General features: G+C 44.5%; 3 protein-coding genes across 5 annotated transcripts; 2 read left to right on the top strand and 1 right to left on the bottom strand.

Moving 5' to 3' along the window:
- Positions 1 to 11,017: 11,017 nt before the first annotated feature.
- Positions 11,018 to 13,795, top strand: si:dkey-154b15.1. Of its 2 annotated transcripts, none has more exons than XM_046361802.1 (4): positions 11,018 to 11,096; positions 11,475 to 11,670; positions 11,886 to 11,974; positions 12,085 to 13,795. In XM_046361802.1, the coding sequence occupies exons 2-4, from the start codon at positions 11,493 to 11,495 to the stop codon at positions 13,177 to 13,179; spliced, it is 1,362 nt and encodes a 453-aa protein (XP_046217758.1). In that variant the 5' UTR covers positions 11,018 to 11,096; positions 11,475 to 11,492; the 3' UTR covers positions 13,180 to 13,795. The 2 variants fall into 2 exon arrangements, with proteins under 2 accessions (XP_046217758.1, XP_046217759.1); XM_046361803.1 differs by lacking the exon at positions 11,018 to 11,096 and adding an exon at positions 11,103 to 11,359.
- A 12,825-nt stretch (positions 13,796 to 26,620) lies between these two features.
- LOC124043316 (unconventional myosin-Ig-like) lies at positions 26,621 to 100,693 on the top strand. Of its 2 annotated transcripts, none has more exons than XM_046361801.1 (22): positions 26,621 to 26,839; positions 29,055 to 29,263; positions 30,610 to 30,703; positions 31,047 to 31,212; positions 31,897 to 31,950; positions 32,769 to 32,864; positions 35,854 to 35,970; positions 36,654 to 36,860; positions 37,271 to 37,416; positions 37,668 to 37,782; positions 38,002 to 38,172; positions 39,104 to 39,174; positions 44,454 to 44,528; positions 54,920 to 55,052; positions 58,896 to 59,062; positions 59,349 to 59,556; positions 61,486 to 61,709; positions 63,492 to 63,636; positions 71,276 to 71,380; positions 72,459 to 72,572; positions 74,821 to 74,948; positions 100,004 to 100,693. In XM_046361801.1, exons 1-22 carry the CDS (start codon positions 26,742 to 26,744, stop codon positions 100,158 to 100,160), a joined length of 3,000 nt encoding a protein of 999 aa, XP_046217757.1. In that variant the 5' UTR covers positions 26,621 to 26,741; the 3' UTR covers positions 100,161 to 100,693. The 2 variants fall into 2 exon arrangements, with proteins under 2 accessions (XP_046217757.1, XP_046217756.1); XM_046361800.1 differs by having other exon boundaries at positions 26,623 to 26,839; positions 74,821 to 74,978; positions 99,999 to 100,168.
- A 25,960-nt stretch (positions 100,694 to 126,653) lies between these two features.
- On the bottom strand, positions 126,654 to 129,266 carry LOC124043315 (cyclin-dependent kinase 5 activator 1-like). Its single transcript, XM_046361799.1, has 2 exons — positions 128,795 to 129,266; positions 126,654 to 128,168 (listed from the first exon to the last, which is right to left on the bottom strand). Exon 2 carries the CDS (start codon positions 127,944 to 127,946, stop codon positions 126,957 to 126,959), a length of 990 nt encoding a protein of 329 aa, XP_046217755.1. The 5' UTR covers positions 127,947 to 128,168; positions 128,795 to 129,266; the 3' UTR covers positions 126,654 to 126,956.
- Between the last annotated feature and the right edge of the window lie 14,913 nt (positions 129,267 to 144,179).

The raw sequence follows: 144,179 nt of genomic DNA, 5'->3' as shown, positions 1-144,179 counted from the left end.
AGACGGATAGATTGAGAGTGAGAGCCACACAGACAGAGAGAAAGAGAGAGAGAGGGAGAGTGAGAGAGACTCCTCCAGTGCTCTCTAGATCAGTATGTTCTACACAGGAGGACTGTGCCTCACCCTGCCTGTCTGATTGTGTTTAGTACAGTACCTCTGTACTCTACCACTGACCTCACCTCAGCCTGTCTCTTCACATCTATGTCATCATTAGTGCAGTCTGATAGAGCACTAATTGCTGCACCAATCAAATCAAGCTGCCCCAGGGGCACATGAGTCTGCTGTGACCAAGACCGGACCTAGACACAAAAGTAGTGCACTACATAGAGAATAGGGTGCCATTTGGGACACAGACAGTGAGGGAGCAACTCCCTTCTCTCTGAGGGGCTAACTCCATCTGGGGCCACAGAGGCTAGCTCTGGCCCCCTCTACACTCCAGCTCACCCTGATACCCTGTTCAGAATACAATCCATGGGCCACTGGAGAATCAATTCAAGCTGCCAGAAAAAAACAGACTGACTGGCTTACAGAGGGTCCAAGTGGGGCCATCAAAGTGTCGGGTTGGCAAGCAATCATGCATGCCCACATGTAAACAACTGGGTTCATCAAAACAGTTATGCACTTGTTATGCACAGTTACGCATAACCCACTGTCCATTAGCTAGCAGTACTAAAGCATGATGCAGCTTCTAAACAAACAACTGAATAACAGCAGAATAACTTTCATATGCCAGAGTGCTTACAGCCTCAAACAAAAACAACAGGCAGTTTAGCGAGGGCTGTTTTGGCAGCGGTGTTGTTCGTGATGGTATTTACATTTACATTTAAGTCATTTAGCAGACGCTCTTATCCAGAGCGACTTACAAATTGGTGCATTCACCTTATGACATCCAGTGGAACAGCCACTTTACAATAGTGCATCTAAATCTTTTAAGGGGGGTGAGAAGGATTACTTTATCCTATCCTAGGTATTCCTTAAAGAGGTGGGGTTTCAGGTGTCTCCGGAGGGTGGTGATTGACTCCGCTGTCCTGGCGTCGTGAGGGAGTTTGTTCCACCATTGGGGGGCCAGAGCAGCGAACAGTTTTGACTGGGCTGAGCGGGAACTGTACTTCCTCAGTGGTAGGGAGGCGAGCAGGCCAGAGGTGGATGAACGCAGTGCCCTTGTTTGGGTCTAGGGCCTGATCAGAGCCTGGAGGTACTGAGGTGCCGTTCCCCTCACAGCTCCGTAGGCAAGCACCATGGTCTTGTAGCGGATGCGAGCTTCAACTGGAAGCCAGTGGAGAGAGCGGAGGAGCGGGGTGACGTGAGAGAACTTGGGAAGGTTGAACACCAGACGGTCTGCGGCGTTCTGGATGAGTTGTAGGGGTTTAATGGCACAGGCAGGGAGCCCAGCCAACAGCGAGTTGCAGTAATCCAGACGGGAGATGACAAGTGCCTGGATTAGGACCTGCGCCGCTTCCTGTGTGAGGCAGGGTCGTACTCTGCGGATGTTGTAGAGCATGAACCTACAGGAACGGGCCACCGCCTTGATGTTAGTTGAGAACGACAGAGTGTTGTCCAGGATCACGCCAAGGTTCTTAGCGCTCTGGGAGGAGGACACAATGGAGTTGTCAGCCGTGATGGCGAGATCATGGAACGGGCAGTCCTTCCCCGGGAGGAAGAGCAGCTCCGTCTTGCCGAGGTTCAGCTTGAGGTGGTGATCCGTCATCCACACTGATATGTCTGCCAAACATGCAGAGATGCGATTCGCCACCTGGTCATCAGAAGGGGGAAAGGAGAAGATTATGGTATCCCAGGATGAGTCCCAAATGGCACCCTATTCCCTACATAGTGCACTACTTTTGACCAGGTTTTGACCAGTGCCCTGGTTAAATGTAGTAAATAGGGTGCCATTTAGGACACAGTCCCGTGTTGATCCAGCAGGCCTATACGTGAAACTGTTAGATAGAGCTGATTAATGAGGCTCTGTATGAATGAAATGCCCCATCCATCAAACACAGCTGTACTGGGTTACTGCACAGCACAGTGGGCTGGACAGGCAGACAGGTAGTTCTGATCTAATGCACCATGTGCTGGACCAAAAACACTTTCATCTTGTTTACACTGTTCTACTTGCTGTGTAATGTAAAAATATTTATTCATCATACTCACAGATCTTAGCTTGGCTGTAGTGCAATACAAATGGCACGGTAGGTAATGGATGATATGCTCTTCGAAGAAAATGTTTGTTATCTGGGGTAAGATATGCATCTTGAGGTTTCTAGATTGTAATTTATTTCATGCAACTTTTCCCTTTGGGTTCCTATAATATTCCATGGGCCATGACGACAGTATAGAGTACAAACAGTAGGCTATCACTTTCTGAAAAAGTGAAGTGTACAAAACAAACACTGAGTACTAAATGTTGGTGAATTGCACACACCCAGACATGTGACTGCTTCACTGTTAACACTTCTCAAAAAGGGAAGCTGTCTATGTTCATTGCGTAAGAGACAGTGGACATTACGTACAAGGAGGGAAGTATTACAGACAATAAAACTCCCTTATCACAACAACAACGAGTTTGTTACTGAGTTTAATGATAACACAGTGACTCAAAGAAATGTGATGTTGCTGTATTACTGTCACTACAGAACATAACATTGTGTCCTCATGGGACATTTTCAAATTACTGAGGATTCCGGAATATGAGTCATGCCAACCAACCATGATGTGGTGATTTTACGTTATTGGCTACAGAAAATGTAATTGTGTGCTTATGGAACATTTTGAAATTACTGTGGATTCCGGAATTCCAGTCATGCCAACCAACAATGATGTGCCAGAGGAGAGAGGACAGAACATCCTGGTTATGCTGAAATCAAACCAGAAACTTTCCCACTGAGCCATGCTGACTTTGGATTGTGTCTGAATAATCTCTTCTCCTCCAGAAGTATGCACTTGTTCACTTCCCATCACTGACTTTACAGGAAATTACTAGTATAAGACATATGGCGGAAACACCCTCTAGTCCATCCCTCCACTTATCCAATGCTTTTACATTTTTGGGAAGTAGTGAATGAGTTGACACTTCAGGAAGAAGGAGATATTATTGGGAAGCACCTAAGGCAGTCATTGGTTCACCTGTAGCAGACACACAACTCTTACTGTGCACTGTACATATGCTTATTCTGATATCCTGAAGTCATAGGTCATTTATGGTGTATTGTTGGTGATTCATATGGGTTGCCCACCTGTAGAGGACACAAGCCACTCTTACTGTGGTAGATATGCTTATTCTGGGATCTTGATCTACCTCATAGGTCATACAGGTCATTAATCACACATGTGTTTTCTCTGTTAGTTTCATCTTGATGCCAATTCATTCACCTGTCCTCAGCTGTGCTTAGGTACTGTAGTTGTGAGGCGTATAACCTTGGCTACAGTCACTACCATCTGCACAGTAATGGTACATTCAGTGGTGTGATAAGACTCTTAGAAAAGGATCTGGCCTCCAGAAATAACCTGGACTTAGTCTCTCCCTTGTACCCCTGACCGTGCCATGAGAGAGAGAGAGAGAGAGAGAGAGAGGGGGGGGAGGTGGAGAGAGAGAGAGAGCATTCCATTCAGATGCAGGAGCATCAGGGCTGGTAGCTAAAAGCCTGACTCATGCTATGCTGTGGGGATAATCGTGTTCTGGAAATCTGCTCAGGAGATCATAACTAAATACATAGGCTACTCTACTCCTAGTCGGAATGATGCACCTAAACAAGAACTACATTATGTTCTATTGAATAGATCCTTCTGTACAACAGTGACATCCTTCATAGGAGCACAGGACCCACAGGCTTTTAAAAGACATCCCTCAATGTGTCATTGAACCTCTTAAGTACTGCACTCACGCACTACTGATGATTAAACTTAGGACTGTAGTACGTACATCCAAATGTTACATTTAAAGCTTTAAGGCCTCACATTTGCTTTGACGCAATATTGAGACCCTCAAAATGTCTGTCTAACAGTTGGCCTGGATCCCATGCAAAACAAGCTGCCCAGAGAGCTAGGACACTGGGTGAATGAAAATGGGAAGATCATGACCACACTTTGCATGGCCCATTGCATACAATGAGGGTCAAGTCGATCATTTGCTTTGAGGTTCATGTGTTAGGCATCTTTTGAGGGTCAGGTGGGGGCCTAAGGCTGTGTTTACACAAACAGCCCAATTCTGATATGTTGCCCAATTATTGGCAAAAGAGCTAATCTGGTTGGTTGAAATACCAATACCCTGGATTCCATGCAAAACAAGCTGCATGAATGAAAATGTCCAGATCCTGATTCCTGACCACACTTTGCGTGGACCATTACACCCTTCGTGACCTAGGAGAATATCTTTAATCTCAGTGTGCTGAACAGGGGGTCAGGTGTAAAGGATTAGCTATGCTCTAGTCAAGCAGCAGCCCAAGGCCTGGCTGGAGTGAGTCTTCATTATTCACAGATTACAACCTTCTAAGAGCCCAAACCCCAGCAGATCTACCGGTAGCCTCAGCTGTACCTCTCATGTTCTATTTTTGTTTCTGGGTTCATTTTGGTGGCTGGCGGCCCCCTGGAACAAAAGTATAGGTGTCCTATTCTATATATATAATATAATATATAATATTCATAGAATATAATGTTTACATAACCTACATTACTTATCTCATATGTATATGTATATACTGTACTCTATATCATCTACTGCATCTTTATGTAATACATGTACCACTAGCCACTTTAAACTATGCCACTTTGTTCACATACCCTACATTACTCATCTCATATGTATATACTGTACTCGATACCATCTACTGCATCTTGCCTATGCCGTTCTGTACCATCACTCATTCATATATCTTTATGTACATATTCTTTATCCCTTTACACTTGTGTGTATAAGGTAGTAGTTGTGGAATTGTTAGGTTAGATTACTCGTTGGTTATTACTGCATTTTCGGAACTAGAAGCACAAGCATTTCGCTACACTCACATTAACATCTGCTAACCATGTGTATGTGACAAATACAATTTGATTTGATATAGTGCACTACTTTTGACCAAAGCCCTATAGGCCCTGGTCAAAGGTAGTGCACTTTAAAGGGACGCACCCGTATGTGCGGATGGGACATGTATTCATGTGGAGACACATACATGAATGTACACTCATGCACATTATGCATGCACAATCAGGTGCAGTTTTTACTCAGAAGCAGTAATACAAATAGCTGGTTCAGTAGCTTACAAACAAACTACTTGAGTTGATCCATTGGGCAAAGAGGCCAGTTTAACATTGAGTTTTAATGTACCTTTGATTGAGTTGTCAACTGACATGAATTCAATGTGAAATCAACAAAAACATTTGTTCAAGTCATTGGATGTTGGTTTAAAGTCAGTAGAAAAAAATACTCATTTCTTTACGTTGATTACTTTTTGCAATCTAATCAATTTCCCACCTTGATTCCACATTGAATTATTTTGTTGAAATGACATGGAAATAACGTTGATTCAACCAGTTTGTGCCCAGTGGGGGGAGAGTCAGTTGGTGTGTATCTCCTATCCAGCCTATCCCTGTCCCCATGACAGGCAGTGTGAAGCATGTGGACTCAACACAAAGACATCATTCACACGGGCCCTTACATAACCTTCAGATATAAAGCCTTTAATTTCGGGCTAGACACCATATCCTCTGTGTATTGTACCCTACAGCTAGGTAATGGGCAGAAAGGTTGAACAGAACTATAACATTTTAAAAGTCCATTCCACATGGAAAAGTACCTCTAAATACCTCTAACCTCTAACTCGGGTATTCCCCCAGGGGTACACACAATGCCGTCGGGGGTACGCCAAATAAACTTGTGATTCACATTTACTACATAAATAAATAAATCTTCACATTTTCAAACAGTTAATTTATATTTTCCAATGGGGCTATACATTTGGGTGAGGTGTTTTTCTCACCTGATTAGCCTCGTTTTACTGCCCAAAATTATTATTATTATTATATTATTATTTGTGCCCTGGTCATATAAGAGCTCTTTGTCACTTCCCACGAGCCGGGTTGTGACAAAAACTCATTCTTATGTTTAATAAATGTATCGTATAGTGTGTGTGTGGCAGGCTTACAATGATGGCAAAAAACAACATTTGAGAGTGCGCTGACTCTGGTGCTAGAGGGGGTACGCAGCTAGAGGTTGAATGTTTGAAGGGGTACGGGACTATAAAAAAGTTTGGATACCACTGCTCTAACTGATTCTAAGAACCCCACCACCTCCAACCTCCTCTGCTGACACAGACTAAGCTGTGTCACTGTGCCGTGAGAGAGACTACAGGAGTTAAATATTGTACTAGTACCCAGAACTCAGTTAGGTAGTTAGGTTACGCAGTCAGTGCTCTTAATCGGTTGTCCCAGTCATTAGGGCCAAGGCCAATCCTCTGTCTTAAACAAGCTTAATACCAGAATCTGACCTCTTCCTCACACATCAGGATGATTAAGAGTCAATGGGAAGAATTTCCGGCCTTTAAGCAGAATATAAAATGCACTTGCACATCTGCGTTTCCTTGTTGCAGGTGTGTGGGCATCATCATTGATGTCTTCGAAGTCAAAAAAGAACTGCACATTGCTATTGCCAGTATCATTACCATAAAGCAGAACCATTACTCCTCCAATACACACAGGTATCAGGCTGTTTGACTAGGCAATGACAAAGTCCTTTAGATGGGCGACTATTCAAACCTGGACAGACTTGAATTGTCATTGCTGCTGATGTAATGCAAACAACAGACATACACATGAGGTCAAGTACACTATTAATATGAATCTGAGCAGATTTTCTTCGATGAAATTATACACAGACAGACTGAATTAAATTATGGCCACGTGTAGGACACTGCCACAGATGGGTACAATGCTTCTGAGAAGAGAAAAAAAATGGGTTTAATTGGATTGTTCGGTCCAGAGCTGTGCCGTTTCTATTGCTCTTCCAGTAGGGTTTGATAAATGCTGTGTGTCACATTGAACTCCCTCCCTAGGCCTAGACACAGAGTTCCTGAGCTCTGCAATGACACAGACGAGCCTGAAATGAATGACCATTGTTTTCCTGCCAACACAGATGCAAGCGTTCAAGCTTGGTGGTCAACCTATCTGCATGCAGACCACGTCAACTTGAGAGACAGTCAGCATTTCAATAGACAAACAAAGCTGAAATTCATAGCCTGTCCTGTGATCTTAGACGCTATGCCAATGACAGAGCTCTGTCTATGGGCTGTATTGTTGTTGTCTAATGATGTATTCTGAGTCATCCACCATGCTAGTCCTTTGTGTAAGGGGCTCTGTGAGACCACAGTCACCACCCACCATCAAAGCCGTTACTGCATCAGTATCTAACTATCTAAATTGTAGTGTAACAGACCAAGGGTTGGGGTCAGAATGCATAGTAAACTCAGTTTGAGTTTGAATTGAAAAAAGGTCAAGTGGAAGTATAAATGTAAATGGGTGGAAGGTAACCTAGCAGTTAAGAGCGTTGGTTCTAACGCTGGTTAGAGCGTTGGTTCAGCAGACAAGGTGAAAAATCTGCTAATGTGCCCTTGAGCAAGACACTTAACCCTAATTGCTCCTGTAAGTCTCTCTGGATAAGAGCTTCTATTAAATGACTAAAATGGGAAAGACAAGATATTCTATATAATTCTAATCATACTACATATGAATGACTTATTTTACACGTAGGAAGATTAGATATGTGGACTTACTGTATGCTACACAGACAGAGAGATTGTTCTGGATGGACTGTGTTGCTGAAACGGTAACTGTGTAGATTGTGACTTAACAGACACCTTGAGCAGTCCTCCGCTGTCCCCTAGTGGGGAAAGTGTCACTTTCCACTATGAATCAACAAAAAAATGCCTATTGAGTTTGCCCAATCTAAATGTATGTTTGTTGTGAATCCGTTCTGAAATCAATACAGATAAACACCCAGCTAATCAATTCCAAAACAGTAGGTGTTTTGCTGATACAAATAACCAAATTAAAAAGTAGGGAGTATCTAGGCTTATGCCTGGCAACAATTTAAAATGGATATGAAAAACAAGTATTGTCATACCAAATTACATTATACTTATTGATAGATTGATACCAGAGGAGGCTGGTGGGATGAGCTATAAGAGGACAGGCACATTGTAATGGCTGGAATGAAAGTCAAACACGTGGTTTCCATATGTTTAATGCGTTTGGTACCATTCCATTTATTATATTCCAGCCATTACAATAAGCCAGTCCTCCTATAGGTCCTCCCACCAGCGTCCTCTCATTGATACGTATATACAGTACCAGTCAAAAGTTTTGACACACCTACTCATTCAAGGCTTTTTCTTTATTTGTACTATTTTCTACATTGTAGAATAATAGTGAAGACATCGGAACTGGATCGCTCACACAAGTGGCTCAATGCGAGCTGTGGCAAGGTTTGCTGTGTCTGTCAGCGTAGTGTCCAGAGCATGGAGGCGCTACCAGGAAACAGGCCAGTATATCAGGAGATATGGAGGAGGCCGTAGGAGGGCAACAACCCAGCAGCAGGACCGCTACCTCCGCCTTTGTGCAAGGAGGAGCAGGAGGAGCACTGCCAGAGCCCTGCAAAATGACCTCCAGCAGGCCACAAATGTGCATGTGTCTGCTCAAACGGTCAGAAACAGACTCCATGAGGGTGGTATGAGGGTCCGACGTCCACAGGTGGGGGTTGTGCTTACAGCCCAACACCGTGCAGGACGTTTGGCATTTGCCAGAGAACACCAAGATTGGCAAATTCGCCACTGGCGCCCTGTGCTCTTCACAGATGAAATCAGGTTCACACTGAGCACATGTGACAGACGTGACAGAGTCTGGAGACGCTGTGGATATTGTTCTGCTGCCTGCAACATCCTCCAGCATGACCGGTTTGGCGGTGGGTCAGTCATGGTGTGGGGTGGCATTTTTTGGGGGGCCGCACAGCCCTCCATTTGCTCGCCAGAGGTAGCCTGACTGCCATTAGGTACCGAGATGAGATCCTCAGACCCCTTGTGAGACCATATGCTGGTGCGGTTGGCCCTGGGTTCCTGCTAATGCAAGACAATGCTAGACCTCATGTGGCTGGAGTGTGTCAGCAGTTCCTGCAAGAAGAAGGCATTGATGCTATGGACTGGCCCGCCCGTTCCCCAGACCTGAATCCAATTGAGCAATTGATCTGGGACATTATGTCTCGCTCCATCCACCAACGCCACGTTGCACCACAGACTGTCCAGGAGTTGGCGGATGCTTTAGTCCAGGTCTGGGAGGAGATCCCCCAGGAGACCATCCGCCACCTCATCAGGAGCATTCCCAGGCATTGTAGGGAGGTCATACAGGCACGTGGAGGCCCACACCCACTACTGAGCCTCATTTTGACTTGTTTTAAGGACATTACATCAAAGTTGGATCAGCCTGTAGTGTGGTTTTCCACTTTAATTTTGAGTGTGACTCCAAATCCAGACCTCCATGGGTTGATACATTTGATTTCCATTGATAATTTTTGTGTGATTTTGTTGTCAGCACATTCAACTATGTAAAGAAAAAAGTATTTAATAAGAATATTTCATTCATTCAGATCTAGGATGTGTTATTTTAGTGTTCCCTTAATTTTTTTGAACAGTGTATATAAACTTTCTCACTTTTGACCTAAGAATGAGTTAAGTCAATCCTAGGACCTCAAACTTGTTAATGGTCAAATGAAACCAAATAGTAATCAGTAAAAAAGCATCTAATTGTGGGGCTACATTATTGACTTGATACCATAACTGAAAAATGTTTTTTTTTTAAAGCCTCAGAATGTTTAAATAATTATATTACCGTAGGCTTCTCTTGCTTTTCATTATCTGGTAAAACAATATTATATCAATAACACTGAAGCTGTTCCGCAAGGCTGAGTCTGTCGTGGCTCGGTCTGTCGTGGCTCTGAACTGGGATGGTTTGAGGCCCTGCAGTGTTTCCAAGGCTAAGTTAGCTAAACCTCAGACATGCTTACACTTAACATGTATCATTGAAGACTATAATAGGATTGTATCAAATCACTATTTGTTTAAAACCCCTATAACAGGACTGTATTTGACTTGGTATAATTTGGGCTTCTTGATTTATTCTTGGACAGATATCCATCCCAGGAGTTTGGGAGGTAGCCTAGAGGTTAGAGAAATGGACCTACCACCAGAGGGTTGCTGGTTTGAACTGTTGTGCTTGTGAGCAAGGCACTAATACCCTAAAACCACATAACAACATTTGATGTAAAAAAGGGCTTTGTAAATACAATTTCATTCAAATGGTGCATATGAACTAGCCAACTAGTGCACTAGTATGCCTCTTTTAATCAGGGGTCACCAGCCTTCGACAATTTTGATTTGTTTTGGAATCGACAGGATCTTTTCAAGCAAGATGGAATCCAGCCGAACAAACATGGATCTTGGATACTCTCATCCAATCTTGTCTCATTCAATTGAACTTCCTTGTTGGCTGATATGGGAAGTTCAGCTTCTTGGATAACCCCATAATTGACATTTGGGTCCAAGACACCAACCCCTACGTTCTTGTACTGAAATAAATAAAGAAAAGAACAAAATGTGAATACAAATACAGTTGTTATAAACCATTTATTGTCTTGTCACCGATCAATGTGTTGAAGGTATGTTAGAAGATGAACCTTGAGTAGACCAATGTACACCTTGCCCTCAGATGGTTGATATAGGCCTACCGGCAGTCTCTTCAACAAAGCTGGATGTACTGTATCATTATATCATTTTAAACAGATATTACGATAGTTATTGGTCTCGGTTTATATTTTAAACATCCTTGAGTGCATTACATTGCATTGACATGATTCCAACAATGAGAGAATTTGTTTGACAATGTATTATTACAAGGGGTTCAGTACACTACAGAACCCCTGTGAGTAGAAGGCATAGCTAATTTAGTCAAGCAGCGCCCCATAGTGGCTATCGTGAGAAATATGCGCACCTTTCACTTTCGGTTTTCTCGAAATGCATAGTGACGACCTTTGTTTTGAACGAACGACTACACTAGATAGATAGGTAAGTTTAGGTTCGAATTACACCATTTTTAGGAAAAGGAAAACAAGACGTTCTGTAAAATGCTAAACTTGCGTCAGTATCTTTGCTATGTGCTTTCTTAGAGGAAAAACTGGTGGAAAACGAGTGTGAAACTCTGACATGGATTAAAACAACATTGCCAAACAAATCACATTGATTGGGAGAACTTCTTCGTTAACTGACATATCCTTAAACAGTTAATCTAATTTAAGAATATATTGCGTTGAATGGAATATTTCGTACTGGTAAAATGCTTACTTTCAGTAAGCTTCAGTTTTTCACCCTACATGGCCTTTATAGTCTCCATTACTTGCATGATGTGGTTTCAACTTCGGTCACGTTGCTCATCTGTTTCTCCAGTGTTGACAGAACTTCACAATGGATGGTATAGCCGTGGAGGTTCTTGGCGTCCCCAATATCCTTGCCTCTGATAGAATGGTTGACAAGCTCACTATACACTTCCTGCGACCACGGAACGGGGGAGGAGAGGTGCAGAGAGTGCTGTTTCCATGTGATAGCCCGGGACAGGCCTTTGTCATATTTGAGGAACCAGAAGGTAGGCGATCTACTGTAACCGATGGCGGGGTAACTTACATATATTCAGTGGCTGAACTAGACATGAAGGGGATCAGGGACAAAAATGGATGCAATGAATATATGTCACAATATTAGTAGGTGTTAAAGTAGGCTACTCTTTCCCCCTGAATTTATTGATACATAAAACCACCACAAATACTTGATAATTTCTTTAACCTACCCTCTCTTTTGCAGTGGCTGCCCGTGTCTCGCGGTTGACCCATGTGTTGGAGGTGGACCAACAAAATTTTTGTCTCAAAGTCAGAATAGTTGACAGGCCTGAGGTAGGGAAAAGCCCCCGTCCCTTGTATTACATATCATATTGTCATATTGTTCAAGTGTAATTAAATCCTAATGTTTATCTTGTTTTGTTTTATTTTTATGTGTATCACAGGTGGACATGCCAGTCAAGGCAACTCTGGATGTGAGAATGTTCCCCAATGACAGAGAGGTGCTGCGACTCCTAGACAACCATGGCTTTAAGGTGAACAAGTTTCAACATGGTCAGCTGTGTGTCCAGGGCTCCTTTTTGAAGCTCAGAGCAGTGAAGGCCCAACTGCAGCAGCTCCTACACCAAGACAACCAGCCCCAATACAACCCTTCCCCACCTAGCCTCAGTGGCCATGCCTCTGGGACCTACAAAGCCTCCACCAGGATGCACCACACCAATGGCACTGCAATGCATGCTGGGAACATGAGTCCTATGTATTCTGGGAGCAGGAGTCCTATTTCAGTCAATGGAGAGCAGTTTGCACATGTCCAGCAGTCTTCTTCCCCTACCAACTATTCACGGGACTCAGGGTCACCTTGTAGCCTCTCCAGCCCCCGGAGTGACAACCTATCTCCCAGTCTTCTGGAACCAGGGTATGGGGCCAATGTGACCCACAGGAAGAACCCATCTCCCAGCAGGTCTCGCAGTGTGGTCTCCTTCCTAATGGACGCAGATGTGCTCCGATATGCCCAGTGCGTCAGGAAAAAAGACATTGATACAATTCTTGGAAGCAACAACATTCAAATGAATGTGCAGCCTAGTGAATGTTCCGATATCAGTTCTATTAGCCTGGAGTGGAAGAACCCAAAGATTGCTATGGAAAAGCTACAAGACTATCTCACTACACTCAACTCAACACTACGCACCCAAGAAATCCCACTGGGAAAAATCGATCACAACGGGGAGGTTAGAATTGATAAACTGATTCAGAGGTTTAATAGTGTTTATCCTACTGTCCTCGTCAATCAGGTCGGAGATATTCTCCGCCTTGTAGGGCCTTCCAGGGACAGTTATGACATGATGCAGATTCTCTTGGGAAAACCCCTAGAACTTCCACCAGCTGGGCGAACAGGGAGGGCATTGGACAGGGGCTCAAGGGACAGGAGAAGCAGTTCTCTATCGAGTCTGCCCAAAAGGAAGGATGCCCCCATCCCATGGGACCCTGCCCCTGTGTCTGCTGCTGTACCAGATTACTCCCCCCTCAAAGTACCAGGGTGACTCTGGGCATGGAAGGACTGTACAGAGGGCTGGAAGCCCAGTACCCTATACATCCACCCCCAGTCACAGGGGAAGAAGTCACTCTGATTCACGGAAGAAAGTAAAGGAGCAGAGAGTAACACAGAGGGACTTCTCGAGGCAAGAAAGGGTGGATGATGTGGTAGGGCCCTCTGCTGGAGCTCAGATGCCAGTGATGAAAAAGAAGTCATTACTTCCCAATATTCCTACAAACAAAGCAGGTTGGATGGATGTGCTATCAAGGAAAAAAAAGAAAAAGCCATAAAAAGTCACTAGTTTACATTCTGACACCTATAATAAAATTGGCTTTAGCTGTTTATTTCTTGAATATCTTATATGTCATGATGTGGGGCATAAAATTGATTATGACAGATTCTAATATGTTCTTTCTTACGGTCTGTTTTGAAACTATTATTGTTAATAAATGTGGTTGATTGTATTTATATTCATTGAGGGTTAAAGAGTATGACAAATGTATTATATTTGTCAATCTTTTTTGTTGCTGTGATATTTGTTATTATTTTCATTGTGTTTGAGACTAAATCACTTTCGAAAGGTTTTGTATAAAATATGCAAATGAAAACGCAATTCGTTTCTGGAGTAGACTTTCAATGTTGCCTAATGATTAATCATAATCTATCTGTGTTGATTATTTGGAACAATTAGCCTATTCTGGGATGATCTCATTCAATCACTTGTGGAAACTGTCATGGAATGTGTTAATTTAAATTCTTCACATAGATTAAAATCAACATATTCTCTCTTTAGAATTGGCATTGACTCCACATTCCACTTAATTCTGTTACTATATCAGTCTGCAGGCTTGTTTTCGAATTGCTGTGCGTTTTGTTGCCAACCTATTTTGCTACCTGACAACTTTACGGTGTTCACTTTTTAATTACTGTTCATATATTTATTTATTTTTTCCTCAACTTTTTCACTCCGGACGCTTTATCTGGACACGATTCGTCAGGACCTCCAACAGCCGAAGCTAAGTAGTAACATTAACATGATGCCTTCTAATTGCAGCCGCTGTGCTTGCCTTACGGCGAGGATAGCTGTGCTGTAAGCCCAGCTTCAGACGCAATCGTTAGGCAAGGGTAATTTCAGTGTAGGAAAGGATGAAACAGCGTCTGTGCCACCAGTAAGTACAGATAGTAGTATAAATCCCCTGGCACAGTCCCAGCAGCCGGACAACTTTCTCACGGTTTCTGGAAGGAAATGCTGTAGGAACGCTCAACCGGTGTCGCTCATTCAGCCGACAGAAACTTTCAACTGGTTTTCCCCATTAAGCAGCGGTTTTCCCCATTAAGCAGCGGGTCGGTGTCAGAGGCCGAGTCTTCTCTGGTCTCTACTCCTCCCGTTACGGTGTCTGAGACACCGAAGCTTCCCACCATTAGCTCTGACAAATTGAAAACTAGTCATTGGCGACTCCATTACCCACAGTATTAGACTTAAAGCGAATCATCCAGCGATCATACACTGTTTACCAGGGGGCAGGGCTACCGACGTTAAGGCTAATCTGAAGATGGTGCTGGCTAAAGCTAAAACTGGCGAGTGTAGAGAGTATAGAGATATTGTTATCCACGTCGGCACCAACGATGTTAGGATGAAACAGTCAGAGATCACCAAGCGCAACATAGCTTCTGCGTGCATATCAGCTAGAAAGATGTGTCGGCATCGAGTAATTGTCTCTGGCCCCCTCCCAGTTAGGGGGAGTGATGAGCTCTACAGCAGTCTCACAACTCAATCGCTGGTTGAAAACTGTTTTCTGCCCCTCCCAAAAGATAGAATTTGTAGATAATTGGCCCTCTTTCTGGGACTCACCCACAAACAGGACCAAGCCTGACCTGCTGAGGAGTGACGGACTCCATCCTAGCTGGAGGGGTGCTCTCATCTTATCTACCAACATAGACAGGGCTCTAACTCCTCTAGCTCCACAATGAAATAGGGTGCAGGCCAGGCAGCAGGCTATTAGCCAGCCTGCCAGCATAGTGGAGTCTGCCACTAGCATAGTCAGTGTAGTCAGCTCAGCTATCACCATTGAGACCGTGTCTGTGCCTTAACCTAGGTTGGGCAAAACTAAACATGGCGGTGTTCGCCTTAGCAATCTCACTAGGATAAAGACCACCTCCATTCCTGTCATTACTGAAAGAGATCATGATACCTCACATCTCAAAATAGGGCTACTTAATGTTAGATCCCTTACTTCAAAGGCAATTATAGTCAATGAACTAATCACTGATCATAATCTTGATGTGATTGGCCTGACTGAAACATGGCTTAAGCCTGATGAATTTACTGTGTTAAATGAGGCCTCACCTCCTGGCTACACTAGTGACCATATCCCCGTGCATCCCGCAAAGGCGGAGGTGTTGCTAACATTTAAGATAGCAAATTTCAATTTACAAAAAAACAAAAAAATGACGTTTTCGTCTTTTGAGCTTCTAGTCATGAAATCTATGCAGCCTACTCAATCACTTTTTATAGCTACTGTTTACAGGCCTCCTGGGCCATATACAGCATTTCTCACTGAGTTCCCTGAATTCCTATCGGACCTTGTAGTCATTGCAGATAATATTCTAATCTTTGGTGACTTTAATATTCACATGGAAAAGTCCACAGACCCACTCCAAAAGGCTTTCGGAGCCATCATTGACTCAGTAGGTTTTGTCCAACATATTTCTGGACCCACTCACTGTCACAGTCATACGCTGGACCTAGTTTTGTCCCATGGAATAAATGTTGTGGATCTTAATGTTTTTCCTCATAATCCTGGACTATCGGACCACCATTTTATTACGTTTGCAATTGCAACAAATAAGCTGCTCAGACCCCAACCAAGGAACATCAAAAGTCGTGCTATAAATTCACAGACAACACAAAGATTCCTTGATGCCCTTCCAGACTCCCTCTGCCTACCCAAGGACGCCAGAGGACAAAAATCAGTTAACCACCTAACTGAGGAACTCAATTTAACCTTGCGCAATACCCTAGATGCAGTTGCACCCCTAAAAACTAAAAAAATGTCTCATAAGAAACTAGCTCCCTGGTACACAGAAAATACCCGAGCTCTGAAGCAAGCTTCCAGAAAATTGGAACGGAAATGGCGCCACACCAAACTGGAAGTCTTCCGACTAGCTTGGAAGGACGGTACCGTGCAGTACCGAAGAGCACTTACTGCTGCTCGATCATCCTATTTTTCTAACTTAATTGAGGAAAATAAGAACAATCCAAAATTCCTTTTTGATACTGTGGCAAAGCTAACTAAAAAGCAGCATTCCCCAAGAGAGGATGACTTTCACTTTAGCAGTGATAAATTCATGAACGTCTTTGAGGAAAAGATTATGATTATTAGAAAGCAAATTACGGACTCCTCTTTAATCCTGCGTATTCCTCCAAACCTCAGTTGTCCTGAGTCTGCACAACTCTGCCAGGACCTAGGATCAAGAGAGACTGTCATGCAGGTGAAAGAGGACCCAAAAGCGACTTAACAGAAACAGAGTTTATTTTAGTCCAAACAGGGAATAACAGAAATCCTCTAGTCTGTAGAGGGGAATAACTGGAGAAGCGGCCACAGACTGCAGGTCGCTTCGGGTAGGCGCAGGCCGTAGTAGACAGAGACACCTGCTCACACGCAGCATCTGATGAAGGCAAAAAACACGACAGGACAGGGCGATACACAATCACAGCAAAAACACGACAGGACAGGGCGAAACGCAATCACAGCATGGTGAATACTAAACAAGGAACCGACGGGACAGGAACGGAACACAAAGGAATAAATAGGGACTCTAATCAGGGGAAAGGATCGGGAACAGGTGTGGGAAGACTAAATGATGATTAGGGGAATAGGAACAGCTGGGAGCAGGAACGGAACGATAGAGAGAAGAGAGAGCGAGAGAGTGAGAGAGGGAGGGGGAGAGAGAGGGATAGAAGGAGGGAAAGAACCAAATAAGACCAGCAGAAGGAAACGAATAGAATGGGGAGCACAGGGACAAGGCATGATAATAAATGACAAACATGACAGTACCCCCCCACTCACCGAGCGCCTCCTGGCGCACTCGAGGAGGAATCCTGGCGGCAACGGAGGAAATCATCGATGAGTGAACGGTCCAGCACGTCCCGAGACGGAACCCAACTCCTCTCCTCAGGACCGTAACCCTCCCAATCCACTAAGTATTGGTGACCCCGTCCCCGAGAACGCATGTCCATGATCTTATGTACCTTGTAAATAGGTGCGCTCTCGACAAGGACGGGAGGGGGGAGGGAAGACGAACGGGGTGCGAAGAAAGGGCTTAACACAGGAGACATGGAAGACAGGATGGACGCGACGAAGATGTCGCGGAAGAAGCAGTCGCACAGCGACAGGATTGACGACCTGGGAGACACGGAACGGACCAATGAACCGCGGAGTCAACTTACGAGAAGCTGTCGTAAGAGGAAGGTTGCGAGTGGAAAGCCACACTCTCTGGCCGCAACAATACCTTGGACTCTTAATCCTGCGTTTATTGGCGGCTCTCACAGTCTTCCCCGCAGACAAAGGCAGACCGGTAATGAAGTCTAAGGCGATGTGAGACCATGGTCGAGAAGGAATGGGGAGCGGTCTGAGACGACCGGCAGGAGGAGAGTTACCCGACTTAGTCTGCGCGCAGTCCGAACAAGCAGCCACGAAACGGCGCGTGTCACGCTCCTGAGTCGGCCACCAAAAGCGCTGGCGAATAGACGCAAGAGTGCCTCGAACACCGGGATGACCAGCTAACTTGGCAGAGTGAGCCCACTGAAGAACAGCCAGACGAGTGGAAACAGGAACGAAAAGGAGGTTACTAGGACAAGCGCGCGGCGACGCAGTGTGCGTGAGTGCTTGCTTAACCTGTCTTTCAATTCCCCAGACTGTTAGCCCGACAACACGCCCATAAGGAAGAATCCCCTCGGGATCAGTAGAAGCCACAGAAGAACTAAACAGACGGGATAAGGCATCAGGCTTGGTGTTCTTGCTACCCGGACGGTAAGAAATCACAAACTCGAAACGAGCGAAAAACAACGCCCAACGAGCTTGACGGGCATTAAGTCGTTTGGCAGAACGGATGTACTCAAGGTTCTTATGGTCTGTCCAAACGACAAAGGAACGGTCGCCCCTCCAACCACTGTCGCCATTCGCCTAGGGCTAAGCGGATGGCGAGCAGTTCACGGTTACCCACATCATAGTTGCGCTCAGATGGCGACAGGCGATGAGAAAAATAAGCGCAAGGATGAACCTTATCGTCAGACTGGAAGCGCTGGGATAGAATGGCTCCCACGCCTACCTCTGAAGCGTCAACCTCGACAATGAATTGTCTAGTGACGTCAGGAGTAACGAGGATAGGAGCGGACGTAAAACGTTCTTTTAGAAGATCAAAAGCTCCCTGGGCGGAACCGGACCACTTAAAACACGTCTTGACAGAAGTAAGAGCTGTGAGAGGGGCAGCAACTTGACCGAAATTACGAATGAAACGCCGATAGAAATTAGCGAAACCTAAAAAGCGCTGCAACTCGACACGTGACCTTGGAACGGGCCAATCACTGACAGCTTGGACCTTAGCGGAATCCATCTGAATGCCTTCAGCGGAAATAACGGAACCGAGAAAAGTAACGGAGGAGACATGAAAAGAGCACTTCTCAGCCTTTACGTAGAGACAATTCTCTAAAAGGCGCTGTAGAACACGTCGAACGTGCTGAACATGAATCTCGAGTGACGGAGAAAAAATCAGGATATCGTCAAGATAGACAATAACAAAGATGTTCAGCATGTCTCTCAGAACATCATTAACTAATGCCTGAAAAACAGCTGGCGCATTGGCGAGACCGAACGGCAGAACCCGGTACTCAAAATGCCCTAACGGAGTGTTAAACGCCGTTTTCCACTCGTCCCCCTCTCTGATGCGCACGAGATGGTAAGCGTTACGAAGGTCCAACTTAGTAAAGCACCTGGCTCCCTGCAGAATCTCGAAGACTGATGACATAAGGGAAGCGGATAACGATTCTTAACCGTTATGTCATTCAGCCCTCGATAATCCACGCAGGGGCGCAGAGTACCGTCCTTCTTCTTAACAAAAAGAACCCCGCCCCGGCCGGAGAAGAAGAAGGCACTATGGTACCGGCGTCAAGAGACACAGACAAATAATCCTCGAGAGCCTTACGTTCGGGAGCCGACAGAGAGTATAGTCTACCTCGAGGAGGAGTGGTCCCCGGAAGGAGATCAATACTACAATCATACGACCGGTGAGGAGGAAGGGAGTTGGCTCGGGACCGACTGAAGACCGTGCGCAGATCATGATATTCCTCCGGCACTCCTGTCAAATCGCCAGGTTCCTCCTGAGAAGTAGGGACAGAAGAAACGGGAGGGATGGCAGACATTAAACACTTCACATGACAAGAAACGTTCCAGGATAGGATAGAATTACTAGACCAATTAATAGAAGGATTATGACATACTAGCCAGGGATGACCCAAAACAACAGGTGTAAACGGTGAACGGAAAATCAAAAAGAAATAGTCTCACTGTGGTTACCAGATACTGTGAGAGTTAAAGGTAGTGTCTCAAATTTGATACTGGGAAGATGACTACCATCTAAGGCAAACATGGGCGTAGGCTTGTCTAACGGTCTGAAAGGAATGTTATGTTTCCGAACCCATGCTTCGTCCATGAAACAACCCTCAGCCCCAGAGTCAATCAAGGCACTGCATGTAGCACCCGAACCGGTCCAGCGTAGATGGACCGACATAGTAGTACAAGATCTAGATGAAGAGACCAGAGTAGTAGCGCTCACCAGTAGCCCTCCGCTTACTGATGGGCTCTGGCCTCTTACTGGACATGAATTAACAAAATGTCCAGCAACTCCGCAATAGAGGCACAGGCGGTTGGTGATCCTCCGTTCCCTCTCCTTAGTCGAGATGCGAATCCCTCCCAGCTGCATGGGCTCAGTCTCAAAGCCAGAGGAGGGAGATGGTTGCGATGCGGAGCAGGGAAACACCGTTGATGCGAGCTCTCTTCCACGAGCCCGGTGACGAATATCTACCCGTCGTTCTATGCGGATGGCGAGAGCAATCAAAGAGTCCACATCTGAAGGAACCTCCCGGGAGAGAATCTCATCCTTAACCACTGCGTGGAGTCCCTCCAGAAAACGAGCGAGCAGCGCCGGCTCGTTCCACTCACTAGAGGCAGCAAGAGTGCGAAACTCAATAGAATAATCCGTTATGGACCGTTCACCTTGGCATAAGGAAGCCAGGGCCCTAGAAGCCTCCCTACCAAAAACTGAACGGTCAAAAACCCGAATCATCTCCTCTTTAAAGTTCTGGAACTTGTTAGAGCAATCAGCCCTTGCCTCCCAGATAGCTGTGCCCCATTCTCGAGCCCGGCCAGTAAGGAGTGAAATGACGTAAGCAACCCGAGCTCTCTCTCTAGAGTATGTGTTGGGTTGGAGAGAGAACACAATCTCACACTGCGTGAGAAAGGAGCGGCACTCAGTGGGCTGCCCGGAGTAGCAAGGTGGGTTATTAACCCTAGGTTCTGGAGGCTCGGCAGGCCAGGAAGTAACAGGTGGCACGAGACGTAGACTCTGGAACTGTCCAGAGAGGTCGGAAACCTGAGCGGCCAGGTTCTCCACGGCATGGCGAGCAGCAGACAATTCCTGCTCGTGTCTGCCGAGCATGGCTCCTTGGATCTTGACGGCAGTGTAACGAGCGTCTGAAGTCGCTGGGTCCATTCCACGGTCGGTTCCTTCTGTCATGCAGGTGAAAGAGGACCCAAAAGCGACTTAACAGAAACAGAGTTTATTTTAGTCCAAACAGGGAATAACAGAAATCCTCTAGTCTGTAGAGGGGAATAACTGGAGAAGCGGCCACAGACTGCAGGTCGCTTCGGGTAGGCGCAGGCCGTAGTAGACAGAGACACCTGCTCACACGCAGCATCTGATGAAGGCAAAAAACACGACAGGACAGGGCGATACACAATCACAGCAAAAACACGACAGGACAGGGCGAAACGCAATCACAGCATGGTGAATACTAAACAAGGAACCGACGGGACAGGAACGGAACACAAAGGAATAAATAGGGACTCTAATCAGGGGAAAGGATCGGGAACAGGTGTGGGAAGACTAAATGATGATTAGGGGAATAGGAACAGCTGGGAGCAGGAACGGAACGATAGAGAGAAGAGAGAGCGAGAGAGTGAGAGAGGGAGGGGGGAGAGAGAGGGATAGAAGGAGGGAAAGAACCAAATAAGACCAGCAGAGGGAAACGAATAGAATGGGGAGCACAGGGACAAGGCATGATAATAAATGACAAACATGACAGAGACGCTCAAGTGTTTTAGTACTATATCTCTTGACACAATGATGAAAATAATCATGGCCTCTAAACCTTCAAGCTGTATACTGGACCCTATTCCAACTAAACTACTGAAAGAGCTGCTTCCTGTGCTTGGCCCTCCTATGTTGAACATAATAAACGGCTCTCTATCCACTGGATGTGTACCAAATTCACTAAAAGTGGCAGTAATAAAGCCTCTCTTTAAAAAGCCAAACCTTGACCCAGAAAATATAAAAAACTATCGGCCTATATCGAATCTTCCATTCCTCTCAAAAAATTTTTAGAGAAGGCTGTTGCGCAGCAACTCACTGCCTTCCTGAAGACAAACAATGTATACGAAATGCTTCAGTCTGGTTTTAGACCCCATCATAGCACTGAGACGGCACTTGTGAAGGTGGTAAATTACATTTTAATGGCATCGGACCGAGGCTCTGCATCTGTCCTCGTGCTCCTAGACCTTAGTGCTGCTTTTGATACCATTGATCACCACATTCTTTTGGAGAGATTGGAAACCCAAATTGGTCTACACGGACATGTTCTGGCCTGGTTTAGATCTTATCTGTCGGAAAGATATCAATTTGTCTCTGTGAATGGTTTGTCCTCTGACAAATCAACTGTAAATTTCGGTGTTCCTCAAGGTTCTGTTTTAGGACCACTATTGTTTTCACTATATATTTTACCTCTTGGGATGTTATTCGAAAACATAATGTAAACTTCCACTGCTATGCGGATGACACACAGCTGTACATTTCAATGAAAATGGTGAAGCCCCAAAATTGCCCTCGCTAGAATCATGTGTTTCAGACATAAGGAAGTGGATGGCTGCAAACTTTCTGCTATTAAACTCGGACAAAACAGAGATGCTTGTTCTAGGTCCCAAGAAACAAAGAGATCTTCTGTTGAATCTGACAATGAATCTTAATGGTTGTACAGTCGTCTCAAATAAAACTGTGAAGGACCTCGGCGTTACTCTGGACCCTGATCTCTCTTTTGAAGAACATATCAAGACCATTTCGAGGACAGCTTTTTTCCATCTACGTAACATTGCAAAAATCAGAAACTTTCTGTCCAAAAATGATGCAGAAAAATTAATCCATGCTTTTGTCACTTCTAGGTTAGACTACTGCAATGCTCTATTTTCCGGCTACCCGGATAAAGCACTAAATAAATTTCAGTGAGTGCTAAATACGGCTGCTAGAATCCTGACTAGAACCCAAAAATTTGATCATATTACTCCAGTGCTAGCCTCTCTACACTGGCTTCCTGTCAAAGCAAGGGCTGATTTCAAGGTTTTACTGCTAACCTACAAAGCATTACATGGGCTTGCTCCTACCTACCTCTCTGATTTGGTCCTGCCGTACATACCTACACGTACGCTACGGTCACAAGACGCAGGCCTCCTAATTGTCCCTAGAATTTCTAAGCAAACAGCTGGAGGCAGGGCTTTCTCCTATAGAGCTCCATTTTTATGGAACGGTCTGCCTACCCATGTCAGAGACGCAAACTCGGTCTCAACCTTTAAGTCTTTACTGAAGACTCATCTCTTCAGTGGGTCATATGATTGAGTGTAGTCTGGCCCAGGAGTGGGAAGGTGAACGGAAAGGCTCTGGAGCAACGAACCGCCCTTGCTGTCTCTGCCTGGCCGGTTCCCCTCTTTCCACTGGGATTCTCTGCCTCTAACCCTGTTACGGGGGCTGAGTCACTGGCTTGCTGGGGCTCTCCCATGCTGTCCCTGGGGGGGTGTGTCACCTGGGAGGGTTGATTCACTGTTGTGGTCAGCCTGTCTGGGTTGGCGCCCCCCCCTTGGGTTGTGCCGTGGCGGAGATCTTTGTGGGCTATACTCGGCCTTGTCTCAGGATGGTAAGTTGGTGGTTGAAGATATCCCTCTAGTGGTGTGGGGGCTGTGCTTTGGCAAAGTGGATGGGGTTATATCCTTCCTGTTTGGCCCTGTCCGGGGGTGTCCCCGGATGGGGCCACAGTGTCTCCTGACCCCTCCTGTCTCAGCCTCCAGTATTTATGCTGCAGTAGTTTATGTGTCGGGGGGCTAGGGTCAGTTTGTTATATCTGGAGTACTTCTCCTGTCCTATTCGGTGTCCTGTGTGAATCTAAGTGTGCGTTCTCTAATTCTCTCCTTCTCTCTTTCTTTCTCTCTCTCGGAGGACCTGAGCCCTAGGACCATGCCCCAGGACTACCTGACATGATGACTCCTTGCTGTCCCCAGTCCACCTGGCCATGCTGCTGCTCCAGTTTCAACTGGCCTGGGCCCTAGGACCATGTCCCAGGACTACCTGACATGATGACTCCTTGCTGTCCCCAGTCCACCTGGCCATGCTGCTGCTCCAGTTTCAACTGTTCTGCCTTACTATTATTCAACCATGCTGGTCATTTATGAACATTTGAACATCTTGGCCACGTTCTGTTATAATCTCCACCCGGCACAGCCAGAAGAGGACTGGCCACCCCACATATGCTCTCTCTAATTCTCTCTTTCTTTCTCTCTCTCGGAGGACCTGAGCCCTAGGACCGTGCCCCAGGACTACCTGACATGATGGTTCCTTGCTGTCCCCAGTCCACCTGACTGTGCTGCTGCTCCAGTTTCAACTGTTCTGCCTTATTATTATTAGACCATGCTGGTCATTTATGAACATTTTAATTTTAATTTTAATCTTGGTCATGTTCTGTTATAATCTCTACCCGGCACAGCCAGAAGAGGACTGGCCACCCCACATAGCCTGGTTCCTCTCTAGGTTTCTTCCTAGGTTTTGGCCTTTCTAGGGAGTTTTTCCTAGCCACCGTGCTTTTACACCTGCATTGTTTGCTGTTTGGGGTTTTAGGCTGGGTTTCTGTACAGCACTTTGAGATATCAGCTGATGTACGAAGGGCTATATAAATAAATTTGATTTGATTTGATTTTGATTTGCCTCTATGCTTTTGCCTTAGTATCTGGTTGTGTGCTTCTTGTCAGACTGATTCTGTGTGTGTAACTTCTGGACTCAAGAGTGTCATGTTGTGTGATGATGGAGCCAGAAGCAGATGAGAGAGGAAGTGCTCACTGACGCAGCCCCCCCCCCCCTACACAGGATGTGAGGCGGACATGACAGAACACAAGGCACACTGACAGAGGATGTGCTGATCAGAGATAAGCGGGTTAGGAGGGGGTGAGTGGTAGTGCAGTCTATGGAATGATACTTATGAGGTAATGGGGCATGTTCTTAATATTATGAAAAAACATTAAGAACACCTTCCTTATATTGACTTGCCACTCCCCCTTTTGCCCTCAGAACAGCTTCAATTCGTCATGGACTGCAATGTGTCGAAAGCGTTCCACATGGATGCTGGCCCATGTTGACTCCTGGAGTGTTGCAGTTCTTGACACACGTACACAATCCATGTCTCAATTGTCTCAAGGCTTAAAAATCTTTAACCTGTCCCCCCCTTCATCTACACTGATTGAAGTGGTTTTAATAGGTGACGTCAATAAGGGACCATACTGTAGGGTTCACCTGGATTCACCTGGTCAGTCTAAGTCAGAATGTTTTGTACACTCAAGACAATTTTCCCCCAATTACTGGTAAAAGAGCTAATCTGACTGTTAAAAATACTGTTAGTGGAAAAATAGAATGAGGCTGCCTGTGTAAACGCAGCTTTAGAGAAGCAAAAACCACTCCAAGCCAATGAGTGCTAGGAGGTTTTATGTTGAGGTCCATTGCCTCATCATACACTGTTTCCCAAACAACGTTGGTTCACACGTAGAAAAACAAATAGCTGAGTTCAAATTTAAGATGACCACCAACGACTAAGGCCGCGACTCAGAGGCTGACAGAAGTACACTGACTGAAATGTCAGAAAACAGATTTTGTTTGTTAACTACATTTTATTATTTGGCAATATTGACAAAGACTGAACCGCTCTTTGTCCTCTCATACACTGATGCCACCCCCACACAATGTATCACCATCCTTTTCCAGAGGTTGGTAGAAGACTGCTCTTCATACGTTCTGACTCATGTCTGGAGCCAGATTACCTGTCCTGCATTGGGAAATACCATACTGTTGAAACAGAGTGGAAATATTGGTTGTCTACACAGGAATCGGTCAATCCCGCAAATTTTGCAGAAATATTTTGCCTTCAATTATGATGTGGTTTAATGTCTGATAAGGATGAGCCTGATGTCTAGCTCATGACAAACCCCAGGGGGATGATGAATGCTGCTATGGAGTCAGAAGCAGGAAATGCCCTGATCCTTCCCAGGAGATAAGGGAACGTTCTCAAATTTACAGCAGATTTACAGGATTAACTGTACATGGTTGGCAGTGGAGAGAGCCTATGTGTCTCTGTTCTGTTTTTATTTTCTGTCAAATATGTCAAGTCTTAACAGAAAAAGAGGGGCATGCAAAGGGAGGCTGAAAGACAGAGAGAAGGACAGGGAGAGTGAGAGAGCTCGAAAGATGGAGATACACGCAAAGTATGGCGGAAAGAGAGAAAGAGACCGTGAGAGGGAGAGCCTGAGAGAGCTTCTGCAATGGTTCACTCGCTGTGGTCTATCTCCCACGGAAACAAGGAGGTCTGGAGGCCTGTGGCAGGAAAAGGAGGATGCAGAAGTGCTGCATGTATTTAATGATAGCTCTTCTCTGTCCTGTTATGTACACTATATATACACTACAAACACAACACACACACACACTCACTCTCCCACTAGCCACAGACATCAATTAAACATCTATTCCATGTTGGTTCAATGTAATAATGTTGATTCAACCAGTGTGTGTCTTCAGCTCTCTCTCTCACACACACACACACACACACACACACACACACACACACACACACACACACACACACACACACACACACACACACACACACACACACACACACACACACACACACACACACACACACACACACACACACACACACACACACACACACACACACACACACACACAAACTCACATACACACACCACTGAGAGGATGACGTGCTGCAGCATGCCGACCACAGCCCTCAGTGACTTGACTAAGCAGCACACCATCCCAGAATCCACCACACCACAAAAGAACAGACTTACGCCACACCCACAGCACGCTACCGGGCCCCAGCAGCACTTGTCTGCCTGCCTTCACTTCTCTCTCTTGTCTCTTCAGTCCTCGTTCGTTCCTTCCTCTCTGTTTATCTGTCTGTCCATCAGGATGGCGGAGCTGGAGGGTCTGGAGGAGTTTGGGAAGTCGGATTTTGTCCTTCTGGATGAGGTGAACATGGAGCAGTTTATGGAGAATCTGAAGTTAAGGTAAGTCCTGATTGTAGAGTCTCCTCTGGTAGAGATGAGGTAGAGGGGAGGAGGAAGCAGCTGTCTGTAACACAGGGATGGAGATGAATCTGTCATGGGGACACCTACTGATGACTTTGTGGGCCCTCAAATCTTGTATATGTATCTGTTATCTCAAACTGTCTGTTTGTGTGCTTGTAGGGTTGTGATGTCACAGCTTGATATTTGAGAGCTCTGTTGTCAGAGAGTGTGTACTCATCAGCCTCACAACAATGGCAACTTTTCAGGGCCTCTCTTATAGGAGTGTTATAAAGTTTTTGTTTGTACAAGAACCACGGTGAAGAAGTTGACTTGTAGAGAACGTGAGAGAGAGAGAGAGAGAGAGAGACAGGAAAAGGAGAAGGATGAGTCATTTCTGGTTTGACTTTCCCGCCCACCTTCAGTGGTTGCGATATGAACTTGTAATGTTCAGTTAGTTGCTATCACCATAGAAACGGCCACATAAATAGATGCATTGTAAGTCAAGAATACGTCATCAACCCATTGATCAAGACCTGAGTCCAAACTCGTTTTGTTTGACTTCACACTAACGGGAACTACTTTCCTGTAAAAGCCCACCCTTTCTGATTGGTTTTCTCAGTGACGTATTCTGTTGCGTTTGAGTGAATCAGGTGACCTTTTTTTCCTCTATTTTGGGTGTGGTGTGACTGACTGCATCTGCTGCTAAATTCACCCTTCTCAGCATCTCTCCATTCCAACACTTGTCAGACAGCACATCTCGCTTTTATCTCTCAAGTTTGGTAACGTCGTGACATGCCCTTCTCTTGAGACAGTATTGAGAAACCACATAGCACCACATCTTTAGAATCCAGTGGGCGCCTAGGAGTTAGAGTAGAATATCACTCAAGAATTTACAGTGGCCAACATGTCAATTATTTATTTTATACAGCTCACAGATTCTTAGCAAATGGACACTAGTTTCATATCACTTTTCTCATCATAGTCCACAGGTGCGTTTGAGATGGCATCCTATTCCCTTTCCTATATAGTGGGTCAAAATTAGTGCACTATAGGGAATGAATAGGAAATAGGATCCTGTTTCACATGTAGCCCATGTGTTTTAGTCAGGCCTTTGCCCTAGAAGGTAAGCTAGGCAATACATGCAACAAATTCTTATTCCCTGAAGCTCCCATTCATTTGATCATGCCCTGCCTGACCAGACTTGCCCCATGGCAATGTCTGGAGAAACATTCAGGGCCACTTGATGTTAGATAGGAATTTATAAAATAAAGCTTTCCTGTAATATTGCCCATCAAGATACTATTAGGATCAGTCATTGTCACTTCCTGGTCTTAGTATACATCTAATATACACTGTAAATGACTGTTTGTGCCCATATTTGCATCACAGGTTGTTGACATTTACAGTATTTTTGGTTTAGAAGCAAATAGAGTTGATTAATGACTTCATGCATATTGTATTTTTACACATAGAAACAGACAATTCTGTGTAATTTCAGCAGAATAGGTGCCACAACAAGTCAAACCAATACCCAGGAAGATTAAACAAGGTGAAGGAAGTGACACCTCTTGTGGGTTGTCACTAATTATCACAGCCACAAAGTCATAATTATGGCTAAACTCCACCCATTAAACCTAACTCTAACTCTAACCTTAAACATAGTGCTGTTGAAACTGACTTTATGGCTGAGTTTTCTAGTGGAAACCCCTCTTGAGCCATAATTTGTACATACTTCCTGTTCTCACTTCCCACCTGTGTCACTTCCTGTCCTTTGGGGCGTGTTCCCTTGAGGGTGAGAGGTCTGACTTTAGGTGCAAAAATATGTTGTCGTTTTTATGTCAGGGTGTTTCTCTGTTAAATCGGTTATCTAATGTCTATGTAAACATCTCTCTCTCTGGTGTTGATGGGGTGGAGACTTAGATACTGACTGTTGAATGTGGTGTGGGTATTTGTAGGCTATATATAGCCTATATAAATAAGCATTGCTGTGACACAAATTATTCTGGTCCCCCTTGTTACAGTGTTATTATCACGATTTGGCTTTTTCATATCAAAATTATGTTTCTGTTGTGGACATTGATACTTGGACAGTTTTCAAGTCAGTTCAAGTATACTCAAATGCTACATGAAGACATTACATAAAAATATAAAACCATACTTAAAAAATCTACAATAAATTCAACTCTGTCTCTGTGTTTGTGTGTGTGCCTGGCAGGTTTGAGAAAGCCCGTATCTACACCTTCATAGGTGAAGTGGTGGTGTCAGTCAACCCTTACAAACAGATGGACATCTACGGTAAAGAGGCCATCGACGCGTACCGCGGCCGGGAGCTGTACGAGAACCCACCCCACCTGTATGCTGTGGCCGACGCTGCGTACAAGGCCATGAAGAGACGGGCCAAAGACACCTGCATCGTCATATCAGGTCTGTCTCAGACTCCAGTCTCCTACTCTTTTCATTCATTCATTCACTCATCCACTCATTCATTCCATCTCATGCTCCAACCATCGTCTTTTACCTAGTTTACCACAGTCCTGCTCAGCTTGTTTGACTCACACCTGGCTGGTTTCTGAGCAGGTCAGAAGGCATGGTGCATGAATACTTTTTTAACTGGCTATGTCCTGTTCATATCAAATTGAGGACAGTTTTGTTGATTGATGTAATATTTCTAAGGGCACTATCATGTGATGGAACATTCATGCCACAGTATTGCTTCCTGGCGTATACAGTAGCACCCTTTTATCAATAGTTTACTGAGGGAAGTAGAACTGAGCAGGGTCCCTAATCTATTCACAGTCTGTCCTGTTGCAGACCCCATCATGGCACTCTGTCTGTCTATGAGGTTTTCTCGTTTGAGCAAAAGTCTGTCCTCCGTCCTCTCTCCTCCATGACCCGGAAACCGATATGCGGTAGTGTGTCAATTCGGCAAACGGAAGACAGTCCTCCTCTCCTCAATAGCCTCCTTTCGGTGAGGAACCACAAGTGTACTGTATCCTACGAGTCATACACTTGTGAGTTCTTCGCGGAAGAGTTTCGAAATCTGCCACAACCCCTTTGAATCAGCTGTTGTTTTCTCGAAGGAGAAAAGAATGCACACATGCTTAAAAAACCGATATGCTACTTATCCCTTTATCTATAAAATGTCTTGCACAACTAGCTACATTTGTTTTTATCACTTTATAAAAAAAAATGGGGGATTCCACCCTGTAAATGTAATTTGCCTGATGACGTGCGATTGAAGAAGGGGAGTTTCATTTCATACCAGCGCATTTTCATCTTATTTCCCTCTCCTTGCCACCACTCCTTGATTACTTTTGATATTTTTTAAAAGGAGGCCAGAGAGGACGGAGGAGAGAGGACACAGCTAATCTAATTGAGAAAAGGCCAATGTCTACAGTTTCTGAGTGTTCTCAGTTCCTCACTTCCTCCAGGATGCTTATTGGTCTTCACTGTTGCTGCAATGGTATTTTCTTAGTTGCACTAGCTCATAATGTCCTGTTTCCTCCTCTGCAGTGTGTAGCAGGCTACTTTACGGTCATAGAAAGAGGAATAGAAACATGGTGATTGGTGACTTACAGTCAATAACTCCTTTAAGAAAATTCATGCCATAAATACACTTCAGTTTACCATGTATGATCTCACATCATAGAAGTACAAATATACTGTATGTCTACTAATATATCCCGTATCTGTGGTAAAATACACAAGTAATGTACATATACTGCTATACGTGAGTTTCTTCTTTGTTATTAATGGTCTGTGTGTCCCAGGTGAGAGTGGAGCAGGAAAGACAGAGGCTAGCAAGTACATCATGCAGTACATCGCAGCTATTACCAACCCCAGCCAGAGAGCAGAGGTCGAGAGGTGAGTCAGTGTCAAATGTCAGGGGTCAGCAAGGTGTTGGGGGACAGGAGGCTCTCCTCTCCCAGTTAAATAACTACATCTTAGACTGGGTTACAAGTTTAGTTTCTGAAAGGAACTTCAGTATATTGCATTTAGTCTTATGCATCAGGCTTCCTCCCTAACCTCAGAAGTACAATGTCTGTCTGTTGTGTCTGTCTCAATGTCATAGACACAAATTCACAATTGAAGGGTGGAAAGGACTTCCAATTCACCTCTCTCTTTTTCTCTTCCTCTCCTCTCACTCTTTGGGCAACATTGTCACCTGATACTATCAATGATGACCACCCTCTCCTCTCTTACACAGTGTGAAGAACGTTCTGCTGAAGTCAAACTGTGTGCTGGAGGCCTTCGGTAACGCCAAGACCAACCGCAACGACAACTCCAGCCGCTTCGGCAAGTACATGGACATCAACTTCAACTTCAACGGGGACCCCACCGGCGGCCATATTAACAACTACCTGCTGGAGAAGGTAAGAACAATATGATTAGATAGGAAAGAGAGAGACATACAGTGATTGGCACTTGAAGTGAGGGGAAGGACTTAACAGATAGGCGGGGAGATTTGATTGGATGGTTTGAACAGAAGTCGTATTTATAGGCCAAGTTTCCCAGACACAGATTAAGCCTTGTCCTGGACTACAAACGGAGATTGAACATGCTTTTTAGTGAAGGAATATATAATAGTGAGGGAATATACTTAATATGTGTCTGTGTCCATAGTCTTTTGAAAAGTTATCCACTTTCTGGTCTTCATTTTGTGGTGGAACATATATGTTTGATAAAGGTGGTGAAGCAGAGAGAGGTGAGAGAGTGGGTCCGTGAATAGAAATGCCTGTGAATTACACCCTGTTCTGTTCTGGTTCTGTTGAATGATAATGAAGGGCTCGCCTGGGGGCATGATGAGATAGGTTGCTGTTTTTAATCCTTTCTATGAGCCAGCCTATCACACCATCTGACACAGTGGGGCTGTGTGAACGACGGTGTCATCCATTCTCACTGCACAGATGCAACCTTTACTAACTGTGGATCAGTGAACTGTCTGAACCCTGTTCTCCCGTCTTGTATTGGGAGTTCTGTGGTTGGTTAAACTTGCTGCATGTGTGTATGTGTTTGTGTGTGTATTCATGGACTTTTCTCTGTTCTCACATGCAAAGTCAAGGGTTGTTCAGCAGCAGGGAGGGGAGAGGAACTTCCACTCCTTCTATCAGGTAAATATTGATCTTTACTGGTCAAACGTATGCACGCATGACTGTAAGACACTTTGGATAAAAGCGTCTGCTAAATGGCATATATTGTTAAAATAAAGTCATAAGTATGATTAATAATGGCTTAATGCTGTTTGGATCAGGACATGTTTGGCTGGATCTGTCACGCATAGTTGTAATAGGTGGCAGGGAAGTCAGGCGCAGGAGAGTCAAATGGAGTGTAAATATGGAGTCTTTTAATAAAGTTCCAAGAGTATGCTCCATAACAATAAATGTACAAACAAACAAAACATGGGTACGAGGACCCGACGCGCACCTATACAAACAATCACACTACACTGACAACAAATCAATCTCTGACAAAGACATGAGGGGAAACAGAGGGTTAATACACAACAGGTAATGAATGGGATAGAAAACAGGTGTGTGGGAAGACAAGACAAAACCAATGGAAAATGAAAAAAGGATCAATGATGGCTAGAAGACCGGTGACGTCGAACGCCGAGCACCGCCCGAACAAGGAGAGGCAACGACTTCGGCAGAAGTCGTGACAGGATCAGGAAAGGAACACGTTGAAAATGCTATTTTAATTCGTTCTATTACAGATTCATCATTTGTAATGAATGTTTCCACATTTTCCCAATTCAACTTCTGTACTGTACTGTGTGTGTGTGTGTGTGTGTGTGTGTGTGTGTGTGTGTGTGTGTGTGTGTGTGTGTGTGTGTGTGTGTGTGTGTGTGTGTGTGTGTGTGTGTGTGTGTGTGTGTGTGTGTGTGTGTGTGTGTGTGTGTGTGTGTGTGTGTGTGTGTGTATTTCCACAGTTACTGCGTGGAGGTTCAGAGGAAATGCTGGGGTCACTTCACCTCCAGAAGGATCCTGTCAACTATGTGTACACCAGAGAAGGAGCTGCCTCCACTGTGAGTTCTCCTTCACTCTTCTACAGTAGTTCCACAACCTTACCATGACATTGGTTGCTGGACAAAATGCATAGACACTCAACACTAATTTGTGAATACAGTGTTTCCACCTGTCTCTAAGAAAGGAAAGCAACGTAAAGTAAAGTAGCATAACGTTACATTACCTAGGGTAAGGTAGCGTAAAGTAGAATAACATTAAATAGCCCAGGATAAAGTAAAGTAAAGTAACGTAAAGTAAAGTAGAATAACAATAAATAACCTAGGGTAAAGTAACGTCAAGTAGAATAACATTCAATAGCCTAGGGTAAAGTAACGTAAAGTAGAATAACATTAAATAACCTAGGGTAAAGTAACGTCAAGTAGAATAACATTCAATAGCCTAGGGTAAAGTAACGTAAAGTAGAATAACATTAAATAACCTAGGGTAAAGTAAAGTAACGTAAAGTAGAATAACATTAAATAGCCTAGGGTAAAGTAACGTCAAGTAGAATAACATTAAATAACCTAGGGTAAAGTAAAGTAACGTAAAGTAGAATAACATTAAATAACCTAGGGTAAAGTAAAGTAAAGTAAAGTAGAATAACATTAAATAACCTAGGGTAAAGTAATGTAAAGTAGAATAACATTAAATAACCTAGGGTAAAGTAAAGTAACGTAAAGTAGAATAACATTAAATAGCCTAGGGTAAAGTAAAGTAACGTAAAGTAGAATAACATTAAATAACCTAGGGTAAAGTAAAGTAACGTAAAGTAGAATAACATTAATTAACCTAGGGTAAAGTAACGCAAAGTAGAATAACATTAAATAGCCTAGGGTAAAGTAACGTAAAGTAGAATAACATTAAATAGCCTAGGGTAAAGTAACGTAAAGTAGAATAACATTAAATAACCTAGGGTAAAGTAACGTCAAGTAGAATAACATTAAATAGCCTAGGGTAAAGTAACGTAAAGTAGAATAACATTAAATAACCTAGGGTAAAGTAAAGTAACGTAAAGTAGAATAACATTAAATAACCTAGGGTAAAGTAACGTCAAGTAGAATAACATTAAATAACCTAGGGTAAAGTAAAGTAACGTAAAGTAGAATAACATTAAATAGCCTAGGGTAGAGTAAAGTAACGTAAAGTAGAATAACATTAAATAGCCTAGGGTAAAGTAACGTAAAGTAAAGTAGTATAACATTAAATAACCTAGGGTAAAGTAAAGTAACGTAAAGTAGAATAACATTAAATAACCTAGGGTAAAGTAAAGTAACGTAAAGTAGAATAACATTAAATAACCTAGGGTAAAGTAATGTAAAGTAGAATAACATTAAATAACCTAGGGTAAAGTCAAGTAACGTAAAGTAGAATAACATTAAATAGCCTAGGGTAAAGTAAAGTAACATAAAGTAGAATAACATTAAATAACCTAGGGTAAAGTAAAGTAACGTAAAGTAGAATAACATTAAATAACCTAGGGTAAAGTAACGTAAAGTAGAATAACATTAAATAGCCTAGGGTAAAGTAACGTAAAGTAGAATAACATTAAATAACCTAGGGTAAAGTAACGTCAAGTAGAATAACATTAAATAGTCTAGGGTAAAGTAACGTAAAGTAGAATAACATTAAATAACCTAGGGTAAAGTAAAGTAACGTAAAGTAGAATAACATTAAATAACCTAGGGTAAAGTAACGTCAAGTAGAATAACATTAAATAACCTAGGGTAAAGTAAAGTAACGTAAAGTAGAATAACATTAAATAGCCTAGGGTAGAGTAAAGTAACGTAAAGTAGAATAACATTAAATAACCTAGGGTAAAGTAAAGTAACGTAAAGTAGAATAACATTAAATAACCTAGGGTAAAGTAAAGTAAGGTAAAGTAAAGTAGAGTAACATTAAATAACCTAGGGTAAAGTAAAGTAATGTAAAGTAAAGTAGAGTAACATTAAATAGCCTAGGGTAAAGTAAAGTAATGTAAAGTAAAGTAGAGTAACATTAAATAACCTAGGGTAAAGTAAAGTAACGTAAAGTAAAGTAGAGTAACATTAAATAGCCTAGGGTAAAGTAAAGTAATGTAAAGTAAAGTAGAGTAACATTAAATAGCCAAGGGTAAAGTAAAGTAATGTAAAGTAAAGTAGAGTAACATTAAATAACCTAGGGTAAAGTAAAGTAACGTAAAGTAAAGTAGAGTAACATTAAATAACCTAGGGTAAAGTAACGTAAAGTAAAGTAGAGTAACATTAAATAGCCTAGGGTAAAGTAAAGTAATGTAAAGTAAAGTAGAGTAACATTAAATAGCCTAGGTTAAAGTAAAGTAATGTAAAGTAGAATAACATTAAATAACCTAGGGTAAAGTAAAGTAACATAAAGTAGAATAACATTAAATAACCTAGGGTAAAGTAAAGTAACGTAAAGTAAAGTAGAGTAACATTAAATAGCCTAGGTTAAAGTAAAGTAATGTAAAGTAAAGTAGTATAACATTAAATAACCTAGGGTAAAGTAAAGTAACGTAAAGTAAAGTAGAGTAACATTAAATAGCCTAGGTTAAAGTAAAGTAATGTAATGTAAAGTAGAATAACATTAAATAGCCTATGGTAAAGTAAAGTAACGTAAAGTAAAGTAGAGTAACATTAAATAGCCTAGGTTAAAGTAAAGTAATGTAAAGTAAAGTAGAATAACATTAAATAACCTAGGGTAAAGTAACATAAAGTAAAGTACAATAATGTTAAATAATCTAGGGCAAAGTAAAGTAACGTAAAGTAAAGTAGATTAACATTAAATAACTTAGGGCAAAGTAAAGTAAAGTAGAATAACGTTAAATAACCTAGGGTGGAGTAACGTAAAGTAGAATAACATTAGGGTTAGGGTTAGGGTTAGTAGGGTAAAGTAGAATAATGTTAAATAACCTAGGGTACAGTAACATAAAGTAAGGGAACCTAATGTAAAGTTAAGTAAAGAGAAGCAAATACTGTTCTGTAGTCTGTAATTTACCTCTCTCTTTCTCTGTAGACATCCAACAATGACCGGTCTAATCACAGGGCTGTGCTGAGTGCCTTGCAGGTGATTGGCTTCTCAGAGGAGGAGATCGACTCCATCTACAGGATCCTGGGGACCATCCTCATCCTGGTTGGTTGTATTCAGGATATTCTTGGTCACATTTCTATTGGCCATACATACCAAATGATACCTGAATGGTCCAACGCAACTATAACACTGTATCATGTTGGTTACTTACATTATTGGTGCCCATCTCTAAACTAAGAGCTAGTGTTAATGGTTCAGTGCAGTAAAACTTAGCATGCTTGACAGAGATTTATTAGATTCATTAGGATCCCCATTAACCAACGCTAATGGAAACAGCTAGTCTTACTGGGGTCAGACACAACGAAAAAGACATTACAGACAAAATACTGTACTTTACAATTGACATACATTTAAAAACATTAACATGTAGTGTGTGTGTGTGTGTGTGTGTGTGTGTGTGTGTGTGTGTGTGTGTGTGTGTGTGTGTGTGTGTGTGTGTGTGTGTGTGTGTGTGTGTGTGTGTGTGTGTGTGTGTGTGTGTGTGTGTGTGTGTGTGTGTGTGTGTGCGTGTGTGTGTGAGTGTGTGCATCTATCAGTTACACATACATGTCAGTTGATACACAGATAAAGGAACATTTAATATCCTGGTTGGATATCCATATTACTTCTTAGTGCATATTTTGCAATTTACTTGCGAGATAAAGTTCAACCCTGTGATCTATGATTTATACCAAATCCAGTTTTATAATACCAGGATCATGAACTGTGTTTCTGCCACTCCCCAGGGCAACCTGCAGTTTGAGACAGACAGTGAGAGTGTCCAGGTGGTGGGTTCGGAGACTGTGAGTCACATCGCTGGGCTGACCACCACAGAGCCAGACAACGTGACTAAGAGCCTGCTGTACCGCACTGTGGCCACTGGGGGCGGAGAGGTCATAGAGAAGGGACACACTGAAAAGGAGGCCTGCTTTGGCCGGGACGCTTTTGCCAAGGTACTGGGCTGGTCACTATTAGCACAGCAAGACTTGTCTTCATAAATGACAAATCCCATCAATGTTGACTCATTATTGTGTACTGCATAATCTCTGTCTTTTGTTCTCTCTCTCTCTCTCTCTCTCTCTCTCTCTCTCTCTCTTTTGTTCTCTCTCTTTCTGTCTCTCTCTCACTCTTTCTCTCTCTCACTCGTTCTCTCTCTTTCTTTCTATCTCTCACTCTTTCTCTGTCTTTTTCTCTCTCTCTCTCTCTCTCTCTCTCTCTCTCTCTCTCTCTCTCTCTCTCTCTCTCTCTCTCTCTCTCTCTCTCTCTCTCTCTCTCTCTCTCTCTCTTTCGCTCTTTCTCTCTCAATCTCTCTTTCTCTCTCTCTCTCTCTCTTTTTTTCTCTCTCCTGCTCTATGTTGGTTAGGCTCTCTATGAGAGATTGTTTTGTTGGATTGTGGCTCGTATCAATGCTGTTATTGAGGTGAAAGACTACAACCCAGTGCTCCATGGGAAAAACACAGTCATCGGAGTGCTGGATATTTACGGCTTTGAAATCTTCGACAACAACAGGTTAGACTCTCCAATAGTATCTATCTACCTTCTCCTCCCTGTCCATGTATTTACAATCTTGTGAGTTATCAGGATGGTGGATCAACCTTGTATTTGACCAGATGGATATATCTTGATATAAATATTTCTCACAATATCTATAATTTCAAACTTTTTGAAACCTCTCTGAAGATTGTATTTATTCAAAATGTATGGTAGTCATGGTGATCTGTCCATGTTGAAACCTGTGTTTCTGTGTTGTCGTCGGGCAGCTTTGAACAGTTCTGTATTAACTACTGTAATGAGAAGCTGCAGCAGCTCTTCATCGAGCTGATCCTTCGCCAGGAACAAGACGAGTACCAGAGAGAGGGTATCACCTGGCAGCATGTGAGACACACACGTGCACGAGGACTAACACAAACACATGCCCACACAGATGCGCATGCACGCAGAAACACACTTTCTTTATTTTTTTCCTTCTTTCTTTCTTTCTCTCTCTATCTCTCTCTTGTTTCTCTCTCTCTCCACAAACACACTCCCATAAGCAACACATGCAGTATTCAGAAGCCTACATTTAACAGTTCCTTTCCCCCTGTGTGTTTCCAGATTGACTACTTTAACAACCAGATAATCGTGGACCTTGTGGAACAGCCCCATAAGGGCATCATCTCTGTGTTGGACGAGGCCTGTCTCACTGTGGGCAAGGTGACAGACACCATCTGCCTGGAGAGCATGGATGCTAAGCTGGGACAACACCCTCACTACACCTCCCGCAAGGTGGGTCAGACGAGCAACGCTGCCTTCAATAGAATAAACTATATTCTATTCTATGTTATTCTCTTCTATTCTAATCTATTCTATGTTATTCTCTTCTAATCTAGTCTATTTTATTCTCCCAGGCCATACTTCGAACACAAATACCTCAACATTTCCTCTCTACAGCTCCTATAACCATGTCCCTATAACCATAAAATAGTAATTCCTTCTGCAACTTACACTAAAAACCCACAATGTGAATTATGCTGAAGTACCCCAATCCTTCCTCTACCTCACTGAATATGTCTTCTCTCCATTACTGTCTTCATTATACTGCAACACTCCCATCAGGACCCCATTGACGGTTTAAGAATGGCTTTAACACCCCACTGGTGTGATATTGTTAGTGCAGTTACACTGGATGGTCAATAGAGAGCAGGGGTATCCATCCCACTATTTGCACTCTGTTGTGGTTTCGTTATACTTCAGAAGGCAGCTACATTCCATGGAGACCATCGAGACAGACAGTAGCATCCAATAATAGTGGGTCTAAATACTCCACTTCCAACTACTGTAAGATGTCTTGATCTCTTGAAGAGATCTATGTGAGAGACATACGAGAGGTGTAAGAGATGATTGTATCCCCCTCGGCCAGCCTATATTACAGAGGGTAACTGTGATGATGATGATGAGGATGATGGTGATGATGATAAGGATGATGTTGACGATGGTGATGAGGAGGTTGATGATGATGATAATGGTGATGATGATGGTCACAATGGTGATGACGGTGATGATGATGGTCACAATGACAATGATGGTGATGATAGTGATGATGAAGGTGATGGTGATGATGATGATGATGATGATGATGATGATGATGATGATGATGATGATGATGATGATGATGATGATGATGATGATGATGATGGGGATACTATCGCCCTTGTAGCTCACCCCATCAGACAAGACCATGGAGTTCCACAGAGACTTCCGTATCCGCCACTATGCTGGGGACGTCACGTGAGTCACATACTTGTATTTGCTGTAAAGTCACATGCTCTATTCTCCTTCATCCCTTTTGGCCATCCTGCTGTGTTCTCTCTGAAAAATGAAGTTCATTTAATCGGCTTGCCTTAAGGTTCCATGACTTTGTCCACACAGGGCATCTGAACACACAAAATACATTTGGATGATTTTCAATACATTTGGGGTGTTTTATTTAACTTTTGTACACATGTAGTGTTCCCAGTGAAACATGACCGGTCATTAGAAATGAATGGGTTGAGACTACTATTAGTGTATTAAATTGAGTTCAGGCACATGCCCATTCATCAGATGAACACACTTCCTCTCCACATGCATGTGTGTTTGAGCACACACACACACACACACACACACACACACACACACACACACACACACACACACACACACACACACACACACACACACACACACACACACGCACACACGCACGCACGCACGCACGCACGCACGCACGCACGCACACACACACACACACACACACACACACACCCCTCTCTCCCCTTCTTGGCTTCCATGGCAACCCCCACGGGAACCTTTCCCCAATAGAATCTTTCCTCCATCCAATGTCCATCCAATGTTTGCATTCTCACAAACAATCGCAACATTGTTTCAATAATATATAGAACTTTTCTCGCAGCTCTAGTATATACAGCTTTTTTAAGGCCTTGCTCACAATTCGTTCTGTGGGAGCACAATGACCAAACGATATACTGTATGTGAGGCTCTCGATCATGACTTTGATCATGACACTGGTGAGGAGGAGAGAGGCCAGGAAACTGACAGTGAAGATGCATTAGAGGTGAAAGTGGTGTGTGATAAATAGCACAATATGTTCATCTGAGTATTTGTTATAGACAAAATAATACATACATTATGCTCAGGTCAATAAATAGCAAGAACTTAAGTTGATAAAAATATCTAACACAACATTAGGTGATAATATATGTATTATTATGGATTTATAATTAGCCATAATGGGGCGTTCATTTTGAACCGGGAACACAGAATTAATTAACATGAAACGAACACAACAGGTGGGTTACGGCTGACTCAGCCTGCACTTAAACCACAACCATGACAGGAAACTATGGTGGTTCAACAGGTGAAATGTCATGATGATGTAATACAGGAAAGGTCATAGGTTATAGGACCTATAAGATTCATGTTGATTGGATGAAAAGTCAATGGCAGAGTAGCTAAATGGAGTCAAGCCAATACTAGCGCCAAGCCATTAGCGACTTGGCACTAGTATTGTGGGACCTACAGTAAAACATTTGAAATAGAAGGACATCGTCTTGTTGAGGGAGGGAGAGAGGAAGGGAGGGACGAGGGAGGGAGAGAGAGAGAGAGAGAGAGAGAGAGGAAGGAGGGAGGGATGAGGGAGGGAGGGAGGGAGGTAGGAGAGAACAGTGAGGGAGTAGACCAGACTGTTATCCAGTACCAGGGTCTTTCATAGGTTAACACTGTGGGTTTATCTAGTACCAGCGTATTTCATTGGCTAACACTGGTTTTTTTCAAGTACAAGGGTCTGTCATTGGTTAAAACTGGGGGTTTATCCACTACTAGGGTCTTCCATTGGCTAACACTGAGGGTTTATCCAGTACCAAGGTCTTCCATTGGCTAACACTGGGGTTTATTCAGTAAAACGGTCTTCCATTGGCTTACAGTGGGTTTGAAGGGTCTACATTGCCCTCAATTTTAGAAATAGTAGGGCATCAAAGGAGCCAGGGAGGGAAAGAGGAAAGGATAGAGAGGGAGGGAGGCTTAGAGAGAGGAAGGATGGGAGAGAGAGCGAGAGAGAACCAGACTATTTCCCCTTAGAAAGTCTCGAGCAGTATTAATAAGGGAGAAGTCGAGTGGAGTGCCAAGTACATGTGACGAGAAATGACAGTCAGGGAATCCAGGTTAACATGATGTATAACATGACTTCAACACTGAGCAATTAGGCCATGTTTGGTTTACATTCATCCATCCCTGAATCCCCAGCTGGCTCACACATCACAGTCATGCCTTTTAGTGCACAACATGCTAGTGTACTAGTCTTCCCCTGCATCTGAAATGACACCTTATTCCCTATATAGGGCATTATTTTTGAGCAGGGCTCTGGTCCAAGGTAGTGCGATATATAGTTAAAAGGATTAGACGTTGTTCCAGTACGACAGGGCTCCTGGGCGGCCAAGATGGAAGGCTCTCCTTGTCACTGTGTTGTCCTCGTCTGTCTGTCACTCTGTCACAGCCAGGACCCAGGGGAGAGCCTGCCTCAGCCTAGCTGTCATCCCCCGTGAGGTCCCTACACCTCTCCCCTGTGACTGCAACAGACCCCCCCCCAACCTATCCCATCCCCTGCTCCTGCTAAATATACCCTGCCACCCCCCCATGTCACAACGCCACCCCTCCCATCCCACGCCCCTCCAGCACTGACCTACTTTGCTCCACCCTCTCCCTCCTGACTTTTCTCACTCCGTCTCTCTTTCTCTTCCTCTCTGTCTTCTTCTCTCTGTCTTACCGCTATCATCTGTATCCTACAGCCATACCTTTCCATCTCATTGCCCTATAGTGTTGCTGACTCCTCAAACCCGTCCTAACTCTAGATACTATTGAACTTCATGCTATAGCTTAGCCTTTATATTTTAGCCATGGCCTTTAGCACTTCACTCTCAGTCTCTCACCACTATAAACCTTTGCTTTGTATAACCATATATTTCCATACTGTTTTACTGCACACAATGTACCTCCACCCCATATGCTACCCTCCACCTTCAAACCTACACTGAACTAAAATATAAACGCAACATGTACATAATTCATGAGCTGAAATAAAAGATCACAGAAATGTTCCATATGCACAAAAAGCTTATTTCTCTTAATAAATAAAAGGCCACTTTAAAATGTGCAGTTCTGTCACACAACACAATGCCACAGATCATGTCTCAAGTTTTGAGGGAGCGTGCAATTGGCATGTTGACTGCAGGAATTCCCAACAGAGCTGTTACCAGAGAATTTAATGTTAATTTCTCGACCATAAGCCGCCTCCAATGTCGTTTTAGAGAATTTGGCAGTACATCCAACCTGTCTGTAATAAAGCCCTTTTGTGAGGAAAAACTCATTCTGATTGGCTGGGCCTGGCTCCCCGGTAAGTGGGCCTGGCTCCCCAGTATGTGGGCCTGGCTCCCCAGTAGGTGGACCTGGCTCCCAAGTGGGTGGGCCCATGCCCTCCCAGGCCCAGTCATGTGAAATCCATAGATTAGGCCCTAATGAATGTGTTTAAATGGACTGATTTCCACCTATGAACAGTAACTCAGTAAAATCTTTGATATTGTTGCATGTTGCATTTATATTTTTGGAAACACTTGAGTAAATGAGGGATACAAAGTATATTGTTGTTGTTGCCCAATGCCCTATTAAAACACTTTATGTTGGTGTTTCCTTCATTTTGGCAGTTACCTGTACAATACAGTATATACCAGGGTTTCCCAAACTCAGTCCTCGGGACCTCAAGGGGTGCACGTTTTGGTTTTTGCCCTAACACTACACAGTTAACTCATATCAACTAATTATCAAGCTTTGATCATCAGAATCAGCTCTGTAGTGTTAGGGGAAAACAGAGAGTTTGGGAAATGCTCATATATACCCTGAATCATCCTTCATCTTCTGGATAGCAGCTTTTCCTCCCTGTGTCATCCTGTCTGTCCTGTCCTTGTAGCATCTGCCCTGGCCCTGTATGTGTCTGCCTTCCAAATGGCATCCTATTCCCTACGTAGGGCTTTACTTCTGACCAGCGCCTGGTCAAAAGTAGTGCACTATATAGGGAATAGGGTTTCATTTGGAACACATGGTGTGTTCTTCTCTCTAGAGAGGTTCCTGGAATCCGGTCAGGTGGTGTTGACACAACAACACACACACACACACACACACACACACACACACACACACACACACACACACACACACACACACACACACACACACACACACACACACACACACACACACACACACACACACACACACACACACACACACACACACACACACACACACACACACACACACACACACACACACACACACAGAGCCTCCATCAGCCTCAGGAGCACATCTGTCATACTAACACAAGCTCTTCATCTGCCTCTCTGTCCAGATGTGACAGCCATGGAGAGACAGAACATTCTTTCACAGTGCCATATCTGTGTGTGGCAGGGGTGTGTCTGTGTGTGTTTGAAAAAGAGAGTGAGAGAGCCAGTTCTTGTGTATGCATGAGTATGTACCTGCATGAGTATGTACCTGCATGAGTATGTACCTGCACGCTTGTGTGTGTTTGAGAGAGAGAGTTCTTGTGTATGCATGAGCTTGTGTGTGTGTGTGTGTGTGTGTGTGTGTGTGTGTGTGTGTGTGTGTGTGTGTGTGTGTGTGTGTGTGTGTGTGTGTGTGTGTGTGTGTGTGTGTGTGTGTGTGTGTGTGTGTGTGTGTGTGTGTGTGTGTGTGTATTTAAGGGTTTAGCCTTTCACATCTGGGTCTCTAATCCAGTGAAGCATCATGCCACGAGATATCACTTCGGCGAAGTTTCAACTCAATTTACCTCATTTAGTTCTAAACAATTAATACAGTTAATTCATTGTTCTATTTTCTATTTAATGTAATCAGGTTGCCCCATGCACACATATTGTGTATTTTTTAATAGTAACTAGTACCACAAAGTGGTGCATAATATCATAAAACATGTTGTTGATGTGGTTCAACTCAGTTTTTATCCCCTCCTGTTTCTTAAATGTAAGCTCTCGGGGAGTTTACTCAATCCACTCAATCCACTAAGCTCCGTAACTATTATTATAAGCTTCTGCCTGAGGACTCCTTGACTCACTTAAGAGAGTACTGTTCTATTTGTGTAGAAGGGATTGCACTAGTAATATAGCATACATTCTCAATGGCACCCTATTCCCCATGTAGTGCAGCACTTTTGACTAGAACCCTACGTGCCCTTGTATAGTACTAAGGTAATAGGGTGCCATTAGAGATCCATCATAGTCTCCCATTAGGAAAGAGTTTAGGACTGACTCGAATGTACAGTCTGTGTTACTTCACTTATGTTTGCAGTGTCAGAACTCATGTACTGTCATTTTTATAGCACCTTTCAGGCTTTTCTCGACTTGTCACTTCAATTAGTGTTCTTGCGAGGGGGGGGGGGGGGTCTCTTGTACATTTTAGGCTGTGTTAGTTTCTATAACCTCTGTCTGTCTCTCTCTCTATTTCAGATATTCTGTCGAGGGCTTTTTGGACAAGAACAAGGACCCACTCTTCCAAGATTTCAAGCGGCTCATGTATAACAGGTGTCTTCTCTGCACACACGTTTTACAGGATGATAAAGTTCTGGAAAAATGTGTTCCTGTTACCCTGCTTCTCTTGCTCCTCTTCTCTCCTAGACTACTTAATCCTATCCTTACAGTACCCTCTGCTCTCCTCTTCTCTCCTAGACTACTTAATCCTGTCCTTACAGTACCCTCTGCTCTCCTCTTCTCTCCTAGACTACTTAATCCTGTCCTTACAGTACCCTCTGCTCTCCTCTTCTCTCCTAGACTACTTAATCCTGTCCTTACAGTACCCTCTGCTCTCCTCTTCTCTCCTAGACTACTTAATCCTGTCCTTACAGTACCCTCTGCTCTCCTCTTCTCTCCTAGACTAACTTAAGTACCCTCTGTAGACTACTTAATACAGTACCCTCTGCTCTCCTCTTCTCTCAAAGACTACTTAATCCTGTCCTTACAGTACCCTCTGCTCTCCTCTTCTCTCCTAGACTACTTAATCCTTACAGTACCCTCTGCTCTCCTCTTCTCTCCTAGACTACTTAATCCTTACAGTACCCTCTGCTCTCCTCTTCTCTCCTAGACTACTTAATCCTATCCTTACAGTACAGACTACTTAATCCTGTCCTTACAGTACCCTCTGCTCTCCTCTTCTCTACTAGACTACTTCATCCTATCCTTACAGTACCCTCTGCTCTCCTCTTGTCTCCTAGACTACTTAATCCTGTCCTTACAGTACCCTCTGCTCTCCTCTTGTCTCCTAGACTACTTAATCCTGTCCTTACAGTACCCTCTGCTCTCCTCTTCTCTACTAGACTACTTCATCCTATCCTTACAGTACCCTCTGCTCTCCTCTTGTCTCCTAGACTACTTAATCATGTCCTTACAGTACCCTCTGCCCTCCTCTTCTCTACTAGACTACTTCATCCTATCCTTACAGTACCCTCTGCTCTCCTCTTGTCTCCTAGACTACTTAATCCTGTCCTTACAGTACCCTCTGCTCTCATCTTCTCTCCTAGACTACTTAATCCTGTCCTTACAGTACCCTCTGCTCTCCTCTTCTCTCCTAGACTACTTAATCCTTACAGTACCCTCTGCTCTCCTCTTCTCTCAAAGACTACTTAATCCTGTCCTTACAGTACCCTCTGCTCTCCTCTTCTCTACTAGACTACTTCATCCTATCCTTACAGTACCCTCTGCTCTCCTCTTGTCTCCTAGACTACTTAATCCTGTCCTTACAGTACCCTCTGCTCTCCTCTTGTCTCCTAGACTACTTAATCCTGTCCTTACAGTACTTAATCCTGTCCTTATAGTACCCTCTGCTCTCCTCTTCTCTCCTAGACTACTTAGACTACTCTCATAGACCTTAATCATGTCCTTACAGTACCCTCTGCTCTCTCTTCTTAGACTACTTCATCTCCTAGACTGTCTCCTAATCTTGTCCTTACAGTACCCTCTGCTCTCCTCTTCTCTCCTAGACTACTTAATCCTGTCCTTACAGTACCCTCTGCTCTCCTCTCCTAGACTACTTAATCCTATCCTTACAGTACCCTCTGCTCTCCTCTTCTCTCCTAGACTAATCCTGTCCTTACAGTACCCCTGCTCTCTTCTCTCCTAGACTACTTCAATCCTGTCCCTACCCTCTGCTCTCCTCTTCTCTCCTAGACTACTTAATCCTGTCCTTACAGTACCCTCTGCTCTCATCTTCTCTCCTAGACTACTTAATCCTGTCCTTACAGTACCCTCTGCTCTCATCTTCTCTCCTAGACTACTTAATCCTGTCCTTACAGTACCCTCTGCTCTCTCCTCTCCTAGACTACTTCATCCTGCTCTCTTCTCTCCTCCTTACAGTACCCTCTGCTCTCCTCTCTCTCCTAGACTACTTAATCCTATCCTTACAGTACCCTCTGCTCTCCTCTTCTCTCCTAGACTACTTAATCCTGTCCTTACAGTACCCTCTGCTCTCCTCTTCTCTCCTAGACTACTTAATCCTGTCCTTACAGTACCCTCTGCTCTCCTCTTCTCTCCTAGACTACTTCATCCTGTCCTTACAGTACCCTCTGCTCTCCTCTTCTCTCCTAGACTACTTAATCCTGTCCTTACAGTACCCTCTGCTCTCCTCTTCTCTCCTAGACTACTTAATCCTTACAGTACCCTCTGCTCTCCTCTTCTCTCCTAGACTACTTAATCCTGTCCTTACAGTACCCTCTGCTCTCCTCTTCTCTCCTAGACTACTTAATCCTGTCCTTACAGTACCCTCTGCTCTCCTCTTCTCTCCTAGACTACTTCATCCTATCCTTATAGTACCCTCTGTTCTCCTCTTCTCTCCTAGACTACTTAATCCTGTCCTTATAGTACCCTCTGCTCTCCTCTTCTCTCCCAGACTACTTAATCCTGTCCTTACAGTACCCTCTGCTCTCATCTTCTCTCCTAGACTACTTAATCCTGTCCTTACAGTACCCTCTGCTCTCCTCTTCTCTCCTAGACTACTTCATCCTATCCTTACAGTACCCTCTGCTCTCCTCTTCTCTCCTAGACTACTTCATCCTATCCTTACAGTACCCTCTGCTCTCCTCTTCTCTCCTAGACTACTTAATCCATCCTTACAGTACCCTCTGCTCTCCTCTCCTCTCCTAGACTACTTCATCCTGTCCTTACAGTACCCTCTGCTCTCCTCTTCTCTCCTAGACTACTTCATCCTATCCTTACAGTACCCTCTGTTCTCCTCTTCTCCTAGACTACTTCATCCTATCCTTACAGTACCCTCTGTTCTCCTCTCTCTCTCCTAGACTACTTCATCCTATCCTTACAGTACCCTCTGCTCTCCTCTTCTCTCTAGACTACTTCATCCTATCCTTACAGTACCCTCTGCTCTCCTCTTCTCTCCTAGACTACTTAATCCTGTCCTTACAGTACCCTCTGCTCTCCTCTTCTCTCCTAGACTACTTAATCCTGTCCTTACAGTACCCTCTGCTCTCCTCTTCTCTCCTAGACTACTTAATCCTTACAGTACCCTCTGCTCTCCTCTCCTCTCCTAGACTACTTAATCCTGTCCTTACAGTACCCTCTGCTCTCCTCTCTCCTCTTCTCTCCTAGACTACTTCATCCTATCCTTACAGTACCCTCTGCTCTCCTCTTCTCTCCTAGACTACTTAATCCTATCCTTACAGTACCCTCTGCTCTCCTCTTCTCTCCTAGACTACTTAATCCTGTCCTTACAGTACCCTCTGCTCTCCTCTTCTCTCCTAGACTACTTAATCCTATCCTCTACAGTACCCTCTGTACCCTCTGTTCTCCTCTTCTCTCCTAGACTACTTATCCTATCCTTACAGTACCCTCTGTTCTCCTCTTCTCTCCTAGACTACTTCATCCTATCCTACAGTACCCTCTGTTCTCCTCTTCTCTCCTAGACTACTTAATCCTATTACAGTACCCTCTGTTCTCCTCTTCTCTCCTAGACTACTTCATCCTATCCTTACAGTACCCTCTGTTCTCCTCTTCTTCTCTCCTAGACTACTTAATCCTATCCTTACAGTACCCTCTGTTCTCCTCTTCTCTCCTAGACTACTTAATCCTGTCCTTACAGTACCCTCTGCTCTCCTCTTCTCTCCTAGACTACTTAATCCTATCCTTACAGTACCCTCTGCTCTCCTCTTCTCTCCTAGACTACTTAATCCTTACAGTACCCTCTGCTCTCCTCTTCTCTCCTAGACTACTTAATCATATCCTTACAGTACCCTCTGCCCTCCTCTTCTCTCCTAGACTACTTCATCCTATCCTTACAGTACCCTCTGCTCTCATCATCTCTCCTAGACTACTTCATCCTGTCCTTACAGTACCCTCTGCTCTCCTCTTCTCTCCTAGACTACTTAATCCTTACAGTACCCTCTGCCCTCCTCTTCTCTCCTAGACTACTTCATCCTATCCTTACAGTACCCTCTGCTCTCATCTTCTCTCCAAGACTACTTCATCCTGTCCTTACAGTACCCTCTGCTCTCCTCTTCTCTCCTAGACTACTTCCTCCTATCCTTGCAGTACCCTCTGCTCTCCTCTTCTCTCCTAGACTACTTAATCCTGTCCTTACAGTACCCTCTGCTCTCCTCTTCTCTCCTAGACTACTTAATCCTTACAGTACCCTCTGCTCTCATCTTCTCTCCTAGACTACTTAATCCTATCCTTACAGTACCCTCTGCTCTCCTCTTCTCTCCTAGACTACTTCCTCCTATCCCTGCAGTACCCTCTGCTCTCCTCTTCTCTCCTAGACTACTTAATCCTTACAGTACCCTCTGCCCTCCTCTTCTCTCCTAGACTACTTCATCCTTACAGTACCCTCTGCTCTCCTCTCCACTCCTAGACTACTTCATCCTGTCCTTACAGTACCCTCTGCTCTCCTCTTCTCTCCTAGACTACTTCATCCTATCCTTACAGTACCCTCTGTTCTCCTCTTCTCTCCTAGACTACTTCATCCTATCCTTACAGTACCCTCTGCTCTCATCTTCTCTCCTAGACTACTTAATCCTGTCCTTACAGTACCCTCTGCTCTCCTCTTCTCTCCTAGACTACTTAATCCTTACAGTACCCTCTGCTCTCCTCTCCTCTCCTAGACTACTTAATCCTGTCCTTACAGTACCCTCTGCTCTCCTCTTCTCTCCTAGACTACTTCATCCTATCCTTATAGTACCCTCTGCTCTCCTCTTCTCTCCTAGACTACTTAATCATATCCTTACAGTACCCTCTGCTCTCCTCTTCTCTCCTAGACTACTTAATCCTGTCCTTACAGTACCCTCTGCTCTCCTCTTCTCTCCTAGACTACTTAATCCTATCCCTACAGTACCCTCTGCTCTCCTCTTCTCTCCTAGACTACTTAATCCTTACAGTACCCTCTGTTCTCCTCTGCTCTCCTAGACTACTTCATCCTATCCTTACAGTACCCTCTGTTCTCCTCTTCTCTCCTAGACTACTTCATCCTATCCTTACAGTACCCTCTGTTCTCCTTTCCTCTCCTAGACTACTTAATCCTGTCCTTACAGTACCCTCTGCTCTCCTCTTCTCTCCTAGACTACTTAATCCTATCCTTACAGTACCCTCTGCTCTCCTCTTCTCTCCTAGACTACTTAATCCTTACAGTACCCTCTGCTCTCCTCTTCTCTCCTAGACTACTTAATCCTTACAGTACCCTCTGCCCTCCTCTTCTCTCCTAGACTACTTCATCCTATCCTTACAGTACCCTCTGCTCTCATCTTCTCTCCTAGACTACTTCATCCTATCCTTACAGTACCCTCTGCTCTCCTCTTCTCTCCTAGACTACTTAATCCTTACAGTACCCTCTGCCCTCCTCTTCTCTCCTAGACTACTTCATCCTATCCTTACAGTACCCTCTGCTCTCATCTTCTCTCCTAGACCACTTCCTCCTATCCTTGCACTACCCTCTGCTCTCCCCTTCTCTCCTAGACTACTTCATCCTATCCTTACAGTACCCTCTGCTCTCATCTTCTCTCCTAGACTACTTAATCCTGTCCTTACAGTACCCTCTGCTCTCCTCTTCTCTCCTAGACTACTTAATCCTGCCCTTACAGTACCCTCTGCTCTCCTCTTCTCTCCTAGACTACTTCATCCTGTCCTTACAGTACCCTCTGCTCTCCTCTTCTCTCCTAGACTACTTCATCCTGTCCTTACAGTACCCTCTGCTCTCCTCTTCTCTCCTAGACTACTTAATCATGTCCTTACAGTACCCTCTGCTCTCCTCTTCTCTCCTAGACTACTTAATCCTGTCCTTACAGTACCCTCTGCTCTCCTCTTCTCTCCTAGACTACTTAATCCTGTCCTTACAGTACCCTCTGCTCTCCTCTTCTCTCCTAGACTACTTAATCCTGTCCTTACAGTACCCTCTGCTCTCCTCTTCTCTCCTAGACTACTTAATCCTGTCCTTACAGTACCCTCTGCTCTCCTCTTCTCTCCTAGACTACTTAATCCTGTCCTTACAGTACCCTCTGTTCTCCTCTTCTTTCCTAGACTACTTAATCCTGTCCTTACAGTACCCTCTGCTCTCCTCTTCTCTCCTAGACTACTTAATCCTTACAGTACCCTCTGCTCTCCTCTTCTCTCCTAGACTACTTAATCCTTACAGTACCCTCTGCCCTCCTCTTCTCTACTAGACTACTTCATCCTATCCTTACAGTACCCTCTGCTCTCCTCTTGTCTCCTAGACTACTTAATCCTGTCCTTACAGTACCCTCTGCTCTCCTCTTCTCTCCTAGACTACTTAATCCTGTCCTTACAGTACCCTCTGCTCTCCTCTTCTCTCCTAGACTACTTAATCCTGTCCTTACAGTACCCTCTGCTCTCATCTTCTCTCCTAGACTACTTAATCCTGTCCTTACAGTACCCTCTGCTCTCCTCTCCTAGACTACTTCCTCCTATCCTTGCAGTACCCTCTGCTCTCTTCTTCTCTCCTAGACTACTTCATCCTGTCCTTACAGTACCCTCTGCTCTCCTCTTCTCTCCTAGACTACTTCATCCTATCCTTACAGTACCCTCTGTTCTCCACTTCTCTCCTAGACTAATTCATCCTATCCTTACAGTACCCTCTGCTCTCATCTTCTCTCCTAGACTACTTAATCATGTCCTTACAGTACCCTCTGCTCTCCTCTTCTCTCCTAGACTACTTCATCCTATCCTTATAGTACCCTCTGCTCTCCTCTTCTCTCCTAGACTACTTAATCCTGTCCTTATAGTACCCTCTGCTCTCCTCTTCTCTCCTAGACTACTTAATCCTGTCCTTACAGTACCCTCTGCTCTCATCTTCTCTCCTAGACTACTTAATCCTGTCCTTACAGTACCCTCTGCTCTCCTCTTCTCTCCTAGACTACTTCCTCCTATCCTTGCAGTACCCTCTGCTCTCCTCTTCTCTCCTAGACTACTTAATCCTTACAGTACCCTCTGCCCTCCTCTTCTCTCCTAGACTACTTCATCCTGTCCTTACAGTACCCTCTGCTCTCCTCTCCACTCCTAGACTACTTCATCCTGTCCTTACAGTACCCTCTGCTCTCCTCTTCTCTCCTAGACTACTTCATCCTATCCTTACAGTACCCTCTGTTCTCCTCTTCTCTCCTAGACTACTTCATCCTATCCTTACAGTACCCTCTGCTCTCATCTTCTCTCCTAGACTACTTAATCCTGTCCTTACAGTACCCTCTGCTCTCCTCTTCTCTCCTAGACTACTTAATCCTTACAGTACCCTCTGCTCTCCTCTCCTCTCCTAGACTACTTAATCCTGTCCTTACAGTACCCTCTGCTCTCCTCTTCTCTCCTAGACTACTTAATCCTTACAGTACCCTCTGCCCTCCTCTTCTCTACTAGACTACTTCATCCTATCCTTACAGTACCCTCTGCTCTCCTCTTGTCTCCTAGACTACTTAATCCTGTCCTTACAGTACCCTCTGCTCTCCTCTTCTCTCCTAGACTACTTAATCCTGTCCTTACAGTACCCTCTGCTCTCCTCTTATCTCCTAGACTACTTAATCCTGTCCTTACAGTACCCTCTGCTCTCCTCTTCTCTCCTAGACTACTTAATCCTGTCCTTACAGTACCCTCTGTTCTCCTCTTCTTTCCTAGACTACTTAATCCTGTCCTTACAGTACCCTCTGCTCTCCTCTTCTCTCCTAGACTACTTAATCCTTACAGTACCCTCTGCTCTCCTCTTCTCTCCTAGACTACTTAATCCTTACAGTACCCTCTGCCCTCCTCTTCTCTACTAGACTACTTCATCCTATCCTTACAGTACCCTCTGCTCTCCTCTTGTCTCCTAGACTACTTAATCCTGTCCTTACAGTACCCTCTGCTCTCCTCTTCTCTCCTAGACTACTTAATCCTGTCCTTACAGTACCCTCTGCTCTCCTCTTCTCTCCTAGACTACTTAATCCTGTCCTTACAGTACCCTCTGCTCTCATCTTCTCTCCTAGACTACTTAATCCTGTCCTTACAGTACCCTCTGCTCTCCTCTCCCAGACTACTTCCTCCTATCCTTGCAGTACCCTCTGCTCTCCTCTTCTCTCCTAGACAACTTAATCCTTACAGTACCCTCTGCCCTCCTCTTCTCTCCTAGACTACTTCATCCTTACAGTACCCTCTGCCCTCCTCTTCTCTACTAGACTACTTCATCCTATCCTTATAGTACCCTCTGCTCTCCTCTTGTCTCCTAGACTACTTCATCCTGTCCTTACAGTACCCTCTGCTCTCCTCTTCTCTCCTAGACTACTTCATCCTATCCTTACAGTACCCTCTGTTCTCCACTTCTCTCCTAGACTACTTCATCCTATCCTTACAGTACCCTCTGCTCTCATCTTCTCTCCTAGACTACTTAATCCTGTCCTTACAGTACCCTCTGCTCTCCTCTTCTCTCCTAGACTACTTCATCCTATCCTTATAGTACCCTCTGCTCTCCTCTTCTCTCCTAGACTACTTAATCCTGTCCTTATAGTACCCTCTGCTCTCCTCTTCTCTCCTAGACTACTTAATCCTGTCCTTACAGTACCCTCTGCTCTCATCTTCTCTCCTAGACTACTTAATCCTGTCCTTACAGTACCCTCTGCTCTCCTCTCCACTCCTAGACTACTTCATCCTGTCCTTACAGTACCCTCTGCTCTCCTCTTCTCTCCTAGACTACTTAATCCTTACAGTACCCTCTGCTCTCCTCTCCTCTCCTAGACTACTTAATCCTGTCCTTACAGTACCCTCTGCTCTCCTCTTCTCTCCTAGACTACTTCATCCTATCCTTATAGTACCCTCTGCTCTCCTCTCTCCCTCTTCTCTCCTAGACTACTTAATCTTATCCTTACAGTACCCTCTGCTCTCCTCTTCTCTCCTAGACTACTTAATCCTGTCCTTACAGTACCCTCTGCTCTCCTCTTCTCTCCTAGACTACTTAATCCTATCCCTACAGTACCCTCTGCTCTCCTCTTCTCTCCTAGACTACTTAATCATATCCTTACAGTACCCTCTGTTCTCCTCTTCTCTCCTAGACTACTTAATCCTATCCTTACAGTACCCTCTGTTCTCCTCTTCTCTCCTAGACTACTTAATCCTATCCTTACAGTACCCTCTGTTCTCCTTCCTCTCCTAGACTACTTAATCCTGTCCTTACAGTACCCATCCTCCTTACAGTACCCTCTGCTCTCCTCTTCTCTCCTAGACTACTTAATCCTATCCCTACAGTACCCTCTGCTCTCCTCTTCTCTCCTAGACTACTTAATCCTATCCTTACAGTACCCTCTGCTCTCCTCTTCTCTCCTAGACTACTTAATCATATCCTTACAGTACCCTCTGCTCTCCTCTTCTCTCCTAGACTACTTAATCCTATCCTTACAGTACCCTCTGCTCTCCTCTTCTCTCCTAGACTACTTAATCCTATCCTTACAGTACCCTCTGTTCTCCTCTTCTCTCCTAGACTACTTAATCCTTACAGTACCCTCTGCTCTCCTCTTCTCTCCTAGACTACTTAATCCTTACAGTACCCTCTGCCCTCCTCTTCTCTCCTAGACTACTTCATCCTATCCTTATAGTACCTTCTGCTCTCCTCTTCTCTCCTAGACTACTTAATCCTGTCCTTACAGTACCCTCTGCTCTCCTCTTCTCTCCTAGACTACTTAATCCTGTCCTTACAGTACCCTCTGCTCTCCTCTTCTCTCCTAGACTACTTAATCCTGTCCTTACAGTACCCTCTGTTCTCCTCTTCTTTCCTAGACTACTTAATCCTGTCCTTACAGTACCCTCTGCTCTCCTCTTCTCTCCTAGACTACTTAATCCTTACAGTACCCTCTGCTCTCCTCTCCTCTCCTAGACTACTTAATCCTTACAGTACCCTCTGCCCTCCTCTTGTCTCCTAGACTACTTCATCCTATCCTTACAGTACCCTCTGCTCTCATCTTCTCTCCTAGACTACTTCCTCCTATCCTTGCACTACCCTCTGCTCTCCTCTTCTCTCCTAGACTACTTCATCCTATCCTTACAGTACCCTCTGCTCTCATCTTCTCTCCTAGACTACTTAATCCTGTCCTTACAGTACCCTCTGCTCTCCTCTTCTCTCCTAGACTACTTAATCCTGTCCTTACAGTACCCTCTGCTCTCCTCTTCTCTCCTAGACTACTTAATCCTGTCCTTACAGTACCCTCTGCTCTCCTCTTCTCTCCTAGACTACTTAATCCTGTCCTTACAGTACCCTCTGCTCTCCTCTTCTCTCCTAGACTACTTAATCCTGTCCTTACAGTACCCTCTGTTCTCCTCTTCTCTCCTAGACTACTTAATCCTACTTCATATCTCCTTCAGCTGTTCAAACTCTCTTCAAACTCTTACATTTGAGCCTGTGTTCACTTTTATAACCTCCTTCCATCTCTCTCTCGCTTCTCTCTCTCGTTCTGTAGTTCCAACCCTGTGCTGAAGGAGATGTGGCCAGATGGTCAGCTGAGCATCACAGAGGTCACTAAACGACCCCTGACTGCAGCCACCCTCTTCAAGAACTCCATTGTGGCCCTTGTGGATAAACTGGGCTGCAAGGTCAGTGGTGGTTGATTGCAGACTGGTTGTATAGTATACTGGTTGCTTATGTGACCAAAACAGACACATGGGCAACTTCTCATAGCGATAAAAGTTCACACCTTCATTCTGTTCATGGTGACTCTGGTGTGCTTGGTAGGTTTGATGTTAGTCCCACTCCTACTTCTCTCCCAACTTTTTGGCAAAATAATATGCATCCGTGTTGCTTGGCAACGGCTGTCAAATCAAGGCCACTCGTCCGTCACTCTCTATGCTTTTAATCTAACATGAGCTTAACCTCTCTGTCATCATCGTCCTCTGGACATTGTGCACTAGCCACACCTGTGTTTCCAACAGCTGGACGAATCAACCAGCTCCTAGAAATATGGATAGTGTTGTCAGAGAGACAACAATATCTGTTTTTGAAAGGTCAGTCAGATACTGACAAACTGCAGGGATTATTACTGAGACACACACACACACACACACACACACACACACACACACACACACACACACACACACACACACACACACACACACACACACACACACACACACACACACACACACACACACACACACACACACACACACACACACACACACACACACACACACAAATACCCCAAAACACAGCCTGGTACGGTTGACACCCGGCTGCCTGTGGTCCTATAAGCCTCTCCCTAGGGGGTCTAGTCTATCTAACTGTCCTGTGAGAAAATGCCTGGACACAAGACATACCGCCACTACATTAATGAGATGGCAGTCTGCTGCACAGACAAGACTGGTCCTGTATTCCACACAGACCTGTGTCATATCTATAGTATATGTGATGTAATATCCTGTATCTCACACAGACCTGTGCCACATCTACACTATATGTGATGTAATATCCTGTATCCCACACAGACCTGTGCCATATCTATAGTATATGTGATGTAATATCCTGTATCCCACACAGACCTGTGCCACATCTACACTATATGTGATGTAATATCCTGTATCCCACACAGACCTGTGCCATATCTACAGTATATGTGATGTAATATCCTGTATCTCACACAGACCTGTGTCATATCTACAGTATATGTGATGTAATATCCTGTATCCCACACAGACCTGTGCCATATCTACAGTATATGTGATGTAATATCCTGTATCCCACACAGACCTGTGCCATATCTACAGTATATGTGATGTAATATCCTGTATCCCACACAGACCTGTGCCATATCTACAGTATATGTGATGTAATATCCTGTATCCCACACAGACCTGTGCCATATCTACAGTATATGTGATGTAATATCCTGTATCCCACACAGACCTGTGCCATATCTACAGTATATGTGATGTAATATCCTGTATCCCACACAGACCTGTGCCATATCTACAGTATATGTGATGTAATATCCTGTATCCCACACAGACCTGTGCCATATCTACAGTATATGTGATGTAATATCCTGTATCCCACACAGACCTGTGCCATATCTACAGTATATGTGATGTAATATCCTGTATCCCACACAGACCTGTGCCATATCTACAGTATATGTGATGTAATATCCTGTATCTCACACAGACCTGTACCATATCTACAGTATATGTGATGTAATATCCTGTATCCCACATAGACCTGTGCCATATCTACAGTATATGTGATGTAATATCCTGTATCCCACACAGACCTGTGCCATATCTACAGTATATGCAACGTTTTCGACATATGAGTGATAAAGCTTGTTTTACAGCACATGAGGAATCTGTTTCTACATGAGGTGATATGTCTCCCTGTAACCCTGACTGAGATGTGACGTTCCCTGCTGTTATTTTGAGATGACCGACTTGTGCTTCAGTGCTTCTCTGTGAGGATGGGCCAGTGTGTATGGTGGGGGGACGGGGACGAGGGGGGGATGGGACGGACACATTGGGGACAGTTTTTAGGTCATGTTGAAGGACTGGATGCCCTGATTGTTAGTCCCAGGGGGACACCTGTACCCAATTTGACCGACCGCCTCTCCTCTCCTCGCTGTACCCCTCCCAGTCTAACTGTCTCCTTTCTCAAGCCTGAGCTAAAATTGTTGTGCTGGTGTGTGTGTGTGTGTGTGTGTGTGTGTGTGTGTGTGTGTGTGTGTGTGTGTGTGTGTGTGTGTGTGTGTGTGTGTGTGTGTGTGTGTGTGTGTGTGTGTGTGTGTGTGTGTGTGTGTGTGTGTGTGTGTGTGTGTGTGTGTGTGCTCTGTTCAACTGTATTCATCCTGCAGGGGGCAGTGAATGAGAGACATACCACAGAGCACTAAGAACAGAGAGAACAAAGCATGTCTGCATCCCAAAAAGCACCCTATTCCCTACATAGCGATCTATGAGCCCTGGTCAAAAGTTGTGTTCTTCAATGGAAATAGAGTGCCATTTGGAACACACAACATGCCCATTCCCTTGACAAGAAGATGTGTCCCTTAATGTGTCCCAGCAAGCTCCTGTCTGGCACACAGAGGTAGCACAAGGACACCCTCTCTGTGTCCCAAATGGCACCCTATTCCCTACATAGTGCACTACTTTTGACGAGAGCCTCACATGGCTCTGGTCAAAAGTAGTGCACTTTATAGGGAATAGGTTATAGGAATAGGTTATCTGTGCACTTTAAAAACTTTAGTATTATGCCGTTTTAGGAGTTTAATAGTCTCTTTCTGTAGGACAGACACTGTGAGTTTGGCCGAGCTAGACTTTTTGAATGTATTTCTGCATGATTGCACAAGGCAGATTCAGTCCTCTTTGGGAAGGCTATGTTCCACTGAGTTCTGTACAGTCTGGTCCATATGCTAAGTTGTCTACAGAAACAACTTGGGCAAAATAAGTATTTCTAATGTTTGTCACTATATTGCTTTTGGACTCTTACCACTATTATGACCAGTATAGGTTATTCTGTCTATTACAGGAGCTGTACTATGTGATACTATAGTAATACACAGTATTTGACTGTTCCACTACTCTCTGTATTGTGAGAGCGGTACTATGTGATTACAGTATCTCCTATACAGTACATAGATGCGGTAAAGAGGTCAATAGAACTCGACCAAAACAATGGAAATGCGTAGGGGAAAGGGCCTTGAAGATCCGGAATCTCCTCGTTGCCCTCAAGCAAAATTTGCCTCCTGAATATTTAAGGTATTGTTTATATGTGTATTTTACACTATGTTGAGGTAAGAATCTGAGTATAATGATTGTATGTATGTCAACCACAATACGTGTTCATGTCATCGTCACCGAGCAACCGCGTTACAGTTTAAAACAACTTTGACTACCACCACCGGTTTCTGTATGCTAGCTATTTTATCAGCTCATAAAAAGGGGAGTTATCATTTAGCAGTCACTTCTTCATAACATGAAAGGGGACAACTTCTAAATGTTATGCAGCGAAAACAGCCCAAAATATCGAAATCGGACTTCAGTAACCACATTGTGGTTCTGTTACAGTACATCAATCATGATGGATTCGACCAATATCCACTTTGTTAGATCAGATTTGTTGAATGTGCGCCAATCCCGCGTCCTTCTTCTATCCCCTGCGGTCTGCGTTCCTTTCACCTCTTTACTGCATCTATGACAGTGTATTGTAACCTGTTGGACTGTGACTGTGTTCGCTGTATTGTAAGAGCCGTACAATGTGTTACTGCACAGTATACGACTGTGTTGTGTATTGTAGTATTACAGTATTATATTAGAGGATTCTGTGTGTTGTATTCTAGGAGGCATACTTATTGACTGTGTATTATTCTGTGTATTTACAGGAGAGGTACTATGTGAGACTGTACTACACAGGATATAACTATGCTGTTAATGAGTTTGTGTATTGTATTGTAGGAGCCATACTATGTGCGCTGCATCAAGCCCAATGAGATGAAGTCTCCCGTGCTGTTTGACGACGCCCGATGCCAACACCAGGTGGCGTACCTGGGCCTGCTGGAGAACGTCAGGGTGCGGAGGGCAGGGTTCGCCTACCGCCAGCCCTATGCACGCTTCCTACAGAGGTCAGAGGTCATGCACACCCTGAGGTCTAACGTCATTGGGGTGAAAGCTTTACATTAAGAATGAGTCATTTCTCAGCAATTAGAGTCATTGTCCATGATTTTAATAACATTCTGCCTGTGTTCAACCATGTGTATAACAGAGGAATTTAAATCTGTCTCATGTCCAATCCTAGCCTCAGTGCCACTCTGTTTGTTCTATCATACCAACTCCTTGTCACTCATTGTCATGTTTAGCACAACCGCCTGAATCTTGAACTCTTCGTCTTCCCTCCTGTGTGTACTGTAGGTATAAGATGACGTGTGAGTACACCTGGCCCAATCACCTGATGGAGACAGACAGAGAGGCAGTGGAGGCTATCGTTACGCAGCACGGTTTCCAGGACGACGTGGCGTATGGACACACCAAGCTGTTTGTGCGAACACCTCGGTCCCTTTTCACGCTGGAGCAGGAGAGAGCTGCGCTCATTCCCATCCTGGTGCTGTTCCTACAGAAGGTAGGGACCCCTAGTGGTCGGAGGCTGTACTGATAGTAAAAGTTCACAAACTGGGTTGTGTTCAATCAATGGGGAGAAAATGGTATATATCTGTCTTGCCAAATGTACATTTCTCCTGTTTGGTTTTAATGAACAAACCCCTGCGTTCAGATACTCCACACATAATTCTATGGCATTTATCCTGAATTTATATTTCCTGTTACTTTCATAGACCAAATTATCCATGTATGTATGAAAACAGACAGAGATGCATTTAATTGTCCAAGGACCCATGGCATTGGCAGCTAGTCCTAATTAAAACCCCATCGACAACTTGCGTGTCAGAATGTGAATCACACAGCAGCATCCACATCTTATTAAGACCTCTGCATTTAAAGGGGCAATCCGTAGTTGAAACAATAATAAAGCCTCTGCTTCAGTAAAAAGCTGAGGGATGGGGCTGGAGAAATGTAACTACTCTCAATTTCATAGAAAGACCTATGGATGCAAGGACTGACCATCAACAATATTTTTACTTACATGTAAAACAAACTTATATTTTAAGTTCTGATGGGGTATGGCAGTTGAACTAAGCTAATTCTGTATTTATAAGTTATATTCTTAAAGAATCAATGGGTACAATATCATTAATTTACAAGTCCAAAAATGGATGTTGCAACTGCAGATTGCCCCTTTAAAAGAAAAGCTTTTAAATTGTCTCCAGCTTAATGATGATCTGGCTCCCAGTCACAGCTTGAGTCCCAAATGGCATCCTCTACCTTTGTAGTGCACTACTTTTTTTAAAACCAGCGCCCTTAGCACAAAATAGGGAATTGGGTGCCATTTGGGATGTGTTATATTCAACTCAGTGTGATTCATCTGCTGAGTCAAATGGAGATCACTCTGATACAATAATTGGGATAATGAATGCGATCAGAGCCATCGTTACATTACATTTCATTAATTATTCTCTTCTTCTTGCTCTGTGATTGTGAATTAAATGCCCTGCTTTTCTCTCTGACCCAATTCAGGGATTGCGTCCCAAATAATACCCTATTGCTACATAGTGTACTACACCGTATGGGCTCTGATCAAAAGTAATGCACTATATAGGGAATATGTTGCAATTTGGTACGTAACCCGGATGAATCTATCTGCAGCTAAGCCTCTCTAACTGGAACATAACTTTGTCTGGAACTCAGCAGGAGTCTAACACAGACAGTCTCTGGACAGACATTGATTTGTCCCACACAGAAAAATCAATGGTGTACATTTAACTCAGAAAGAGGTAAATGTACACTATTTTCAGTGAACATGTGAGCCCTGCTGAACTGGTGTTAAAATAACACATTTGAAAGAGTTAAAGATGTAACTCTGTTGCAATCTTCCCCATTTAACTTTTAAAGTGTTCAAATGAACTTGATTGTGATGTTTGTATAGCTCTACTGTAGAGTGATACGCAACACTTACAGTGTAAAACACAACACGTGATTTAGAGTAAACTGGACTCACTTTGCTTAGTGCTAACGCTGTTACACTTTCTCAGTGTAAGAAATGAACACCTGTCATGTTACAGTAAATCCTTTTGGGGTGTTGTCTTAACGCTGTATGCTTACAGAGTGAATTTAACAACTAAATCAACACTAGAAATGTTACACTGAAAAATTAACACGGGCAAATTTGCTTTGCAGACTTTGATTTGACAAGTAGTCTACCTGTCTTTCTTCCTCTTCCTCCTTTGTTTCACCTTTTTATTAGTATTTTCCTAACTTGCTACTTCATTTGAGTGCCCACTGAAGAGTGTGGACCCGTAAAGACACTGGAACAACATTGACAGTATTGATTTAACACTGGAGAATTTGCTGTGATCCATCTCTCTCTTCCACTCTCACTCTCTCACTTTCTCTCCATCCCTCACTCTCTCTTTTGCTCTCTCTTTCCCTCCCACAGGTATGGCGCGGGGCACTGGCGAGGATGAGGTGCCAGCGTATGCGTGCCATCTATGCCATCATGGGTTGCTACAAGCGCTACAAGGTCAAGGCCCACTTCTGGGAGGTAGAACGACGTTTCACCAACGTACGCAACATGGCTGACTATGGGAAGAGTGTGGAGTGGCCCATGCCGCCGGCAGCCCTCGCACAGTTCGACAGCATCACTCAACAGCTACATCGCAGGTCAGTCAGCCCCCATAGTTACCACACCGAGAAATAGAATGTGCATGCATTTATATCAGGGGAAAACGACTGCCCCCTCTCATTGAAGCCACGAAGTTTAAGGCCGACCGCCGTACTGCAGGCATTGTTAGTAGAAAACAGAATCCTCCATGATAGTGAATGGAAAATCTCCATGTAAATAAAAACATGTTTAGAAGACAATCATGGTACCAATAATTGCTTCTAATACACCAGATGTATGTCCTTGAACCGATTATTTTTCAATCATACACAGAAGATATTTTAAGGATCTTTTAGTTGCTAATGGCAGGCTGCAGTACCTCGGTCTGCCTTTAATTTGGAGTTACTCAATGGGAGGGGACAGCATGGAGCTAGCCTGCAACGTCACTTCCTGGATGTCTCCATGAGCCTCCATCTTAACAGACTTCATTTGGCTTAAATGCGCTATTGAGTCTTAAAATTAGAAGGAATGGTGTCACGTGATCAATGGCTTTGTTCGTTTATATATAGTCATTGGTTTATATATGTTTGGGGTCACTTAGAAATGTCCTTGTTTTTGAAAGAAAAGCAATATTTTGTCCATTAAAATAACATAAAATTGATCAGAAATACAGTGTAGACATTGTTAATGTTGTAAATGACTATTGTAGCTGGAAACGGCAGATTTTTATGGAATATCTACATAGCCGTACAGAGGCCCATTATCAGCAACCATCACTCCTGTGTTCCAATGGCACGTTGTGTTAGCTAATCCAAGTTTATAATTTTAAAAGGCTAATTGATCATTAGAAAACCCTTTTGCAAGTATGTTAGCACAGCTGAAAACTGTTGTTCTGATTAAAGAAGCAATAAAACTGTCCTTCTTTAGACTAGTTGAGTATCTGGAGCATCAGCATTTGTAGGTTCGATACAGGCTCAAAATGGCCAGAAACAAAGAACTTTCTTCTGAAACTTGTCAGTCTATTCTTGTTCTGAGAAATGAAGGATATTCCATGCGAGAAATTGCCAAGAAACTGAAGATCTCGTACAACTCCCTTCACAGAACAGCGCAAACTGGCCCTAACCAGAATAGAAAGAGGAGTGGGAGGCCCCGGTGCACAACTGAGCAAGAGGACAAGTACATTAGAGTATCTAGTTTGAGAAACAGATGCCTCACAAGTCCTCAACTGACAGCTTCATTAAATATTACCCGCAAAACACCAGTCTCAATGTCAACAGTGAAGAGGCAACTCCGGGATGCCTCTGTCCAGTGTCTGTGTACTTTTGCCCATCTTAATATTTTATTTTTGCCAACTCTGCCTAGAAGGCCAGCATCCCGGAGTTACCTCTAGCTAACACACTGTGCCATTGGATCACAGGAGTGATAGTTGCTGATAATGGGCCTCTGTATGCCTATGTAGATATTCCATAAAAAATCTGCTGTTTCCAGCTACAATAGTCATTTACAAAATGAACACTGTATTTCTGATCAATTTGATGTAATTTTAATATACTTTTTTTTGTTTCTTTTCTTTCATAAACAAGGACATTTCTAAGTGATCCCAAACTTTTGAACGGTCGTGTATATTTTGGTAACTACAGTAAGGAAGTCTGTAATTATCTTAGTGGGCCGAAGGCCCACGGCACATGCTCTTTCTTCACTATAAAATGTAGTTACTGTTCATTTCCGACCTATACACAGGTCATTTTCTATCTTATCTGACAGTGTGGCTAAGAATGAATGACAGCACTTTTTTCTGCAACGTCTTTGATGTATTCTCTGTTATACATGTTTGTTCCCAGGTGGCGCGCCAGGCAGATAGTGAAGAACATCCCTCCGTCTGACATGGGGGAGGTGAGGGCCAAGGTGGCTGCTCTGGGGGCTCTGAGTGGGGAGAGGAAGGACTGGGGCTGTGGCCGACCCTGGGAGAGGGACTACCTGTCTAACGTGAGTCACAACACGTTAGCTGTATGTCAAATGACCTCCTAGCTCCTCCTTCCAGCATATTGCTTCCATCTATCCAATCCTCTCATATCTACAGGGGTGGCCAGAGAATAGGGGCAAGGGTTTGAATTGTAATTGAACAGTTGGCTAACATCCTCACGTCTTCCTATCATCATACCTTGTTTATAGTATTTCAACAAACAGTAAAATGTGAAAATTAAATTAGTATCTGTGTCACGGAAGATGGAGAAGGCAACTTTCACGACAACTTTTTGCAACGTTCATATTCTGTCCCCATAGGTTGGCCCCAAGTACAGTTCTGTAAAAGAAATCTAGATGGCACTGTACATTGAAACACCAATACAACATCATACACACATCATATATGGATGCCTGGTGCCCAAAATGTATGACAAATGTCTCGCAACGAGAGTTGAGTGGGGACAAATGGAGCTACTTCGCTACTTCCCTCTCCTTATTGCAGGACAGCGGTGGTCGGCAGTCTGCCAGTGAGAGCGAAGGACACACTGTGCCCCGTGTTGTTGTGTTGCCGGCTTGCAGTGCAAACTCTCCCTGTTGAGCAGTAGACTGTATCACGGTGACATCCAGATGGTTACTATACTACCAAATACCAATATTACAAGTTATTTCTCTTGTGGTCTGCTATTCTACTCAAAATATAATTATGTGTGATGGAACAAATTGGCCACGTAGCTACCGCCAGCAACATGTGATACAGCTGCCCAGTGGGAAGCAACAGTGGGAATTAGGAAGCACCTCGATGCAACACCGTTGTACTGGTCATTCGCTTTTCATTACGTTAGCTAATTGGCATGTCATGGTGACATCTAGATGGTGTGTCATGGTAACATCTAGATGGTGACCAATACTGCAAGTTCTTTCTCCCTGGCACATTGAAAGAAACATCACTTCCCTTTACAAGTTTTAACTAGCGCCATTCTGCTGTTGTTGCCAGATAGCCAGCATAAACTAAATAGCTGGGAAGGGCTCATCATCAGGACGACTGACTGAATCCAATCCGTTGCTCTCCACTCGACACTCAGCTGCACGACTTACTGTACGTCATCGATGTGGCCACCAGGCGTGTCCCTATTCACCTCAATTTCAACGGATGTCCTCCACAAAACAGAATGTTTCGGACATTGTTTGGTTTCCATGTTCGTAAATAAGGTGAATAGACTCACCCCACTCACCCTGACTAGTACATGGGGAGATGGGGAGTTCCTGAATTTAAAAAAATGTAACCTTTAACTAGGCAAGTCAGTTAAGAATTAGAACAAATTCTTATTTACAATGACGGCCTACACCAGCCAAACCCAGACGACGCTGGGCCAATTGTGCGCTGCCATATGGGACTCTGTCATGTTTTGTCATTGATTATCATGTCTTGTCCCTGTGCTTCCCCTTCTATTCGTTTCCCTCTGCTGGTCTTATTAGGTTCTTTCCCTCTTTCTATCCCTCTCTCTCCCCCTCCCTCTCTCACTCTCTCGCTCTCTCTTCTCTCTATCGTTCCGTTCCTGCTCCCAGCTGTTCCTATTCCCCTAATCAATCATTTAGTCTTCCCACACCTGTTCCCGATCCTTTTCCCTGATTAGAGTCCCTATTTCTCTCCTTGTTTTCCGTTCCTGCCCTGTCGGATCCTTATCTATTGTTCACCGAGGTGTGTGTATGTATTGCCCTGTTGTGTCGTGTTTCCCTCAGATGCTGCGTGGTGAGCAGGTGTCTGAGTCTGCTAGGTTCAAGTGCCTTCCCGAGGCAACCTGCAGTTCTTGATCAAGTCTCCAGTCTGTTCTCGTCATTACGAGTAGTATTATGCCTTTTGTTTGTATAGTAACTTTACTGGATTAAAAACTCTGTTTTCGCCAAGTCGCTTTTGGGTCCTCATTCACCTGCATAACAGAAGGATCCGACCAAGGAATGGACCCAGCGACTACAGATGCTCGTAACACTGCCGTCGAGATCCAAGGAGCCATGCTCGGCAGACACGAGCAGGAATTGTCTGCTGCTCGCCATGCCGTGGAGAACCTGGCCGCTCAGGTTTCCGACCTCTCTGGACAGTTCCAGAGTCTTCGTCTCGTGCCACCTGTTACTTCCTGGCCTGCCGAGCCTCCGGAACCTAGGGTTAATAACCCACCTTGCTACTCCGGGCAGCCCACGGAGTGCCGCTCCTTTCTCACCCAGTGTGATATTGTGTTCTCTCTCCAACCCAACACATACTCTAGCGAGAGAGCTCGGGTTGCTTACGTCATTTCACTCCTTACTGGCCGGGCTCGAGAGTGGGGCACAGCTATCTGGGAGGCAAGGGCTGATTGTTCTAACAATTACCAGAACTTTAAAGAGGAGATGATTCGGGTTTTTGACCGTTCAGTTTTTGGTAGGGAGGCTTCTAGGGCCCTGGCTTCCCTATGCCAAGGTGATCGATCCATAACGGATTACTCTATAGAGTTTCGCACTCTTGCTGCCTCTAGTGACTGGAACGAGCCGGCGCTGCTCGCTCGTTTTCTGGAGGGACTCCACGCAGTGGTCAAAGATGAGATTCTCTCTCGGGAGGTTCCTTCCAGTGTGGACTCTTTGATTGCTCTCGCCATCCGCATAGAACGACGGGTAGATCTTCGTTACCAAGCTCGTGGAAGAGAGCTCGCGTCAACGGTGTTTCCCTGCTCCGCATCGCAACCATCTCCCTCCTCTGGCTCAGAGACTGAGCCCATGCAGCTGGGAGGTATTCGCATCTCGACCAAGGAGAGGGAACGGAGGATCACCAACCGCCTGTGCCTCTATTGCGGATTTGATGGACATTTTGTCAATTCATGTCCAGTAAAAGGCCAGAGCTCATCAGTAAGCGGAGGGCTACTGGTGAGCGCTACTACTCAGGTCTCTTCATCTAGATCCTGTACTACTATGTCGGTCCATCTACGCTGGACCGGTTCGGGTGCTACATGCAGTGCCTTGATTGACTCTGGGGCTGAGGGTTGTTTCATGGACGAAGCATGGGCTCGGAAACATGACATTCCTTTCAGACAGTTAGACAAGCCTACGCCCATGTTTGCCTTAGATGGTAGTCATCTTCCCAGTATCAGATTTGAGACACTACCTTTAACTCTCACAGTATCTGGTAACCACAGTGAGACTATTTCTTTTTTGATTTTTCGTTCACCTTTTACACCTGTTGTTTTGGGTCATCCCTGGCTAGTATGTCATAATCCTTCTATTAATTGGTCTAGTAATTCTATCCTATCCTGGAACGTTTCTTGTCATGTGAAGTGTTTAATGTCTGCCATCCCTCCCATTTCTTCTGTCCCCACTTCTCAGGAGGAACCTGGCGATTTGACAGGAGTGCCGGAGGAATATCATGATCTGCGCACGGTCTTCAGTCGGTCCCGAGCCAACTCCCTTCCTCCTTACCGGTCGTATGATTGTAGTATTGATCTCCTTCCGGGGACCACTCCTCCTCGGGGTAGACTATACTCTCTGTCGGCTCCCGAACGTAAGGCTCTCGAGGATTATTTATCTGTGTCTCTTGACGCCGGTACCATAGTGCCTTCTTCCTCTCCGGCCGGGGCGGGGTTCTTTTTGTTAAGAAGAAGGACGGTACTCTGCGCCCCTGCGTGGATTATCGAGGGCTGAATGACATAACGGTTAAGAATCGTTATCCGCTTCCCCTTATGTCATCAGCCTTCGAGATTCTGCAGGGAGCCAGGTGCTTTACTAAGTTGGACCTTCGTAACGCTTACCATCTCGTGCGCATCAGAGAGGGGGACGAGTGGAAAACGGCGTTTAACACTCCGTTAGGGCATTTTGAGTACCGGGTTCTGCCGTTTGGTCTCGCCAATGCGCCAGCTGTTTTTCAGGCATTAGTTAATGATGTTCTGAGAGACATGCTGAACATCTTTGTTTTTGTCTATCTTGACGATATCCTGATTTTTTCACCGTCACTCGAGATTCATGTTCAGCACGTTCGACGTGTTCTACAGCGCCTTTTAGAGAATTGTCTCTACGTAAAGGCTGAGAAGTGCTCTTTTCATGTCTCCTCCGTTACTTTTCTCGGTTCCGTTATTTCCGCTGAAGGCATTCAGATGGATTCCGCTAAGGTCCAAGCTGTCAGTGATTGGCCCGTTCCAAGGTCACGTGTCGAGTTGCAGCGCTTTTTAGGTTTCGCTAATTTCTATCGGCGTTTCATTCGTAATTTCGGTCAAGTTGCTGCCCCTCTCTCAGCTCTTACTTCTGTCAAGACGTGTTTTAAGTGGTCCGGTTCCGCCCAGGGAGCTTTTGATCTTCTAAGAGAACGTTTTACGTCCGCTCCTATCCTCGTTACTCCTGACGTCACTAGACAATTCATTGTCGAGGTTGACGCTTCAGAGGTAGGCGTGGGAGCCATTCTATCCCAGCGCTTCCAGTCTGACGATAAGGTTCATCCTTGCGCTTATTTTTCTCATCGCCTGTCGCCATCTGAGCGCAACTATGATGTGGGTAACCGTGAACTGCTCGCCATCCGCTTAGCCCTAGGCGAATGGCGACAGTGGTTGGAGGGGGCGACCGTTCCTTTTGTCGTTTGGACAGACCATAAGAACCTTGAGTACATCCGTTCTGCCAAACGACTTAATGCCCGTCAAGCTCGTTGGGCGTTGTTTTTTGCTCGTTTCGAGTTTGTGATTTCTTACCGTCCGGGTAGCAAAAACACCAAGCCTGATGCCTTATCCCGTCTGTTTAGTTCTTCTGTGGCTTCTACTGATCCCGAGGGGATTCTTCCTCATGGGCGTGTTGTCGGGTTGACAGTCTGGGGAATTGAAAGACAGGTTAAGCAAGCACTCACGCACACTGCGTCACCGCGCGCTTGTCATAGTAACCTCCTTTTCGTTCCTGTTTCCACTCGTCTGGCTGTTCTTCAGTGGGCTCACTCTGCCAAGTTAGCTGGTCATCCCGGTGTTCGAGGCACTCTTGCGTCTATTCGCCAGCGCTTTTGGTGGCCGACTCAGGAGCGTGACACGCGCCGTTTCGTGGCTGCTTGTTCGGACTGCGCGCAGACTAAGTCGGGTAACTCTCCTCCTGCCGGTCGTCTCAGACCGCTCCCCATTCCTTCTCGACCATGGTCTCACATCGCCCTAGACTTCATTACCGGTCTGCCTTTGTCTGCGGGGAAGACTGTGATTCTTACGGTTGTCGATAGGTTCTCTAAGGCGGCACATTTCATTCCCCTCGCTAAACTTCCTTCCGCTAAGGAGACGGCACAAATCATCATCGAGAATGTGTTCAGAATTCATGGCCTCCCGTTAGACGCCGTTTCAGACAGAGGCCCGCAATTCACGTCACAGTTTTGGAGGGAGTTCTGTCGTTTGATTGGTGCGTCCGTCAGTCTCTCTTCCGGGTTTCATCCCCAGTCTAACGGTCAACCAGAGAGGGCCAATCAGACGATTGGTCGCATACTACGCAGCCTTTCTTTCAGAAACCCTGCGTCTTGGGCAGAACAGCTCCCTGGGCAGAATACGCTCACAACTCGCTTCCTTCGTCTGCTACCGGGTTATCTCCGTTTCAGAGTAGTCTGGGTTACCAGCCTCCTCTGTTCTCATCCCAGCTTGCCGAGTCCAGCGTTCCCTCCGCTCAAGCGTTTGTCCAACGTTGTGAGCGCACCTGGAGGAGGGTGAGGTCTGCACTTTGCCGTTACAGGGCACAGACTGTGAGAGCCGCCAATAAACGCAGGATTAAGAGTCCAAGGTATTGTTGCGGCCAGAGAGTGTGGCTTTCCACTCGCAACCTTCCTCTTACGACAGCTTCTCGTAAGTTGACTCCGCGGTTCATTGGTCCGTTCCGTGTCTCCCAGGTCGTCAATCCTGTCGCTGTGCGACTGCTTCTTCCGCGACATCTTCGTCGCGTCCATCCTGTCTTCCACGTCTCCTGTGTCAAGCCCTTTCTTCGCACCCCCGTTCGTCTTCCCTCCCCCTCCCGTCCTTGTCGAGAGCGCACCTATTTACAAGGTACGTAAGATCATGGACATGCGTTCTCGGGGACGGGGTCACCAATACTTAGTGGATTGGGAGGGTTACGGTCCTGAGGAGAGGAGTTGGGTTCCGTCTCGGGACGTGCTGGACCGTTCGCTTATTGATGATTTCCTCCGTTGCCGCCAGGGTTCCTCCTCGAGTGCGCCAGGAGGCGCTCGGTGAGTGGGGGGTACTGTCATGTTTTGTCATTGATTATCATGTCTTGTCCCTGTGCTTCCCCTTCTATTCGTTTCCCTCTGCTGGTCTTATTAGGTTCTTTCCCTCTTTCTATCCCTCTCTCTCCCCCTCCCTCTCTCACTCTCTCGCTCTCTCTTCTCTCTATCGTTCCGTTCCTGCTCCCAGCTGTTCCTATTCCCCTAATCAATCATTTAGTCTTCCCACACCTGTTCCCGATCCTTTTCCCTGATTAGAGTCCCTATTTCTCTCCTTGTTTTCCGTTCCTGCCCTGTCGGATCCTTATCTATTGTTCACCGTGCTGTGTCTATGTATTGCCCTGTCGTGTCGTGTTTCCCTCAGATGCTGCGTGGTGAGCAGGTGTCTGAGTCTGCTAGGTTCAAGTGCCTTCCCGAGGCAACCTGCAGTTCTTGATCAAGTCTCCAGTCTGTTCTCGTCATTACGAGTAGTATTATGCCTTTTGTTTGTATAGTAACTTTACTGGATTAAAAACTCTGTTTTCGCCAAGTCGCTTTTGGGTCCTCATTCACCTGCATAACAGACTCCCAATCACGGCCGGATGTGGTACAGCCTGGAATCGAACCAGGAACTGTAGTGACGCCTCTTTCGAGTGGGGCTCCCAAGTGGTCATCCATCCCATGAAGGAATTATTATGATAAACCACATGGCCTGCAGTTGCCATGAGACTCAATTTGACTGCTTAGGTCAAAGGCAGCCACAATCAGTCTCATTCTAATGGGTCTCACTCACGCCTTGCTAACGGCTTAATCCAATGGCGTTTGGTCTGTAGAGCCATTAAAGGCCCCTCTAGGTATCATATTAATCACTCAATAAATCAGTCAGTTAGTTAGTCCCCGAGTGGTCTGTGGATTGCGTCCCAAATGACAATAAATTCCCTTTAGGCAGGGTAGTAGATGTGGAAAAGCTATGTTAAGTTACAATATAACTACACTGCCATAAAAGCCATGACCCATCTCTAAATGCTCCTCAAAGTCAGTGTCTTAAATCATTTCCCTCAGGCTGTGGTTTTTGATCTGCTGGTGATACAAGTTTGAGAGAGGAGGTTATAAACAGTGTTATGACTAATGAGGAGATGCTGTCCTAGCTGGTAGCTGTGTAGATGGTGGCAGAAGGCTAACGGGATCGTGTAATATTAGCCTTGTTCCACCATCCTGATCTCGACATATGAAACAAGAGCGCAGCAATCAGGATGGTGGATCAGGCTGTTGTAGTATTGTTTGCATCCCAAATGGCACCCTGTTCCCTAGATGAGCTCGATGGTCAAAAGTAGTGCACTATATAGCAAATATGGTGCCATTGGATCCTGGTCAAAAGTAGTCCACTTTGAAGAGAATAGGGTATGGGCCCCGGTCAAAAGCACTATATAGGGAATAAGGTGTAATTTGGGATGCATCCCTAATGTGTGCCTTTGTAATGTGCCTCTTTGTTTGCAGGTGAGGGACTGCCCTCAGACCAGCTCTAACTTCATACGGATCTCCAAAGAGCTGAGAAACAAAGACCAATACAACCAGGTCCTCTTCTCAGGGTTCTGTAGGAAGGTGTGTTATAGTACCATAGCCTACTGTACTGTACTGCCACAAAGAGTTTCTCTCTCTCGTTGTTGTTCGTGTCTCTCTGTGACTCTATCTATCTATCTATCTATCTATCTATCTATCTATCTATCTATCTATCTATCTATCTATCTATCTATCTATCTATCTATCTATCTATCTATCTATCTATCTATCTATCTATCTATCTATCTATCTATCTATCTATCTCACTCTCTCACTGTCTGTCTGTCTGTCTGTCTGTCTGTCTGTCTGTCTGTCTGTCTGTCTGTCTGTCTGTCTGTCTGTCTGTCTGTCTGTCTGTCTGTCTGTCTGTCTGTCTGTCTGTCTGTCTGTCTGTCTGTCTGTCTGTCTCTCTGTCTGTCTGTCTGTCTGTCTGTCTGTCTGTCTGTCTGTCTGTCTGTCTGTCTGTCTGTCTGTCTGTCTGTCTGTCTGTCTGTCTGTCTGTCTGTCTGTCTGTCTGTCTGTCTGTCTGTCTGTCTGTCTGTCTGTCTGTCTGTCTGTCTGTCTGTCTGTCTGTCTGTCTGTCTGTCTGTCTGTCTGTTTTTAGCACTTTAACTTTAGATATAGGCTCAGTTCCAGACACAGTACAATATAGTAAACCTGCCAGTACATATCCACTGCACATCCCACAGCTGTAGTGGGTACTGACCACTTGACCTCCTTACCAGGCTATGAGATAAACTGTTTTTCAGAAGACAGGACCCCACATCCACCTAGTTATTAGAACTATTTTAATTACCATCCTTGTTGGATAGGTGTGTAGGGAATGCATGAAATTATATAAACTATAAACTCATCATCTTCAATAGACCTTTTGGTCCTGACATATCTGTCCTGGATTTTGTCCGGTTTAATCTCCTGATATATTCTGAAGATGTAGAACAGAATAGAACATAGAAAACAGAAATGTAGATAAATGTGTTTGATATCTCCTCTTGTTCCCTTGTTCTACCTCACCCTCTTTATCTTGCTCCCCCCTCTCGCTCTCTTTCTCTCTTTTATCTCTCTCTGTCTATATCTGTATGTCTCTCTCTCTTTCTTTCTATCTCTTCGTCTCTTTCAGGTGAATCGGTTCAATAAAAGCACAGACCGAGCCTTGTTTATTACGGAAAAACATATCTACAAACTGGACCCCAAAAAACAGTTCAAGGTGTTGAAAAGACTGCCGCTAGAGAGTGTGAGTACTGGCTCAGAAGAACTCTACACACACACACACACACACACACACACACACACACACACACACACACACACACACACACACACACACACACACACACACACACACACACACACACACACACACACACACACACACACACACACACACACACACACACACACACACACACACACACACACACACACACACACACACACACACACACACACACACACCTTAGTCATACAACCACACGTATACTTCATTTGATCACTCTTTTGTTGATGATAATTGTTCTGCACAGCAGGAAAAAATGTATCAACCCCTACAACAAATGCCAATGAATTATAATCCACATTTCCTGTTGCTGTAGGATTATTTTCCTGCTGTAGCAAACTGGCTTAAATTAATTTCCTACATCTGTAAACTTTCCAATGTGTCAATAAACATACGCTATCTCGTCCTTCCATTGAGTTCCCACTTTACACCCTCTCATTTTTCATTGCCTTGGTATTACTTTATAACATGAGGGACGTCCCAAATGGCACCCTATTCCATACACGGTGTGCCATTTAGGATGCAGAGATGAACCATGGCTGTGCCCTCTGTCTGTATATGTGAGTTAAAGTGACCCAGGTCAGATGAGAGAGGGAGGGAGGGAGGGAGCGAAGTAGGAAGGGAGAGAGAGAAGGAGGTAGAGGGGGACAGATGGGAGAAAGGCTGAGGAGCGGTACAGTGCTGCACAAAGGAGGGACGTTGTGTGTGTGTTTTCTGTGTGTATGTGTGAGTGTGTGTCTTCGGTCACAAAATGCGGCACTGCAGTGTGGGGCGGGCCCGTCTCATTTCAGGAGCTGATCTGAGAAATTGGATCAGGGATCTCTCTGGGGCGCGTGCTCACAAGGACAAGGAGGAGCCTGGAATAGAGAGAGAGGGAGAGGGGGAGAGAGAGGGAGAGAGAAAGAGAGAGCGAGAGCGAGAGAGGGAGACTGAGACCGAGACCAAGGGAGAGAAAAAAGTGACTGTGAAAGACAAAGAGAAAGAGAAAGGGAGAGGGAGAGAATGAGAAATAGGGTGACAAGGAGAGAGAAACAAATAAAGAGAGAGAGAGCTCCATGTGGGACATGACGTGTGTGACTGGGACAGTCTCTGCCTCAGTGACAGTCAGTTAGGTACTGTACAATAGAGCACCACACTACTCACAATACGCACAATGTGTCTGTACGTGTACACAGTGTGTTTTGGCCTAGAGGCTGTGCGTGTTAAAGAACAGACTGTAGGTTTAGGTAACAGATCAGGCAGTTAAATACACAGTATTACTTAAAGAGGTACAACACAGCTGGACACCAGTTAGGATAGAAAACAACCATGCCAAGGGGGAGAAACAGTAGCGCTGTAAAGTTATCCAAGCAATATCACTACCCCTTTAACCTATAGGATGACTTTAGAGTATGGCTTAGTACTATAAATCACTTTCAACTAAGTTTTATTTAGAATGTATGAATGACAAGACACAAAGTTGTGTTTATGGTGCGAGTAGCTCACAACTAACTGTTTGACTCACGACATTACAGTGTAGTTCCCCATGGTAACGTACTAGAGCTCACGCATTGTAAAAGGGTTCGTGCTATCTGGTATCCTTGGGACCCTAACCCTAACCTTAACCATAACCCTTACCGAAGCCTAATCCTATCTTTAACCCTTACTTAACCATTTTAAATGTCAACTTCAATGGGGTGACATCAGAGTTGGGCCGTCCCAAGGATCCCTTTTCCTTTTTAAGAGGAAGTGGAAGACACGATTAAACATTGAATCTCTTTCTACTGCTCTGTGTGATGCATGTATGTTGTGACAGGTAGTATGTCTGCCCCATTTAGCATGATGCCCAACAAAATAGTAATACCTCAACACTGTTCTCTACTATGACTATGTTTGCATCCAAAATGGCACCCTATTCCCTAAAAGTGCACTACACGCGCGCACACACACACACACACACACACACACACACACACACACACACACACACACACACACACACACACACACACACACACACACACACACACACACACACACACACACACACACACACACACACACATGATGGATAGAGAGAGTAACCTGTGTTTTGTTTTAGGAGGAACTATGAATGTGTGAGCCTGTGTATGTGTGCATGTGAGTCTGTGTGTGAGCCTGCGTGCATGCGTATGTGTGTGTTTGTGTCTGGGTGTATCTAACCCCTCAGTGTCTGTCTATCCCCCAGATGACAGGCCTGAGCATCACTGCAGGCGTTGACCAGATGGTGGCGCTACACACCTCCTCCCAGGATGATGTCCTTCTCTACATCCAGAGAGGAGAGCTGTGCCCCAACCAGGACCGCATCGGGGAGCTGCTGGGAACGCTCATTGACCACTTCACACGGTCAGTGGCCACTGTCAGGGGGTGTTGGGTTGAGACTGGGATTGGGTTTAGACTACAGAGGGGAGCCGAGTTGAAACAAGCCAAACCAAATTTTATTGAGCTGGCCTGGTTAAGCATGAACTGTAGTCAGTGACGACCTGTTAGCGTGGTCAAACCAGCTTGAACAATGGTGAGTGCAGCATTCAGGCTGGTTTAACTATGCTACACAGGTATTGTGTTGGGTAAAGACTGGGATTGGATTTAGACTACTTTTCAAGGGCATTTCACACTACTGAGCCGAGCCGAGCTGTACAGGTCACTTCTCCCAGATTTTTCCCAGGATTCATTACATTACATTTACATTTAAGTCATTTAGCAGACGCTCTTATCCAGAGCGACTTACAAATTGGTGCATTCACCTTATGACATCCAGTGGAACAACCACTTTACAATAGTGCATCTAAATATTTTAAGGGGGGGGGGGTGAGAAGGATTACTTTATCCTATCCTAGGTATTCCTTAAAGAGGTGGGGTTTCAGGTGTCTCCGGAAGGTGGTGATTGACTCCGCTGTCCTGGCGTCGTGAGGGAGTTTGTTCCACCATTGGGGAGCCAGAGCAGCGAACAGTTTTGACTGAGCTGAGCGGGAACTGTACTTCCTCAGTGGTAGGGAGGCGAGCAGGCCAGAGGTGGATGAACGCAGTGCCCTTATTTGGGTGTAGGGCCTGATCAGAGCCTGGAGGTACTGAGGTGCCGTTCCCCTCACAGCTCCGTAGGCAAGCACCATGGTCTTGTAGCGGATGCGAGCTTCAACTGGAAGCCAGTGGAGAGAGCGGAGGAGCGGGGTGACGTGAGAGAACTTGGGAAGGTTGAACACTAGACGGGCTGCGGCGTTCTGGATGAGTTGTAGGGGTTTAATGGCACAGGCAGGGAGCCCAGCCAACAGCGAGTTGCAGTAATCCAGACGGGAGATGACAAGTGCCTGGATTAGGACCTGCGCCGCTTCCTGTGTGAGGCAGGGTCGTACTCTGCGGATGTTGTAGAGCATGAACCTACAGGAACGGGCCACCGCCTTGATATTAGTTGAGAACGACAGGGTGTTGTCCAGGATCACGCCAAGGTTCTTAGCGCTCTGGGAGGAGGACACAATGGAGTAAATAATACATAAAGCTGTCAAGGCAAAGGTTGGCTACTTTGAAGAATCTCAAATATTTGTTGAACACTTTTTTGCTTACTACATGATTCCATATATCATTGTTTTGATGCCTTCAATATTATTCTACAATGTAGATTTCTTTTTTTTAATAAATAAGAAAGTCGCTTGAATGAGTCATTTTTGACTGGTACTATATATGATTCAGATTCACGACATTCATCACTGTCATATTTAGATGTGATTCAGTCATCGTCAGACTGATTTGAAAATCCCAGGCAGCCAACCAGGCAGTGTTCACACGTAATAAGATGTCTTACCAAGCTAAATTATCTTTCTGGACTGGCAGACCATTTTGCTTATTTTAACCTAAAAAAAGGCTTAATTCAAGGCCATATCTTGATGCATTTTCTGGGTAACTCAAAACAAGTAAATGCAATTTTCTGGGTAGGGAAATCAAGTTATTTTTACTTTATCTTTATTCTTTATTTTTTGCAGTGCAGGCCAGAGTCAGCCTGTCTGTTATGTGTCTCATCACTAAGCCTCCTGCAGGCTGTAGCTAACATCACCCATCCTAAATTGATTGGTTTCCTAAATCTTAATCCCCAAATCCAGTCATACTGACTTACTTAAAAACACCAAAGACCATACTCCCACTTATTTTAATTGAACTACAAACTTTTCAGTTCAAACCTCTGAATTGACATTCACACTGTCCAAATATAATGAGGAAGAACAAATTCCTCATGTGCAGTAGGACATGTCAATCGTATGTCTATTACGTCACATATAGTGTAGATATGGCACAGGTCTGTGGGGTATACAGGATATTGCATCACATATAGTGTAGATGTGGTACAGGTCTGTGTGGGATACAGGATATTACATCACATATAGTGTAGATGTGGCACAGGTCTGTGCGGGATACAGGACCAGTCTTGTCTGTGCAGCAGACTGCCATAAAATGAATGTAGTGGTGGTATGTCTTGTGTCCAGGCATTTTCTCACATGACAGATAGATAGACTAGACCCCCTAGGAAGAGGCTTATAGGACCACAGGCAGCCGGGTGTCAACTGTACCAGGCTGTGTTTTGGGGTATTTTTTGGAGCGTGTGTGCGTGTCTGCATGTGGGACAGCGTGTATGTTTTAATGACAGAGCATTATCCTGGACTTTAGGTCTGGGTCTGGTGTGTGTGTGTGTTTTGGTCTGTGTTTGTGTTGGGGGAGTCAGTCAGTCAGTCAGTCTGTGTCAGAGGGGTTCCTGCAGCAGCTGTGTGTCTTTGGCTGCTGTTCGAGCGGCTGGCGTCAGATAGTTAGTGGCGGCCATTGAGAAAGGCTAATCACTGTGCCGGCCTGTCTGCCTGCGTGGCCCCCATGTGCCTTTGTGCTGCCATCTGGGGGTCGTGACCCCTACAGGCTCTCATCAAAAGAGAGACTTGGAGACTTAGATTCGGGGGGTTGGGGGATAGTGGGATTGGCGGTTGCCGATCACAGAAGTGTGTGTGAGGGGGTGAGTGTGTGTAAGCATGAACGAGGGGGAGGAGGAGAATGGCAGATGACAATACACACACCTTCTTTTTCCTCTCTCTTTTTCATCACTCTTTTTTTCCCAGGAAGTCAGTCCCAAGACCACAGTAGTCATGCCCCAGTCAGGCTTGTTCTCACATGTAGTCTGGTTTGGTCTGGGAGGGAGAGTGAGAGAGTGAGTCAATGGAGCGATTGTGGTACCAGTCTGTTTCCCTCTGCTCCGGGCCAAACACTGATGCCTATTACGTACTGATGAGTATTTGGAGCTTCATGGAGTAGGTGTGTGTGTGTATTGGCGGGTTAGACCCCTTTTGGGCCATCTGCTGAGACAGCTGGGTGTGTGTGACAGGGCAGGGGCTGAGGGCTGGAGATTTACGGTTTGGTCAGCCCCTTATCTGAAAGATTGGGGAGGGGATATTCCTTTACATCCCCCTTTTCTCTTCCTACCCTGCACCCCTCTTTCCCCCTCCACTCTCCCCTTCTAACCACCCCCCACTCTCTTCCTCCCCTTCTTCCCTTCTTCCCTCACCCCCTCTTCTCCCTCCCTCATTTTACCTTATGTGACCCTGGTCAAGGTCAGTGTGATGTCAGTAGCAGACATCACAGACCTAAATGGTCTCCGCTCTTTTCTAAACTTGACTCGCTTTTTAGGTTGTGAAAGGCGTCATCCTATTCTGAAATAGCCTGCTCTTCCTCCTCCTCTTCCTCCTGCTCTACCCTTCTCCCTCAGTGCCTGTCCTCGATACGCTCATTTCAGCTTTAAAAGAGGCGAACCACGGCCCTACCTCTCTCTCTCCCTTTCTCTCATTCTGTTCCTCTTCCCCTTTTTTATCTCTTCCCCTCTCTCTCTTTCACTCTTTCACTCTCTCTTCTCCCCTTCCTCTCTGTCTCTCTCCCTCTCTACCTCCATCTCTTTCTATTCCCCCCTCTTTCTCTCTCTCTTTGTCATGCAAAAGATGCAAAAGATGGCAGAGCTCTCTCTCTGTCTCTCTGTTTCCCTTCTCTCTCTCTCTCTCTGTCTCTCTCTCTCTCTCTCTCTCTCTCTCTCTCTCTCTCTCTCTCTCTCTCTCTCTCTCTCTCTCTCTCTCTCTCTCTCTCTCTCTCTCTCTCTCTGTGTCTCCCGCTTCCTCTACCTCTCTCTATCTCCCTTTCTCTCACCTCTCTCTCTTACGCACCCACTCTTTCTCTCTCTGTCCCGGCCATGGCTGACTGTTTGTCCTATTTAGGAAAAGTCCTATTTTGGAGGAGTCATTTCTAAAATCTAAAAGAGAGAGAGAGAGAGACAGAGAGAGAGAGAGAGAGACAGAGAGAGAGAGAGAGAAGGGAAACAGAGAGACAGAGAGAGAGCTCTGCCATCTTTTGCATCTTTTGCATGACAATGTGTTCACATGTTTTCACACACCCATCAAATAGCTACATTTCACAAGGACAGTTTGACTGCACTGCAGCAGCAGCTACCAGAAAGCTACCATGGCCCTGTTCATTCCTGGTAAGCTTTCTGTTTGACAACAGAGGCCTCTATCTCACAGTCTGCTTTACAAATGACACCCTATTTCCTATATAGTGCACTACTTTTGACCTGGACCCATAGGCACTTTGTAGGGAATAGGGTGCCATTTGGGACAGCGGCACAATCTATTACATTTACAGAGTCAGCTATTAACCCATGAAATTGAGAGCAGTGCAGCATCAAAATACCTCTTTGTGAATGCTTTGTTTGGGAATCATCAACTGAAATACCATGATGAAACACAATTGTGACAGATTGATAGTCAGTTAGTTTTCTAACTATTATTATAGATTAATTTGAATTATGGACTTAGTTATATCTTAAGATGGAGGGGGTTGTAAGATGGCGCCAGAGACGTTTACGTGCCCCCAGACGATTGTGTTTGTTTGTTTATTTACGTTGTTACTTATTTTGTACATAATGCTGCCACTACTGTCTTTTATGACCGAAAATAACATCTAGACATTAGGACTGCAATTACTCACCATGGACTAGCAGAATCCTCTTTTTCCTTTCACGACTCTGACGAGCCCAATGCGAAGGATACACTGCTTCCACTTTTATCCCCGTGATCTGCGTGAAGGGAAAGAGGGGCCGAAGATCAGGCTGCCTTCTGAGAATTCGGAGGCAGTCGAATAAACCCCCACTTCCCTCCATTCTGCTAGCAAACATGCAATCGTTGTACAATAAAATCGCTGAGTTACGCGGAAGATTAAACTACCAACGGGACATTAAAAACTGTAACATCTTATGCTTCACGGAGTCATGGCTGAACGATGACAATATCAGCAAACACAGCAGGCTGGTTACACGATGTACCGGCAGGATAGAACAGCTGCTTCTGGTAAGAGAAGGGGTGGCAGTCTATGCATTTTTGTAAACAACAGCTGGTGCACGATATCTAAGGAAGTCTCGCGCTATTGCTCGCCTGAGGTAGAGTATCTCATGATAAGCTGTAGACCACACTACCTACCGAGAGAGTTTTCATCTGTATTCTTTGTAGCTATTTACATACCACCACAGTCAGAGATTGTACATTAATGTATGTGTTCTGACAGTGTTAATTGTTTGTTTCCTGTTGTGTCTCTGACCCAGCAGCAGACAGAGACACTGATAACTATAATCAGAGCAGCTACAGTACAGCTTCTCACCTCTAAACAATATTAGTACAATAGTGCACCTTAGGCTACAATCAGCAGGAACCAATGTCCCAATATAAAAGTCTGTTGCATAAATTCCCTCCTGGGGTGTTACGTTGTTTAACTGCCCCCTATTATAGATAATCATTCAATCCCCGCCTCCTGTAGATAATCAATCTGGGTGGTGGTGAGACACTCTCTATGTTCCTTCTCTCTTTGATTGACTTAGGTAGTGAGGTAGGATGCTTTTGCTCCTAACTCCGAGATATGTGTGTGTGTGTGTGTGTCCTATGGAGTCCAGGAGTCCATTAATCATTTCCAAGAAAATGATTTTAGCTAATGCTATTACTCACTGTGGTATGACGCACGTTTCTAGTTCAACAGACCATGTAGCAGAATAATATGCGTTAAGCAGTGTGGTTCAGTCGGTCGAGAATGGCGCTTGCAATGCTAATGGTCGTTGGTTCAATTCCACCGGGGCCACCCAATTGGAAAAAGAATGCACACATGACTGTGAGTTGCTTTGGATAAAAGCTTCTGCTATGTGGCATATGTTATATTATTATGAACATAGGTTAAAGGCCATATTCCTTCAATTCATTTCAATCCATGATTGCACAACATGGTGTCTCTGCTCTTCATGAGTGAGTTGTTTTTTTTCCTTAGAATACATCCTCCAATGTACCTGGTAGCAGCAAACCTAATAGGTATAAACGTACACATATTACACTAGATGAACGTAGGCTAAGGGTTCTATTCCTTCAATTCATTTGAGTCCTTGATCACTAAACATGTGGTGTTTCTGCCATACATACAGTATACTGAATAAAAATATAAACGCAACATGTGTTTACTAACAGGTTTGTAGACAAATGTGTGCACGCAATTTGAGAGAAATAATCTTTTTGTACGTAAGGAACATTTCTGGGATTTGTTTTTGTCAGCTCATGAAAAATGGGACCAACACTTTACATGCTGCGTTTCTATTTTTGTTCAGTGTATATTAGTACATAATAGATTATATAAACTTAGGTTAAGCATCATATTTGCTCAAATCATTTGAATCCATGCTCACTCGACATGTTGCGTTTCTATTTTGTTCAGTGTATATTAGTACATATTAGATTATATAAACTGAGGATAAGAATCATATTTGCTCAAATCATTTGAATCCATGCTCACACAACATGTTGTGTTTTTGCCTCTGTCATTCATTGGTTTTCTCCTCAGAATACATCCTCCAATATACCTGGTAGCAGCACTTAGGTATAATTAAACATACACTTAGAAAAAGGGGTTCCAAAAGGGTTCTTCTGCTGTCCCCATAGGATAACACTTTTTGGTTCCATGGAGATTTATTTTAGGTTCCATGTAGAACCCTCTGGGGAAAGGGTTCTTCACAATGGGATTATACCTGGAACCAAAAGGGTTCTTTAATGGGTTCTCCAATGGGGACAGCCGAAAAACCATTTTAGGTTGTAGATAGCACCTTTCTTTCTAAGAGTGTATACATAATGAGTGTAGATTAAGGGTCATATTCGCTCTATTCATTTGAGTCCATGTTCATGTTTGTGCTGTATCCTATGTGGTTGTATAACAAATGGCATCCTATTCCCTAAACAGTGCACTACTTTTGGGTGCCATTTGGGATGCATTCCGTGAGTCATTGTTTTTCTCACAGAATACCCCCTGGTGAGCCTTAAGATGCAGGGGGCAGCTGGCTGAGATGGTCCTGTGTTGGTGGTGATGGTGATGTTGATCACAATGACGACAATGCTAAATCAAGGCAGTCTGGTCCTTAATGTCAAAACAAGCTCCCCTGCCCATGCCCTACCCAAACCACTTGATTTGAGTCCATGTTCGCACAACATGTGGTGTTTTTGCTGTACATCCCTACATATTAGTATATGTTAGAACATATTAGTACATATTAGAGTATATGGGAATAGGTTAAGGTGGCAGCTGGTTGAGATGGGCCTATGGTGGTGATGATGATGATGATGACAGTGCTCAATCAGTGTGCAGTTGGTTGTTAAGTAGTCTGGCGAATGGCCATCCATATTTCAACAAGCCCCCCGGCCCATCCTCTGCCCAGCCTAGCACCCATAGACCCAAATAGCCTCCTCTTCCTCCTGTCCCCACCCCCTCTGTACAGGACGCAGATGCTGCTGTTGCCCAGGGATTGTTGCCAGGCAGCTGAGGAGGAAGTGCTCATTTAGGGCTTTGGGGCTGTGGGGATTGAATGGGGATTTACTCAACAGGAGTTGAGATTGTGTCAGAGCTCTCTGCTGAGACTGTGACTGCATCCCAAATGGTACCCTATTACCTTCCTGGTGTAGTGCACTACCTATTGGGCACTATAAGGGGAATACATTGGACACTATATATAGGGAAGTTAGGCACTATATAGGAAATAAGGTACCAATTAGGACGCAGACTGTGACTGAGGTACCACGGTGTGAATAAGTTGTTTTACCACTGTGGTTGAGTAGTGTGAATAAGTTGTTTTACCACTGTGGTAGAGTAGTGTGAATAAGTTGTTTTACCACTGTGGTAGAGTAGTGCGAATAAGTTGTTTTACCACTGTGGTAGAGTAGTGTGAATAAGTTGTTTTACCACTGTGGTAGAGTAGTGTGAATAAGTTGTTTTACCACTGTGGTTGAGTAGTGTGAATAAGTTGTTTTACCACTGTGGTAGAGTAGTGTGAATAAGTTGTTTTACCACTGTGGTAGAGTAGTGTGAATAAGTTGTTTTACCACTGTGGTTGAGTAGTGCGAATAAGTTGTTTTACCACTGTGGTAGAGTAGTGTGAATAAGTTGTTTTACCACTGTGGTAGAGTAGTGTGAATAAGTTGTTTTACCACTGTGGTAGAGTAGTGTGAATAAGTTGTTTTACCACTGTGGTAGAGTAGTGCGAATAAGTTGTTTTACCACTGTGGTAGAGTAGTGTGAATAAGTTGTTTTACCACTGTGGTAGAGTAGTGTGAATAAGTTGTTTTACCACTGTGGTTGAGTAGTGTGAATAAGTTGTTTTACCACTGTGGTAGAGTAGTGTGAATAAGTTGTTTTACCACTGTGGTTGAGTAGTGCGAATAAGTTGTTTTACCACTGTGGTAGAGTAGTGTGAATAAGTTGTTTTACCACTGTGGTAGAGTAGTGTGAATAAGTTGTTTTACCACTGTGGTTGAGTAGTGTGAATAAGTTGTTTCACCACTGTGGTTGAGTAGTGCGAATAAGTTGTTTTACCACTGTGGTTGAGTAGTGTGAATAAGTTGTTTCACCACTGTGGTTGAGTAGTGTGAATAAGTTGTTTCACCACTGTGGTTGAGTAGTGTGAATAAGTTGTTTCACCACTGTGGTTGAGTAGTGTGAATAAGTTGTTTCACCACTGTGGTTGAGTAGTGTGAATAAGTTGTTTTACCACTGTGGTTGAGTAGTGTGAATAAGTTGTTTCACCACTGTGGTTGAGTAGTGTGAATAAGTTGTTTTACCACTGTGGTTGAGTAGTGTGAATAAGTTGTTTTACCACTGTGGTTGAGTAGTGTGAATAAGTTGTTTTACCACTGTGGTTGAGTAGTGTGAATAAGTTGTTTTACCACTGTGGTTGAGTAGTGTGAATAAGTTGTTTTACCACTGTGGTTGAGTAGTGTGAATAAGTTGTTTTACCACTGTGGTTGAGTAGTGTGAATAAGTTGTTTTACCACTGTGGTTGAGTAGTGTGAATAAGTTGTTTTACCACTGTGGTTGAGTAGTGTGAATAAGTTGTTTCACCACTGTGGTTGAGTAGTGTGAATAAGTTGTTTTACCACTGTGGTAGAGTAGTGTGAATAAGTTGTTTTACCACTGTGGTTGAGTAGTGTGAATAAGTTGTTTTACCACTGTGGTTGAGTAGTGTGAATAAGTTGTTTTACCACTGTGGTTGAGTAGTGTGAATAAGTTGTTTTACCACTGTGGTTGAGTAGTGCGAATAAGTTGTTTTACCACTGTGGTAGAGTAGTGCGAATAAGTTGTTTTACCACTGTGGTAGAGTAGTGCGAATAAGTTGTTTTACCACTGTGGTTGAGTAGTGTGAATAAGTTGTTTTACCACTGTGGTTGAGTAGTGCGAATAAGTTGTTTTACCACTGTAGTTGAGTAGTGTGAATAAGTTGTTTTACCACTGTGGTTGAGTAGTGCGAATAAGTTGTTTTACCACTGTGGTTGAGTAGTGCGAATAAGTTGTTTTACCACTGTGGTTGAGTAGTGCGAATAAGTTGTTTTACCACTGTGGTTGAGTAGTGCGAATAAGTTGTTTCACCACTGTGGTAGAGTAGTGTGAATAAGTTGTTTTACCACTGTAGTTGAGTAGTGTGAATAAGTTGTTTCACCACTGTGGTAGAGTAGTGTGAATAAGTTGTTTCACCACTGTGGTAGAGTAGTGTGAATAAGTTGTTTTACCACTGTAGTTGAGTAGTGTGAATAAGTTGTTTTACCACTGTGGTTGAGTAGTGTGAATAAGTTGTTTCACCACTGTGGTAGAGTAGTGTGAATAAGTTGTTTTACCACTGTAGTTGAGTAGTGTGAATAAGTTGTTTTACCACTGTGGTAGAGTTGTGTGAATAAGTTGTTTCACCACTGTGGTAGAGTAGTGTGAATAAGTTGTTTCACCACTGTGGTAGAGTAGTGTGAATAAGTTGTTTCACCACTGTGGTAGAGTAGTGTGAATAAGTTGTTTTACCACTGTGGTAGAGTAGTGTGAATAAGTTGTTTCACCACTGTGGTAGAGTAGTGTGAATAAGTTGTTTTACCACTGTGGTTGAGTAGTGTGAATAAGTTGTTTCACCACTGTGGTAGAGTAGTGTGAATAAGTTGTTTCACCACTGTGGTAGAGTAGTGTGAATAAGTTGTTTTACCACTGTGGTAGAGTAGTGTGAATAAGTTGTTTCACCACTGTGGTAGAGTAGTGTGAATAAGTTGTTTCACCACTGTGGTAGAGTAGTGTGAATAAGTTGTTTCACCACTGTGGTAGAGTAGTGTGAATAAGTTGTTTTACCACTGTGGTAGAGTAGTGTGAATAAGTTGTTTCACCACTGTGGTAGAGTAGTGTGAATAAGTTGTTTCACCACTGTGGTAGAGTAGTGTGAATAAGTTGTTTTACCACTGTGGTTGAGTAGTGTGAATAAGTTGTTTCACCACTGTGGTAGAGTAGTGTGAATAAGTTGTTTCACCACTGTGGTAGAGTAGTGTGAATAAGTTGTTTTACCACTGTGGTAGAGTAGTGTGAATAAGTTGTTTCACCACTGTGGTAGAGTAGTGTGAATAAGTTGTTTCACCACTGTGGTAGAGTAGTGTGAATAAGTTGTTTTACCACTGTGGTAGAGTAGTGTGAATAAGTTGTTTCACCACTGTGGTAGAGTAGTGTGAATAAGTTGTTTCACCACTGTGGTAGAGTAGTGTGAATAAGTTGTTTCACCACTGTGGTTGAGTAGTGTGAATAAGTTGTTTCACCACTGTGGTTGAGTAGTGTGAATTAGATGCTGTACCTCTGAGTGTTAAATATGTTCTCGTCTACACAGTGAGCATGTTTCTCACCAGTGGAAGTGAATCTCTGAAGAGCAAGTATATTGTACAGCAGTGGAGGCTGCAGAGGGGAGGACGGCTCATAATAATGTCTTGAATGGAACAAATGGAATGGCATCAAACACCTGGAAACCATTACCTCGAGCCCATACTCCAAATGAAGGTGCCACAAACCTCCTGTATATGTCATGTTTGTCATTCATTGTCATGTCTTGTCCCTGTGCTCCCCATGCTATTAGTTTCCCTCTGCTGGTCTTGTTTGGTTCTTTCCTTCTCTCTCCCCCTCCCTCTCTCACTCTCTCGCTCTCTCTTCTCTCTGTCGTTCCGTTCCTGCTCCCAGCTGTTCCTATTCCCCTAATCACCATTTAGTCTTTCCACACCTGTTCCCGATCCTTTCCCCTGATTAGACTCCCTATTTATTCCTTTGTGATCCGTCCCTGTTCCATCGGTTCCTTGTTTTGTATTCCATGCTGTGATTGCGTTTCGCCCTGTCCTGTCGTGTTTTTTGCCGTGATTGTGTATCACCCTGTCCTGTCGTGTTTTGTGCCTTCTTCAGACGCTGCGTGTGAGCAGGTGTCTCAGTTGACTACGGCCTGCGCCTACCCGGCGACCTGCAGTCTGTGGCCGCTTCTCCAGTTGTTTTCCCTCTACTAATCTAGAGGATTTCAGTTATTCGGTTTTGAACATTAATAAACTCTGTTTCTGTTAAGTCGCGTTTGGGTCCTCCTTCACCTGCATGACAGAAGGAACCGATCAAAGAATGGACCCAGCGACTTCAGACGCTCGTTACACTGCCGTCGAGATCCAAGGAGCCATGCTCGGCAGACACGAGCAGGAATTGTCTGCTGCTCGCCATGCCGTGGAGAACCTGGCCGCTCAGGTTTCCGACCTCTCTGGACAGTTCCAGAGTCTACGTCTCGTGCCACCTGTTACTCCCTGGCCTGCCGAGCCTCCTGAACCCAGGGTTAATAACCCACCTTGCTACTCCGGGCAGCCCACTGAGTGCCGCTCCTTTCTCACGCAGTGTGAGATTGTGTTCTCTCTCCAACCCCACACATACTCTAGAGAGAGAGCTCGGGTTGCTTTCGTCATTTCACTCCTTACTGGCCGGGCTCGAGAATGGGGCACAGCTATCTGGGAGGCAAGGGCTGATTGCTCTAACAGATTCCAGAACTTTAAAGAGGAGATGATTCGGGTTTTTGACCGTTCAGTTTTTGGTGAGGAGGCTTCTAGGGCCCTGGCTTCCTTATGCCAAGGTGAACGGTCCATAACGGATTATTCCATTGAGTTTCGCACTCTTGCTGCCTCTAGTGAGTGGAACGAGCCGGCGCTGCTCGCTCGTTTTCTGGAGGGACTCCACGCAGTGGTTAAGGATGAGATTCTCTCCCGGGAGGTTCCTTCAGATGTGGACTCCTTGATTGCTCTCGCCATCCGCATAGAACGACGGGTAGATCTTCGTCACCGGGCTCGTGGAAGAGAGCTCGCATCAACGGTGTTTCCCTGCTCCGCATCGCAACCATCTCCCTCTGGCTTTGAGACTGAGCCCATGCAGCTGGGAGGGATTCGCATCTCGAATAAGGAGAGGGAACAGAGGATCACCAACCGCCTGTGCCTCTATTGCGGAGTTGCTGGACATTTTGTTATTTCATGTCCAGTAAGAGGCCAGAGCCCATCAGTAAGCGGAGGGCTACTGGTGAGCGCTACTACTCAGGTCCCTTCATCTAGATCTTGTACTACTATGTCGGTCCATCTACGCTGGACCGGTTCGGGTGCTACATGCAGTGCTTTGATTGACTCTGGGGCTGAGGGTTGTTTCATGGACGAAGCATGGGCTCGGAAACATAACATTCCTTTCAGACCGTTAGACAGGCCTACGCCCATGTTTGCCTTAGATGGTAGTCATCTTCCCAGTATCAAATTTGAGACACTACCTTTAACTCTCACAGTATCTGGTAACCACAGTGAGACTATGTCTTTTTTGATTTTCCGTTCACCGTTTACACCTGTTGTTTTGGGTCACCCCTGGCTTGTATGTCATAATCCTTCTATTAATTGGTCTAGTAATTCTATCCTATCCTGGAACGTTTCTTGTCATGTGAAGTGTTTAATGTCTGCCATCCCTCCCATTTCTTCTGTCCCTACTTCTCAGGAGGAACCTGGCGATTTGACAGGAGTGCCGGAGGAATATCATGATCTGCGCACGGTCTTCAGTCAGTCCCGAGCCAACTCCCTTCCTCCTCACCGGTCGTATGATTGTAGTATTGATCTCCTTCCGGGGACCACTCCTCCTCGAGGTAGACTATACTCTCTGTCGGCTCCCGAACGTAAGGCTCTCGAGGATTATTTGTCTGTGTCTCTTGACGCCGGTACCATAGTGCCTTCTTCCTCTCCGGCCGGGGCGGGGTTCTTTTTGTTAAGAAGAAGGACGGTACTCTGCGCCCTGCGTGGATTATCGAGGGCTGAATGACATAACGGTTAAGAATCGTTATCCGCTTCCCCTTATGTCATCAGCCTTCGAGATTCTGCAGGGAGCCAGGTGCTTTACTAAGTTGGACCTTCGTAACGCTTACCATCTCGTGCGCATCAGAGAGGGGGACGAGTGGAAAACGGCGTTTAATACTCCGTTAGGGCATTTTGAGTACCGGGTTCTGCCGTTCGGTCTCGCCAATGCGCCAGCTGTTTTTCAGGCATTAGTTAATGATGTTCTGAGAGACATGCTGAATATTTTTGTTTTTGTCTATCTTGACGATATCCTGATTTTTTCTCCGTCACTCGAGATTCATGTTCAGCACGTTCGACGTGTTCTACAGCGCCTTTTAGAGAATTGTCTCTACGTAAAGGCTGAGAAGTGCTCTTTTCATGTCTCCTCCGTTACTTTTCTCGGTTCCGTTATTTCCGCTGAAGGCATTCAGATGGATTCCGCTAAGGTCCAAGCTGTCAGTGATTGGCCCGTTCCAAGGTCACGTGTCGAGTTGCAGCGCTTCTTAGGTTTCGCTAATTTCTATCGGCGTTTCATTCGTAATTTCGGTCAAGTTGCTGCCCCTCTCACAGCTCTTACTTCTGTCAAGACGTGTTTTAAGTGGTCCGGTTCCGCCCAGGGAGCTTTTGATCTCCTAAAAGAACGTTTTACGTCCGCTCCTATCCTCGTTACTCCTGACGTCACTAGACAATTCATTGTCGAGGTTGACGCTTCAGAGGTAGGCGTGGGAGCCATTCTATCCCAGCGCTCCCAGTCTGACGATAAGGTTCATCCTTGCGCTTATTTTTCTCATCGCCTGTCGCCATCTGAGCGCAACTATGATGTGGGTAACCGTGAACTGCTCGCCATCCGCTTAGCCCTAGGCGAATGGCGACAGTGGTTGGAGGGGGCGACCGTTCCTTTTGTCGTTTGGACAGACCATAAGAACCTTGAGTACATCCGTTCTGCCAAACGACTTAATGCCCGTCAAGCTCGTTGGGCGTTGTTTTTCGCTCGTTTCGAGTTTGTGATTTCTTACCGTCCGGGTAGCAAGAACACCAAGCCTGATGCCTTATCCCGTCTGTTTAGTTCTTCTGTGGCTTCTACTGATCCCGAGGGGATTCTTCCTTATGGGCGTGTTGTCGGGTTAACAGTCTGGGGAATTGAAAGACAGGTTAAGCAAGCACTCACGCACACTGCGTCGCCGCGCGCTTGTCCTAGTAACCTCCTTTTCGTTCCTGTTTCCACTCGTCTGGCTGTTCTTCAGTGGGCTCACTCTGCCAAGTTAGCGGGTCATCCCGGTGTTCGAGGCACTCTTGCGTCTATTCGCCAGCGCTTTTGGTGGCCGACTCAGGAGCGTGACACGCGCCGCTTCGTGGCTGCCTGTTCGGACTGCGCGCAGACTAAGTCGGGTAACTCTCCTCCTGCCGGTCGTCTCAGACCGCTCCCCATTCCTTCTCGACCATGGTCTCACATTGCCTTAGACTTCATTACCGGTCTGCCTTTGTCTGCGGGGAAGACTGTGATTCTGACGGTTGTCGATAGGTTCTCTAAGGCGGCACATTTCATTCCCTCGCTAAACTTCCTTCCGCTAAGGAGACGGCACAAATCATTATTGAGAATGTATTCAGAATTCATGGCCTCCCGTTAGACGCCGTTTCAGACAGAGGTCCGCAATTCACGTCACAGTTTTGGAGGGAGTTCTGTCGTTTGATTGGTGCGTCCGTCAGTCTCTCTTCCGGGTTTCATCCCCAGTCTAACGGTCAAGCAGAAAGGGCCAATCAGACGATTGGTCGCATACTACGCAGCCTTTCTTTCAGGAACCCTGCGTCTTGGGCAGAACAGCTCCCCTGGGCAGAATACGCTCACAATTCGCTTCCTTCGTCTGCTACCGGGTTATCTCCGTTTCAGAGTAGTCTGGGTTACCAGCCTCCTCTGTTCTCATCCCAGCTTGCCGAGTCCAGCGTTCCTCCGCTCAAGCGTTTGTCCAACGTTGTGAGCGCACCTGGAGGAGGGTGAGGTCTGCACTTTGCCGTTACAGGGCACAGACGGTGAGAGCCGCCAATAAACGCAGGATTAAGAGTCCAAGGTATTGTTGCGGCCAGAGAGTGTGGCTTTCCACTCGCAACCTTCCTCTTACGACAGCTTCTCGTAAGTTGACTCCGCGGTTCATTGGTCCGTTCCGTGTCTCCCAGGTCGTCAATCCTGTCGCTGTGCGACTGCTTCTTCCGCGACATCTTCGTCGCGTCCATCCTGTCTTCCATGTCTCCTGTGTTAAGCCCTTTCTTCGCACCCCGTTCGTCTTCCCTCCCCCCTCCCGTCCTTGTCGAGAGCGCACCTATTTACAAGGTACATAAAATTATGGACATGCGTTCTCGGGACGGGGTCACCAATACCTAGTGGATTGGGAGGGTTACGGTCCTGAGGAGAGGAGTTGGGTTCCGTCTCGGGACGTGCTGGACCGTTCGCTCATCGATGATTTCCTCCGTTGCCGCCAGGATTCCTCCTCGAGTGCGCCAGGAGGCGCTCGGTGAGTGGGGGGTACTGTCATGTTTGTCATTCATTGTCATGTCTTGTCCCTGTGCTCCCCATGCTATTAGTTTCCCTCTGCTGGTCTTGTTTGGTTCTTTCCTTCTCTCTCCCCTCCCTCTCTCACTCTCTCGCTCTCTTCTCTCTGTCGTTCCGTTCCTGCTCCCAGCTGTTCCTATTCCCCTAATCACCATTTAGTCTTTCCACACCTGTTCCCGATCCTTTCCCCTGATTAGACTCCCTATTTATTCCTTTGTGATCCGTCCCTGTTCCATCGGTTCCTTGTTTTGTATTCCATGCTGTGATTGCGTTTCGCCCTGTCCTGTCGTGTTTTTTGCCGTGATTGTGTATCACCCTGTCCTGTCGTGTTTTGTGCCTTCTTCAGACGCTGCGTGTGAGCAGGTGTCTCAGTTGACTACGGCCTGCGCCTACCCGAAGCGACCTGCAGTCTGTGGCCGCTTCTCCAGTTGTTTTCCCCCTCTACTAATCTAGAGGATTTCAGTTATTCGGTTTTGAACATTAATAAACTCTGTTTCTGTTAAGTCGCGTTTGGGTCCTCCTTCACCTGCATGACAGTATAGTACAGGTAACTGCTAAATAAATAAAACAACACTTACATAAAGTGTCTTAGTAGGGTGTTGGGCCACCACGAGCCGCCAGAACATATTCTATGCGCCTAGGCATAGATAATGGGAAAATGGGCTTTTTATACATGAACCTAAGCATTATGGGATGTTAATTTCTTAATTAACTCAGGAACCACACCTGTATGGAAGCACCTGCTTTCAATATCCTTTGTATCCCTCATTTTCTCAAGTGTTTATTTTGACAGTTACCTGAAGTTCCAGTTCCATGAGATACAGTACTAGTACTAGTCAAAAGTTTGGACACACCTACTCATTCAAGGGTTTTTCAATGTAAAAAAAAGTATTTTCTACATTTTAGAATAATAGTGAAGATATCAAAACTATTAAATAACACATGGAATCATGTAGTAACAAAAAAAGTGTTAAACAAATCTAAACATAGTTTATATTTGAAATTCTTCAAATTAGCCACCCTTTGCCTTGATGACAGCTTTGCACACTCTTGGCATTCTCTCAACTAGATTCACCTGGAGTGCTTTTCCAACAGTCTTAAAGGAGCTCCCACATATGCTGAGCCCTTGTTGGGTGCTTTTCCTTCACTCTGCGGTCCAACTCATTCCAAACCATCTCAATTGGGTTGAGGTCAGGTGATTGTGGAGGCCAGGTCATCTGATGCAGCCCTCCTTCACTCCCCTTCTTGGTCAAATAGCCCTTACCTAGCCTGGAGTTGTGTCACCAGCAAATCACCCCCACACCTTCACCCCTCCTCCATGCTTCACAGTGGGAACCACATGTGGGGAGATAATCCTTTTACCTACTCTGCGTCTCACAAAGACACAGCGGTTGGAGCCAAAAATCTTGAATTTGGACGCATCAGACCAATAGACAGATTCCCACTGGTCTAATGTACATTCCTTGTGTTTCTTGGCCCGAGCAAGTCTCTTCTTATTATTTGTGTCCTTTAGTAGTGGTTAATTTTCAGCAATTCAACCATGAAGGCCTGATTCACACAGTCTCATCTGAACAGTTGATGTTGAGATGTGTCTGTTACTTGAACTCTGTGAAGCATTTATTTTGGCTGCAATTTCTGAGGCTGGTAACTGTAATGAACTTATCCTCTGCAGCAGAGGTAACTCTGGGTCTTCATTTCCTGTGGCAGTCCTCATGAGAGCCAGTTTCATCATAGCACTTGATGATTTTTGCGACTGTACTTGAAGAAACTTTCAAAGTTCTTGAAATTTCCACATTGACTGACCTTCATTTGTTGAAGTAATGATGGACTGTTGTTTCTCTTTGCTTATTTGAGCTGTTCTTGCCAGAATATGGACTTGGTTTTTACCAAATAGGGCTATCTTCTGTATACCACCCCTACCTTGTCACAACAGAACTGATTGGCTCAAACGCATTAAGGAAAACAATTCCACAGATGAACTTTTAACAAGGCACACCTGTTAATTTAAATGCATTCCAGGTGACTACCTCATGAAGATGGTTGAGAGAATGCCAAGAGTGTGCAAAGCTGTCATCAAGGCAAAGGGTGGCTACTTTGAATAATCTACAATATATTTAGATTTGTTTAAGTTTTTTTGTTACTACAGGATTCCATATGTGTTATTTCATCGTTTTGATGTCTTCACTATTATTCTACAATGTAGAAAATAGTACAAATAAAGAAAAACCCTGGAATGAGTAGGTGTGTCCAAACCTTTGACTGGTACCGTACATCAAAAGTACATGATGAACTGAGGAGCAGTCTGAGTCTTTAGTAGTCCGGTAAACTACCATCATTCGTCTTTTGAATGCTCAGGGGAGAGACGTCTATTCCTCTCCAGAAACTGTCCATCCATGTCCTCTTTATCCTTCTTAAAATGACTCCTTTATTTCCTCTTCTATCACTCTCCATCAATGTCTCTCCTGGTGGGATACTGTCGCTGGCTCGGTAGAGGGCCTGACCCCTCCACAGTTAGTTTCCTCTCTTTCTTTCACACTTTCTCTCTTTCACTCTGTTGACCAACAATGTCCTCTCTGATCCCCTCCTCAGGGCCAATTATACCTGCCTGGATGGATGGAGGGAGAGAGGGATGAGGGGAGAGTGAGTGAATGGAGAGAGGGAGGCAGCGATAAGAGAAGAGAGAGTCAATGGAGGGAGAGAGGGATGAGGGGAGAATGTTTAGTGAGTTAAAAGAAGGTTAAGGAAAAGCATACCTTTCTTTGGGATAAGTTAAAAATATATATATATTTTTCCAACCATTCAAACACAATGCAACATACTTCTTCATCTCGGGCATACTTTTAACACCCCATGCACACACTGCTATAAACAGCCTACATGCCATGGTTATCTTCACAAACAGATGCAGTGGTAAACCAAGTGCTATGAGTGAGATGATGCTATGTGCTAAGTAGGCTTTATGCTCTTACAGAGAAAGCACTGGCTAGCAGTGATTACAGAGACAGTTGTGTGTGCAGCATGGATGCATGTAGTGTTCTGTGTCCCTAATGGCCCACTATTCCCTATGCAGTGCACTACTTTTGACATGAGCCCTATGGGTCCTGGTCAAAAGCAATGCACTATATAGGGAATAGGGTGCCAGAGCAGCCGTAGTGACTCAGTGAGCCCCAGACAGCCATTGTGTCGCTTGGCAGTAAGCTGTGTCTTCAGGTTCCGGTAGTGTGATCATCATCGGGCTGTTCTGTGGTCAGTGGTATTATTTGGAGAAGCAGTCATCACAGCTGCAGCCCAGACACTGTATATATACACAGAGTTGGAGTGCTGATCTAGGATCAGCTTTGCCTTTTATATCATAATGAATAAGATTACATTGACAGGGGGGATGCAATCCTAGATCAGCACTCCTACTCTCAGATGCTTTATGAATGTGCACTGAGTCTCCACAGAACAGGCAGCTAACTGCTTGGGATCCATTGATTACTAGATTGTGAGTCAGAGAGTCAGTGTGGATGGCAGTGTTGCTTTCATTGGAAATCAAGAAAAGGTGTATGAGAATATGTAAACCAAAGGAATGGTAACTTTATTCTCAAAGCATAGCGTTCTTAGCTTGGTCCTGGATCTCGTTGTGCTGTCTTGTCTTTGGCAAGACTGCACAAACAGATCTGGGACCAATCTACAGTGTTGACCCTGCAGATAGCTTTTTATGATGCGTCATACTCGTGTGCTACTTTGTTAAATGATATTTAAGTTACCTACTCAGCCTACTTGCTCATTAAAGTTGCACTGGTTAGTTATATAAATACTTTGGCATGAAATACTTTATGATTTCTGTAGATGTCTCTTGGCTGTCAGTGAGATTATGTAATATGGTTTTGGGGTTCCACTGATAATAATGTCCTAGGTTGGGCAGCTTGTGCGCACACACACACACACACACACACACACACACACACACACACACACACACACACACACACACACACACACACACACACACACACACACACACACACACACACACACACACACACACACACACACACACACACACACACACACACACACACACACACACACACACACACACACACACACACACAGTCTAGCAGCAGCATCACTAACACAGTAACTGAGTGTGGCAGGAGGCACAGCAGAGGCAATGTCTTACAGCACATACACCCAGCCATAGCCCAGCACAAAATGGTCTCATAATTCTCCATAATGGAGACACTGGAGGCATATATTCACATCGGATTATTACACTCCAACACTATAGAGGAGATGACAGGGGAAAGAGGGAGGATGAGGAGAGGGAGGTGGGGAAGGAGGAATAGGAGGAAGGAAAAGGCGGAGAAGGAAGGAGGTGTGGAGGCGGTCCTCAGGCACCTGCAGGGTTACTTCCCAAATGGCACCCTATTCCCTACATCGTGATCAGAGCCATATGGGCTCTTGTCAAAAGTAATGCAGTAAATAGGGAATAGAGTGCCATTTGGGACACAGCCCAGGAGTTGCTGCTGCGCCCCAGTTCTGTCAGCGGTCATTTCCAGGAGAATGAATAATTCGGCTGCAGCATCAGGAGGCCTCATTGGCACATCTCCCTGTTTATGAACCAGAGCAGTGAGACAAACCAGGTTGTAAACACCAGGCCTGTGCCTGAAATGGCACCATTTTCCCTACGTAGTGCAAAGGGTATATGATTTTTTTTGTTTCATGCGTTTCATTTTATGATATCAAATTTGTAGTTACAGTCTTATCCCATCACTGCAACCCCTGTACAGACTCAGGAGTGGTGAACGTTGAGAGCCATGGGTCCTCTGAAGCAAGACACAGCCTGGGATTGAACCTAGGTCTGTAGTGACACCTGAAGCATTGTGATGGAGTGCCTTAGACCAATGCACCACTCGGGAGGCCGTAGTGCACTACGCTCTATGCGGATAGTGCACTACATAGGAAATAGGGTCCCTGGTCAAAAGTAGTACACTATAAAGAGAATAGTATGCTATTTCAGATGCAATCCAGGTCTGTCTCATTGAGAAATCTGGACCATCTCAATCAATCACACCTTTAGGCTTCACACATACACTATATATACAAAAGTATGTGGATAGCCCTTCAAATTAGTGGATTCGGCTATTTCAGCCGCAGCTGTTAGTGACAGGTGTATACAATCGATCACATAGCCATGCAATCTCCATAGACAAACATTGACAGTAGAATGGCCTTACTGAAGAGCTCAGTGACACCAACATAGGATGCCACCTTTCCAACAAGTTAGTTTGTAAAATGTCTGCCCCGCTAGAGCTGCCCCAGTCAACTGTAAGTGCTGTTATTGTGAAGTGGAAATGTCCAGGAGCAACAATGGCTCAGCCGCGAAGTGGTAGACCACACAAGCTCACAGAACCGGACCAAGCGGGTAACGTGTATAAATCGCTTCTCCTCAGCCGCAACACTCACTACAGAGTTTCAAACTGCCTTTCAAACTACCTCAAGAACTGTTTATCGGGAGCTTCATGAAATGGGTTTCCATGGCCGAGCAGCCACCCACAAGCCTAAGATCACAATGCCAAGCGTCGACTGGAGTGGTGTAAAGCTCACTGCCATGGGACTCTGGAGCAGTGGAAACGTGTGATGAATCACTATTTGGCAGTCCGACGGACAAATCTGGGTTTGGCGGATGCAAGGAGAATGCTACCTGCCCCAATGCATAGTGCCAACTGTAAAGTTTGGTGAAGGAGGAATAATGGTCTGGGGCTGTTTTTCATGGTCCAGCTAGGCCCCTTAGTTCCAGTGAAGGAAAATCTTAACACTACAGCATACAATGACATACAAGATGATTCTGTGTTTCCAACTTTGTGGCAACAGTTTGTGGCAGGCCCTTTCTTGTTTCAGCATGACAATGTCCCCATACACAAAGGTCCATACAGAAATGTTTTTGTGAGATCGGTGATCGGTGTGGAAGAACTTGACTAGCCTGCACAAAGCTCTGACCTCAACCCCATCGAACACCTATGTGATGTATTGGAACCCCGACTGCGAGCCAGGCCTATTTGCCTAACATCAGTGCCTGACCTCACTAATTACCTTGTGGCTGAATGGAAGCAAGTCAGCAATGTTCCAACATCTAGTGGAATGCCCTCCCAGAAGAGTGGAGACTGTTATAGCAGCAAAGGGGGGACCAACTCCAAATTAATTCCCATGATTTTGGAATTAGATGTTCGACAAGCAGGTGTCCACATACTTTTGGTAATGTTGTGCAGATTCCCCCCTCTACTACACTGCAGTACCACAGCCCAGCCATAGAAATAGATAGGTAGACCTGTCTTGGGCTGAGTCTGAAATGGCAGCCTATTCCCTCATCTCATTCTATCCCAGACATAGAGGTCAAATCTCTCTGTCATAGCCCATGGCTTAGTGTGAAGTTCAAAGAGCCTTACCCTGGTGTCGGTTTACACTGGGCCATTCCTCTGGACAGTTGGTCAATCAATCTGTGCTGAAATCAGTATTGCATGCAAATCATCAAAACCCAGGGAAGCTAGGAATTCAGTGGGGTAATGGGTCACAGGGCCGGGCGGGTGTGTCTCTGGGAGGGGGACAGCTGGTGGAAACGGGTGGAAGGAGGAGGAAGGGAAGAGGAAGAGGGAGGAAGAAGGGGTTTGGGGGTTACTTGACTTTGGGCACTGGGGACTATGGGACTGGGGTCACACCTGTTAGAGTGGCTTATTGATGGACGCCATGCAGCTTTGTGAAACAAGGGTGCTGGAACTGGAAGGAAACCTTGAATTAAGCTTTAGCACAGTAGCCAAGCACTGTATAAGGGTTCAGATACAATAACAATATACACACACACACAGGCACACACACACACACACACACACAGGCACACAGGCACACAGGCACATGCAGACACACACACACACACAGGCACACAGGCACATGCAGACACACACACACACGCACGCACACACACGCACACACACACACACACACACACACACACACACACACACACACACACACACACACACACACACACACACACACACACACACACACACACACACACACACACACACACACACACACACACACACACACACACACACACACACACACACACACACACACACACACGCAGACACACACAGGCACACGCAGACACACAGGCACACTTTCCTGCTATACTAGAGAGAGTGGCATCATCAATTCATACTGTGATAAATGCAGGTACTGCTCTTTCAAACCATTTCCCCCCCCCCACAAAAAAGCCTGTGCTCCAAGAAGAATAACACACAAGAAGCTCGTTAACCAGCTGAGGTATAGAGCAGTTTAACAATGCACTGTGCACCCATCCAATCCCATAGCATAGACAGATAGATAAGGTATTTGGCCATGTGTATTTGGCCATGTGCTGGTCCTGTGTGTTAACTAGAGAGTCAGTGTGGTGCAGAAGTGCAGCCAGGCTGGAGGATCCCCGCTGGTCAGTCAGAGGCTGTGTCCCAAATGGCACCCTATTCCCTATATAGTGCAATACATTTGCAATACATTTGACCAGGGCCATAAGGTGCACTATGTAGAAAATGGGGTGCCATTTGGCATGGAAACAGAGACTGTAGTATGGCCTTCGGAACAGATCATCTTCAGCTGACTGTGCAGTGGCCAAAGCCCTTCTTCCCCTCTTGTCCCTCTCTCTCCCCCTCTCATCCCCCTCTCTCCCCTCCCCTTGGCAGCTGTCAGCTCAAGGATAGGGTGTGTGACACCACAGCACCTGCACACAGGATACTAGATAGATGAGAGGAGAGGACGGCAGTCAGTCAGTCAAACCCCTCTGAGAGGCAGTGTAGAGTTTTCAATTAGCTTTTATAAATTGGGTAGTTTGAGCCCTGAATGCTGATTGGCTGACAGCCGTGGTATATCAAACTTTATACCACAGGTATGAGAACATTTATTTTTACTGCTCTAATTACGTTGGTCACAAGTTTATAATAGCAATAAAGCACCTCAAGGGTTTGTGGTATATAGCCAATATACCACGGCTAAAGTCTGTATCCAGGCACTCTGCATTGCGTCATGCATTAGAACAGCCCTTAGCCGTGGTATATTGGCCATATACCACACCCCCTCATGCTTTATTGCTTAAGTATAACTAATGGACACACTATTGGTGCTGTGTTTACTGTCCTTTACTGACATGTTGGAATACCAATTAAAACATGTCATATGGAACTGATGAGAGGTGTAATATACCTTTGGTCTGGAAGGTATATTAGGCCTTTATGGTAGAGTTGCCAGACGGAAGCCACTCAGTGAAAGGCACATAATGGCCCCCTTGGAGTTTGCCAAAAGCCACCTAAAGGACTCTCAGACCATGAGAAACAAGATTCTCTGGTCTGATGAAACCAAGATTGAACTCTTTGGCCTAAATGCCAAGCGTCACGTTTGGAGGAAACCTGGCACCATCCCTACGGTGAAGCATGGTGGTGAGGTCCGTGATGAAGAGAGATCCGTGATCCATGAAGAACTCCAGAGAACTCAGGACCATACACTGGGGTGAAGGTTCAGCTTCCAACAGGACAACGACCCAAAGCATACAGCCAAAGCAACACAGGTGTGGCTTCGGGACAGGTCTCTGAATGTCCTTGAGTGGCCCAGCCAGAGCTCAGACTTGAACCCGATCAAACATCTCTGGAGAGACCTGAAAATAGCTTTGCAGGAATGCTCCACATCCAACCTGACAGAGCTTGAGAGGATCTGCAGAGAAGAATGGGAGAAACTCCCCAAATACAGGTGTGCCAAGCTTGTAGCGTCATACCCAAGAAGACTTGAGGTTGAAATCGCTGCCAAAGGTGCTTCAACAAAGTACTGAGTAAAGGGTCTGAATACTTATGTAGATGTGATATTTCAAATTTGCTAACATTTCTAAAAAATAAACATTATGGGGTATTGTGTGATGAGGGAAAAACTATTTAATCAATTTTAGAATAAGACTGTAAAGTAACAAAACGTGGAAAATGTAATGTGGTCTGAATACTTTCCGATGAAACAATATATTTTATCTTGTTTTGTAGATCATGATCAGTGAGTTAACAGTCAGTGTGTGTGTGCGTGTGTTTGTGCGTGTGTGTGTTTCAGGGTGAGGAACGCCCGCTACCAGTGAAGGTTTGCTGCTCGGCCGTCCAGCTGTACATGCGGGGCAAGCCCAAGAGTGTAACCCTGGAGGCCAAGGCCGGCCAGGCCCACGCAGACTTCCGTAAGAACCGCGACGGTTTCACCCTCCTGATCCCCTCCAACTGAGACAGTCACCACCAGCTACCCCAGGCACATTCTAATCTGGACCTCAAAGCCTGCTGATTTTTATGTTCTTGGAAAAGGAGCTTCAATCTTATTGGTTGAAAATGTAAAACCAATGCACTGATGGTTGGAGTTGGAACTACTCATTATGGCAGGGACTCACACTGGCCATTGGATGTTTTTTGTCATATGATGTATGGTTTAGATGCTCACAGGTATAACGTTTAACTTTAAAAACATATTTTTTATATGATTTCATGTTTTTGCACTTTTCAGGGAATTAACAGAGATGTATAGCCAAGAGATTGAAATGCAAACAAGAATAGCAATATTTCACATACATTTTTTTCAGACTAACTTAGTTTAGACACAGTGTTTTTATACTGTATATTCAGCAGAGAAGACAGCTATTTTACTGCCTTTGAGAAATGTGAATACTCCTTTAAAGTGCATCATCTCAACACACTGCCTTGAAAGGGCAGACCATGAGATTAATAGCAATAATGGAAAAGCAAATAAATATTTATTAAAATGTATTTTATCGCAGTATGTGTAGATGTTTTTACTCTACCAAAACAGTATATATAATATGTTTACATTATATTATTCATACTATTTATTTTCATTTGAAATATTATTATATTTTTATAATATGGGCCAATTTTCTGGACCCAGATTAAGTCCATTGAACAGTCTTATTCTGGGTTAGAGATACCAACCCTATACACTGTAATGTAACTGAGAGCATATCAATCTTTCTCTGTCTTCCTCTCACCCTTTCTACCTCCATCTCTCTTCCTCTCTCTGCCCCCCCTCCCCAATCTCCCTCTCCCACACTCTCTTTCTGTGTCTCTCTCCACTTTGTCCTGATGGTACCTCTTAGTGATGGCCTGGCCTCAGTGTGACTCTGCTTTCTTCTCCATGCCCTGACATCCTCTATCTCCATCCTCCCGTCCCCTGACATCTACCCTCTCCATCCTCCTCTCCTGACATCCTCTATCTCCATCCTCCCCTCTCCTGACATCCTCTATCTCCATCCTCCTCTCCTCCCCTCTCCTGACATCCTCCCTCTCTATCATCCCCTCCCATGACATCCCTCATGTTGTGAGTCCCCCAGTCTCTCTCTAATCCATTCTGACGTGTGTGTGTGTGTGTGTGTGTGTGTGTGTGTGTGTGTGTGTGTGTGTGTGTGTGTGTGTGTGTGTGTGTGTGTGTGTGTGTGTGTGTGTGTGTGTGTGTGTGTGTGTGTGTGTGTGTGTGTGTGTGTGTGTGCACATTGGTAGAAAAAGTACTCAAATGCCATACTGTAGTTAAAGTAAAGATACCGAAAAAAGAAAATGACTCATGTAAAGTGAAAGTTACCCAGTAAAATACTACTTGAGTAAAAGTCTAAAAGTATCTGGTTTTAAATGTACTTAAGTACAATGATCGAAAGAGTACTCAATCATCATACTTGAGTAAAAGTACAAAGTAAAAGTAAATGCTATACATCATATTCCTTATAGTGAGCAAACTAGACGGTATGATTTTCTTATTATTTTTAATTACAGACAGACAGGGACACACTCCAACACATAATTTACAAACATAGTATTTGTGTTTTGTGATTCTGCCAGATCAGAGGCAGTAGAGATGACAAAGTACTATTGATAGGTGCCATAATTCTGTCCTGCTTGAGCATTCTAAATGTAATGAGTACTTTTAGGTGTCAGGGAAAATATACGGAGTAAAAAGTACATTATTTTCTTTAGGAATGTAGTGGAGTAAAAGTAGTCGAAAATATAGATCATAAATTAAAGTACAGATACCCCAAAAACGACTTAAGTAGTACTTTAAAGTATTTTTACTTAAGTTCTTCACACCACTATGTGTGCATGTATCTCCCTTTTCAGTGTGTCAATTTGTGTGTGTCTATAGCTTGGTTTCCATCCAATTTGCGATAAATAATATGAGCATTTTCCCAGCAGAGATGTGTTTCCATCAAGCATACCTTTTGCCATGATGACATAGTGCACATAAAAATCACTTTTGCCTATAATGTCAAATGAATTTCCATCAAGCATACCTTTTGCCGTGATGACATAGTGCACATAAAAATCACTTTTGCCTATAATGTCAAATTAGTTTCCATCAAGCATACCTTTTGCCATGATGACATAGTGCACATAAAAATCACTTTTGCCTATAATGTCAAATTAGTTTCCATCAAGCATACCTTTTGCCATGATGACATAGTGCACATAAAAATCACTTTTGCCTATAATGTCAAATTAGTTTCCATCAAGCATACCTTTTGCCATGATGACATAGTGCACATAAAAATCACTTTTGCCTATAATGTCAAATTAGTTTCCATCAAGCATACCTTTTGCCGTGATGACATAGTGCACATAAAAATCACTTTTGCCTATAATGTCAAATTAGTTTCCATCAAGCATACCTTTTGCCGTGATGACATAGTGCACATAAAAATCACTTTTGCCTATAATGTCAAATTAGTTTCCATCAAGCATACCTTTTGCCGTGATGACATAGTGCACATAAAAATCACTTTTGCCTATAATGTCAAATTAGTTTCCATCGCATTTCCAACTCTACTGATGGTTTTGTCACAAGACCTGTTTCAAAAAATGTCACATGTCACTACTTCACAGGACAGGCATTTGATTATATATATATTTTTTCTAAATGCGTTATTGGCAGAATTGCCTTTTGAAACGAACTTTCATGTGCCTTAATAAAAAACGTGTATGCCATCTGTAAATACAAATACAATTGTTAAATTACGATCCTAGTTGGTTTAGTCACGGAAAAATACAGAAACCTTCCTGCTAGCCATGATTGGATGGACTGGACATGCTGAGAGATGAGTTCAGATTGGTCTGCCATGCAGCATGCTTCTGTCTATAACATGAGCTTCTCAGTATGTGTAGATAATCCTTTCTACCGCAGCTTTTTTTTAAAGACATCATGAAGAACTGAAAAAGTGTTGCTACTTCTCTCAACATTTCTGCCCTGAAGTTAACAGGCACTATTGACAAAGATCAGTGGGAAAAAGTTGTGATGGACTACTTTATGGTGGACGATAAAGAGCTCTCCAAACAGGTCAGGGACAAAGTTGTGGAGAAGTACAGATCAGAGTTGGGTAATAAAAAAATATCTGAAACGTTGAACATCCCACAGAGTACCATTAAATCCATTATTAAAAAATAGAGCGAATATGGCACCACAACAAACCTGCCAAGATTCACAAAATTCACAGACCAGGCAATGGCATTAATCAGAGAGGCAACAAAGAGTCTAAAGATAACCCTGAAGGAGCTGCAAAGCTCTACAACGGAGATTGAGTATCTGTCCATAGGACCACTTTAAGCAGTACACTCCACAGAGCTGGGCTTTACGGAAGAGTGGCCAGAAAAAGCAATTTCTTAAAGAAGGAAATATGCAAACATGTTTGGTGTTCACCAAAAGGCATGTAGGAGACTTCCCAAACATATGAAAGAAGGTACTCTGGTCAGATGAGACTAAAATTGAGTTTCTTGGCCATCAAGGGAAATGCTATGTCTGACACAAACCCAACACCGCTCATCACCCTGAAACACCATCCCCACAGTGAAGCATGGTGGTGGCATCATCATGCTGTGGGGATGTTTTTCATCGGAAGGGACTGGGAAACTGGTCATAATTGAAGGAATGATGGATTGTGCTAAATACAGGAAAATTCTTGAGAGATTTGAGACTGGGACAGAGGTTCACCTTCCAGCTGGACAATGACCCTAAGCATACTGCTAAGCAACACTTGAGTGGTTTAAGGGGAAACATTTAAATGTTTTGGAATGGCCTAGTCAATGCCCAGACCTCAATTCAATTGAGAATCTGTGTCATGACTTAACCTCTTGCTCCTACCTGACACGCAGGCGTCCCATCTAGACATCTGGAAATGCAAATGCGCTACGCTAAATGCTAATAGTACTAGTTAAAACTCAAACGTTCATTAAAATACACATGCAGGGTATTGAATTAAAGCTACACTCGTTGTGAATCCATGCAACAAGTCAGATTGTTAAAATGCTTTTCGGTGAAAGCATGAGAAGCTATTATCTGATAGCATGTAACACCCCAAAAGACCCGCAGGGGATGTAAACAAAATAATTAGCATAGTCGTCTCTACACAAACCGCACAAATAAAATATAAAACATTCATTACCTTTGGCCATCTTCTTTGTTGGCACTCCTAGATGTCCCATAATCACTATTGGGTCTTTTTTTTCGATTAAATCGGTCCATATATAGCCTAGATATCGATCTATGAAGACTGTGTGATAAACGGAAAAAAATAGCGTCTTATAACGTAACGTCATTTTTTTAAATTAAAAAAGTCGACGATAAACTTTCACAAAACACTTCGAAATACTTTTGTAATGCAACTTTAGGTATTAGTACACGTTAATAAGCGATCAAATTGATCACGAGGCGATGTATATTCTTTAGCTGTCCGTCTGGAAATAATGTCCGGGTAAATCCCAACCAAAATATCCGGTCGGAGACCTGAACAAATGGCTTGTCTCTTCTTCGTTTGACCAAGAAACAAATACTAGGCAAATGACAAGACTGTTGACATCGTGTGGAAGCTGTAGGTATTGCAACCTCAGCCCCATTTAATGTGGTTCGCCTTTATCAATGGGTTGAAGTGGCGGATGGATATATATATTTCCATTTTCAGTGATCAGATTTTCCTGCGCTTTTCGATGAAATGCACGTTCTGTTATAGTCACAGCCGTGATTTAACCAGTTATATAAACGTCTGAGTGTTTTCTATCCACACACTAATCATATGCATATACTATATTCCTGGCATGAGCAGCAGGGCACTGAAATGTTGCGCGATTTTTAACAGAATGTTCGAAAAAAATAGGGGTAGGAGTAACAGGTTAAAGGTTTCTGTACCCCAGCAGGAACCCATCCAACTTGAAAGAGCTCGAGCAGTTTTGCCTTGAAGAATGGGCAAAATCCCAGTGCCTAGATGTGACAAGTTTATAGAGACATATCCAAAGAGATTTACAGCTGTAATTGCTGCAAAAGGTGGCTCTACAAAGTATTGACTTTGGGGGGTGAATAGTTATGTACGCTCAAGTTTTCTGTTTTTTTTTTGTCCTATTTCTTGTTTGCCTCAAAAAAAACATATTTTGTATCTTCAAAGTGGTAGGCATGTTGTGTAATTCAGAAGATACAATTCCCCCCAAATCACAAATCCAGGTTGTAAGGCAACAAAATAGAAAAAATGCCAAGGGGGTGAATACTTTCGCAAGGCACTGTATTTCCACTGCCATTTCTCGCATAATTAATTTTACAGAAACAAAAAGATCACACCAGGTTGAACAAACAAATGGTCTTGTCTGTCAGCATTTCTAAAATTGTACCGGATTTCATGTTTCCATAATAACTTGGTTGTGACTTTTTTCACGCTTCAGATAATTCATCCTCATGGAATGGTTGGATAGAAGCGTGGTTAGTGTCAACTTCCTCTTGTGTGGTTGCATGTATTTCTTTGTGATTGCATGTGTCTGAGCATGTCTCTCATCTTACCGGACAACCAGAAAAGCATTCCCCTCTATCTTTCCCCTCTCTCCCTTAATCTTCACTTTCTTCTGTTCTTTCAAGCTGATCCTCTTGATATGTCAAGTACTCTCTCCACTTTCCGTGACATTAGTTAGGAGTTGATAGGCCTGCATCAAGGCTGCAACACAGACACAGTGCCTAATATCTCCCATGACACCTCTCTCCTCAGAGTGTTATTTAACCTGCTAACTTAAATCAGCTCTTCTGGATAACACTTACTATCTCGGAGTCTGAAATGGCTCTTTCATGTTGTTGGCACAATGTGTGTATAATGAAGGGGGCTGTGGTTTTACTGGTTGGCTCTTCTCTGTGTAGCGGGTTTGGTATGTACCACAGGAGAACCAAGAAATGAAGAGCGACACCAAGGCTGTCTTTTTGGCTTTTATGTTGATCTGCAATAGTATTGTGAAAAGACAGGACAGGAACACATCAGTCTCCAATGCACCATCTGACAAGTTGTTCTACACAGGAGCATGAAGAAAGGTAAAACACATATCCTGTCTCACATCCCCAATACATTGCTAGGTGCTTTCAGTGTTGACAGTACCAGAATACAACAACTCATGTACAAAAACACGGCAACACAAACAAGTTACAACGTGAAATTGCCTCTATCCCATTCAGACCTGTAGGGCCAAAACTACATCTCCCATAATACAACGCCAGCACCAGTCGGCAGCTCAGCTAACCATCTGCATCACAGAAAGGCATGCTAGCTAGCAACCGCAGCACTTTTAGCACTCTGTAAACTATATTAATAACAACAATAAAACTCTGAAAGTTACATGTTGCAATAGTCTCACACTCCCTTATAACAATATCTACACCATTAACCTTGGGATGTTTTATTTATTTCACGTTATGGACTTCTACAGAGGAGTAATCTGCAACATATACCTTTCTCTCGCAGTGTTTTCTTGGACAGAGGAGAACGGGAGCTACAGGTGTTAGTAGGTGACGCAAGCACCCAGATTTAAAAAAATGAATTTAATGAAACAAAACCCGAAGATGTTAACATCATTCAGCTTCTGTAGCTGCCTACCTAACGTCAACTGGCAGCACTAGTAGAGCAACAATTAAAAATAGACACCAAAAGTAAAGTTCCTGGCAATCATAGCGATCTGATTCCCCCTTCTGTCTGAATATTCCTGTTCACGGGCTTTGGCCACTGACCCTCAACCTGGTTGTTCTGTTCTGCGTTGTGTACTATTCTAATCATTTGAAGTTTGATGGAATAACCATTTTAACTCTACTACATCTGTGACTTTCTCTCTCAAACAGCCACACCACACATAGCCCCCGGGCTCCGCCCCCTTCCAATAAAATGGTTGGATTTTCAACCCCAGAAGAGACAAATATATATTGTAACGACCCTGGGTTTATAAGCGTGAAATCGACCCTGCTGCACGAACATGCTTTTGCGGCACAGTCGATAGCGCGCCGCACCTCAGGCTAGATAGAAGGTCTAGGGTTCGAGACCTGCTCCCTGCTGTTTCATAACAGTGGTACAGCGCTCCCTGCGTTGTAAGTCACGTCAACCATGCTACAAATTAGAAGCCTCGGCAGCCAAGCGTCTTTTTTTTCAGATCTCATTAATGATGATATAGTGCGAATTAATACCAAGCAGAAATAGCTGTCTTCTCCCACTACCCTCTCCCTCGCCAAATCGCCCAATTCGTAAAAATCAGAATAACTTCACAGACCTTCATTGTAAAGGGTTTAAACACTGTTTCCCATGCCTGTTCAATGAACCATAAACAATTAATGAACATGCACCTGTGGAACGGTCATTAAGACATTAACAGCTTACAGATGGTAGGCAATTAAGGTTACAGTTATGAAAACAGCAATAGGCTGAGAGAGGCTGGACTGAGGGCTTGTAGGCCTGTTGTTAGGCAGGTCCTCATCAGACATCATCGGCAACAATGTCGCCTATGGGCACAAACCCACCGTCGCTGGGCCAGACAGGACTGGAAAAAAGTGCTCTTCACTGACGAGTCGCAGTTTTGTCTCACCAGGGGTGATGGTCAGATTTGCGTTTATTGTTGAATGAATGAGCGCCTGTACTCTGGAGCGGGATCAATTTGGAGCCAGAGCATCTGTCATCGTCTGGGGCAGTGTGTCACAGCATCATCAGACTGAGCTTGTTGTCATTGCAGGCAATCTCAATGATGTGCTTTACAGGGAAGACATCCTCCTCCCTCATGTGGTACCCTTCCTGCAGGCTCATCCTGACATGACCGTCCAGCATGACAATGCCACCAGCCATACTGCTCGTTCTGTGTGTGACTTCCTGCAACACAGGAATGTCAGTGTTCTGAGGAGCACTGACATCCTATTGAGCACGCCTGGGACCTGTTGGATCGGAGCGTAAGGGCTAGGGCCATTCCCTCCAGAAATGTCCAGGAACTTGCAGGTGCCTTGGTGGAAGAATGGGGTAACATCTCACAGCAAGAACTGGCAAATCTGGTGCAATCCACGAGGAGGAGATGCACTGCAGTACTTAATGCAGCTGGTGGCCACACTAGATACTGACTGTTATTTTTGATTTTGACCTCCCCTTTGTTCAGGGACACATTATTCCATTTCTGTTAGTCACATGTCTGTGGAACTTTTTCAGTTTATGTCTCAGTTGTTGAATCTTGTTATGTTCATACAAATATTTACACAAGTTTTCTGAAAATAAATGCAGCTGACAGTGAGAGGATGTTTTTTTTTTGCTGAGTTTTTTTCCATTTAGGTCCAAAACACTTGACTTAGATGTCATCTAAACTGGACTGGATGAATGTGAAGTTGTTAAAATATAACTTGTTTCTCAGAAACTTTTTTCAGGATAATTTCAAAACATATTTTGAACAGTGTCTTATCCTTTGCCAACCTGAGTGAGACAGAGCTCTCTTGCTGATAGTTGTGTGTTCTTTGGCCAAAACAGATTACTTGACAACTCTGTGGTAATCTATTGGTGGTGTCCTAAATGGCACCCTACTCTTTATATGGTGCACTAGTTTTGACCAGGGCATATAGGGCTCTGGTCAAAAGTAGTGCACTAAATAGATAGCGTGCTTTTTGGGACATAGCAGTCTCTCCTGCTGAGATAGACATCTGTTCTTACTAATACATACACCAATCACAAACTTGCTTAGAGACAGCTACTGTAGCTATCACTTACAGTGGTCATTGATTCAAAAAGTCTATGTAACCTCCCTTAATCATTGATCTATAGGACAGTCAATGCCATATCTCATAGCCTTTATTTCTCAGAACAAGAATAGACTGATGAGTTTCAGAAGAAGGTTCTTTGTTTCTGGCCATTTTGAGCATGTAATCAAACCAACAAACGCTGATGCTCTAGATACTCAACAAGTCTGAAGAAGGCATTTTCTAAATCCTGTTCTGTTTGTTTTGTGATGATGATGATGTTGCAATCCGGCCCATTGGTTGATGTTACAGTTAGGCTATTGTACTTCAGTGTATTATCAACTAATTGGATCCAAAGTCTTATTCTAAACTAATCTATTGGGATTGGTCATTGTTAATGAATTATCTCTAGAGGGGGTGTTCAATTAAATTCCATTACTGAAAAGGATCTGTCCCACATGGCACCCTATTCCCTATATAGTGCAAGAATTTTGACCAGAACCATGTGGTCCTTGATCAAAAGTAGTGCACTAAATAGGTGATAGGGTGCCATTCGGGATGGATCTGGCACCTGGTTCTATCTCTACTTAGAGATTAGAACCCACCACAGTTTGTTAATCAGTTGGGGAGGATTTGTCAATGGGAATATAATACCGCTGTGTCCCAAATGACATCCTATTCCCTATGTAGTGCACTACGTTTGACCAGAGCCCCCCACTGATCAAAGGTAGTGCACTACATAGGAAATAGGGTGCCATTTGGAATTATATAGCATGGTCCAGGAGCAGCTACTGTAGTCTACCATGCAGGTTTTTATTCTCCTAAATCCTCTCAGGCTAGGCCTCCGCCACCGGTTTGGTAAGCACTGCAGGTTTTCTAATCCTGAGTTCCAAATGGCACCCTATTCCCCTACATAATGCACTACATTTGACCAGAGCCCTATGCCACTATATAGGGAATAGGGTGCAATTTGGGACATATCTTGTATGTCTCCCCTTTAGGCTGAGCAGAGGAAGGTCACATGGGAAAGATTACTTTAATGTGAGGGGGAGATTGCTTTCTGCTTGGTTGAGCTGAATCAAGATGCCATCAGTGGTAATAACAACTAATCAGGAAACGTTTAACAGACCAAACCTGTCGCCTACCCTGAGAACTCTGATACTATTTGAATGTTGTATAATGATAATGATAATGAATATTTGTACTATGTGATTGTATGTAAGTAAGCCTTGTCCAAACCAGAAAGGCCCATAGGGCAGGAGCCTATCTCCTGTTTCTGTAGCTCAAGGCAGCTTGCTGGACAGAACGCTAGTCAATTGCAAGGCATGTGATTGTATGAGAGAGTCCAGTCTGTATGAGAGAGGGTGATATTCTCAGACACTTACTAGTATGTTCAGGACCCATGTGACTTCTTGGAGTTCTGCTGTTCTTTAAAAAACATATATGTATATGTTTTTTTGTGTATATATTTTTGGTGTATATATGGTGGTATGGTGTGTGTATATATATATATACCCCAAACCAGTCATCCAACAGACTTCTATTCAGAATGACACACAGAAGCATCCCGGGGCAACAACCTGCTCAAGGGTACATTGACCGATCTCCCACCAGGCCAGAAAACGTAAACCGAACCCTCCAAGATCCCCCCACAGTTCCACAATAGCTGTCCCTCAACCATTTAAGACCATTCCCTCAGACCCCCCAAGAAGAAAAATTAAAATGAAAAATACAATTAATTCCACCACCCCCAAGAACCCCCCAATGCACCAACAACCAAGAGAATGAACGAAAGAGAAAAAAGGAAAAGACAGAACATCAAAGAACAATGCAACAAAAATAAATAAAAACAACAACAAAACAACAAAATAAAAAACAAAGGACATCAAGAACAACTAAAATCATAACATCAATGCCAACTGTATATGTTTGTGTGCATGTCTGGCACTATTACACTATTACGTGTGTTCTTGTATGTGTGTATTTGAATGAGAGTGTGTGTATATACATGTGTACAAACACCTGCACGACATCAGCCTCAGGCAAACCGGCATTAGCTGTAAAAATACTGCCCCTCTGTCATTCAAACTTATTCTTATTATATTTTAGTTAGACTTTATTTATTTTTACTTTGATCTTTGACCATCATTCTATCTCCTGCACAGCAACTCCACTCCCACTTGTCTCCAATTCCCCATCCCAACCCTCAGCTTCCCTCAGCCCATCCCACCCTTCAGCTTCCCTCAGCCCATCCCACCCCTCAGCTTCCCTCAGCCCATCCAACCCCTCAGCTTCCCTCAGCCCATCCAACCCCTCAGCTTCCCTCAGCCCATCCCACCCCTCAGCTTCCCTCAGCCCATCCAACCCTCAGCTTCCCTCAGCCCATCCCACCCCTCATCTTCCCTCAGCCCATCCCACCCCCTCAGCTTCCCTCAGCCCATCCCACCCCTCAGCTTCCTCAGCCCATCCCACCCCTCAGCTTCCCTCAGCCCATCCCTCCCCTCAGCTTCCCTCAGCCCATCCCACCCTCAGCTTCCCTCAGCCCATCCCAACCCTCAGCTTCCCTCAGCTTCCTCAGCCCATCCCACCCCTCAGCTTCCCTCAGCCCATCCCATCCCTCAGCTTCCCTCAGCCCATCCCACCCCTCAGCTTCCTCAGCCCATCCCACCCTCAGCTTCCCTCAGCCCATCCCACCCCTCAGCTTCCCTCAGCCCATCCCACCCTCAGCCCATCCCACCCCTCAGCTTCCCTCAGACCATCCCACCCCTCAGCTTCCTCAGCCCATCCCACCCCTCAGCTTCCTCAGACCATCCCACCCCATCCCACCCCTCAGCTTCCCTCAGCCCATCCCACCCCTCAGCTTCCCTCAGCCCATCCCACCCCTCAGCTTCCCTCAGCCCATCCCACCCCTCAGCTTCCTCAGACCATCCCACCCCTCAGCTTCCCTCAGCCCATCCCACCCCTCAGCTTCCCTCAGACCATCCCACCCCATCCCACCCCTCAGCTTCCCTCAGACCATCCCATCTATCAGCATCCCTCAGCCCATCCCATCTATCAGCTTCCCTCAGCCCATCCCATCTATCTGGGGCGGCAGCGTAGCCTAGTGGTTAGAGTGTTGGACTAGTAACCGGAAGGTTGTGAGTTCAAACCCCCGAGCTGACAAGGTACAAATCTGTCGTTCTGCCCCTGAACAGGCAGTTAACCCACTGCTCCCAGGCCGTCATTGAAAATAAGAATGTGGCTTGCCTGGTTAAATAAAGGTAAAAAACTAAAACTAAAATAAAGATCTCTAAAGGCCTATGCTGCGATGTTTAACATACAATTTCTATCTAATAGAATAGAATCCACATATTGTGATTTGAAGATAAATACTTTTACTAACAGTATTAGTATATTTGTAACTGACTGACCCGGTCTCTCCAGATCTCCTAACAGTACTATTTCTAGATTAATGCTATGCATTTTCAGCCATTTTCAGCCAACCTGAGACCAGACCTGATGGCAATACCAAAATAAATGGTCTAATGATTCTGTATCCTCACAACAAAATCTGCAGAGCTTCGATGATTTTATGCCCCAAACATTCAACATTTTGTTGGTGACAAGAATTCTATATAATAATTTTAGCGTAAAAGCACAAAGTCTTGAATCTCCCGTTGTTTTATATTTAAACTCATGGAATCGGTACATCAAAAATCTCTTCCCAACTATTTAAAAATCTGTATGGCACAGCTGTCAACATCCTGGTTCTCAAATGAAACTGGTATACTTTCCTAGTTATGCTATTTATATTCCTCCGCCAGTTTTGATCCTTTATATTGGGCGGACAGACTAGTTCCCTACCTCCTACCACTGCCACCTGCCTCCTCCCTCCTCCATTTTTGGGGTAATGCTATAATCAATTAGTTGTACTCTTGGATTGAGCAGACCTTCCCATACAATTCTGATAACTCAATGAAGGACATAACTCGACCATTCCAATTTAGAATATCATTTAAGAACAAAATACCATTTTCAAATATCTTTCCCATAAATACAGGCATTTTATCAACCAGCACATTTGAGTTCACCATAATATTTGTTAGAATATTTGTTCTATCTCTTCAGGGGGATGAAATTGAAATTGTAGCCAGCTCTGCAATGCTTGTTTGAAAAAGAGAGATACTTTTTAAAAAGTATCATTTTCAATTAATCGAAAATGAGACATGGCAATCTGCACAAAGGCAAAAGGCCATTTTTAAACAATGGATGGGTTTTTCTGAGTAATCTACTTGAGAACCATTTAGGGTTCAAGTAAAACATTTGAATAATTGAAGCTTTTAGAGAGAGGTTTAGTGCTTTTATATTTAATCATCTCAACCCACACAATTCATATTCATTATATAGATAGGAACACTTTACTTTGTCTGGTTTAGCGTCCCAGATAAAGCTAAATATGTTTTGCACATGTGATTTGAAAAAGGAATCATCAGAAGTAGGCAGCGCCATAAGTAAGTGAATAAACTGAGATCTGACTGAGGAGTTAATCAGGGCAGTTTATACATAAATAGACAGGTATTTACCGCTCCATGGTTGCAGGATCTTGTCTATTTTGACATGTTTTCTATTGAAATTCATTGTGGAGAGCTTATTTATATCTGTTGTGATATGAATACCGAGTATGTCTACTTCACCATCAGCCCATTTTATAGGAAAGCTGCAAGGTAATGTAAAAGTTGCGTTTTTTAAAGATCCAATACGTAATATTGTACATTTATCATAATTAGGTTTTAGTCCAGAGAGTACAGAAAAGTTACCAAAATGTAACATTTAAATGTATCCAAAACAATAAGGGGATTTGCTGAACCTATATTATACCTAAAATGCAGTTATAAATGATTTTGTCTTAGTTAAAAAGACAGCAAACTGTAAACTTTTATTAAATTTCCAATGTCCACGTGGAAAATCTATAAGAGTTATGTGAATGCCAATTAGATGGTGATCCGATTGCATTCTGTCTCCTATTAAAACTTGTTTTAACCTTTGATGCAAGAGAGAAAGAGACAAGAAAGTAGTCAAGACGACTCGCTTGATTAAGTCTCCTCCATGTAGATCTCACTAGGTCGGGGTTTTGTAGTCTCCAAATATTCACTATTTCTAATGTGTCCATAATATTTGTGATTTCCTTATGGGCACAGTGATGATAGTTTGTAGAGTGATTTCCTTAAGGGCACGGTGATGATAGTTTGTAGAGTGATTTCCTTATGGGCACAGTGATGATAGTTTGTAGAGTGATTTCCTTAAGGGCACGGTGATGATAGTTTGTAGAGTGATTTCCTTAAGGGCACGGTGATGATAGTTTTTAGAGTGATTTCCTTAAGGGCACGGTGATGATAGTTTGTAGAGTGATTTCCTTATGGGCACAGTGATGATAGTTTGTAGAGTGATTTCCTTAAGGGCACGGTGATGATAGTTTGTAGAGTGATTTCCTTAAGGGCACAGTGATGATAGTTTGTAGAGTGATTTCCTTAAGGGCACGGTGATGATAGTTTGTAGAGTGATTTCCTTAAGGGCACGGTGATGATAGTTTGTAGAGTGATTTCCTTAAGGGCACGGTGATGATAGTTTGTAGAGTGATTTCCTTAAGGGCACGGTGATGATAGTTTGTAGAGTGATTTCCTTAAGGGCACAGTGATGATAGTTTGTAGAGTGATTTCCTTAAGGGCACGGTGATGATAGTTTGTAGAGTGATTTCCTTAAGGGCGCGGTGATGATAGTTTGTAGAGTGATTTCCTTAAGGGCACGGTGATGATAGTTTGTAGAGTGATTTCCTTAAGGGCACGGTGATGATAGTTTGTAGAGTGATTTCCTTATGGGCACGGTGGTGATAGTTTGTAGAGTGATGACCTTTACGGCCCATTGAGGTGCTTAACACTGTGTTATAGTCTCCTACCATAATGATATGATCATTGTCAATAAATCGGTATAAATGTTTTCGAAGAAGTATGGATCATCCTGATTTGGACCATATAGATTAATGAGACAAATCTCTTTTCGTCCACTTTCATATTAAAAAGATCCACCTTCCTTGAGAATCATTCCTGACTATTTGCACATTCAGATCAACATTTTTGTTAATTAATATCATCACATCTTTTGAGTTCCTTTGTCCATGACAGAAAACTATTTCACCACCCCATTCCCTTTTCCACTCAACTTCATCTAAGGATGTAGAGTGAGTTTCCTGTAAACAGTATATGTTATATTCCTTTTCTTTCAGCCATCTAAAGACTGATCTTCTTTTTGTATAATCTGTTAAACCGTTACAATTATAACTGGCTATACTTATATAACTAGATACTATTCTCAGTCTAAATTGACCATAATTAGTGCTTGTAAAGTTGCTGCCATCGGAGATATTATGAAGGTCACAATTAGAGCTTTCAAATGTCTGATATTTAGAATTCAAGAAATAGGTTCTAGCAATATGTGTTTTATTCCCTTACCTGTTTGCCTGTGAGCCAATGCCACAGATGTCAGAAAAATTGATACAAGATATTATGTGTGTAGTAAATCTGAGTACGTTGATGTGTATGATATTGGATGTGATTTAGTGAGAGTGTGTACGATGTCTAAATAAGAGTAAGACTACAATGTATCCTGTCCAAATAAATAGTAACTCCGCCAATTTGCATGGTTGAGTGTCTATGTGTGTAACATGAAGTGCTTATAGCCTTAATATTCATGATGATAATTGTAATCCATATCATATCAACATAATAGTTGCATCATAATTACCTTTAAGGTCATTGAAAAACACATCCCAGTTTTCCACAGCAATTGACGTTTCACATGATCATGAAAGCGACCTTACATTACTCTAGAGATGGCTTCACTACAGTACAATAGGTTATTATTCCCCAATGACCCTACTCTGATATTGTTGCTTGTTATAAACATATATAAACTTGTAGACAAATACATAATAAAGATAGACAAACAAGAAACATATTAAATTATAAAACAGTTCTCGACAATAGAGAGAGTGAGAGAAGAGAAAAGAAAAGAGAGAAGGGGAGAGTGAGAGAAGAGAGCGAGATCAGGTGTGTGTGAGTATGTATAAGTCCGTATGTGTAAGGGAGCATGTAATTGAGTACTTGTGTGTTTATATCCACTTCATAGTGTTCAGATATTTTTACAGTTCCCATATTTTCTTTTTTTCGTAACCTGAAGTTCCTGTAGAATTTAGTACAGCCATTGTGTTATGGAGCTGTCTCGGAATAGTTGTCCATCTATAAAGAGTTTGTCCACAATGAGAAAGGCACGTTTACCCTTCTCCCTCTGTTGCCTTTGTACCGGATACGGTCTCTTACGGTTAGTTTATCTCCCTTGGAAATTGGTCATTGAGACCGAATTTGGTCCCTTTAAGCTCCCCTCCCCTGCTTTTGATCAGCTCCTTTTGTTGGTAGTGTTCAAATTTTGCGATGATCGGTCAGGACCCTTGGTCTTGTCGCTCCGAGCTCCAAGTCTGTGTACTCGGTGGAAAGCCACCTTGTTTACCGTCTCTATAGGAAGTTTCAAGGCAGATTGTATGAATTCTCTGATGGCGCCCTCTGGATTATTGGATGCGTCCTCAGGAATCCCAGATAAAAATAGATTTTCACGCATGCTACGACTTTGTATGTCTAGTAGCGTCTCCTTCTGCACCCTGTTTTCCCTGAGTAGACAATCCATGTTGGAATCGTGGATTTTTACCTTGGCTGTGGGTGCCTTGTTCTCTCCTTGGAGCGTGTGAATTTAACTCTGGTTAAACTCCAAACTCCCCTCAGCCCTGCTACCTCCTCACACAACCTTTCCAGTGTTGCATGGATTCCAGCAATCGTCCGTGTCTGTAGATGAGTCTGTTTTTCTTTTTTTGTCGGTTTAAAGTTGTTTTGTGAGGTAGTCGGATCTTTCCACGATGTACTATGTTGTTCCTCCATAGCGTAAAGCTGTTGGTACTCGTCGATTTCCCTTATGATCTCCTTAGTATCCAGGTTGGCTCTTTACTGCATACCCTGATGAAGACAGCTTGGCTGTCGAAACGTTGGTAATTACATTTTTCCATCTGAGCTCCTAGAGTGTGCGGCTCTCTTTTATTTTCAAGTTTTCTACTCTGCTAGCCAGCACCTCGTCTTAATAGGTGTGCGTTTATTTTTCTTCTAGATGGCTCTTTACTGCAACCAGTTGTTTTACGAAAAGATAACAAATCTCAGTTCTGCTGTACTTTGTGTTCATTGTATGCGTCCTAAATGGAACCCCATTCCCTAGTTAGTGCACTACTATTGGCCAGGGCCCATGTGTCTTCTGGTGTTCCCTTGGGCTCTTCTGGACTGGTGTTGCCCCTGGCACTGACCTAGGCTCGATGCCTTTTGGGTGCAACATGGCTCTGGAACTTGGTACAGCTACTACCTCACCAACCATCTGTTCTCCCAGTTGGAGGCTGCCAGGCCAGCAGGTGGCCTCTTTTCAAGGTCCCAACTGTACAATGATCTATTTAAACCAATGTTCTGTAGAAAGAAACTGACACCATATTGATGCTTTAAGTATGAACTGTACTGTGATCTACAAACCAATGCATTGTAGAAACTGACCCAATATTTATGTTTTTAGTTAGAGACTCTCCATAGTAGAATTAGACTATTTCCTTAATTCTGACTATATGGTTTGAGTTAGACTTGGACATGATCTTCCTAGAGTAAATATGATATTAATTCAAGCTATTTAGACGTATGGTATATTCTATTATGCATTATTATTTATTAAGATGAGAGCAATTTAGGTTGGCTTTAATCATTCTAAATGAACAAAGCTACTCTTTAAAGTGCGGTGTAACCTATGTGGATTATTATATACCAGTCAAAAATATCAATTACCAATGGTAATCACTTCTGGTAAGGCAGAGCACAGCCTGTGGTTGAGTCTCAAATGGCACCCTAATTCCCTTAAAAGTGCACTACTTGTGATCAGAACCGTAAGGGCCCTGGTCAAAGTAGTTCAATATAAAGGCAATAGGTTGGTATTTGGGACACACGCTTCTATGAAATGCTGCTACACTCTTAGAAAAAAACGGTTTCAAAGGGTTCTTCGGCTGTCCCCATAGGGAACTATAGCAGAGGACCGATAAAAGACTGAGAGCAGCAGTAGAGGCTCTCACAGAGGCACAAAGGACCACAACACTGGGAAGGAGGGAAATAGGAGAGAGAGATGGGAGAGAGGGAGGGAGGGAAGGAGTGATGGCGGGAAGAGGGAGGGAGAGATGGGAGGAAGCGAGTGAGCAGGGTGATTTGTGTCTTCGACAGACGAGGGAGAGGGCCGGACCAACAGTCCAGATCAGCCATCTGCATCCACTCCTTTTGACCCCCCTCTCTTCTCCATCTTGTTCTATCCCTCCCTCCATCCCTCCATCCTTGTGTCCTGGGCTGGCTTCGGTAACCTCTGTGCCCCCAGTGACCAAGTGCAGGGTCCCTGGACACGGTCACTAACCCGGCCCCATCCCTAATACCATATGGCTTCACCCTGCTCTAAGCATTGTGCCCAGATCATGAATGGCCATTTAAAATGAATTGTCAAATACAATACTCTACCAAAATAAGTAAACTGCCTTCACTGCCAAAAAGTTATTTTCATTTAGTTGTATGAACGTTATAGGAGGATGTAATGTCTATTCAAAATGAAACAAAATGAAACACCCTAAATCCTCTAGTTACTAGTTTCATTGTTGTGTTTTTATTTTACTCAGCATTGCCCACTACGCTGTTCCTGTCAATCTGCAGGAGAGAGAGAGAGAGAGTGTGTGTCCGTGTCATGGATAATGTGCTTTACTGTGTTGTTTTAAAGCATATCTATGTGTTTGCTTTGGTGCAGGGATTCTAATTGTTTATGCACAGACTTAAGCTAACCAGCAAGAAGACAACAAGGGCACATCAGTGTTTGTATCCAGTCCCTCAACAGGGGTACTCTGTATCACCATAATATATAGTGACAGGCAGCCAGAGGTGGCCTGAGGTAGACCCACTGTCCAGTGCTTGCTAGCTGGTACTCAAACTACACATACAACCTGTTGTGCTCTCTACATCTCCCTCTCATAAACACACACATGCACACACACACATCCTGCGAACAGCCAGGCTAGTACATAACACAGCATGCTGCAACAGCCAGGCTAGTACAAGCAGCCAGGCTAGTGCAAGCAGCAGGCTAGTGCAAGCAGCCAGGCAAGCAGCCAGGCTAGTGCATAACACAGCATGCTGCAACAGCCAGGCTAGTACAAGCAGCCAGGCTAGTGCATAACACAGCATGCTGCAACAGCCAGGCTAGTACAAGCAGCCAGGCTAGTGCAAGCAGCCAGGCTAGTGCAAGCAGCCAGGCTAGTGCAAGCAGCCAGGCTAGTGCATAACACAGCATGCTGCAACAGCCAGGCTAGTACAAGCAGCCAGGCTAGTGCATAACACAGCATGCTGCAACAGCCAGGCTAGTACAAGCAGCCAGGCTAGTGCAAACAGTCAGGCTAGTACAAACAGCCAGGCTAGTACATAACACAGCATGCTGCAACAGCCAGGCTAGTGCATAACACAGCATGCTGCAGACACATCCTGACCAAGGCTGCGACTCAATCAAAGGTGCATTGTAGAGAAGGTCATTTCTGCTTGAACCAACATCTACAGGGTTTACCATGATGGCTTGTGGTAGTGCGAGAACTCTCCTCTGGTTGAATCCCGGGGTTGCTGTTTTCTTAGATACATAGACCCAGCATGCCACCCACACCCACCTGTGAGCTGAGAGACCAGTCCCTCCTGTGGATCACACCAGTGGGAAATTGATTGACTACAGAGACATGCTCCAATAGAGAGCACAGAACAGCCCACTAACTAAAACCCAATGTGCTATCTGCACAGCCAGGCTATTGTGGGTGACATACATTATGCTGTTTTACAGTCGGCCAGCCAGGTGCTGCGTTGCTGGGCCCAGACAGGCAGAGTATACCATATGCAATGGGAGAATACAATGGTAGCTTGTGGGCCTTGCAAATACCGGAGGAGGGTGTGTGTGTGCATGGATAGATGGTGTGAGTGAGTGTGTGTGTGTGTGTGTGAGTGAGTGAGTGAGTGAGTGAGTGTGTGAGTGAGTGTGTGTGACAGAGAGAGAGAGAGCATACAATATAAAGCTCTTAAGCCATCACCCAAATAACGTTAACACCACAGGAGAGGAATTTCACCTCAATACTTTATTGAATAATAATAGTAATAATCATCAACATCGTAATGAAAAAAGGAAACAAAATTGCATTTTAACATGAAAAACAAAGTCACATTGTTTTCATCTTCAAGTGTTCCCCAACAACAATATTAGACACATCAAGTTGCATACAGATGTAGGATCTTCATTTGAGCCAGTTTGCTACAACAGGAAAATAATCCTGCAGCAACAGGAAATGTGGATTATAATGTGGATTATAATTAATGGACATTTTTGTAAGGGTTGTTACATTTTTCAAAACGGAAGAAATTAAGTCTGAAATTTCAAAGTGTAAATTACAAACTTCAGAAGCCTTTTTAAACCTCAAATACACTACAAGTTTTAAATGTCCTGCATGGCGGTTCAGTCCCCACACTAGGGTGATCAAAGTAAGATCCTACATCTGTACACACATATGAGGTGGCTTTATAAAAGTAACTCTGGTCTCTCCATTTCAACTGAGTTTTATCACAATGACATTGTCAGTCAGTGCCAGGTAACCATGGAAACCTGGGGTAAGGGTTGAGTTGGCAGCAACGGTGAGAGGAGACTGAAGTGTACAGGTCTTATGAGAGGGTTGGCAACAGGTAAGTGTCTAACTCAAAGCACTGATCATTCAGGCAGTTCTTTATTGATGTTTTGTTCAGTATTTTGTTTAAGTATTTTCCTTTCATATAAATAGGAGTGCTATGTAGCCTTGAAAACAAGCAGAGGCCTCAGTTATATGCAGTGCTGTGGGGTAAGACATAGCTACAATGAGGGTAAGGACCGGGAGGTGCTTGTGTGGGGACGCCGGTCTGTGATCTGATCACTACAATGTCTTCCATTGTGCATCAATTCACCGTCTGTTGTCGCATTGATGAGGCCTCGCCATTGATTCCATTGATTATGCATTTGCTATACACACAGCAGCCATTACAAAATTATGTTGATGTTTTCATGAAAATCAATCATCCGCCCATTTCACAACATCCTTAGAGGATGTGAGACAAGCACAAACTGAAACACTTCCTTCTAACAGAAAGCTAGGGGTGTGTTCCAAATATTACTCTATTCCCTATATAGTCTATAGGGCACTGGTTAAAAGTACTGCACTATATAGGGAATAGGGTACCGTTTGGGATGCGACCCTACGTACCCAGCCTCCTGACCCACCACCCATCCCAATGATGCCAATTATACAACCAGATCTACCATGTCTGAACAGTGTTGTGTCAAAAGCTGTGTCTGAAATCGCAGTGTTGACATCTTTGAACACTAAGACATAGTTTCTCCCATTTCTCCACCGCTATGTTATCATTGTTTACGTGATTTCACATTCTTCGAGATGTTAAAGACAAAGGTTCATCAAAATAAAATGAGAATACAGGTACTGTAGATTCTCTATCTCTGTCATTCAATAACATAACATCCACAATGACAATAACACTTCAAATGTGCAGTTATAATCATAACAGTCATCATGACTTGAATTACCCCTTGAATTACATACTAATACTGTTTGACACCAGATCTTCTCCCACGACTAGGGATGATCTGATTCCATTTTAAGTTAAGGAAATAACATTTAATTCAAAACACATTTACGGCATTAAAGCAAAAGCTAATCAAAACAAAAAAGCAAACGTAAAACAAAAGTAAAAATGCTAGTCTATCTGGCATGCTCACCACCACAGTAACAAGATAGGACCTATTGTTTGGTTTTTCCTGTCGTCACTTTATTTTGTCACACAGCAACATATTTAAGCTGCACAATTCTCTACTTCTTTTAAAGGGATATTTCAAACCAATATGTCATTTTGTAATTGTAACTATCCCTTTATGTCTGCACTGAGACTGTTATAGGTGTGCCATCGAAATTCTACTCCAACACAGCAGAAAAACACACTGAGAAAACAAGTTCACCAGAACTCACAGAGCAATGGTGACTTAAACAGCCTACGCCTGATATTCCCGCCAAACCACAGTCTCCCACTATGCCAAACTAGGGCCTGAGATCCATTTGAAATATCCTGGATGGTTGAGGTGCAATAGTCTTTGCTTGAGTCCTACCCATGTAGTTCATAGAATAGGATCCAACAGTCTTTCGTTTTATTCCTGGTTGACTCTCCATATTTAGTCCATTTTGTAGTGAAGGCGAATCTCTTGACCAATGGGGTTGCAAAGAATATCCTGTCGGCCAATCAGTAGTTTTATCCAACAGTCAAACCGAGTTCCAGGGTTCTGCTGAGGTGTTTGATTGGACAGGTAGAGTCACAGTTCCTGTTGAGTAGCATATGATTGGTTGGAAACAGAGAAACAGGTAAGGTATAGGCATACGATTGGATAAACAGGGATCCAGCTCAAGGTTTTGTTTGGGTGGGTGGAGGTAAAGAGATAAAGGGGTAATCTGCTTAAGTTGAAGGTGAGGGTGGACTCAAGGTTGATGGATGTCACATTACAATAACATTCTAATAATAAATATACCATCTGCAGGGCCTGTGTCTCTCTCTATATCTCCATGGACTACATGTACTTTACAGTAAGAAATACTCTTGTTCACATGGACTACAGCGTAGTCCCATAGCTGTAACCTGTATGGGCCACATCTTAACTTGAGGTCCATAAACATAACTGAAATCTTCATGCCTATCTCCCACTGACATCAATTGAGTGATGATTTCCAACAAAACTGCCAGTTACATGTAGCGTGTACACGTTTTAACGTTATGATGCCTAAAAGGTCACACACATAGACATGCAACATTTTACGATTTCCCTGAAAGATGCAATAGTATAACATAAGAGGAGAACAGGACTTGACTAGGAGACTCCTGGTGTAAGCAAAATCCTCCCAATAATATGACCCACGTGCAATCGCTATCACCCCTATAGACAGGATAGCATACAACACACGGCATAGATAGAGGCCATGGAGCCCCATTACTAAGGCTGTGTCTGTGTCTGACTGTTGGCCAACAAACACCACCATTCTATCTGCTCCTCTCTCCACAATGTGGTGGAACATCCAATCAAATGGCAACAGGAGGGGGAACAACAGCCGAGTGTGTGGAAAGCGAGATGGGGATAAGGGAGAGGAGGAGAAAGGAGGAGCGGGTAAGAGGAGGGGGATAGGGTTCATTGCTGTCAACACACTAGAGGCCTTGAGTGCTGGACAGTGGCCAGTGTCGTACTGAATGCACAACAACGTCCACAACAATAGGAGTGACCGGCTGTCTTCCAAGATGGCCGTCGACCAAGGTTCCTGAAACAGAGACGGTGGTCCCCAGCAATGAGACATCCTTGCCAACCTCGCCCAGCTCTATAGTCTCCCACTTCTTATATAGAAATACAAGGCCTCTGGGCAGGCAGGCAGGAACCGCTGGACTGGACTGCCTCCAACACCAATAAGCCTCGGTCTGAGCGGAAGGAGTGAACATGAGGTTTGTCCATTGGTCTTGGGGGACCTCCAAGTTGTTATAAGGAGTGTGTCATGACTTGGAAGGCTGAGCGGAGGGCCAACGCAGAGGGAAGGATGGAAGTGGCAGGACCAAATCTCATCAGATTTGGAACCTTTTGGCATTTACTTATTCCCCCTTGCTCTATTTGATTGGATGGGAGGATTAATCGTGGCTTACCACGGTGTGTGTGTCTGCTTGAGTGTGTGTGTACGTACTGTATGCACGTGTCAAGGTGCGGATCTAGCGTGAGGTTTGTCAGTCAGAGAGTGGAGTGTAAATCCATGGATAGGCGTGTGTGGGGGGTATTTCAGTACAGTATGCTCAGCCCACATAACATGAGTGTGTAAATGCATTTTGCCTGGCATGGGGGAGGGGGAGGGGACGGTTAGGGTGGCACAGCACAGTACTGCCATATACTGTTCCTGAATGTGCCACCCACCACCCATCTGGGCGAAAGAGGAGCATTGAGCGCCAAGGTTCCAGACCCTGAAACATGTCTTCTAGGTCTAGGACAGTAGACCAGTTGCCTTGGTTCAACAAACCCATAGCAACCCATTGCAACCTAGAGCACTCTCATCCAGAATCAGAGTGAAGAGAGACAGAGAGGCTGTTATGTTGCTTTAGCATCAACAGAAATACAATTGGTTTGGCAGCAAGACCTGTCTGCATAGAAGGCGATAGAAGAACGTCCTCACCCTCTCATACCGGGAGTAACTATCTTTGTGATCCTACTGTATGGGTGCATCCCAAAATAGCACCCTATTCTCTACATAGTGCACTAATTTTGACGAGGGGCCTATGGGTCTTATGAGCGCTATGGGCCATTTGGGACAATTCCCATGTCTCACCTTAGGTGTGTTTCTACATTCTACACACCTCGTTTTCATATTGTAGCTATTGTAGTTTTGCTCATTAGCAGGCTAACAGTCTGCCATGGCCAGAAGGGAATGAGACGATCCAAAGCCTCTCTCGCTCTCTGTTCATATTTCAAATCAGATTTTTTTAATGCCTTGGCAACCATGATAAATATATTTTTATGAGCACAGCTTGCACACAGAAAAAATCCCACCCCCTGGCCCTGAGGTACATCTGTGGTCTATTCCTGACAGACACAAACACACATTAGAGCACATGTGACTTAGATCAAAAACGTGTGAACCAGAAATTCCAAGGTTTCATTAAAAACATTTTATAAAGAGGAGAACAACAAGGCCTATGGGTCCTGGTCAAAAGTAGTGCACTATAAACAGAATAAGGAGCCATTTGTGACACAGATGTAATCCCTAGAATGAGACAGCGAGGCTAACAACAATAACAGCAGCATTTAACCACAACTACACACATCTTGCCATTCCAGGCCAGCCTTGCACTGGGACTAAGGACCACCTTCAGCTACCTCTTTTACAGGGCACGTGAGACTCATATCTACACCCCTCCTCTCTCCCTCTCATACATTGTTTCAGGGGACTCTGGCGCAGGAGACTAGGTATTTAAGTGTGTGTGTGTGTGTGTGTGTGTGTGTGTGTGTGTGTGTGTGTGTGTGTGTGTGTGTGTGTGTGTGTGTGTGTGTGTGTGTGTGTGTGTGTGTGTGTGTGTGTGTGTGTGTGTGTGTGTGTGTGTGTGTGTGTGTGTGTGTGTGTGTGTGTGTGTGTGACTAAATTCCAGGCAAGCCTGGATTAGCCAGTGACTGAACCTCTAGTCCTGTAGAGTAGCCTAGAGGGGGACAGAGGTGGATGGAGGGTATGGGGCCAGAGTAAGACTGGAGGAGTGGTGGAGGAGGAGGTGGGGGGTGTAGTCTCATTAATGCCACAGTAGCAGCGGCCGGGTGCCCTGATGACAGGCACAGCCAGGGAACAAAGGACTGATGGGGTAAACAGCTGATGAACCTCGCTATCTGCCAATAACATACCCACATACACAAAAGCACACACACACATGCAAAAGAAGGTCGTATTTTGCTTCCACCAGGAGACCCTTAGATTAAATGATAGCTGGAGAGAGACACACAAACGGCCCTGCACCCTACAGATGTTTTTTACGCTCTGTCCTAAATGGCACCATAGTCCTTATATAGTGCAATACTTTTGACCAGGGTCCAAAGGACTCTGGTCTAAAGTAGTGTATTATTTCAGAAATAGGGTGCCATTTGGAACGTAAACTGAGTGAATGGTCTTAATGGGTTGGTAGCTGTTCTAGCTTTTCCCTCAGGTCAGATGACCCTCTGTTCAAAAAAGAATCCTGCAAAACACTGTTTGTTTTGTTTTACTGATGACCAAGCACACGACAGACAGAATCAAGTGGACCTAGATGACATGGGACCGAGATAATATGGGACCTTGGCAACATGGGACCTAGATAACATGGGACCTAGATAAGGAATTTAGTACACTACCATAATACATGCCTGTAGGTCCTTTTGTAACGTCCTGTTATGTCTTCAGTTAGGTCTGTTGACTTAGCGCAAAGTAATTTATAGGTAATGATGTCCATGATCTTCTAGGTAAAAATGTTGTTATTGAAATGCCATTCCCTTGGGTTGCTTATGACCCAACCAATCACTGTTTAGAACGTCTGACCCGGCTCTGTATGTGGTTGTAATAGTGAATGCCTTTTTTTCTGACAAAAAAACTGTTCCATGCAAACGGATGTTGCTATCACATTCAGACAGGGATTATTGGCTGTGGTAGAGGTGGGAGAGGGGAGGAGAGAGAGTAGAGGGAGGAAAACAAGGAGAGGGGAGAGGAGAGAGGAGAGAGAGGAGAGTGAGGAGAGGGGAGAGAGCATAGGGAAGATGGAAGAGGAGAGAGGGCAAAGGAGAGAGGAGAAAGGAGAGGGGGAGAGGGGGAGAGGGGAGAGAGGATAGAGAGGAGAGGGGAGAAGTGAGGGAAGAGACTGGAGAGAGGAGGGAGGAGATAGAGGAAATGGGAGGGAGGAGATAGAGGAAATGGGAGGGAGGAGATAGGGGAGAAAGGGGAGAGGGAAGGGAGGAGAGTGGGGAGCGGGAAGGGAGGAGAGTTGGGAGAGACTGGAGGGGGGAACAGCTGAGATGACTGTTTCTGTTCCCCCTGCTCACTGAGACACGAGGTGAGAATGGGGTCACGAAGGACAGGTGGACCAAATGGTTCCACCATTCAAGTAAAATCAGGTGAGTATTACATAACACAAAAGGGCTTGTGCTAACAACATAAGCACTCAACCCTATTGATGACACATGCAAATCTCTGATCTAGTCTTAGGGGGACAAGTTTCCCCATTGTCTTAATTGTGGATGGCTCACTGATGGTTAATGGCAGGGTCTCGGGATGTACCATTAGACGGGGGGGGTTGTACCCCACTACCCCTCCTCTCACCGGTCCAGCACGCGGCTGTAGTCCTGTGGGCTGCAGCCCCCTTCACTCTTCAGCTCAGCAAACACCTGGGTGAAGAAGTGCGGGTCGGCGTTGATACGCAACATCTTGGCGCTGGTGGCGTCGATGATGGCTAGGCAGCGGTCCCAGAAGGCCTCCTTGCCAGCCTCCACCAGAAAAGGTTTCAGTGGGTAGGATATCTCATTGCCCATGTAGGAATAGGACAGGTAGAGACAGGTGAGTAGTGTGGCCTGAAGCTCGTGCTCTGACGCCACCAGGTCTCCATCCACCACATCACGACACAGCATGTAGACAAACACCACATTGGCCGGAGTCACGAAGGCCTGATCCTGCCAGCCCTGGAGGAGCAGAGAGCGGTCCACCGCCCGCAGCCACAGCACCGGGTCCACAGGGGAGAGGTGCTTCAGCCGGTAGCAGCGGCCACACAGGAACTCACCCAGGCACCGGAGAAGTTCACTGGTGGACGCCTGGACAATGACGCGCTTGGGGGATGTGGCAGCCGTTGCTTGGTGGGGCACCTTCTTGACAGAGGACAGCTGCTGGGGCTTCATGCCCATGCCATAGCTGTAGTGCCCCTGGCCGAAGCCTATCCCCAGACCCAGTCCCGTTGGCCCGTCGTAGCTTGAGAGGTTGGCACACGACAGAGACTTCTTGACATTCTCGCGGTTGAGGTGCAACACCGGATCCTTCTGGTAGATGTTGTTGTTGTTGTTGAGAGGGTCTCCAAGTGACCCCGGACCCCCAGGACATTTCTTAGAGCCCCCTCGTTTCTTGGTGGAGGCGACAAGGCGTTTCCAGGTGAGGGCTGGGAGAAAGATTGACTGTCCCCGTTTCAGGCCACTGGCGCGGTCTTTCTGAGTGTTGAGCGATCGGCTGCTCAGGCTCGGGTAGTGGTTGAGTGAGCCAGGCCGCGTGTCATAGTAGCTGTTCTTCCTGAATGCAGGGGAAAGGGATAGTACTGTGCCCATTGTGATTCAGTGCTGTAAAGAATATTACACTGGCTTTGAATTTGGACAGGGGCGAGGTGGAGGCACAGTTCTCTCCTGTTTTAGCTATTACAATTCAGGCAGTGAATACTGGACGGAGAAGCGATATGAAGAGATGACTGAGGAAGACATTTATAAAGCTTAGTTGTTACTTTTCAGTTGATGCTGACACTATTCAAATGCCCATGAAGACACATCCAGTATCTGCAACACATAAGAACAGGCAAACGTATGATTTTGAGAATAAACAAGGTAATAATTTAACATTTAAAATAATACATTTGTAATAACGTTTAATAAAATCCCGTCAAGCAGCGACGCTACATTATTCCCACATGCATATCAAGACAAAGCTCTGGTCCAGGACGTTAGTGCGTGTTCTTCTACTAACATCTACGACCGCGAACTAACGCCCTGGACCAGAGCTAGTACAGACAATTAATTCCCTAGCCTAGTGAGGACTGTTCCTCATGCGCCTGTCTCTTTAGTCACTAGACTGACTCAGACAGCCTGTACATGCAGCAATAATTGTCTAATCAATGCAACATATTGTAACCTAGGCTACTGCAGTGGGATAAATCAATAACTATTTTTTTTCTCACAAAACACAATGATATTCTAGGACAGGTTACAACAACATGTCACAGTGCGCACTATAACAAGAGCATAAATCCGCAAACCCCCAACCTCAGACAATAACATCACACAATGAATGAATCCCCACAAACACAGAAAATAATTAACAGGATAATGTAACATTTATAAAATACCTGCATGTAGCTACAAAGAGGTTGTATAATAATCAATATGAAGAGAGTAGAGGTGCTCACCAATTTATTATCGGATGTCCACTGTCGCCTATCCGTCGCATTCAGTGATTTACAGAACTGCACAACAAAGCGCAACAAATGAACTGCCTGTGTGAAAGTAGCCTACCATTGACAACAGTTCAGATACGAGTAGAAATGATCGATTCAGTTCAAGAAGCGCTTCTGAGCAATTTGTTATTGAGCGGAGAGCCGCGTAGAAGCCGTCTCGGCCAAGTCGGGTGCAGGTGTCCGGCGCCGCGTAATAGCTGCAGACAATAAATCCAAAAGGACGCTTCGTTATGAGAAAAAGTGAATCAATGATTATGTTATTCGCGTCTCCATCTCAGAGGGAGTGCTGTGCAAACTTTCACTCTGATATCGGACCTTACTGTCCTTTCGATTAATTCCATATTCGCAGCCATCCTCGCGATCAAATACGCAGTATTTATAGCCTACAGAACTTTATGTAAATACAAAGTCCTTCACCTTCAAAATCCAGACAGTTCTCTATGCGTCTCTGCCCATTCTGTTCAACTTGGAACGAGCGGAGGGACAGGGATAGCATACTATGCTTCTAGGCTACCCGGTGAAGAGGGACGGGGTACCGGGGAAGCGATTCTCCTTGTCAACCCTTCAAATCGGTCCCCGTAAACCACTGAGCGCACAGAGTTGAGCGAGGCGGATAATCAAATCGTTTACTGACTCCTCCTAGCAGGGGTGTGTGTACTGCTCAGCTGCCTGACGCGCGCACAAACACACTCACTGATGGCAATGTGTTGTTCGACACTACATTGCTAGATCACAAGACTATCCTTCTCGCATTCGAGTGATATTGTACATTTTTAGAAATGTGGCTGTAGATTAAGATATTTTGCTTGTTTTATCATGTGTTTGTTTGGAGTGGGATAACGGGTAAGTGGCTTCAGTGTGTCTCTCATAGTTTTCAAGCTAAGCTACCTGCAGGCATGGTCTACAATAGATATTATATGCCACGTACCAAGTAGGTGAAAGGGGTCTATAACATATAGTTACAGTATGGTGAAACTCTAGCACAAGGTTCCTAACTGGTGGCCAGTTTTTAAACTTTTCGCACCAAAGTACGTTAATCTCTAGGAGACAGAACTGAGCGGTATGGCGGCAGCGTGGTCCCATGGTGTTTATTCTAGCATGCTATTGCTTGTACAGATGAACGTGGTACCTTCAGGCATTTGGAAATTCCTCCCAAGGATGAACCAGATTTGTAGAGGTCTACAATTTCTTTTATCTGAGGTCTTGGCTGATTTCTTTTGATTTTCCCATGATGTCAAGCAAAGAGGCACTGATTTTGAAGGTAGGCCTTGAAATACATCCACAGGTGTATACATCCACAATTGACTCAAATTATTGCAATTAGCCTATCAGAAGGTTCTAAAGGCATGACATCATTTTCTGGTAATTTCCAAGCTGTTTAAAGGCACAGTCAACTTAGTGTATGTACACTTTTGACCCATTGGAATTGTGATCGTGAATTATAATTGAAATAATCTGTCTGTAAACAATTGTTGGAAAAATTACTTGTGTCATGCACAAAGTAGATGTCCTAACCAACTTGCCAAAACTATAGTTTGTTAACAAGAAATTTGTGGAGTGCTTGAAAAACGACATACATATAGTACAGTTAAAGTGACTATGCGTAGATAATAAACAGAGAGTAGAAGCAGTGTAAAAGGGGGTAGGGGTGCAATGCAAATAGTCTGGGTAGCCATTTGATTAGCTGTTCAGGAGTCTTATGGCTTCGGGGTAGAAGCTGTTTTGGACCTAGACTCGGCACACCGGTACCGCTTGCCATGCAGTAGCAGAGAGAACAGTCCATGACTAGGGTGGCTGGAGTCTTTGACACCGCCTGGTATGGAGGTCCTGGATGGCAGGAAGCTTGGCCCCAGTGATTTACTGGCCGGTACGCACTACCCTCTGTAGTGCTTTGCTGTCGGAGGCCGAGCAGTTGCCATACCAGGCAGTGATGCAACCAGTCAGGATGCTCTTGATGGTGCAGCTGTAGAACCTTTTGAGGATCTGAGGACACATAACAAACATTTTCAGTGTGCCCTCTTCACGATTTACTTGGTGTGTTTGGACCATGTTAGTTTGTTGGTGATGTATACACCAAGGAACTTGAAGCTCAATCTGCTCCACTACAGCCCCGTCAATGAGAATGGGGGCGTGCTCGGTCACCACACGGCCAGGTCTCTGACCTCCTCCCTATAGGCTGTCTCATATTTGTTTTGTGATCATGCCGACCACTGTTGTGCCATCTGCAAACGTAATGATGGTGTTGGAGTTGTGCCTGGCCGATGCAGTCATGAGTGAACAGGGAGCACAGGAGGGGGCTGAGCACGTCTTGAAGGTCAGCGTGGTGGATGTGTTGTTACCTACCGTTACCACCTGGGGGCGGCCCGTCAGGAAGTTCAGGATCCAGTTCTAGAGGGAGGAGTTTCATCCCAGGGTCCTTAGCTTAGTGGTGAGCTTTGAGTGCACTATGGCGTTGAACGCTGCGCTGTAGTCAATGAATAGCATTCTCACATACATACATAAGTATTCAGACCCTTTCCTCTGTACGTTGCTGAAGCACCTTTGGCAGCGAGTTTAGCCTCAAGTCTTTTTGGGTATGATGCTACAAGCTTGGCACACCTTTATTTGGGGAGTTTCTCCCATTCTTTTCTGCAGATCCTCTCAATCTCTGTCAGGTTGGTTGGGGAGTGTTGTTGCACAGCTATTTTCAGGTCTCTCTAGAGATGTTCGATTGGGTTCAAGTTCGGGCTCTGGCTGGGCCACTCAAGGACATTCAGAGACTCAGACAGTCTGAGGGCCTGAGAGCTCTGGAGGAGATTTTCATCAAGTATCTCTCTGTACTCTGCTCCATTCATCTTTCCCTCGATCCTGGTCTATCAGTCCCTGCCGCTGAAAAACATCGCCGCAGCATGATGCTGCCACCACCATACTTCACCGAAGGGAGGTGCCAGGTTTCCTCCAGACGTGACACTTGGAATTCAGGCCAAAGAGTTCAATATTGGTATCATAAGACCAGAGAATCTTGTTTTTCGTGGTCTGAGAGTCATTAGGTTCCTTTTGAAAGCCTGCATGGAGATTGCCATGTTCCTTTTACTGAGGAGTGGCTTCTGTCTGGCCACTCTACCTTAAAGGCCTGATTGGTGGAGTGCTGCAGAGATGGCTGTCCTTCTGGAAGGTTTTCCCATCCCCACAGAGGAAATCTGGAGCTCTCCCCCTTCTCCCCCGATTGCTCAGTTTGGCTGGCTCTAGGAGGAGTCCAGGTGGTTCCAAACCCCTTCCATTTAAGGATGATGGAGGCCACTGTGTTCATGGGATACCATCAATGCTTCAGATATTTTTTGTACCCTTCCCCAGATCTGTGCCTCGACACAATCCTGTCTCGGAGCTCTATGGACAATTCCTTCGACCTCATAGCTTCTTACTCAGATATGCACTGTCAACTGTGGGACCTTATGCAGACAGGTGTGTGCCTTTCAAAATCATGTCCAGTCAATTGAATTTACCACAGGTGGACTCCAAGTTGTAGCAACATCTCAAAGATGATCAGTGGAAACAGGATGCACCTGAGCAACATCTTCAGCCTTATAGCAAAGGGTCAGAATACTTATGTAAATAAGGTTCCCTGTTTTTTTATTTTTTTAAACATTTAGTCCTTGTAGTCCTTGTCATTTAGTCCACCATAGTCCTTGTCCGCCTCTTAGCCCGCCTCCGTGGCCTCTTAAGAGAGCGGCGACCCTCACCGCTGACCTCGGACTGGGGACCCTAGCCACGGGTCCCGAATGGACGGGAGATTCCGGCAGCACAGGACAGGCGGGAGACTCCGGCAGCTCCTGGCTGATGGACGGCTCCGGCAGCTCCTGGCTGACTGACGTCTCTGGTTGCTCCTGGCTGAGGGACGGCTCTGGCAGCTCCTGGCTGACTGGCGGCTCTGGCAGCTCCTGGCTGACGGGCGGCTCTGGCAGCTCCTGGCTGACGGACGGCTCTGGCAGCTCCTGGCTGACGGGCGGCTCTGGCAGCTCCTGGCTGACGGGCGGCTCTGGCAGCTCCTGGCTGACGGGCGGCTCTGGCAGCTCCTGGCTGACGGGCGGCTCTGGCAGCTCCTGGCTGACGGGCGGCTCTGGCAGCTCCTGGCTGACGGGCGGCTCTGGCAGCTCCTGGCTGACGGGCGGCTCTGGCAGCTCCTGGCTGACGGGCGGCTCTGGCAGCTCCTGGCTGACGGGCGGCTCTGGCAGCTCAGGACGGACGGGAGACTCTGGCAGCTCAGGACGGATGACTCTGGCAGCTCCTGGCTGACGGGGGCTCTGGCAGCTCCTGGCTGACGGGCGGCTCTGGCAGCTCAGGACGGACGGGAGGCTCTGGCAGCTCAGGACGGACGGGAGACTCTGGCAGCTCAGGACGGACGGGAGACTCTGGCAGCTCAGGACGGACGGGCGACTCTGGTAGCTCAGGACGGACGGGCGACTCTGGCAGCTCAGGACAGACGGGCGACTCTGGCAGCTCAGGACAGATGGGAGACTCTGGTAGCTCAGGACAGACGGGCGACTCTGGCAGCGCTGGGCAGGAGGAATACTCTGACAGCGCTGAGCAGGCGGGAGCACCTGATGCGGGTGCCTTTCACCAGAGGGCTGGTGTGAGGTGGCACTGGATAGACCGGACATTGAAGGCGCACTAGAGCTCTCGAGCACAGAGCCTGCCCAACCTTACCTGGTTGAATGCTCCCCGTAGCCAGGCCAGTACGGCGATGTGGAATAGCCCGCACTGGGCTGTGAGACGCACTGGAGACCAGATGCGCTGGGCCGGCTTCATGGCACCTGGCTCGATGCCCACTCTATCCCGGCCGATACAAGGCGCTGCTATGTATCGCACCGGGCTATGCCTGCGCACCGGGGACAAAATAGGACAAAATCGAACTTTAAATGCACTTTAAATGCACTTTAAATTACATTTAAATTTCATTTAGTACTATTCTTTAACCTTGATTTTTTGTTGAGATGGAGACTTCAATCCAACATATCAATGATTTATTTGTAGACAAACGGAAATTAAAGCCAGTGGCACAGATGGAACTATTCGAGCAGAATACAAATGTCCTTCAAATGATATTTGGTTGCATTGACAACCAAACACAATTCAATATCACTAAAGCCTCGGCCTATTGCACTTACCAGACAGATAACCAGGACGTGTACTGCGAGCATGCGCTGACCAACTGGCAAATGTCTTCATTGACATTTTCAACTTGTCCCTGACTGAGTCTGTAATAACAACATGTTTCAAGCAGACCACCATAGTCCCTGTGCCCAAGAACACTAAGTTAACCTGCCTAAATGACTACTGACCCGTAGCACTCACGTCTGTAGCCATGAAGTGCTTTGAAAGGCTGGTCTTCAACACCATTATCCCAGAAACTATAGATCCACTCCAATTTGCATTCCGCCCCAACAGATCCACAAATAATGCAATCTGTATTGCACTCCACACTGTCCTTTCACACCTGGACAATAATAACACCTATGTGAGAATGCTATTCATTGACTACAGCTCAGCATTCAAAACCCATAGTGCCCTCAAAGCTTGGACTTAACCCTTGGACTTAACACCTCCCTCTGCGACTGGATCCTATACTTTTTGATGGGCTTCCCCCAGGTGGTAAGGGCAGGTAACAGTACATTTGCCACACTGATCCTCAACACGGGGGCCCCTCAGGGGTGCGTGCTCTGTCCCCTCCTGTACTCCTTGTTCACTCATGACTGCAAGGCCACTGCAAGGCCATGACTGCAAGGCCAGGCATGACTCCAACACCATCATTAAGTTAGCAGATGACACAACAGTGGTAGGCCTGATCACCGACAATGATGAGCCTATAGGGAGGAGGTCAGTGACCAGGTGCCAGGTGCCAGGATAACAACCTCTCCAATGTGATTAAGACAAAGGAGATGATTGTGGACTACAGGAAAAGGAGGACCGAGCACACCCCTTTCTCATTGACGGGGCTGCAGTGGAGCAGGTTGAGAGCTTCAAGTTTCTTGGTGTCCTCATCACCAACAAACTACTGTATCATGGTCAAAACACACAAAGACAGTTGTGAAGAGGGCACGGCAAAGCCTATTCCCCCTCAGGAGACTGAAAAGTTTTGGCATTGATCCTCAGATCCTCAAAGTTGTACAGCTGCACCATCGAGAGCATCCTGATTGGTTGCATCACTGCCTGGTATGTCAACTGCTCGGCCTCCGATCGCAAGGCACTACAGAGGGTAGTGTGTACGGCCCAGTACATCACTGGGGCCAAACTTCCTGCCATCCAGGACCTCTATACCAGGTAGTATAAGAGGAAGGCCCTTTCACTTTAAGGTGAAATGCTGTTGTATTTGGCACATTTGACAAATACAATTTGATTGTATTGTCCATTTTTTTTTTATTCTGGGTTAAATTGAAACAATAGCTGTTGGTGACTTTGCAAATGCTATGTAGGCCTAAATAGCAACATTGATGACACGTGAGGATAATGTATGGTCACATTTAATTTGCTCTGTTAAACCTAGCCTTTGGAATGGCTTCAATAGCAACAGTGAATCTATTTAGCTTTTAAGTGGAGACCTCTCAACAATAATTCTCACGATAGCACATTGGTAATAGTTAGTGACAAATACACTACATGACCAAAAGGTTGTGGACCCCTGCTCGTCGAACATCCCATTCCAAAATCTTGGGCATTAATATGGAGATGGTCCTCCCCCTTTGCTGCTATCACAGACTCCACTATTCTGGGAAGGCTTTCCACTAGATGTTGGAACTTTGCTGCGGGGATTTTTCTTCGATTCAGCCACGAGAGCATTAGTGAGGTCGGCCACTGATATTGGGCAATTAGACCTGGCTCGCAGTCCGCGTTTCATGCCAAAGGTGTTCGATGGGGTTGAGGTCAGGTCTCTGTGCAGGCCAGTCAAGTTCTTCCACACCGATCACAACAAACCATTTCTGTGTGGACCTCACTTTGTGCAAAGGGGCACTGTCATGCTGAAACTGGAAAGGGCCTTTCCCAAACTGTTGCCACAAAGTTGGAAGCACAGAATAATCTAGAATGTCATTACATGCTCTAGCGTTAAGATTTCCCTACGCTGGAACGAAGGGGCTTAGCACGAAACATGAAAAACAGCCCCAGACCATTATTCCTCCTCTGCCTAACTTTACAGTTGGCACTATGCATTCAGGCAGTTAGCGTTCTTCTGGCATCCACCAAACCCAGATTTGTCAATCGGACTATCAGATGGTAAAGCGTGATTCATCACTCCAGAGGACGTGTTTCCACTGCTCTAGAGTCCAATGGCGGCAAGCTTTACACCACTCCAGCTGGCCCGTGGCATTGCGCATGGTGATTTTAGGCTTGTGTATGGCTGCTCAGCCATGGAAACCCATTTCATGAAGCTCCCGGCGAACAGTTGCTGTGCTGATGTTGCTTCCATAAGCAGTTTGGAACTCGGTAGTGAGCATTGCAAACGAGGACAGATGATTTTTCTGCACTACGTGCTTCAGCACTCGGTGGTCCCTTTCTGTGAGCTTGTGTGGCCCACCACTTCATGCCTAGCTGTTGTTGCTCTTAGACGTTTCCACTTCACAAGAACAGCACTTACAGTTGACCGGGGCAGCTCTAGCAGGGCAGAAAGTTGACATACTGACTTGTTGGAAAGGTGGTTCTCTAGTATAAGGTGCTGCCCAGCCAAAAAGTTCTGCTTTTTATGTACAAATGTATGCTCAAATTTGGTTATGATGACATAATCCTGTGGTTGAAATTTCATCTTCAAAACAACAGTTGATTACTTTTTTCATATCCAGTGTAATTTCTATGTAGATTACACACCACGATACATTGACAAATTACACTGAAACAATGTTGATTCAAAAAGTTTGTGCCCAGTGGGAAGGCCATCAACATAAATATAATTTAACTCTCTAAAGGGTAGTTTCCCAGACATTGATGAAGCCTAGTCCTGGACTAAAAAATATACTTTCAATAGAGATTCTCCATTTAGAATGCTTTTTAGTCCAGGACTACCTACTAAACTGAATCTGTGTCCTGGAAACCGGCCTTAAGAGTGTAAACTGAATAGACCCTATTGGTTAGGATCTATTGGAAGCAGCACAGCCATATAGCTCTGTGAGTCCATTCATGTAAGCCCTCTCCATGGGTTATTAGATGGCTTCTGGCCATTGTGGGCATTTGAGGCTGAGATGAGACATGGATTCATCATGACTTCCTCTGTGGTGATGACTGACTGAATGATTGAAGAGTGTTGTGTTGTGTCACTCACTTCCTGTTGTTGTTATGAGTTTCGACCTGCTGTCACACTATTCTGTTGTGATGAGGACAGACAGACAGACAGACAGACAGAGACAGACAGACAGACAGACAGACAGACAGACAGACAGACAGACAGACAGACAGACAGACAGACAGACAGACAGACAGACAGACAGACAGACAGACAGACAGACAGACAGACAGACAGACAGACAGACAGACAGACAGACAGACAGACAGACAGACAGACAGACAGACAGACAGACAGACAGACAGACAGACAGACAGACAGACAGACAGACAGACAGACAGACAGACAGACAGACAGACAGACAGACTAAAAGCCAGACAGAAAGTGATGACAGGCAGCTCATATTTCCCAAAGAAGGTTATATAATAATGACACGTTGAAACAACAATCTAATTAAACAGTTCTCAAGTCATGAAGGCCTGCTTATGGGTTATTGTGCTGTAGAAACAGGAAAAAAGTCTCCCTGTTATCTAGGTTGCTATGCTAAAATGTGTTTCAAGAGACTGAATCGATGAATGAGTTAGGGAAGTATGTCAGTCCAGATGAAAGTTGGTCTACATTTTTACATTTGAGCAGACACTCTTATCCAGAGCAACATATAGTAGTGAGTGAATATATTGTTGTACTTCATCAGTGGTAGGAATCAAACCCACAACCAATGCATTGCACGCAACATGCTCTGCCAACTGATCCACATGGGACCATCCAAAGCAAATAAATAATATAACAAATGGAACAAAAAAAGGCACCAGTTCCTAATTTGATTCAAAGCCTCTGTTTGGCAGAATGCTGATGCCTAAGATTCTCAACCATTTATGACCTGCCTCAAACATCCATTATTGACAGTTTCCCTACTCTGTTTCCCCTGTTGTGTCATCAATAAGTCCGTGTGAAAGAGATCACATAGCACAGAACACAACCATGCCTTTGCAGTTAGTTCATCATCCACAAATACACTGTAGACTACATGACCAGCCACTTTCTAGCATCAACCTACTGTACAGATGCAAGAAAACAACATCAAAGCATCACAAGCCAAGGGAAAAGTCTACTATTGGCATAGACCAATCTTTGTTGTTTTATGCCCCTAGTCTAGTTTATCACAGTGAGCTTGCTGATTGGACATGCAGCTGAATAGGAGGGTTGTGTTCCAAATGTCACCCTATTCCCTATACAGTATAGTGCACTACATTTAAGTAGTGCATTATACAGGGAATAGGGTGTAATTTGGGACCTAGCTGGGGAGATCTCCTCATTCACTGCCCCTACCCCCTTCCCTCCTCCACCCTGGAGGAACAGCTGCAGGGCTGCCTGCCCTCCCCAGAACAGCTGACCGAGACTGGCTACTAGCAGCTATGAAAGGGGCCCTGTTGGATCCGGCTCGGCGGCCAACACCACTACACAGATTGGAGGGAGAAAACAGCGGCGACATCCCAAATGGCACCCTATTCCCTAAATAGTGCACTACTTTTGACCAGGGCCCAATAGGGCGATTCCATGTGAGTGTGGACTTAAAATATTTTTGATATCTCAGATTCAATTCTCATATAGAAACTTCAACGGGGGGAAGAATGTTTGACATTCCTTTCACATTTGTATCACTTTTTAGAAAATCGAATCAAATCAAATGTTATTTGTCACATGCGCCAACTGCAACAGGTATAGACTAACAAGGGAGTGTAGTTCTATCACAGTATACCTATTTGCTAATGGTTTTACACCTAGTGACCTGCTTTTTAAACTATATGAACAAAAAATATTAAATTTTATTTGGAACAGCAAGCCAGATAAAATTAAAAGGGCCTATTTATATAATGAATATGAATTCGGTGGGCAGAAATGATTAAATATTAAAGCATTAGACCTCTCACTGAAGACATCAGTTATACAAAAGTTATACTTAAATCCAAACTGGTTCTCTAGTCAATTGGTACGAATGTCTCATCCTATATTTAGGAAGGGCCTTTAACCCTTTATTCAGATTACACCTGCTCACTTTCGGTTGTTTGAAAAGGAAATCATCTCCAAAATATCTTTATTTTTTAAACAAGCCTTAGAAAGTTGGTTGCAATTTCAGTTTAATCCACCTGAAAGGACAGAACTAATAGTACAACATATATTGTGGTTAAATTCAAATATACAAATTGATTTTAAAAAAACTGTATTTATCGAAGAAAAAAAAAAGGTATAGTTTTAGTGAATGATATCATAAATAGGACTGGTGGAGTTATGTCACACATGCAGCGAACAAAGACATATGGAAATGTCTGCTCTACCCAAAATTACAACTAATTAATTGCAGCATTACCACAAAAATGGAAGAGGCAAGTAGAAGGGGAAAAAGTAAGGAACTTGTATGTCGGCCCTGTATTAAAGAACATAAATTGGTTAAAGAAAAGTGTGATAAATAAAAACATATACCAATTTCATTTAAGGACCAAAAAACTGACAGCTGTGCCATATAAATTGCAAAATAGTTGGGAAGAGATTTTTGATGTACCCATTCCATGGCACATGGTTTATGAATTGATATGCAAAACAACGCAGGATTCAAAACTTCAAATTTCTCTAACGTTTCCAAAACTGTAAAGATATTGTCTGTGAGTATAACAGAACTGATGTTGCAGGCGAAAGCCTGAGAAAAATCCAATCCGGAAGTGCCCCAGGTTTTGAAAGCGCTGCATTCCAATGACTCCCTATTCAGCTGTGAATGTACCATCAACGAGCTTTCTACGTATTCCCCAAGGTGTCTACAGCATTGTGACGTAGTTTTACGCATTTCTGTTGAAGAATAGCCATAGGCGGCCACATTTGCGTAAGTGGTCACATGGTGGCTCCGAGAGAAATTCTCGCGTAAAATACAGAGGTAGCCATTATTCCAATCGGTCCTAGTGAAAAACGAATTGTCCCAACGGATATATTATCGAATAGATATTAGAAAAACACCTTGAGGATGGATTCTAAACAACGTTTGCCATGTTTCTGTCGATATTATGGAGCTAATTTGGAATATTTGTGGTGACCACAATTTCCGGGCGATTTCTCAGCCAAACGTGAAGAACAAACGGAGCGATTTCGCCTACAAAAATAATATTTTGGGAAAAAAAAACTTTGGCTGTCTACCTGGGAGTCTCGTGAGTGAAAACATCCGAAGTTCATCAAAGGTAAACGATTTAATTTGATTGCTTTTCTGATTTCCATGACAAGGTTGCCTGCTGCTAGCAAGGCATAATGCTATGCTAGGCTATGATACATTTACACAAAAGCTTGTCTAGCGTTGGCTGTAAAGCATATTTTGAAAATCTGAGATGACAGGGTGATTAACAAAAGACTAAGCTGTGTTCCAATATATTTAACTTGTGATTTTCACGAATAGGAAGATTTTCTAGGAAGATTAATGTCCGTTGCGTTATGCTAATTAGTGTCAGATGATGACAACGGTCCCGTTCACGGGATGGGGTGTCCCTACAGGTTAAAGGTCTTACATCGGCTGCGGAGAGCGTGATCCGGAACAGCTGATGTTCTCATGCATGTTTCAGTGTTACTTGCCTCGACGCAAGCATAGAAGTTATTTAGCTTGTCTGGTAGGCTTGTGTCACTGGGGAGCTCTCAGACTAGGGCGAAGGTACACCTTCCAACAGGAGAACAACCCTAAGCACACAGCCAAGAGAATGCAGGAGTGGCTTCGGGACAAGTCTCTGAATGTCCTTGAGTGGCCTATAATGAGTGTAATTTGCTAAATATTAGGAGTTGAGAAATAAAGTTGACATCATTAGAAATATATTTTCTACTGTACGTATGCCATTTAGAAAGTGTTTCTGCTGTTGTTGCAAACAATATTCAGAAAAACATTTAAATAAAACGTATATTTGTGTTTAAGTTGCTCTATTTTCAAGGTGTCCTGGTTTCATTGTGTAATAGTATTATTTCATTGCCGTCTGTCTATGACATTCTGCTGTAAGAGAGAAGGTTGGCAGAGTATAAGACAGAACATGTGTTTTATCCTTCAGAGCTACTCCACTCAGTGCTGTTTTCACTTTGCTAGCTACCTTTATATAACAGGACACAGTGTCCCCGGCAGCATTTTGTATCATCACATGCTTTCATCCTGTTCCAGCCATGCTCTGGCTCTGCCTTGTCTATTAGTCACATTCCCACTTTGTAATACGTACTACACTATGTCCCAATTTTCTCTCCTTCCTCCCAAAGTGTGCACTTGTTCAATTCCCTTCAATTATTTGAAAGGAAATGACTGGTAGGAGAAATATGGTGGAAACACCATATATCTCATGCAGTCACCAATCCAATGCTTTTAGATTTGTGAGAATCTGCCGGTTGATTCTTTCCCAGTGCTCCCGCATTTTCAAGCTGCAGCCCTCTTCATTTCCTTCGGACCATTCAAAGATAGTGTATCTTATAATGCAGAGGTCACTTGCATGGGCTGCTGCGGTGTGGGAGAAACAATCCACTGTTTGCCTTAGTCTGGAGGATTTTGTGTTGCGAAAGTAAGGAAGGTGTTTGACTCACCGTTGTCTGGGAGAGAAGTGGCTCGGAAACTACTTCAACTGTGTTAAGACTCCCGTAATGTGGCAGACTATGTGATAGACTTTTGCACTTTAGCCACTGAGAGTGCCTGGAACCCGGAATCCCTGTTAAACACATTTCTTCATGGATTATTTGAGGGAATTAAATAGGAGCTTGCAGCCATTGGACCTCGACTCTCTCATAGCCCTGACCATAAGGAGGGATGGGCGACTACGGGAACGCAGTAGGGAGAGGAGGTCTATCCCCGGGCACACACGCCCGCCCACAGTTTTCCCCTCGCTTCCGAAGAACCACAGAAGTCTCTGATGCCTGCACTCCCGAGAGATTCCGATCTCACCCGAGTTCCCTCAGAAAACTCTGAGAACTATCAATTTTCCTCCTCTGGCGCCCATGCAACTGGACTGTCCCCTGAGGACGGAGCTCTAAAAGCTTTCTATGTTGTGGAACTTCTGGACATTATATCCACCTGCTGGATTGGCAGGGTCATTCACAGTACAATTCCTATCAACCTGCGAGTGTCAGGGAATCACATTGAGTTCATGCAATTTCTACTCATTGAGTATACAGCCATACTCTCGGCTCGAGACGATAGCGGGAAGCCGGGTTTCGGTGGCGGTCCGCTTGTCGGCGATACCCAGAGGTGGTCTTAAGAGTGGACTGGGGTCTCTTCCAGGTACGCCGATTAGCGGCGGTCCTATATCTGGGTCAAACGTATGTTGACTTCTTCTTGCTCAGGGAAGAGAAGGTGCTGATAACCCACGGAGCACTCGAAGGGCAAGAGACCAGTGGCCGAGCAGGAAAGGGTGTTCCAGGCGTACTCTACCCACACAAGTTGCTGGCTCCAGGTGGTGGGATTGGCCGAGACAAGGTATGAGGAGTCGTCTCCAGGTCCTGATTGAACCTTTTTGGGATAGGGGGCAGCATTTTTAATTTTGGATGAATAGCATGCCCAGAGTGAACTGCCTCCTACTCAGTCCCAGATGCTAATATATGCATATTATTATTACTATTGGATAGAAAACTCTGAAGTCTCTAAAACTATTTGAATGATGTCTGTGAGTATAACAGAATTCATATGGCAGGCGAAAACCTGAGAAAAATCCAACCAGGAAGTGGGATATCTGAGGTTGATAGTTTTTCAAAGCTTGGCCTACTGAGTACACATTGAGATATGGATGAGGTTGCACTTCCTAGGGCTTCCACTAGATGTCAAACGTCTTTAAAAACTTGAATGAGGATTCTACTATAAAGGAGGGGCTCATGAGACCTCTTTGAGTCAGTGGTCTGGCAGAGAGCCTTGGTCTCATGACGAGCGCTCCCGACAGACTTATCTCGCGATACAGTGCTTTTTCTGAAGACAAAGGAATTCTCTGTGTTAAGGGATTTTTTTAATCAATAATGACTAATTATTTATACATTTCAATCAGGACTGATTAATCAGAATACTATTATGTTACTATATAGATGTATGAATTTTCTTTTAATCCTAGTACTAAATATAATGTGTGTAATTATAATCAAGAATTAGAACAAAGACTGTCTGTTCCTTGGTAGAAACGAATGAACTTATCGTCAGACTGGCTAGAATGCTTATCTACACAGGAAGACCTTGGCCTGGTCATAAATGATCTAAACTGGTGGAGGACGATGTAGGAAGGCTTGCGAACTATACCGCCATTGTACCGGAGTGGAGGAGGGACAGGACAGTTTGAAACCTAATGAGTTTATCAGTTTATAACCTGTTGTAAATTGTATCATGTTCAGTACTCTCGAGAATAAACGCTAGTGCTTGATTTTGAGACTGGTCTCCGCCCATTTTATGCAAATAAGTATCTTACAAATCCTTAGAAATGGGCTGAGTGTATTAATTGAATTGGGTAATAAACATATAGGAATCTAATTCCTCTAACACTCTGGTTGGAACATTGTTGATATTTTATGTTAAAAACATCCTAATGATTGATTCCATACATCATTTCACATTTTTCTAAAGGACTGTAACGGAAAATTTTGAGTTTTTGTCTGGATGAAATACTCACGCCTCATGAATATGGATTACTGGGCTGAATACGCTAACAAGTGGCTATTTGGACATAAATGATGGAACTTTATGGAATAAATCAGTAATTTATTTTCGAACTGAGATTCCTGGGAGTGCCTTCTGTTGAAAATCATCAAAGGTAAGTGAATATTTATGGTGTTGTTTCTAACTTTGTGTAACAGCGTTCATCTGTTGAAGGAAGAGAGTCGGACCGAAATGCAGCGTGTTTGTTACTCATGATCTTTAATAAACGAAAAACGTGATACATTAAATAACTATACAATACAAAACAACAAACGGAACGTGAAAATCTAATTACAGCCTATCTGGTGAACACTACACAGAGACAGGAACAATCACCCACGAAATACAAAGCGAAACTAAGGCTGCCTAAATACGGTTCCCAATCAGAGACAACGAGAATCACCTGACTCTGATTGAGAATC

This window comes from Oncorhynchus gorbuscha, linkage group LG09 (genome assembly GCF_021184085.1).
Source record: "Oncorhynchus gorbuscha isolate QuinsamMale2020 ecotype Even-year linkage group LG09, OgorEven_v1.0, whole genome shotgun sequence".
In the NCBI taxonomy this organism is placed as follows: domain Eukaryota; kingdom Metazoa; phylum Chordata; class Actinopteri; order Salmoniformes; family Salmonidae; genus Oncorhynchus; species Oncorhynchus gorbuscha.
This window is presented reverse-complemented; position numbering and strand designations above follow the sequence as displayed.

Bases quoted from the DNA above. Each gene is read 5' to 3' on its own strand.
- LOC124043316 (XM_046361801.1), top strand. From the start codon at position 26,742: ATGGCGGAGCTGGAGGGTCTGGAGGAGTTTGGGAAGTCGGATTTTGTC. The intron at 32,865-35,853 runs GTGAGTTCTCCT...CTTTCTCTGTAG, and splicing joins GAGAAGGAGCTGCCTCCACT to ACATCCAACAATGACCGGTC. The intron at 37,783-38,001 runs GTGAGACACACA...GTGTGTTTCCAG, and splicing joins AGGGTATCACCTGGCAGCAT to ATTGACTACTTTAACAACCA.
- LOC124043315 (XM_046361799.1), bottom strand. From the start codon at position 127,946: ATGGGCACAGTACTATCCCTTTCCCCTGCATTCAGGAAGAACAGCTAC.
- si:dkey-154b15.1 (XM_046361802.1), top strand. From the start codon at position 11,493: ATGGATGGTATAGCCGTGGAGGTTCTTGGCGTCCCCAATATCCTTGCC. The intron at 11,671-11,885 runs GTAGGCGATCTA...TCTCTTTTGCAG, and splicing joins CATATTTGAGGAACCAGAAG to TGGCTGCCCGTGTCTCGCGG. The intron at 11,975-12,084 runs GTAGGGAAAAGC...TGTGTATCACAG, and splicing joins GAATAGTTGACAGGCCTGAG to GTGGACATGCCAGTCAAGGC.